This window comes from Anabrus simplex, chromosome 12 (genome assembly GCF_040414725.1).
Source record: "Anabrus simplex isolate iqAnaSimp1 chromosome 12, ASM4041472v1, whole genome shotgun sequence".
NCBI classification, from domain to species: Eukaryota; Metazoa; Arthropoda; class Insecta; order Orthoptera; family Tettigoniidae; genus Anabrus; species Anabrus simplex.
In genome coordinates, this window is record NC_090276.1 from 23,776,927 (window position 1) to 23,921,105 (window position 144,179).

A 144,179-nucleotide genomic window follows, 5' to 3' on the forward strand; every position below is an offset into this window, starting at 1 on the left:
ACTAGAAAGGATGACCAGTACCTCGCCCAGGCGGCCACACCTGATACGCTGAACAGGGCCCTTGGCGGGGGATAGGAAGATTGAAAGGGATAGACAAGGAAGAGGGAAGGAAGCGGCCGTGGCCTTAAGTTAGGTACCATCCTGGCACTTGCCTGGAGGAGAAGTGGGAATCCACGGAAAACCACTTCGAGGAATCCCCCTCTACTCAATTGACCTCGCGAGGCTGGGTGAACACCGTTCGGCCCTCATAACACTTTTCAAATTTTTTGGCAGAGCCGGGAATCGAACCCAGGCCTCCGGGGGTGGTTGCTAATCACACTAACTACTACACCGCAGATGCGAGCATATTTATTTATTTATTTTTATAGTTGACTTTACGTCGCAACGATGGGAGAGGAAAAGGCTATGAGTGAGAATGAAGCGGCGGTGGCCTCAATTTTGGAACAGCTCCAGCATTTGCCTAGTATGAAAATGGGAAACCACGGAAAACCATTAGCTGTAAGATAAATAGTAATTAAGAATAAAGGTATCGGTAAAAGAAAACGAAGAGTTTAGAAGTGTGTGAAAATAAAAGACTTGCAAACCTAATACCAGAGAGAGATTGAACAGAAAATATGAAAGTGTGAAGCCTGGACTCGGCTGGGAACCCTGCTCCCACGCCGAAAGCACGTGAAGGGTTGAAAAGTACCGTAATCACGATCGGAACCTTTGTTCTTCCCTTGCGGACACCATTTTCTTCAAAAGAATATTAACCTATTTATTGTGACACTAAAGAAATAAAAAAGTCATTCTTAAAGACTGTGCTCGTTACCCCAAGTCATTCATCTGTTCTGCCTGAGAACTTCTGTTCCCAGGACGACAAGATGAGGTCACGAGATCTGTAATTGTGTGTCTGCGTGTAATAACTCAAACGTGCCCACTTAAATTACACGGTTCACGTCAGTCAGAAGACCAAATCAACTTCACTCTTGTAAAATGCAGACTATTGTTACATTCTGAGATGTGTATCATTAAAATGAATCCGTATGTATAAAGCCCACTTGCGCGGAAAGCGTAATTCTAGCCTCGTTATGGAGATGGGAGCTATCCTTCGAAATAGAAGAATATATATAGCTGTCTCAAAAGCTGAGTGCAATGAGAAAGCTCCAGAAACTGGTTACCGGTACTCTTTTCATGTCGTCTTCATTATTTATTTGTTCCCTAGATTAGGTTTCCTTCCTTTCGGGCAAATTAAAGTTCAGTTACCGTTTTTACTAGCATAATTTACCATCAACTATACTCCCTGTCATGTAACCTTATACCGGTACCCTAAAGGTACAAACTTTCTCGCCTGTTTGGATGTATAGTTATTTTCTAATTGTTGAGTTCGATTCAGTGTCGCTAACCATACAGTTTAGAGACTTTACTTGCCGATACGACATCTGAACTGTCAAGCTTACACGTTAGCAGTATATAGTCCATGTTTGTTTTGTTTTTTGTTTTTTGTTTTTTCGTGACTTGCGAGTTTTACGAATTGCCACTGCCGTATTACGAAAATCACTATTACATTTGCGGGTATAAGAAAAGCGTATTTTCTTTTTCTGTAGGATTATACAGTAGATCTGTTTGGGTAATGCAGAAGAAGAAATTTTCAACGCTTCATTGCTATCGAAATAAGTTAAGTTTGTACCTGGAAACGCTACGGTACTGCCGAAGCACGTATTACATCAAAAGAAGTCCCTACACATCAACTGTCTGCATAAAGGCCCAAAGTTCACAACAAGCCTCTGTTACCCTATGTAGATATAAGATACTGTAAAGACCCCAATGTACTCTTAAAACGTTTCCAACTGCTAAGAGCCTATCAAGATGCTGGTTACACAGAGTATAAAGCAGATATTTTTAAAACAGAGCAAGAATTACGTCGTGTAGGTATTATTGAGTAATAGCTCTCTCGACAGTTCCCACAAAGTCATCTCCTTAGGACAAAAGTATCCTCTGCTATGTAGTAATCATTTTATGTGCGGTCATTAAGAAGAAGTGGAGATATACAACCTTTGCAATTCTATGTGTGCGTGCTGATTGTATAAGAGTGTGATTGTATCAACAGAGATATTAATTTTTATAATGTTTTAACACTAATAGCCAACATGTTTCGTCTTGTTCTACAATCAGTTCTAGTGTGTGCTAATTGTAACTTGTCTTGACGAATACAAACATATAGCCCAGTAGCAATAACATTTTTCTGTTTAATAGTCAACATGTTTTGACATACATACAGCATGTCGATTCTATATTTTTGCAAATACATTCTGTAACTAGATTGAACCTATTTTGTCTTGTCGAATACAGCATTTGCTTAATTTCCTTCTCCTTACCGCCTCCTCCTCCTTCCGCTTTCTCCTCAATAGAAAAACATATGCGACGAGAACAACGCTACATAACGTAAGTATATTTGTTTGTAATGTAACGTTTAATTGAGGAAAGCATCTGTCTGTAAGAGGAGGGATGGAGCTAACCTCAGTAACTGTAAGAGTCATTTCGCCCTTTTGCCAGGAGGAAGAGCTCTTTGGCTATACAGATAAGGAAGAGCCCTTTTGCCCCTTTGCTAGGAGGAGGAGCCCTTTAGCCCTACAGATGAGGAGGAAGTGTCCTTTTTGCCCTCTTGCTAGGAGGAGGTGCCCTTTTGCCAGGAAGAGTAGCCCTTTTGCCCTACAGATGAGGAAGAAGTGTTATTTCTGCCCATTTGCCCTTTTGCTAGGAAGATGTGCCTTTGTGCCCTTTTGCTAGGAGGAGGTGCCCTTTCGCCAAGGAGCTATTTTGCCCTTTTGCTATACAGATGAGGAGAAGGAGAAAAGTGGCTGTGTCCCTTCGGAGGAGGAAGAGGCCATAAGAGCCTATGTATAGCCACCATCTTGTGCAGTAGCCCCTGGGCTAGCTTTCTCCATAAGAGCCTGTGTCTAGCCGCCATCTCGCGCAGTAGCCTCTAAACTAGCTTTCTCCATGTAAGCCTGTGTATAGCCGCCATCTTGCGCAAGCGTCCATGGCCATCATCTTTCTCCATAAGAGCCCATGTATAGTTTTCATCTTGTGCAATCACCTTATGGCCATCTCACAAGAGCAGCCGCCATCTTGTGCAGTAGCTTCTAAGCTAGCTTTATCCACAAGAGCTTGTGTATAGCCGCCATCTTGCGCAAGCGCCCTTAAGCCGTCTCCTAAGAGCCACTGCTATCTTGCACAGTAACCTCTAACCCACGTTCTAGGAGTTAGCCTCAAAAGAGCCTGTGTATAGCCGCCATCTTGCGCAATAGCCTCTAAGCTAGCTTTCTCCATATAAGCCTGTGTATAGCCGCCATCTTGCGCAATCGTCCATGGCCATCATCTTTCTCCATAAGAGCCCTTGTATAGTCGCCATCTTGTGCAATCACCTTACGGCCGTCTCATAAGAGCAGCCGCCAGCTTTCGCAAGCTTTCTTAAGTCGTCTCATAACAGCAGCCGCCATCTTGTGCAGTAGCCTCTAAGCTAGCTTCCTCCATATAAGCCTGTGTATAGCCACCATCTTGTGCAATTAGATAGCCGCCATCTTGCGCAAGCACCCTAAGGCGTCTCATAAGAGCCTATATATAAAAGCCATCTCGCGCAAGCGCCCTTAAGCCGTCTCATAGTAGAATTAGACAGCCGCCATCTTGCGCAAGCGTCCCTAGGGAGTCTCATAAGTGGTGGTGATTATTGTTTTAAGAGGAAGTAGAACTAGGCAACCATCCTCTATATAACACTAATCAGAGGGAAAATATGGAAGGGGTCCGACACTTCGAAAAATGAAGGTATCGGCCAAAGCAAGACAAGGGCCACGAAGGGCGTGAAAATGAAAGACTCCCTAGCCCTCGCAAACCTAATAGCGTCGGGGTCGGAAGAAAACAAGAGTTGACCAAGGGAGGTCGGATAGGATAGATGGAAGTGAGGAGCCTGACACAAGTAAGTGGAAGCAATGTCAGGACTCAGCTGAGGGCCCCGTGGTCGCCAACCCACGCTCCAAAGTTCAGAGTCCCTGGGGCCCCTTTAAGTCGCCTCTTACGACAGGCAGGGAATACCGTGGGTGTTATTCTACCGCCCCCACCCACAGGGGTGGGAGTCTCATAAGAGCCTATGTATAGCAGCCATCTTGTGCAAGCGCCCCTAGGCCGTCTCATAAGAAGCTATGTATAGTCGCCATCTTGTGCAATTAGATAGCCGTCATCTTGTGCAACTGTCGTCGGGAAGGGCATCCGGCCTTAAAACTGAGGTTAGGCTCCTCCATACGGTTAGCTGTGCTCTCTTATGCTAATCTCCATTGCCCTACTACTCAAAATAACGTCTCGAGATTAGCAATTGCTCTACTACTCAAGATGCATCGGGAAGGGCATCCGGCCGTAAAACTGAGGTTAGACTCACTGTCTTGCGTGTAAAAATTAAGGTTAAACCCCTCCAAGATAGCGTCTGTAAAGTTAAGCTGACTCTCTTAGGCGTCAGGAAGGGCATCTGGCCGGAAAACTGAGGTTAGGCCCTTCCATGAGGTAACGCTTGCCGTCTTGCGTGTAAAATGTTAGGTCAAGCCCATCCAAGATGGCGGATGTAAGGTTTATCTCGCTCTCTTAGGCGTCAGGAAGAGCATCCGGCCGTAAAACTGAGGTTAGGTCCCTCCATGAGGTAAGGCTTGCTGCCTTGCGCGTAAAAAGTTAGGTTAAGCCCCTCCAAGATAGCGTCTGTAAAGTTAAGCTCACTCTCTTAGGCGTCAGGAAAGGCATCCGGCCGTAAAATGAGGTTAGGTCCCTCCATTAGGTTAGGCTTGCTGTCTTGTGCATAAAAAGTAAGGTTAACCCCCTCCAATGTAGCGGATGTGAGGGTAGGCTCGTTCTCTTAGGCGTCAGGAAGGGCATCTGGCCGTAAAATGAGGTTAGGCTCCTCCATTAGGTTAGGCTTGCTCTCTTATGAGTCAAAAGTTAGGTTAAGCCCCTCCAAGATGGCGGATGTGAGGTTAAGCATGCAGTCTTAGCCAACGCAGTCAATGAGGTGGAGGCCTCTGCGGAGGACCTGCGGCGGTGGCGGCTGCAGAACCCGTGACTTTTACTACTAGCGTGGTTTTACGTAATTTCAACAAGTAATAGCAAATTTCAATAAAGGAACTGAATTATGTACACCAGGAAAACGCCTAAGGATACGGTTATAATTGTTCTGAGCTATTTGTGGAACGCAGAGATGGTGAAAGAAGATGCGGGCTTGAATTGGTCCAACTACAATATCAAGAATTGAATTAAAATTGTAAATGGTTATAGTTCTTTTAGAACTTCAAACTTAACAATTTTTCACTGAATGAACATAACAATGAAACATCAGGTACAATGACAATTTCAAAAATTGGAATATTCAAGATTCAGACCTTGACAATTCCGGGCTACAATGCCCTAGGTTACAAATTTACAATAAACTGAAAGTGGTATTATTTAAGAAGATGTACAATATTAGAAGGATCCACCTTTCAATACTTCGTTGTAAGTTCAAGGTGGATCATTCTAATATTGTACATCTTCTTATTTCTCTATTCAATACGGAACGATCATGAAGTTTTTAACTTTAAATGGTATTATTTAATTAAGGACAGAAATCCCCTAATTCAAGATCACTTGCTCCCTAAATTACAATATCTAGCCTTCCAGAGGCACTCTTCATTATTACAAAACCTTGAAAAGAGCAACAGGGCTCCCAGTTTCCACCAGCCTACTCAAGGCAACATCAAAAACTTACAATCTCTGGCCTCTCAAGGCACAATATACCATTTGAAATCGTTTTATACATGGGTATCTATACCCAACCTACAGGGCCTTTGCGAAAAAGAACAGGTTAAATAAACGGCCCGAACACAAACAGAATGGAGGCGAAAACAGCGCTCTAGATAATGAAATATAAAATCCTACAGGGCTCTCGGCCGATGAAACAGGGGCTATTCCCAAACTACTGAGGTGGCTCGCATGAAAATTACTTTAACACATTACAGGAGAACATAGTTACGAAAACGTTGTCACTTCAAACCAAGATGAAGGGGAGCTCGAGAGGATAACTCACTATCTATCCCCGATTTACAGTTAAAGATTTTATGAAGTTTTACATTATCCGAAAGAAAAATTACATTTTAGAAAAGTTTGTTACATAATTAAAGATTCGGACCTTCCCCTCAGATAAAGTTGCGGAGACAGCAAGAAAGATAGAATTGATGTGGCCATTACCTTTTTTAAATTATAAGTTCTTTCACCTTGCACCAGAGTGCATGATCAGAGTTTTGCTAGTGTCATCTGTGAAAAAATGTCCAAAAATTCAATCAGTTTAGGAAACTTCACAATAACAAAATTACTTAATATTTTAGTAGTGACACCTTCCGATTACAGTTCCAAGTTCCAGTAGTGTCAGTTTCAACTTTTGGTCGATAGATGAGTTTATTAAGGCGCTTATTTTAAATGAGCGGAGTTGAGATGTACCTCCCGGTACAATAATAATGCGTATATGAAAATAAAGGCAGAAATGTATCAATAAATTAAGTAGGCCTAAGGGTGAGAGAGAGTGTGTATTTCTTTAATTCTTCATTGAGTTTGAAAACCCACTTAATTATGAATATCTTGATTGATCATTTATTTAGGGAATGGAACCTTCATTATTGATACTTAAATTGAGGTTAGTTTGTTGATGGTTATGTCTCGTGATTTCAATATGTAACTAATCAAGTTGGCAGCAGAGGTGAGTCATTTTAAAAGAAAGAAAAATGGGACGGCGATATTTGTTTTTTAGTGTATAGTGTATAGACGAATACTATACCTAGGATCCAACATGACTACGGACGGCAGCTTTGATTCAGAAATCGCCAGCATGCCAGCTTCTCACCGCTGGGTTTCGTGGTTTAAATCCCGATCACTCCGTCTGAGATTTGTGCTGGACAAGGCGAGACATATTTTTCTTCAGATACTCCGGTTTTCCCTGTCATCTCTCATTCCAGAAACACTCTCCAATATCACTTCATTTCATCTGTCAGTCATTAATCATTGTCCCAGAGGAGTGCGACAGGCTTCGGCAGCCGGCACAATTCGTATCCTAGCCGCTAGATGGGACTTCATTCAATCCATTCCTGACCCGGTCAAATGACTGGAAACAGGCTGTGAGTTTCATACAATCTGGATGAATAAACTACAGAAAGATGTCGAGAGAGCTGTTTGATAGGTGAAAAATTGAAGGACCGGGCGAGTTGGCCGTGCGCGTAGAGGCGCGCGGCTGTGAGCTTGCATCCGGGAGATAGTAGGTTCGAATCCCACTATCGGCAGCCCTGAAGATGATTTTCCGTGGTTTCCCATTTTCACACCAGGCAAATGCTGGGGTTGTACCTTAATTAAGGCCACGGCCGCTTCCTTCCAACTCTTAGGCCTTTCCTATCCCATCGTCGCCATAATTCTGTGTCGGTGCGACGTAAAGCCCCTAGCAAAAAAAAAAAAAAAATTGAAGGAAACCGTTCACCAGCGCGCTTCCGCCTTATATCTCAACCCCCTCACCAACACAATATCCTCGGACGGAGGCTCGAGAGTCGGTGCCTTATCTTCAACCTGAAGACATTTACCAGCGAATTGCATGCTGGAATTCTGTCACCTAAGTTTGATAACTCATTACCCAACAGTCTTCCTTATTAAACAGAATTTCCAGTTTTACAATGAAATGTAATTTTCATAGCATTATTCAAATGTCGAGAGAAGAAACACTTTTCTTTTTCTAGGGAGGACACTCTCCGGGTGTCCTTACGGGCCGGCCACTAGTGTTTACGTCACACCGACACAGATAGGTCTAATGGTGACGATGGCGTAGGAAAGGGCTACGAGTAGGAAGGAAGTGGCCGTGGCCTTAATTAAGGTACACCCTGGTGTGAAAATAGCAAAACACGAAAAACCATCTTCAGAGCTGCCGATATGGGGTTTGAACCCACTATCTCCCGAATGCAAGCTCACAGCTGCGCGATCCTAAACGCCTTTTAGTAACCTCTTACGACTTGCAGGGGGGAATAGATAACGCATCTTTTGACTCTACCCACTGGGGAGATAAATAGTTCCGACGATAATTCGACAGCAAAATGACTGTATCCACCAATAGCGGCGATTGGGAAATACAAGTGTGGGGGGATATATGGGATAGAATGTGGAGAGGGAGGGGTTGCGGGTACATGCATCAAAGGACTACAAAATGGTAAGATTTTTATACTCTCTGGTCGAATTTCGACAGAGAGGTGAAAGCTGACAGTTTACCAACGTAAGTGCGGTAATATTTTCTATTTTTTATATTGTTTTTCAGATTTTCGAGATTGTTCACCAAAGGAACAATGTTACACAATTATTGAATAGAAGTACGGCGTGATTACAAAATTAAAATCATTTAGTGTTTGACTACACACTAACTCTGCTGTCCTTCCTCACAGCACATGCAAAGCCTTCCACTACTTGCTGTGACGATCGGTTACACGCGACAAAAGAGATTTTGCACGTATTTCCGCAAATATTTTTTTAATAATTAAAGAAAATAAAGGTCCGCCTCTGTGGTGAAGTGGTTAGTGTGATTAGCTGCCACGCTCGGAGGCCCGGGTTCGATTCCCGGCTCTGCCACGAAATTTGAAAAGCGGTACGAGGGCTGGAACGGGGTCCATTCAGCCTCGGGAGGTCAACTGAGTAGCGGTGGATTCGATTCCTACCTCAGCCATCCTGGAAGTGGTTTTCCGTGGTTTCTCACTTCTCCTCCAGGCAAATGCCAGGATGGTACCTCACTTAAGGCCACGGCCGCTTCCTTCCCTCTTCCTTGTCTATCTCTTCCAACTTTCCCATCCCCCACCAAGGCCCCTGTTCAGCATAGCAGGTGAGGCCGCCTGAGCGAGGTACTAGTCATTCTCCCCAGTTGTATCCCCCGACCAAGAGTCTGCAGCTCCAGGACACTGCCCTTGAGGCGGTAGAGGTAGGATCGCTCGCTGAGTCCTAGGGAAAAAACAACCCTGAAGGGTAAGAGCAGATTAAGATTAAGAAAGAAAATAAAGGAAAGAATTAGCCAATAAGACAACAGAGCTCGTACAAATTGCTTTTTTTTTTTAATTGCTATAATTCCTAGTTTCAGCCGGCTAAAATGGAATAAAAATATAACGCTTTCTCCACAAAGTGGGGGGCGACTGACCTCTCGCCCCCCCACTAATCGCCGCTACTGGTATCCACAAAAGAATTATAAGGCTAATGAATTGTGAGAATATAAAATAGAATCTAAACCTCGTCAGTATATTATTATTATTATTATTATTATTATTATTATTATTATTATTATTATTATTATTATTATTATCGCCTTTAAATCACCAAAGGCAACGTTCATGTCGCCGGAACCTACATTGAAACTGCATTTACATTATTATCCAACATGCTGATAATTTTAGAAGCACATACAAAAACAGTGTCCGTCTCGTCGCTATCCTTGACCTTATTAAGCAGGATTGCATCAAGAGATGTTCACGCGCGTAGTTAACTGTTTAAACTAATCAACTTCTTGGGTTAAAATCGTTGAATGCAAGTTAACAGGAAGTTCGGCTGACTCGGACTATATACTGTACATGGAAAGTCTCTTTGTATAAACAATACATTCATTAAATAGATTGAGATTCCTTAGACTCACTTCCGTGTGGTCACTACCAGCATGAAACTCGGTCACATACGATAACGGCCTGATTCCTAAAACACTGAACATAACGTTGTCCTTGACACTGGACTAAAAGAACAGCTACGAAGAGCCTAATGAATAATAACTGATTCACTGACCTTTACAGTAGAATTGAACTAATTCTTAAAATTAGAAAACTTGCAACATCGATATAAATAAACAGCTCTATGAATCGGGGCAGCGGAGAAACTCCACCGGGCAAGTTGGCCGTGCCGTTAGGGCCGCGCAGCTGTGAGCTTGCATCCGGGAGATAGTGGGTTCGAACCCCACTGTAGGCTGCCCTGAAGATGGTTTTCTGTGGTTTCCCCATTGTCACACCAGGCAATTAATAAGACCTATCTGTGTGGGCGCGACGTAAAGCAGATAGTAAAAAAAAGAAACAACTTCAGTATCTCATAAGCCTACTCATTCACCTTTGACAATGATGGTAGTGATTACTGTTTTAAAAGTAAGTACAACTGGGCAACCATCCTCTATTAACACTAATCAGAAGGAAAAATTAGAAGGGATCCGACGCTTCGAAAAATGAAGGTATCAGCCAGAAAAAGACAAAGGCCAAGAAGGGCGTGAAAATGAAAGAATCCCTAGGCCTCGAATGCTCTAATGCCGATCGGGGTCGAAAAAGAACAAGAGTTCACCCAGGGAGGTCGGATAGGATAGATGAATGTGAGGAGCCTGGTACAAATAAGTTTTAAAAGGCAATGCCAGGACTCAGTTAAGGGCCCCTGTGTCGCCAACCCACGCTCCCAAGTTGAGAGGCCTTGGGGCCTCACTTTCGATACCACCTTCCCCCACCACAAACACGTGACACAAGTTGCAACACCGCTAACCTGTGCTGATCTGTAAATCGGTCTTGCTGTGTTTGCGCCAATCACAGTAGGCGCAACGGCTAGACTCTGTGTCTCGCCTCGATGACAGTCTGTTCACATTCCACCCTAGATGGCCCTTGCTCGCTGCGTGTATTTATCGTCATATTCCTGGATAAGACATAATATACTTTTTTTTTTTTTTTTTTTCTGTCTTGTTTATCTATAAGCACTTGGTCTCTGTTGCGTTTTCCTTTCTCTGCGCTCTCTGAGATAGGGTGACCAGATTTTCAAAACCGAAAAAAAGGGACATTTCAATATTTCCTTGACTAAAAGGAGAGACAAAACGGGACACGTGTGATTAAAATTCAGCAGTACCCGATTACAATATAGCATATCTGAATAAGTTATTTCCCACTTGAAACACAAAACTAAAATGTATTATAGACTTTTGACATATTTTTAAGATTTTAACAGTGTTTCAGAAATTATTTCTTCCAAAAATACATCTCAGGTATATTTTGAACTAGTATAAATATTGATGTATTTGGCTTATAACAAGACAACTTGCAGAAACACAGTGGACTGGATCATAGAACTGAGAATTACACCACACTTTATGATTGGCATTATTCACATAATTTTCTGAAGAAACTATTTCCTCCAAACGTTCAACGCGACATTGTTTTACCGCTTGTTGTTAGGAGCTGCCACACGTTGCAGCATCAATTATCGAAGAGAGGGTGCGTTTAGAAGCCGTACGGTAGAAACTATTATTCAGAGTTCAGTTATCCAAACGTGAAGAGTTTTTTTCCTACGTCGATATATTACATAATCTGTAAGGCTTCATAATTGTTCACAAATGGCTTATACAGTCGAATCTCGATATCTCGAACCTCCATTACGCGAATTTTCAGTATCTCGAAGTAACTTAAATTTCTTGGTCATTTGCCCTATTCTTCACGTGTATTTATTTCTTTTATTGCTCGATATTCGGTTACGCTAATGTATCGATTTCTCGAAGCAAACATTTCCTCCCTTGAAGCAAAAAAAAAAAAAAAAAAAAAAAAATGCTCTAACTCGAATTTTGTGCAACATTAACTGTGAAATACGTCATTTGTGGTTTGTGAGGAACTGTTAACAAGCAAAGAAAGGATTACACTGATGCTTGGAGCTAATATGACGGGAACCGGAAAACTAAAACTTCTAGTGATTGGAAAATCGGCGAAGCCTCGCTGTTTTTCGCGTGTAAATTAATTACCAGTCACGTACGAAAGCAAGCCCCGGGGATAACACCTCCATTTACGAATCTCGGCTGCATGGTATTGACGGAAAGTTTCAACGTGAAGGGGGGGAAAGTTTAGCAGTAACTAAGAGAAGAGACTAACGGATTCCTCCAAAGGTGTTAACGGAGGTACGTTTCTTGTTTCACTACTGCATGTACTGTATTCTAAAACGTTATTATCTTCTTCTTCTTCTTGTCTTCATGGGGCCTCTAAATATTCGTTCCTGATTAGCGTCGACCTCTAAGATCTTTAGCTACCATGTTTTTCCTTCATTCCCACCTAGATATACCTGCTCCCTTCACAAAGCTGCAGGTTGTAAATGTTACTATAGTAAGAGTTATAATTATTAAAGTGATGCCGTAAAATAGAGTTTGTTTGTATATTCTTTTAAATACTGTTAAAAATAGTGTATTCAGTATAAGCCGGTAGATACTTATGACTCAATTCTGTGCTATACACGCTCAAAACAAGACCGACTCCAATCCTCAGACCGTAATATAAGAAAAACATGGCGGCCGAAGTAGCCGAATTGCTGGTATTGGCTAACACGAAAATATCACGTGCATTTTATATAAACGGCCGTAATTTAATATGATAAATGTAACATCGTAAGGAAAATCACTTTTACACGTATGAAATCGCTTCGCCAACAAGTACGCACCACATATAATCAACTAAAATCACATATATTCTACTAGAAAAGAGACCAACAAGCTGATTATTTAGACATTTCAATTCGTCAAATAACGTTTTCTCTTAGATTTCACTTCGCTGGATAGATGAAAATATGTGATAAAACTGTTAAAATGATATTTCTAGCATCCTTTTGAATATTTCAAAATAAATTAAGGTGCAAAATTCCTCGATTTATTTGCTCTCATGAGAACTGTGAAACACAAACATAACTTGTTGCCTTAGTTTTAAAGTGGTAGATAATTTCTTAAATTCACCACCCAATGAATGGGAAGTACACCCGAAATCATAATGTTATTCGTTTTACGTCCTACTAACTAAATTTTTTACGGGTTTCGGAAACGTCGAAATGCCGAAATTTAGTCCTGCAATAGTTCCTTTACGTGCCAGTAAATCTACCGACACGATGCTGACGTATTTGAGCACCATCAAATACCACCGGACTGAGTCAGGATCGAATCCAGCAACTTGGGATCAGAAGGCCAGCGCCTTAACCGTCTGAGTCACTCAGATCATTGCTAGTTTTTTGATAATTGCTTTACGTCGCACCGACACAGATAGGTCTTATGGCGACGATGGGACAGGGAAGGTCTAGGAGTGGGAAGGAAGCGGCCGTGGCCTTAAGGTACAGCCCCAGCATTTGCCTGGTGTGAAAATGGGAAACCAAGGAAAGCCATGTTAAGGGCTGCCGACAGTGGGGTTCGAACCTACTATCTCCCGAATACTGGACACTGGCGCACTTAAGCGACTGCAGCTTTCGAGCTCGGTGTCACTCAGATCAAGTACACCCGAAATGATTATGTTAACATGATGTTAATATAATGTTGACATATGGCATAACAGCACTTCACGCAAGGAACCTTAGTAATGAAACGTTCAGACACTAAATATATAGCCTAATAGGTTTTTACCCATTAAATAACATGAGTGGAAAAACTCTATTGACTAAACATTGATATTTAACCACATGCACGAGCTTCAGTTCGGCACAGTCAGCTTAATAACTGATAGCCACAGCATGTATCGGAAGGTGTTGGTAGTGTAAAACCCTACGTTACAAACCCAGTTAATCCCTCTAAGTCACTATTTCTTTTGTGTAACAGTATGCAGATTGCTCCATCCGTCACACTTATAAGTTTTGTTATACTCCAAGTACCAGCCAAACATTTCCGCAGGCAAAGCACAGATTATTGTACAATACACTTGCATCTAAATCACTAGACACTTTGAAGCACATAGACACCGACGGAATAACACAATATCAATTATATTCTATCTAAGTTAATATTTTTCGAGGAACACGAATCGTTTGGAAGTAGAGGACTAGATTTCCTAACCTCAGACTTATTCTCAAAATTATGTATGCACGCTACGGTTTTGCCATGGACTTCAAAATAATCACGATGTATATTCCTAATCGATTTCTCTTCTAATGTTCTATTTCGTAGGAAACTTAAGAATTGTTCTATGAGAGGCATTGCCATAGTTAGACTAAAAACTGGTCCACCTAGTGCACTCACGTTTTTTTTAATGAGTAAAAATACGATCAAAACAAGCACATTCTCACATTACTGCGTATAATTACAGATCCTATGTACCCACCGACTCATATAAATACACGCGCACACTTATATTCTGCAAAGAAACTAACATTTATCGTCAAATTTAATAAAATTACACCGACTACATACGATAACAACAAACCAAAACAAACCCACATTTCCAACAATTTCGGCTACTCGATTCGCCATCTTTGAACGATCGAGAGGAGCATTAAGGTCTGAGGATTGGAGTCGGTCTTGCTCAAAACCGATAAATCGATATAAAATTTAGCTCCCGAGGTGATACGAGATATCGAGGTATATTGTACTTTATGCTTATGCTAATTTGTATGGGTATCATTGTAGAAATCATCATCATCATCATCTGTTTACCCTCCAGGTTCGGTTTTTCCCTCGGACTCAGCGAAGGATCCCACCTCTACCGACTGGATACAACTGGGGAGAATGACCAGTACCTCGCCCAGGCGGCCTCACCTGCTATGCTGAACAGGAGCCTTGTGGAGGGATGGGAAGATTGGAAGGGATAGGCAAGGAAGAGGGAAGGAAGCGGCCGTGGCCTTAAGTTAGGAGGAGAAGTGGGAAACCACGGAAAACCACTTCCAGGATGGCTGAGGTGGGAATCGAACCCGCCTCTACTCAGTTGACCTGCCGAGGCTGAGTGGACCCCGTTCCAGCCCTCGTACCACTTTTCAAATTTCGTGGCAGAGCCGGGAATCGATCCCGGGCCTCCGGGGGTGGCAGCTAATCACGCTAACCACTACACCACAGAGGCGGACCGTTGTACCTTTAATTACGCCAGATAATAGGAAGAAAAGACTACAATATGGTACATACTATAAACATGCTTCTCTAGAATTTGGAGATACAGTTATATTTACAGATGAAAGTAAATGCACTTGTTTTTCAAGAACATGGCAAAAAGATGTGGAGGAAAACGAACATAGAACTCGAAGAAAAAAAATCTGCTTCCTTCAGTGAAGCATGGTGGAGATAGATGGAAAGATGGACCGTATTGAAATTTTGAAGAAACATCTAGCATCTAGTGCCGAAAAATGAGACTTCTGGGTAATTATGTATTCATGCAGGATAATGATTCAAAGCATACGCCCCTTGATACACGATTGTGGATTTTATACAACACATCCAAATATATGGTACCTAACACACACCCCATTCCCGGATCTGAATCCGATTGAACATGTGTGGGCTTAGACTGAGCACAAGAAATAGTCCATCAAAGCCAGCTTTGAAAATGGCTCTTCTGGAAGAATGGGGTAAGATTGAGCCCACCTTCACCTCCAAGCTAGTTTATTCAATGCCTAGGCGGCTTAACACCATAGTAAAATCCAAAGAATTGTCAACAAAATACTACATGTGCACTAAAATCAGTTGGGAATGAAAGTAAAACCGGACTGTACGAATACTTTTCATGAGTATGAAATCATGGTATTTTTATTTATTTATGTATTAATGACAGAGACGTCTATCAATTTTATGTTTTATGATGTACAAATCTTTACACAGTGTACCGAAAGCTAACCTATTGATGTTATACAACGTACATGACAATAAGTGTACTTAAGTAAAGTATTTTTGTTTCAGTATTAAGTGTACGCATACTTTTTCCTGTGATTGTATATACGGTATCGTCGCTGAGCAAAGGAAACCACGTAAGTCGTTCAGAGTAAAGTTTACAGAAGAAGCCCAAAACCGAGCGATCAACAATGGCTGGAAAACTGTTCCTGGCGTTTTCATTGCTTAATGATTGCCCAATTATTCGACCATTGGAGTCTTCTGTTCCCTTCTCAGGCAACGCGGCCAGCCTTCACAAGGAAGATGGAGAAAAGTGGTTTTCTCGTGAGTGAAATTACGAGGTTTTCATTCCCTAGCAACGATATGTATACGAGTATAATTATAATGCAACAACTACTATTGTACTATATACACCGCACCTGAAGCTGCCTCTATGGATCAGCGGTAGAGTGTCGGCCTCCGGATCCCAAGATAGCGGGTTCAAACCCGGCAGAAGTAGTCGGATTTTTGAAGGGCGGAAAAAAGTCCATTCGACACTCCATGTCATACGCTGTCGGCATGTAAAAGATCTCTGGTGACACATTTGGTGTTTATCCGACAAAATTCATTAAATCTCAGTCATAGACGCCCAGGAGAGTTTCGGTTTACTCGGTCTGCCATCTAGTGGGCCTAGAGTAAAACGGAACGTCGAAATTGACGAGCAGACAGCCAGATGGCGTCAAATTGAAATGTCCGCACACGGTAGCTGAGGCCATACGATTATTATTATTATTATTATTATTATTATTATTATTATTATTATTATTACCGCACCTGAAAAAAGTTAAGTGAACGAGTGGACTTCAAAATAAAACATTTAAAAAGAGCAATGCTGCATGAGTAAGTATGTTTACATGCCTAATCAATGGGAGGTACAAACTGACACACATTTGAGAATGAATAGTTCGGGACTCTGTGTAGTGAGAGACAAAAACACTATTCAAAACAAGATTTTACTGAAAATGACCAGGATACTCACTGGAAACAGTTAAAAGCTACGATAAATTCGCGTGCCCCATAAGACGACCTCTAGCGGTACGCGAACGCATTTTGAATACCACTGGCCTACACTATCATCCTTCATTATCTCCACTACCTAAGCCTCTTAAACAATGATAACGTCATCCGGTTCATATATGAAAATAAAGAACTGCAATTCCTCGAGGACACGCCCATGTCTTTGTGAACGTCGAATGAAAAGCACAGAGGTATTTAACGTGCAACAAAACAAGATTCTATGCTTTGCTTTGTGACTACGGTACTGTAATTCTCTCCCAGTTCTAGCTTGTTAGCTGGGGCACGAACTTCTCTCGTTACGCTTTTCAAGCTCTTTAGAGCGTCTAGTAAATAACTGTTCTTTCCCCTTCACATGCCGCTCACTTAACACATGTACTTCCCTACTGTCAATGACCAGACCTTGAACGACTTTTAAAACTCTTCCGTACTCTGTATATTACGAGAAGACAGAGACCAATATTGTGTACCGCTCTTGCCTCTGGGAATACCGTAGCTTGAGGAACAGCACGCGTAGCTAAGAGAATACATCCAAATGCAGCAGTCAATTAACATCTAGAAATGTGTAAAAACATTATTTCTCTTAGTTAAAAATTAAGTGAGCTATTTCCTTATAAGAGACTAAGGCTTCTGAATCATTTTTCACAGTTTTGTGTGTTTTCTCTTCCCTTCTGCTGGAAAATTTGTATTTTAACCTTTCGTGGCACTGGTTCTTAAGCAACGATATAGTTTGTGCCCGTAGACATTTGCAATTCGTATCTCATAATTCATAACTAAGCATAGAATTTGTATGCAAATGCCTATTTTGTTTGCCAATGTGTGACCTCCAAAACCGAAAAGTAAGGTGAAATTGGATTAATTATTAAGTTTAATAGTGCATATATATGCATATACTGTATTGTGCATGTTTTTTTTATTTTTATTGTGCAAATTTTAACATGTTTTACAAGCAGTATTCAAGAAAATGTAAAGTAATTAATGTGTGAAGTCTTTTGGCAACTTCCAGATCATGCCAGAATCAATCAAGAAGTCTGAAACACGTTAGTTGCGTCTTGGTAATTCGCTGGACATTATGGAGAACATGAAGCATGAACTGGAAGGTATCCCAGGAAACGTCGGACATATCCTTAAACGAAATCTAGGCTATGACATCAACGTCATCATCATCATCATCATCTGTTTACCCTCCAGGGTCGGCTTTTCTCTCGGACACAGCGAGGGATCCCACCTCTACCGCCTCAAGGGCAGTGTCCTGGAGCTTCAGACTCTTGGCCGGGGATACAACTGGGGAGAATGGCCAGTACCTCGCCCAGGCGGCCTCACCTGCTATGCTGAACAGGGGCCTTGTGGAGGGATGGGAAGATTGGAAGGGATGGGCAAGGAAGAGGGAAGCAAGCGGCCGTGGCCTTATGTTAGGTACCATCCCGGCATTCGCCTGGAGAAGTGGGAAACCACGGAAAACCACTTCCAGGATGGCTGAGGTGGGAATCGAACCAACCTCTACTCAGTTGACCTCCCGAGGCTGAATGGACCCCGTTCCAGCCCTCATACCACTTTTCAAATTTCGTGGCAGAGCCGGGAATCGAACCCGGGCCTCCGGGGGTGGCAGCTAATCACGCTAACCATTACACCACAGAGGCGGACATGACATCAACGTACCTATACCAAATATTTGGCTGTTACTGATAGTGTGGATCTAACAGAATGTTTAACACCTGAACTTGCTCCTGAATTTAAGTACTATCCTGTCACATCCGTATATGTAAAGAAAGATCATTGACAGATCATTGTTCAAAAACGTGTATCACGGAACGAACTAGATAGCAAGAAACTGTTTTGTTTTATGCTACACGTGCATTCTGGTATAAGTCATGATATAAAAATAGGGTTTGTCTCATAGCTCTCAGCACATATAGCAATAAAATTAATAGTCTAATATCGACGGCTAAGAACGAGAGGGTAAAAACAGAATATTAAAATACAATTTTTCCAGAGCATTTCGGTTAAGCGGGGTTCTACTGCAGTGTGATTCTTTGTTTTACATTCAGTTGTTTATTCATGATCATGATTTTATGTATTCGTGTGGGTCAGTCGCGTGAGTCTACAAAAAGGGATGTTACGTTTGAATTTCATACGAGTGTTTAATAACATGAAAATAAGTGCATACTTCAATGCATAATTCACCACTTTTTTGCAGCATAGTTGATGATTTAAACAGCGTTCTTTTTTTTTTTTTTTTTTTGCTAGTGGCTTCACGTCGCACCGACACAGATATGTCTTATGGCGACGATGGGATAGGAAAGGGATAGGAGTTGGAAGTGGCCATGGCCTTAATTTAGGTACATTCCCAGCATTCGCCTGGTGTGAAAATGGTAAACCACTGAAAACCATCTTCAGGGCTGCCGACAGTTGAATTCGAACCCACTAGCTCCCTAACCACACGTCCCCCTGTGGGTGGGGGCGGTAGAATAACACCCACGGTATCCCCTGCCTGTCGTAAGAGGCGACTAAAAGGGGCCTCAGTGGCTCTGAACTTTGGAGCGTGGGTTGGCAACCACGGGGCCCTCAGCTGAGTCTGGCATTGCTTCCACTTGTGCCAGGCTCCTCACTTTCATCTATCCTATCCGATCTCCCTTGGTCAACTCTTGTTCTTTTCCGACCCCGACGCTATTAGGCTTGCGAGGGCTAGGGAGTCTTTCATTTTCACGCCCTTCGTGGCCCTTGTCTTCCTTTGGCCGATACCTTCATTTTTCGAAGTGTCGGATCCCTTCCATTTTTCCCTCTGATTAGTGTTATATAGAGGATGGTTGCCTAGTTGTACTTCCTCTTAAAACAATAATCACCACCACCTAACCGCACGACCAACTCGCCCGGTATATACAGCATATAAATCCGATGTCTACTCCTAAATGTTATGAGCGAGGGGTTCTATGAAAATGAAAATCCTCAGCCTGTTTCCAGTTATTCGACCGAGTCAGGAAATGAATAAAGCCCCCCATCTGGCGACGAGGATAGGAATTGTGCCGGCTGCCGAAGCCTGTCGCACTCCTCTGGGGCTATGATGAATGACAGACAGATGAAACGAAATGATACTGGAGAGTGTTGCTGAAATGAAAGATGACAGGGAAGACCGGAGTACCGGGAGAAAATCCTGTCCCGTCCCCGCTTTGTCCATCATAAATCTCACATGGAGTAATCGGGATATGAACCACGGAACCTAGCTATGAGAGGTCGGCGCGCAACCGCCTGAGCCATGGAAGCTCTGAGGGCGTCTATCCTCGTCGTAAATTATTTTAATAACGCACATTTTGTATTATCATAGTAATCTGGCGGCGCTAGATGGGGGCTTCATTCATTCCATTCCTGACCCAGCTGAATGACTGGAAACAGGCTGTGGATTTTCATTTTCACAGTAATCTCATTGTGTCAACGAACATAATTATATTAATTCCTGACTAGTGAATAATAGCCTAAACAAAGTTATTGTATCATTCATAATGGCAATTAAAGCAGAAAAATCACCATGCCCTAAGACCAGGGTCCGGATATTGGCGATATGTCATCTTTTAACTGGTGCGCCATCATACACATTGCGAACTAATACGTAAATCCTGACCACAGCCCCTGATTACAGAAATGCGTATTTATTACATTTTTAAAATTTTACTTAATTCTATCATTTCAGAAATTCGTTGCATTAAAATAACTTTTCTTTGTTCTGCGTTATTATTTAGTCAATTTTATGCATTTACATTGGGTAATCAACGTATCTGAATATCATCCAAACTTTCAATAAACGAGAATATGTTCGTTTTCTAACTCTGTGGAACCTCGATGTACCAGGTGTATGCGTAAGTTTTTGCCGGGTTTTGTGGTTTTAAAAAACACGTAATTTTCAAGGGATTTTTTTTTAATTCAAAATATTGGCCATCGGCTTCTACACACTTCGCCCATCTTTCTGGAACGTTATGAATACCATGCCAGAAAAACTGCTTGTCTTTTGTGGCAAAACCATTCGTCGAATCACTTTCCAACTTCCTCGAAATTGCTGAAGTGCTGCTCTGCGAGCGCGTGTCCAATTGATACGAAGAGGTGATAGATGGCGCTAGGTCGGGAGAGTATGGCGGGTGCGGAAGGATGTCCCATCCAAGCGATTCCAAGGTGTCTTTCACTGGTTTTGCTGAGTGAGACGGCGCACTGCCGTGTAACAAAATCACTTTGCCATGTCTTCTGGCCCATTCTGGTCGTCTTTCGATCAATTCGTAATTTAAATTAATCATTTGTTGGAGATAGAGTTATGCATTAACGGTTTCGCCGGGCCTCGAGAGTTCATAATACACAATACCGCTCTGGTCCCACCAGACACAAAACAAGGTCTCCTTGCCGTTTAAATTGTCGAAACCATGTCTCACTTGTTCTAATCGATGGAGCGTCTTCACCATGTTTCTACCAGCAAATGATGACTTTCCGCAGCCCTTTTCTTTTGATTAAATAAGAAAAGCAATGCGTGCCGCAAATGTTTTTTTCAGGCACAAACGTCGACGTGATCACTGAATGATACAACACAGACTCTAGTGTTTGGCGGACTCAACTTGTGTTAGCAGGTTGTCATACAAACGAACTGACGTGTCAAATTCATACGCTGCGTACTGTTCGCTGACGCCAACTCGTAGTGAAACCAGAAAAGAATGATGCATGCACCTGGTAAGTAGTATAAACTCATGCCGATAGAGAAAGCTGTACACGTCATCATGGTGAATATGAGATGATCACTTCGCTGAAAGAATTTTCTTTTTCTTTTAAAGAGTACAAAAATCGTTCTCGTGGAAATTCGTTGTGTTTTTCTTGTCAAGACATAACCTACAACTAGGTACCAACTTCAGCTGTTGAAACGTCCTCATTTTCTCAATATCGCTGCAAATGAAAGACAATAGGAACTTTATACACAGGGTGGTCGGAAACAATGTGAACCAGGTATATGAGCATCAGAGAGTTGGTCATACTGATAAATAATTGGAAAAAAAATAGATATCTCACACTGTCATCATTTTATAAGCTGATGAAGTTAGCCAATCAGATTGCTTCACAGGCCACTTCAGATGGGCTATGCGAGGCAGTGTTGCTACATCTGCATGTGGCTTATGACAGGTTTGAGAGCACCAATGGAAGAAATAAACTTCTCCAGGGGAGGGAATTCAACAAGTGTTAAGGGACTGAGACGACCTCTATGCCCTCCATCGGTGTATCATTCTATGACAGAGACTAGCAGAGAGTTGTCTATCTGTAAAACCAGAGAGTATGTACTAACAATAATAAAGACAATATATGCAGGTCATCGCCATAAGACCTATCTGTGTCGGTGCGACGTAAAGCCCCTAGCAAAAAAAAAAAATGTAGGAAACACAATGAAGCAGAGAAATCAGCTTAACACACACTTTTCGAATGTGAGGCGCTGGGTAGAATCAGACTCTCCACTCTAGGACTACTAGGTGAAGAGAGAGAAAAAATCCAAGACGACCCAATAAGAACAATCTGCAGCTTTGTGAAGGGAGTAGGTACATCTAGGTGGGAATGAAGGAAAAACATGGTAGCAAAAGATCTTAGAGGTTGACGCTAACTAGGAACTAATATTTAAAGGCCGTGAAACAAAATATAATAACAAGGACCTCCCTGCTGATGGGCTTGTCCCATAGGAAGTATACTGTGATGTCATTGGCTGAAACCCACAGTGTGTTTGCGTTTGATGCTAATTTCTCGGCATATCTCTTAAGAATGGAAAATTCTAAATTCCCATGGAGGGAATTAGATATTTTTCACCAATAGAGCATGTCAAAAACATATTAGATGTAAGGCTTTTCAGGCGTTTGCTCTATTTACCAGCGTTTTGTTTTAGGTCTGACACTAGACTCTTCAGAATGGGATGTGTCAGACCCTACCCACTGACACTGGGTGTATGCAGGTGAACTTATCAGAAGCCTATATGAGAGGCACAGTCTGATAACTGCATACGGGAGATAAATCTCCACAATGGAAATATTGCCCGCCTAGACCTAACACGAAACGCTGGTAAATAGAGCAAACGCCTGAAAAGCCTTACATCTAATATATATCTCTTAAGCCCGACCAAGCCACGTGCCGATTTAGCAACACCACCTCGTACAGCCAATTTGAATTTGCCCGTAAAGCGATCTGATTGGCTAACTTCAGCAGCTGATAAAATGACAATGGCGCGAGATATCAACATCATTTTTTTTTTCAAATTACTTATTGGTATGACCAACGCTGTAATGTTCATATACTAGGTTCCAAGTTGTTTCCGACCATCCTGTATATAGAAACTAAAACCAAAATGCATGCAATTTGTGACTGTGATCTGGAAAGTGATTAAATTGCTGATTTTTTTATTTACAAAGTATAACATAGAATTATGGTTCTTATCCACAGCAATAATAAGAACAGATCCAATTTGATTTTCAACAATACATTCTCATTTAACACAAGTATTTTCATATTATAGTAATATAATATTATAAACGCATCTGTGTGCTTTCCTTTTACTTTCACAGCGATGGTGTGGCAACAAAATAATAATAAACATATCAGATGTAAGGCTTTCCAGGCGTTTGCTCTATTAACCAGCGTTTCGTCTTAGGTCTGACACTAGACTCGTCAGAGTGGGATGTGTCAGACCCAAACAAAATAATATGCGGTTTCCATAACAAGGTGTTCAAGAACAAACTTCTGCTTGAAAAGTTTTAACTTTCCAACAAGATTTGTTTTTCTCTGTAAACTGAAATTTACAAATTTCATAGCAGAAAATCACTGGCAAGAGAGTAGATGGGTTGTGTTTCTTGGCAAGCATGCTGTATTTGATGGAGAGTGGAGAGCAAGAGATCGCGAGAAAGACATCTAATCAGATGGACCAGCTGCAGCCTCTGGTGGGGAAATCTTTCCACGAGGCAATGCTTACAGCGACAGATTTGGAGAAAGGAAATCAGAATAATGAAATCATGAATGGTACCATGCCCTATCAAGGACAGAGGATTGAGGATGAGGAGAGCAAGATACAAGCATGTTTGCTATCATAATTGTTATTTATTGCTATTTTTTAAGAATTTGCTTTTAGCCATGATATTTTCAATGAATATTACACTGTAGTTTCAATACATAGTATTAATACACTGTGCAGTATAAAATCCTGACTCCATGAAACATACTCCTCAAATGGCACAAGACTTAACTTATCAACCACATTAGGTTCACAGATTACATAACCAGACAAAGTTATTTCTTATTCACAAAACTTTTACAATACAGTCATTCACAAAAAGAAAATGTCCAATTCCCCTCTGGGAAAACCAAATGATCATAAATATGTCTTATATGTCTCTCAGCCATGGCATCCATCAACGGTTACTACATAACATCGCATCACAATAAATGAAATGAAATGACGTATGGCTTTTAGTGCCGGGAGTGCCCAAGGACAAGTTCGGCTCGCCAGGTGCAGGTCTTTTGAATTGACACCCGTAGGCGACCTGCGCATCGTGATGAGGATGAAATGATGATGAAGACTACACATACACCCAGCCCCCGTGCCAGCGAAATTAACCAATTATGGTTAAAATTCCCAACCCTGCCGGGAATCGAACCCGGGACCCCTGTGACCAACGGCCAGCACGCTAACCATTTAGCCATGGAGCCGGACATCGCATCACATATTTTGTAATCACTAATTTCAGATGACTGCCAACCATAAGGTATAGCCTGCACGGTTGTTAGGTTACACTTCCATTACACATTTTGTGATTATGGTTAATTTTTCAGATGACCCCCAACCATTAAGACATATTTATGTCAGCACAGATAATTCAACCAAATGCTGACTGTTTACATTGCCACAAACATATTTACACAAGCAAGCCACTTCCATTGCTAGTTACAAGACATCTATACAGTGACGTACACAGAGAGAGTAGACTGCTTTTACCTAACTTAACCTGCCTTACCCCACAAAACCGGGCCGATGACCTTCGATGTTAGGCCCCTTTAAACAAGCATCATCATCATCACCCCACAAAACCATGCCCTCTCCTTTTCTTCATTTTATACCACAGAAAATCGGGAAGCAATATCTTGTTCTCCAAACCATTTTTCATACACTATAATAATAATAATAATAATAATAATAATAATAATAATAATAATATGGCCTCAGCTACCATGAGCAGGCATTTTCATTTTATACCATTTAAGCTACCTGCATATAAATTTCAATGTACTCTACTAGATGGCAGAGAAACATATCTGCTGAGCAATCTATAGCAGAGTTTAATTAATTTTAATAATCATCATAATAATAACTTTATGTTCCACTAACTAATTTTACGGTTTACGGAGACACCGAGGTGCCGGAATTTAGTCCCGCAGGAGTTTTTACGTGCCAGTAAATCTACCGACACAAGGATGACGTATATGGGCACTTTCAAATGCCACCAAACTGAAACAGGATCGAATCTGCCAAGCTGAAGTCAGAAGGCCAGCGCCTCAACCATCTGAGCCACTCAGCCCGGCAGTTTGTATGTTTAATCTTAAGAATCACACTATGTATATCATATAACCAAACAAAGTTCTTTCTTATTCACGAAACATTTACAATACAGTCATTCACAAAAGGAAAGTGCCAAATTTCCCTCAGGAAAAACCAAACAGAATGTAATGAATCATCTTTTCCTCCTTGTACTAATAACAAATTATCATTATCATATATACAAAAATACACGAAGCCGAACTGATTAACTAACTGTTTAAAGTTACTTAAAATATTTATAGACTGCTGAGGGGAATCAAGTCTTCAAATTTTAGAGCTCACATTGCTGTTTTATAAAAATTTAAAAATCACTTTTATTGTTTTAACATTAAGTTTTATTTGTAATAAAATTAAGGCTATTAACAATCAAAAGCTTAAAGCCATTATTTTTTTTTTGCTAGGGGCTTTACGTCGCACCGACACAGATAGGTCTTATGGCGACGATGTGAGAGGAAATGCCTAGGAGTTGGAAGGAAGCGGCCGTGGCCTTAATTAAGGTACAGCCCCGGCATTCGCCTGGTGTAAAAATGGGAAACCACGGAAAACCATTTTCAGGGCTGCCGATAGTGGGATTCGAACCTACTATCTCCCGGATGCAAGCTCACAGCCGCACGCCTCTACGCGCACGGCCAACTCACCCGGTGAAGCCATTATTTTAGTAAAAATAATTAAATAAGGATGCCTTAGGGAAAGGTGGATAGATCAGATAAGAGAAGACCTAGAGGAGAAACATGGGATGCCCTAGAGAGAAAAGAAGCATACCAAGACTGTAATAAATGGAGGGACATCGTTCTTAAACATCATCCCTGGCTCGCTGGAAGGAATTCATGTAGATGATGATTGCGTACAGAAGTGGTGAGGGTAAAGGGGGGCCACATCTTGAATCAAGGGGTCCTCTCACTGTAAATCCAGCTCTGCTCCGGTGAAGGACAATTTCACCAGTACACCTGATGAGGACTTACATACACAGAACAGGATCTTATGGAAAGGGATACGGGGAAAAACTGGCGCAAAGTGGTCTACAGAGCAAAGAAGAAATATTACAAAATACAGAAAGGCTGACACATGTTAATAATTTTTTCCCCTCTTCTTCTTAAAAGATACTTGCTGCAAGGACAAAGAGAACCAGTGCAATAAGTGTGGGTGCACATTGGCAGTATTACTTTACGTAAATCCATTGAGCGAGTTGGTCGTGATGTTAGGGGCACTAAACTGTGAGTTTGCATTCGGAAGATAGTAAGCTCAAACCCCACAGTCGGCAGCCCTGAATGTGGGTTTCCATGCTTTCCCATTTTCACACCACGCACCTTAATTCAGGACACAGCCACTTCATTTCGACTCATAGCTCTTTCCTATCCCATTTTTGCCATAAGACTTATCTGTATCTCTGCGAGATAAAGCAACTTGTCCAAAAAAAAACAAAATTATTTTTAATAATCTCCTTTAAGTGGCACTGACACAGATAGGTCTTATGGCGACGATGGAATAGGAAAGAACTGGGAGTGTGGTGTGATATCAGATACTGGTCATAGTAATTTAGATAAACCACTTTTAAAATGGCATACCAACCTCACAACAGAATCTGAGGTTCCTCCTCAATTCTTATCCCCAGGCAAGGCATGGTGACATCTCATCATGCCTGGTCTACCGGTCTAGCACCATCTGAATATGCCACTGTATTCATAGCATAACATAAGACTATTTCAGATCAAGAATTCCCATTCTTAATGTGAACAGCAAAATGCAAACTAAATGCTTAAAGAAATAACCCAAGAACCAGGTTACATACAAAAATTATTCTACAATATAAATCACCTCCTCATTACTATTAAGACATAATCCAGAACTTACCATTAATTCATATATTAAAAATACCTGAGTTTAGTATCACACGGCACTAAGGAGAAAAATTAGAAAGAAACAATGTGGAGTTAAAAAAAGACGAGGGCAGGAAACTAAGTTCCAGTAAAATTTCAGCAAGAGCAAAGATTGTCATATTGTCATATTAATTTCAAACCCATAATATTTCTTAAAAATGAAAATATCTCATCAAGTCCTCAGAAACTGAAGAAGGGAAAACCCGATGTAATTTGTCTGCATGACATTCCTCCCCAAAAACATCCATTCTTTATACTAAAGTTACAAAAATGATTACAGACATGGTAAATAGAAGACTGAAAAATCTGTACAAAAATCTATATATATAAAAAATAAGAGTTTTGCCCACATATTACTCAGAATTTAAAAAGAATATTATTTCTGTATCGCTTGTGTCAACTGTAACAAGAAAATACATTTTTAAAATTTTCTGTCATCTCTGTCTGTACGGGCATCACGAGAAAATGGCTGAAGGGAATTTAATAAAAATCGGTATGTAGTCAGGAATGAGACAATACAATGTAGGCTATCAATAATTTTATTCATGCTGAGTGAAATGGTAGTTTAGAGGAAGGTCTAAAATTGAATTCTCAAATATTTATGTTAGTATTGGTCCTATCAATAAATAACATAACTGAAGTTAATTAGAATTGAATTTCCAATCATTTACGTGATACATTTTTACCATACTGGTTATGATAACAGAGATAGAGTATTCATGAATTTCCATTTTTGTTGCTAAGTCCATATCAAAACCGAACCACGAGAAAATGAGCAAAAAGAATTTACGTACTACGGTCTAGGCTATAAATAATTTTATTCAAGCTAGATGCAATGGCAGTTTAGAGGAAGGTACCTAAAATTTAATTTTTTTAATTTTTGTGGTCCTGTCAAAAAAGTATGAGAAAGGAAAGTAATAAAGAATACAAGTTCCAATCATTTATGTCTTATACAGTTTTACCATATTAACTATGATAATACAATTCATGAATTTATACTTTAGTTGCTTAGTCCAAATCAAAGCCGAGCATTGCCAACATAGAAATATTGTTCAATCGTGTTAACTGGTGATGGTTATTGTCATAACTGTCTTAACCACAAGGGAAGTTATGAAGTGATTACGAAAAATGAGAAAACAACGTAAAGGAACGATCACTTGAAGAATAAGACAAGAGAGAGTCATGAAAGGAAGAAAGGATTGCTTGTACATTAGTTGCTCTAATATTCCAGAATCGGAAGAAAACTAAATGTGAAGGCCTACAATATCGAAAGCTCATAAAACTGATCAACAATAACACTATACTGCCCACTGCTGTGATGTGAGTTGTCTCTTCAGCTGTCACTCATCTCCAGTAGATGGGATTACCGCTGCATCCCAAGTAAAACAGCTCGCCTGAATATTGGCGCAAAGCAGCTGGGGAGTGAGATAACTTTGCACAACGGGTTCTACAGTAAATATATAGAAACGAAATCTTAAGACATTATAAACAATTACATCAGATTTCGACAAAGAGCAGTTCACATTCTAACTGGGTGACACAACGCGAGATTTGAAAGTTTATTATTTCTAGTAAAGAAAAGGACCAAACTGTGACAACACAGAAAGATTATCAAGGTAGTTAGAGTAAGAGGCAAGTGTCACGTGCAGAGGTCTCCCCACCACGCTTGGCTGCAAGTGATGTCATCGAAATCCAAACATCTCAGCGCCTTGTCCTTTGTACGAGGTATTACACAACTGTGAGCAAATCTGTTTTAACCACAAATTAGAGATAAGAGAACTTTACTCATATTTTAACCCCACCTCAGAAAAGGTATTCCACTGGTACATTAGAATAATATGAAATCAAATACAATGTGAATCAGGTAGCATTTCTAAAATATTGATAAGGTCCGTATAAAAGGTTGTAACAATGTTAAGAGTGTGATCCCGGTGGAACGGCCAATCCATACGTTCATGTTTCTAACACGTAAGTATGACAACAATAACAAGGGGCTGTAATTATTACAGAGTTGAACATTTGCTGCTCCTGATTTGAGGAGGAGATCCTTATTTTCCTCTGCTGTTTAATATTTTTAGAAAATGATTCTTTGTTTAAAGTCTGTTTGGAGGTTGAAGTACTGGGTTGCAATTATGTGTTGAATCGGATACATTTGCTGCATTGGATTTTTTCACTTTTTCTTGTTTTTCAGAATCGTCAAACTTACACATGAGACTGACCACTTCTTTCTTTGTATCTCTCTCTATTAATCTCTGACTTCTTGCACTGTTATAATATTAATTGTTACATTTAGCACAAGGCAACTTCAGATGTGGAATAGTGTTTGATTTCAGCTTTCTTCTAGAGATTAACTGAAGTAACTTTGACTTCAAATCTCATCTCTTTGTATGGTTTTATCACATGAAATAAATACACATGGTTTCTTTTACACCACAGATATATTACTATCATGTACTATTAGCTCCTAGCTTCTGCGTGCACAGCGATTCTTATTCAAACTACATCCACCTCGTTCAGGGCAGCTTCAGCGTGAGGTTCCAATGTGACGTCACAGTTCCGCTTTGTTACTGTGCATCTCTCCCGTGATACCTACCTCCTCTTATACATACCTTGGAAAGTTACAAACGATAGGACAAACACAATGACAGTCAAGGTAATACCCATCAACTGCTGTTCCGTAAAGAAAATTCAAAATGATAGAGAACTGGTTTGCGTAATACACGTGTAAATAACGTATCGGATAACAGTCGTTAACTCGTTAAAAATAAGGCTGAGTAAATAATTACTGAATTTTAATGCTAACTACTGCAAGTAAGTAAGGATGGAATACACCTCAAGATATGGCAGAGTGCATCATTGATTTCAGAGGTTAGCTTATATTTTCTCGTGTCAGTTAAATTTCAGAAAGGCTATTATCATATAAATTTATAGCCTGAAGGGTATTTCTCTACTGGCGCTAGAAATTTGTATTCGTGATAAATACAGTTAGCTTAGGTGACGCTGTTTGAATAAGAAAACTGAAATGTTTGCCACAAAATGCAATAGATCATCTTCGGTATGGTATAGTTTTCTCACTATGGACATTTGCGAGCTCTCTCGTTGACATTGGAAGGTGATGTTGGAGTCGATTAGTAATACCCGTTGACTGCCGTTCTCTAGAGAAATTTGAAATGAAAGAGGATAACACGTTTTTTTTTACGTATGGAACACCTTGAGGTAGATAATCAGTAGAAGTGCACGTTACTTTCTAAGTACCACATCAGCTAAGGAGACGGAATGAAACAGGTGCAGGATACATGGCGACTGACTGGAGGTCAAGGGAAAGCTTAGGCTGTGGATAGGCGAGATAGGAGTAGCCAATGAGATAGCTTTATTTGAATGGCCACATGACCCAATGACGTACACATCGTCCAATCCTGATGTAGTGACAATCTAATACAGCTGCTTATAATCACATGGTTTACAATCATAAGTTCTAGAAATATATGTGAAAATTGTAACAAAATATATTACAATTTTCTTAATAAATGTGTAAATAACGTGGCTGATAGTAGTTGTTAACTCGTTAAAAATTAAGGTTGAAGTAAACAATCTCTTAATTTTGATGTTATATTACTGAAATTAAGTAAGAACGTGATTCACCTCAAGATAGGACAGAGTACATCACCGATTTCAGAGGATAGTTTATATTTTCTTGTGTCTAGTTGAATTTCGGAAAGGCTATTCCCATGTAAATTTTAGCGAGGAAGTTTTAATTTCTTCACATGCGTTTGAAATATGCTTCTCGTGATACATATACGGTTAGGTTAGGTGACTACAATAGAGTAAAATAATATATTATTATTGGTCCACCTTTTCAATACAAAATGAAAATTACATAGGGACTAGTTTCGACCTAGTAATAGGTCATCATCAGCCTGAAGTAAGTCAAAGATCGAAGAAAACATAAACAATGTAAACACAAGTACAGTCTCTTTAAAGGTACATACCAAGTGGGAAGTTGAGTAGAGATATATTAAAAATAATAACTCATCCAAATTGACGAAGCACTGAGCGGAATTTATGTAAAGTTCGGTGCGCCGTATATTATCAAAGACCACTGTGCACTAAATGATGCAATAAAGAAGAATAGTAGGTTGAATGCTGGCTTCTTCTTAGCTGTTGTATAATCGAAGAAGATTACGTCGTGTTTTATAAGGTATTGATAGACGTCAAAATACATGGATGTTGGAAGGCTCTTCAGTTTTTTTGAACATGGCAATAGTTGCGTGTGGAGGCTTAGGAAACCAGAGAAGCGTTATATTATGTTAAAAAATAGAGATCCTTAAAAAAGTCCCGTGCGTTGTATAAATTGTGGAAATGGAAATCGAAAAAACTTGGTTCTTAAGCGATAATGTTGTTCATTCAGAGATCGATTGAAAATAAAGAATCGTAACATAGTCTTCTCAAGATGTTCATAAACCAGAATTAATAGACGATGCGAAGTATGATGCTAGGAGAAAGCTCTTCTGCTTCTGGAATCTTGAAGGACGATGGATGTTTCACGAGGTGGAGCAACATATATGGAGTTAAATAAAGGTGGAAATAAATTCGCAGTTCAATGCGGACCATAAATTTGATTCTGAATAAAAGACAGTAAGATTTTTTTTAAATATGTCAAAAGGAAAACTCAAGCGTGATGTGATGAGCTGAAGAGAGAAACGGAGGTAGGAAAGGATCAAAGGAAATTTTGAGGAGGTGAGGGAAGAAAAATGAAGGCAGGAGAAGAATATATAATTTTTTTTAAGCTGAAGAGAGAAACGGAGGTAGGTAAGGATGAAAGGAATTTTTTTTTGAGGAGGTGAAGGAAGGAAAATAAAGGTCTGAGTTTTTTTTTTTTTTTTTTTAGCTGAAGAGTGAAACGGAGGTAGGTAAGGATCAACGGAATTTTTTTTATCTGAAGAGAGAAACGAAGGTAGGTAAGGATCAAAGGATTTTTTTATTTAGCTGAAGAGAGAAACGAAGGTAGGTAAGGATCAAAGGATTTTTTTTTTTTTGAGGTGAAGGAAGGAAAATAAAGGTCTGAGATTTTTTTTTTTTTTTTTTAAGGTGGGGCTGAGGGATGTGGGAATATGGAAGAATGATTAAGAAAAGTGCTAAAAATAGAATGAACAATCGGACCTTTAATATTAGATTTTGATTGTCTGAAAAGTTGAATTAGCAGGTCAAAAAGAATGTTTGATTTTTCGGAAATGTCATTGAGATTGAAATATTGGTCTAAATTTATAAAGCAATTCTCTGTTATGTTAAGGAGGGGTCCTTTATTCATAATTTTGAGAATTGTCATATCTTGTTTAATGTCAGTAAATTTATGATTACAATCATTCATGTGCTGACCAACTGCAGAAAATTTATTGTGTTTTTGGGCATTGACATGTTCAAGGTATCGTATTTTAAAGTTTCTTCCTGTTTGTCCGATATAAGAAGAATTGCAGCTGTTGCATTTGAACCTATATACACCAGATTTTGAAAAAGGGTCAGTTCTATTAATAGATGATGAGTTGTGTAAGACATTAGCGTTATTATTGTTGGTTTTGAAGGAGATTTTAACATCATGTTTTTTAAAAACGTTAGTGACCTTGTAAATATCTTTATTGAACGTGAAGGTAGAAAATGAAGAAATTTTTGGTTTTTCTTTTTCAGAGTGGTTAAAGGACGATGTTGGTATTTATTGATAATACTTTCAATGAAAGAACTATTGTAACCATTGAGTTTTGCGATCATACGGATATTGTTCAATTCTTTTTTAAGATCACATTCTGACATTGGGACCGTATAGGCTCGATGAACCATACTATTATAAGCAGCTCTTTTATGGATTTGTGGATGATAGGAAACTTGATGAATAGTGGAAGATGTTTGGGTAGGCTTTCTGAAGATGTTGAATTTTAAGGAATATAGATGCCTAATGATGGTTAAGTCTAAAAAATTTATTCTTTGTTCAGATTCAGATTCAAGCGTAAATTTTATGTGTGGGTCGATATTATTAAGGCTGATAAGAGTAGAAGCTGCGTCTGTTGTGCTTTCATCTAGAATTACCAAAGTATCATCAACATATCTAGCCCAAAAAAGAATATTAATGAAGTTATTATTATTATCAATTTTAGTATGTTCTAAAAAATCTAAGTAGATTTCAGCTAGGATGCCCGAAGCCGGCGATCCCATGGCCAAACCTTCCTGCTGGTAGATAATACCGTCAAAAGTGAAATAGTTATTGTTTAAAACCAATTTCAGGATAGACATAAAGTCTTGTATTTCTAAAGCACTTAGGTGACTGTATTTGCCTAAATTGTTTTCAATTATAGGGTATAATTTAGAGGTTTGAATACTAGGATACATATTAACAACGTCAAAAGAGTGAAGGGAATGGTTAGGTTGGATATGAAAGTTATTAAGATTCTCGATCAACTCTGTAGTATTTTTAATAGATTTTTTAGACAAAAAATGATAATATCTTCTTAGAAACTTTTGAATGAATTGAGAAGCATTATAAAGAGGACTTGGTCTATATTCCTTAAAATTCAACATCTTCAGAAAGCCTACCCAAACATCTTCCACTATTCATCAAGTTTCCTATCATCCACAAATCCATAAAAGAGCTGCTTATAATAGTATGGTTCATCGAGCCTATACGGTCCCAATGTCAGAATGTGATCTTAAAAAAGAATTGAACAATAGCCGTATGATCGCAAAACTCAATGGTTACAATAGTTCTTTCATTGAAAGTATTATCAATAAATACAAACATCGTCCTTTAACCACTCTGAAAAAAGAAAAACCAAAAATTTCTTCATTTTCTACCTTCACGTTCAATAAAGATATTTACAAGGTCACTAACGTTTTTAAAAAACATGATGTTAAAATCTCCTTCAAAACCAACAATAATAACGCTAATGTCTTACACAACTCATCATCTATTAATAGAACTGACCCTTTTTCAAAATCTGGTGTATATAGGTTCAAATGCAACAGCTGCAATTCTTCTTATATCGGACAAACAGGAAGAAACTTTAAAATACGATACCTTGAACATGTCAATGCCCAAAAACACAATAAATTTTCTGCAGTTGGTCAGCACATGAATGATTGTAATCATAAATTTACTGACAAGATATGACAATTCTCAAAATTATGAATAAAGGACCCCTCCTTAACATAACAGAGAATTGCTTTATAAATTTAGACCAATATTTCAATCCCAATTTCAATCTCAATGACATTTCCGAAAAATCAAACATTCTTTTTGACCTGCTAATTCAACTTTTCAGACAATCAAAATCTAATATTAAAGGTCCGATTGTTCATTCTATTTTTAGCACTTTTCTTAATCATTCTTCCATATTCCCACATCCCTCAGCCCCACCTTAAAAAAAAAAATAAATAAAAAAAAAAATTCTCAGACCTTTATTTTCCTTCCTTCACCTAAAAAAAAAAAAAAAAAAAAAAAAATCCTTTGATCCTTACCTACCTTCGTTTCTCTCTTCAGCTAAATAAAAAAATCCTTTGATCCTTACCTACCTTCGTTTCTCTCTTCAGATAAAAAAATTCCGTTGATCCTTACCTACCTCCGTTTCACTCTTCAGCTAAAAAAAAAAAAAAACTCAGACCTTTATTTTCTTTCCTTCACCTCCTCAAAAAAAAAAAATTCCTTTGATCCTTACCTACCTCCGTTTCTCTCTTCAGCTTAAAAAAAAAAATTATATATTCTTCTCCTGCCTTCATTTTTCTTCCCTCACCTCCTCAAAATTTCCTTTGATCCTTTCCTACCTCCGTTTCTCTCTTCAGCTCATCACATCACGCTTGAGTTTTCCTTTTGACATATTTTAAAAAAATCTTACTGTCTTTTATTCAGAATCAAATTTATGGTCCGCATTGAACTGCGAATTTATTTCCACCTTTATTTAACTCCATATATGTTGCTCCACCTCGTGAAACATCCATCGTCCTTCAAGATTCCAGAAGCAGAAGAGCTTTCTCCTAGCATCATACTTCGCATCGTCTATTAATTCTGGTTTATGAACATCTTGAGAAGACTATGTTACGATTCTTTATTTTCAATCGATCTCTGAATGAACAACATTATCGCTTAAGAACCAAGTTTTTTCGATTTCCATTTCCACAATTTATACAACGCACGGGACTTTTTTAAGGATCTCTATTTTTTAACATAATATAACGCTTCTCTGGTTTCCTAAGCCTCCACACGCAACTATTGCCATGTTCAAAAAAACTGAAGAGCCTTCCAACATCCATGTATTTTGACGTCTATCAATACCTTATAAAACACGACGTAATCTTCTTCGATTATACAACAGCTAAGAAGAAGCCAGCATTCAACCTACTATTCTTCTTTATTGCATCATTTAGTGCACAGTGGTCTTTTATAATATACGGCGCACCGAACTTTACATAAATTCCGCTCAGTGCTTCGTCAATTTGGATGAGTTATTATTTTTAATATATCTCTACTCAACTTCCCACTTGGTATGTACCTTTAAAGAGACTGTACTTGTGTTTACATTGTTTATGTTTTCTTCGATCTTTGACTTACTTCAGGCTGATGATGACCTATTACTAGGTCGAAACTAGTCCCTATGTAATTTTCATTTTGTATTGAAAAGGTGGACCAATAATAATATATTATTTTACTCTATTGTAATCACAGTTCAATACGGATCTATCATTATGAAACTTATTTCTTTTAATTAGGTTAGGTGACGCCGTTTGAAGGAGAAAACTGAAATGTTTGCCACAGAAGCCTCTGGAATGATACCGTATTCCTCTGAATCCAAGACAACAACCTTTTTCTCAGAATCTCATGTGAAAAATCCAGGGTCGTCTTGCATTTGCGGCCTAACAGTAATGAATTCCGCTGGCAACTACTGCAGTAACCACGCTACTTCGTTTAACCCCTCCACGCACGCAAAACTCGTTGACAGTAAACGATTGTCTCTTTATTATACATCGCTATCCATGGTGACAGGTTGTCACAACAATAAAATAATGCGCCCATAGTTTCTACTGGTGGCGTCACCAATGCATTAAAGAGATCAGCTCTCTTCTCATCAATCCCCACCATTCTATGTCCATTTCTTCTCACCCTCCCGACAAGCTCATTTCAGCTTCCCACCTTCATCAGGAGGGTAGACATTAACACTAACAGAGGGGCTATCCTCCGTAATACATCTTCATTCTTCATGTGGGAAGACTAGGATATGAAGAAAGCTGGATAACACAGGCCAGGAGAAGAGATAAAGATGAATAAAGGTGCTAAAAGCCCAGGAACAAAGCACAAACACAAGGGAAGGCCAACTGTTCAGCATAAGTAATGAAAAGGAACAAACAAATAAGTGGCAAATAAAGTCAAATATAAGAAGAGGGAAACATGAAAAGAAACACACAATAGGATAAACCAGTCAGTGTGAAAGGACGGAGCAAAAGATGAGACAAGTACATCATGTAGGACAGGGACAATCTCTACACCCTCATACACTGTCTTCATCCACTTTCTGTTGCTCCGTACTTCCAAAACAACCATCAATGTACTCATGTTCCTAACTGTCCACCTCCGTAGCATAACAGTGTTATTAGCTGCCATCCTCACGGGACCCGGGTTCGATTCCTGGTACTGCCAGAAATTTAAGAACGGTAGGAGGGCTGGTATGTGGTTAAAATAGTACAAGCAGCTCACCTCCATTGGGGGTATGCCTAAAAATAGAAGAGCTGCACCACCTCAGTATAAGGACAAGAGTTTACTTTATGTTCCCAACTTTCTACATCCAATTTGATTGTTTCCATTTCAAACATAAGTCAGCTTGCTTCTAACACTGCAATAGCTTTCAAGGTGATAGAACTTCTTTCACGCCATCTCTGTCAATTATCAATATGTTCAGCAAACAGAAATGTTGACATACATTAGGCTCTTCAAGAAAATATTTCTTTTGTATTGGTCTGCCAGATGAGAAACTTGTGGGAGATGTTCAATATGATGGATAGATCAAGTAGGGGAGAAAACTAACTGGATGATGAGTCAGGTACTGTGTGAAGCAGAAAGGCAGTTGAATGGTTAAGACACCAACTAGCAACACCGAAAGGTGGAATGATGATCAAGAGCTACAACAAATGATAATATAGCTGAATTTAATAATTCCTGGGCTGTAGGAGGTCCAGTAAAGCCACCGGGGACTGGAATCTCCAGGCTGGGTATAGGAGCTTTCCTAAGAAATAACGAGAGAAACTTTCCACACGCTGCCAGCCTGTTGAGGGTAAAAATCTGAACCTACAGTGAAAACATGATGCACATGACAACACTATTTCTCCTTAAGTTGTGTACCTTTCATGGAAGAAGTTGTATGAAATATCCTAAAAAATGTAAGACATTATCTAGAGGACGCTTGACCACTGAAAAGTACCGTGGTGCAGTTGTTTATGAAGTGGCAAAGATGCAATGTCCATTTCTAATAAGAAAAGCAATGTTCAATCTAATTCTAGCTGACGAGATGCTTCAATATATTCAAGTTGGAATGAAAATAAGTCTGAAACAACTGACTCAGCAGCTTGTGTAAGAATGTGGCATCTGTCAATGTTCTGTTGAGAGAGGTCTTAAAACACTCAGGCTGCATCCATATAAAGTGTCAGGCATATATAAATTAGCAGAACAGGTTAGACAAATCTTTCTGTACCAAAAATTGACCATCAGTTAAAATATACTGCTCCAAAGCATCACATCACGGCTCTCCTTGCCAAGGTCGCATGCATTGTCAGTCAAATGAGACCTGCTCCAGCCCATTAAGAGCATTAGGACTGCCCCTTTCTATGCATCGATAAAGCTAAAATACTAAAAAAATTCTAAATTTAAAATTAGAAATATTAAATGTTAGATTTAAAATACTGTAAATTACATTCTTAATTTTGAATTCCTATTTGATCCCATATAGAAGGCAATTCAGTCTTTTCTCATATCATAACTTTTATTCCAGAAAAAATATCACCACTATGACATTATTCTGATGCTAAAAAAGTTATTTGTACAAATCATTCTATTAAAATTCAATATTAAGTCCTCCATATGCCCATATTTTGGATCAGAGACATCTCAAGCTTGAATTCTGAATGACAAAAATATTTAACATGTAATGGCAGGTAAAATATTTCAAAAGTTTATGATAATTCATTCACCTAAATTCCGAGAATATAAAATGTGTTCCTTCTGTACGTAAATAGACAATCACGTATGCCTCTGAGGACATGAAAAGAAATATCTAAAAAATATCTGACATCATAAGGAAAATATGTATGTAAACTCTCATGAAGCAAAACAAGAAAAACTTATACTACTGCTACAAAAACACTGCCACCACAAGTAACAGCAGAGAGAAACAAGATACCATATTACATATTTCAAACAATGGGTTCAGTCTCACGAAAGAGCCAATCGTAGGCTTCATTTTGGTGCTGTTTCTTTAGGAGAGAACCAACCTTCTCTCGGCACTCTTTGTGATAATCATTCAGATACGAAACCTGCAACAGACCAACAACCAAATTAAACTACTAAATAATTATAAGTAATGGAAAGGAACAAACAAACAAACAAACAAACAAACAAACAAACAAACAAACAAACAAACAAACAAACAAACAAACAAGTGCCAAATTAAGTCATATGTAGGAATACAGGAACATGAAAAGTGACACACAAACGCTATGATGGGTCAGCATGGGAAGAGGGAACAACTAGTATTGCAAATTAGATGTAAATAAATAAACTTTACAACATATACAGTACAGATCAGTGTGAACGCCAGAAAACGCTGTGTATGACGTACGGAGACAGCTAATGTTACTTTCATGTTCTTTTCCAAGTTTTTATGACGCTGAAATGCAACTTTTCAGCATACCGTAACAAAAGCCCTGCTATCTTCTTCATTCTCACACACTAGCCCATGTTTGCTTTATTTGCTTAGGGAAGTTGCCGCTTCGATTCCAACACCTTTATTCGCCATGTGATGGGGAAGCCTTCATTTCGTTTCTCTCACAAGCACCAAATAATTTGCTGCTCAAAATAATGAAGCCTCCTCTTCTGAGGTCCTCTGAAAGATTTGAGAGATGAACTGGCGTTCTTTAACTTCTCTTTTATTTGATGTCTGGATTCATTTTAGATCGCAGTAATGGTGAATGTTCATATTTATTTTGTTTGTATTTACAAATGTTTAATGCTATAGATTGTACGTTGTGTTATTAATTATTCAAATTTAATTTTGTTATTTTTTTATGTAGTTAAACTTTGTCCTTGTGGCAATCCAGAATGTCTGCCCATATTTTCACTCAGCTTATCCCAGGTTTCAAGCTAAAACCGTCAGCTGCATATGCAGCCATTCTGATGTCAGCGATCTTTTGCATGACAGGCAGCCAAATACTATGCAATGTAAAAACACTGGCCTTGAACGGGCGTAAGTTTTCCTTGAACTGTGATTTTAAGAATTAAGAACTCGGGGGAAAAAAAGTAATCTTATATTCATGAAAATATGGCATATAGCTTACTTCTACACAATTTAATCTATGATAATTACACACTAACTATTCAATGCACTTACCTCTTCTTCGGTCAGCAATGTACGATCCAACATTTTAGTTTGGATGGGAACCAAGGTGATAGTTTCAAATGTAAGGTACCCACGGTCCTGGAAGTTGTGCGGAGCTGAAGATGGAATAATTCGAACAATATTCTCCAGTCGGATGCCAAACTTTCCATCCTCATAGTAACCAGGTTCTGATGAAAATAAAACCAAATATGTTTGAAACCAGAAGCAGAAATCTGTTGAGATTATTACTGACCACGTATCTTAAATTTTAAAAATAAATAATGTTCAAAAACTTCCATTGTTTTACAGACGAAATGTAATATTTTATTTTAAAAACAATTACAGAGAATTATAATTTTCATAATTATCCACAAAAATTTTAATTAGACATTTCTTAACACACTGAGTGCCTCGCCTTTTTCTCAACCCTCGGTACAAAAACCCAGGCATTTTATACACAATTTTTGTGAACATATTCAAAAACCATTACCAGATTCTGAAAGAATGAGGATTAAGGAAGTTTTATAAGTGTTCAGTGGTGGTGGTGATGATTATTGTTTTAACAGGAAGTACAACTGGGCAACCATCCTCTATAAGTGATCAGTATCAACACCATTATTTATATTTTCAAAATATATTTGGAGAAAAAGTGAAATTATGATGGGGAAAAAAATCTGATTAATAGCACAATTTTGTTGGAATTATTGATCAATTTTTCTATGGATAGAGAAAAGGCCTACGATAGTGTTATAAGAGATAAGATCTGGGAGTGTCTGAGGAAAAGAAATGTGCCTGAAGGATGAGCAAGGAAAATTCGGATGTTGTAATAAGACTGTACTAGCTGTGTACAAATTGGGGAAGGTCAATCATCATGGTTTGGGACCAAGTGGAGTTTGGCAAGGAAATGCACTGTCCCCACTACTGTTCATCACTGTCGTGGACAAGGAAAAGTTAGGTGAACTGAATGCAGTGGCCATTGCTGATGATATCATGATTTGGGGTGAAACAGAAGAGGAAGTACAGACCAGACTCAACGTATGGAAATCCCAGTTCCAGGAATATAACCTCAACATCAGAGAGACCAAGACAGTGGTGATGGCAGTCAACAGAGAAGGGCGCCCAGCAAGTGTAAAACTAGGAGACCACCAGTTAGAGTGTATGGACAGTTTTCCCTACCTTGAAATTTTAATCTCCCGTGATAATTTGGTCAGAAAGGAAATTACAAACAGAGTGCAAAAGGGATCAGAATTCTACCAACAAGTAAGAACATTTTTATGGGATGACATGATTCCAAAACAGTCCAAACTGATGATGTTTAACAGCTATTTCATACCAATATTGACCGATGGTATTGAAGCGTGCACCCTCACAAAAAGACATTCATCAAGAGTGTAAGCATCAGAGATGAAATTTCTTAAATCCACCATCCTGAAGACAAAGATGGACAAGTTAAGAAATGAAGAGATGAGGAAAAAAGCCCGAATAAAGACATCCCTATTAGACCGAATCGGCACATCCAGACTATGGTGGTACGGGCATGTGATGAGGATGGAGCCTACAAGAACAGCCAGAATAAATTTGGAAAGACAGGTGGAGGAAAAAGGACCTTCAGGAAGACCTAAAACCTTATGGATGGACATGATTAAGGTTGATCTAGTTACCAGAGGATGATGTTCTCCATGACAAACTGTACATGGACAGGAAGAAGTCGAAGAGGCTCATTAACATTACCCGGAAAATTGAAACTGTACAATGATGATGATGATGATGATCCATTTAAATTCTAGTTTAAAGAACTTGTGGTATATTTATGAATAAGTACAGACAAATGTGGAAAATGGTTACCTTAACCCTTTCCTGCCCATATTTTCACTCAGCTTATCCCAGGTTTCAACCTATTACTTAGGAAAATTTGAAGCTGAGCACACTGTTTCAGATAAAGTTAAATATATTAAAAACTATTGATCACAATGTATTCAAATTTTTCATAATATTAGAACACATCCCATCACATCCATTTCTCTATTCATTAAGTCATAATGTTGTTGATTCAAAACTCCACCCCCCCTACTGGTGATATTCGACACAGAGGTAGGCTGCATTTGTCACATTCTCATGTTGCCTGAATCCCTCGATTCTGGAATTGGAATGATGCCGATGTACCATATATCAGCTTTTATTTCCTCTGAGCAATTGTCTTCCCATCCTGTATCTATTTTACTGGAACGTGCCTGTTTGAATGCTGCATTGATATATATGCAATTGGCTATGTCACGGAATAGTTCGTCTCTTCCTAATATATGTAAAAATAATCTATTTCTTGTAATACTCTTTTGAAATTATGGACAGGTTCAACATCATGCATATAATCATTCGGAGTAACAAAACGTAACGTCTGTTTTTCCTGAAATGCCACGGCATCACCATCAGATCCGATTTCTCGATGTTCGTTTCCACTTACATCACTGTTATCACTAAAATGATCTTTGTTGATATCTTATTCACTCACTAAAAGTTCACCTCCACCCCTACTCAATCACTCTGTGTCGCTTTCTTTGTCTATATTCAGTTCAGTTTCAATATGCGCAGTATTCGATCCCACCATGTTTATGAACGAAACAGTTGACCCGCGCTTGCGGAAGTTCAAGTTCGTAGCCTAGGCAACATCAAGACAAATTATCGCTCTTTTATTTCCTAACACTTGCAGATTGTACCAAAGAGAATGAGTACTGCGAGTTCATAAAAGCCTTATAAACACTTCGCTGCCGGAAAAAAAAAAAAAAAAAAAAAAAAAAAACTATCACACAGAAAGCAGACGTGTGCAGATAATGCAGCCGGACACTTTCGGGCGCTAAGGACCAGAATGATTCTCTAACTAGCCAACAGATGGCAACACAAATCAATATCAAAGAAAAAATCTAGTGAGCACATCCAGAGTAACCCAAACCTGAGTTCTAGTTGTACACATGAACCTGTAACACAGGAAACTTGTCCCTGCCCTATACTCATGAAACACGAGCGTTTCATAAGACCGAAGTCAAGGTTGAGTGTGGGCTTCAATGTGTTAAAGGAACCAAATATCTTTGTTAAATGTAAATTTTGTGCAATGTTTCTGCACACTGCACAAACACAGCCCAGTCTTACTTCAATAATGTGATAGAACAGACTGATAGAGCGGCAAGGAAACAACCATGGCCTTATTTAAGGTAGAGCAAACCATGGAAAACTACCTTTAGAGCTGCCAATGGAAGAGTTCAAACCCACCATCTCCTAAATGCGAGCTCACTGTTACACATCATCATCATCATCATCATCATCATCTTCTTCTTCTTCTTTATTTATTTATTTATTTATTTACTGCACAATACAGGACTTTGTGTCCCAATTACAGTGGCAACTATGACAGATAAGCTACAATTAACATGGTGAAACTTAATTTTATCTAATCTCCTATAAGATTGATATCAAATATGAAAGTATTTTTCTAAAGACTAAAGAATCTTAGGTTAATGCGGTGGGACAACACACGACAAAGTAAAATGATAAAATAAATGAAGCAATACATTATATTGCATAATGTTATATAATTTCACCTTACAATTTTCCCCTATTTCTAGGACTTCATACAACTGCGCGATGAAGTTCAGTTACAAACTCACGCAATGGCAACCTGAAGTCAAGGCCATTATTTTTCTGAATGGCACTGTTGAAGATACTGCAGAGTCTGTTTACCGGCGAGTTATCATGAGCACACGTCCTGGTTTTTTCATTTTAAAATGTTGTGTTATTTCTGGAATTAAAGCGAGGTACATGGAAATTTAGGAGAGAAAGTAATTTAGGATTATCAATAGCATAGTTTACAACTTTAAAAAGAAATTTTACTGCATCCTTCCGTCTGCAAATTTCTAAACTCTCCACGCCGAAATTTAAAAGGATATCACTGTAGGGTACCATACGGGGATAGCAGCCAGTATTTTATATTGTAAGTATTTTTAAAATCTTTTTTTGTAATTTTTCAATCTGATAAACATATGTTTGACACCTAGGGCTCCAAACGATGCTGGCATATTCTACTTTTGGTCTTACTATGGTATTGAACAGATGAATGCAAGTTTGTGCGTTTTTGAAGGGTTTTATATTCCTGATAATGATTCCTAGGGTCTTGTACGACTCAGCTACCACTTTCAGTATATGCGAATTGAATGTAAGCTCGTGGTCGAATAAAACCCCGAGGTCTTTCATCTCGCAAACCGATCGTAAATCACTGTCACCTAGCTTGTAAGTGTAGTGGACGGGAGGTTTCCTTCTGGTGAACGACATCGATACACATTTTTCTACATTTAAGTACAGTTTATTTTCAGTCGCACACTCCAGTACACTTTTCAAGTCTAGCTGAAGCTGTTCACAGTCGTTTATGTTGTCAATGGCTTTGAACACTTTGAAATCGTCAGCGTATAGCAGACAGCTGGAATATTTCACTTGTTCAAGCAAGTCATTGAAGAATGCGAGAAAAACTAAAGGGCCTAAATTTGACCCCTGAATTATTCCTGAATTTACAGGGTGTTCCCGAGAAGAATGTCTCTGGAAAGAAACGAACTGCTTCCTATCACCCAGATAGGAACTGAAAAAATGCAACAGTTGTTTTGAGAAACCGAACAGGTTTAACTTAGTAGAGCATCATGATTAATTTTATCGAATGCGAAATCTGTAAATACTACGTCCATTTGTCCGCCCATGTCAAGTTCTGTGGACACTCGCTGAGTGAAGTTAACCGAGTTTGTGACTGTAGAACGTCGTGAAAGGAAACCATGTTGTTTGTCTGATACAAGAGGTCTTAAGTATGTTGTTAGTCGATTACATAACATAAATTCGAAAACTTTTGCTATCGCGGATAAAATAGAAATAGGCTGGAAGTTGTTTATTAGTGTGGGATCCTCTGATTTAAGTATGGGGCACACTCGTGATAACTTCCAGACGGATGGAAGTATAGATGTTTTAATAATCAAATTATAAATAAATAGAAGTGGATGCTTAAGAACTTCTGAACAACCTTTTATCACATACGGTGGTACATGGTCTGGTCTTGCAGATGCTTTAGGTTTCAGCTTTTTAAGTGCTACTTCAACCTCTTCTAAAGCAAAGTTGTTAACATACAATGTATCGTTAGTGTAAGATGGAGCGTTAGGTATGCAATATTGTGCCTTATGCGGGGAATATACTGATTGGAAGTAATCCGCAAAACCTTCTACAATTTAATCTTTAGTATCTAGTACGTTATTTTCATATTTGTAAGTGTCGCAATCCCTACTATTCTTTCTCCTATTTTCAACGTATGCCCAGAAAGATCTAGTGTCATTGTTGATACCTTGTTCCACTGTCTCAATGTTTCAGATTTAATTTGAGCTCTCAAAATTTTATACTGACTATCATAATGTTCCGTAATGTGCTTCTGCTTTCTGTAATGTTCTTTTTCTTTCAATTTTCGAATTATGCTATCTGTAAACCAAATGGGGTATGTTTTGCCGTTACCCATTTTTTTCGTGGGAACCGATTCGTTTATAGCTGAATAAAGGTTGCCTAAAACAATCTACTGCAGCATCAACTTCAGTGCATTCATAGAGAGAGTTCCAATTCATGTCTCTAAGCCTCATGAACAGTCGTTTGTAGTTCGCTTTTTAAAAATTATATGAAGTCTGGGGGGTAGTGTTAGGTTTAGTCCGATGCAATGTAATTCGTAGCTCTATTTCTAAGGCCGTGGTGTACGTCCTCTGGCAGTAGCGGGTCTGTGCTCCTTGTGCATTCAATATTTGAAATATTTTGATTAGTCATTACTAAGTCTAAAGTTTTTCCGTTACAATTTGGAACTGAATTACATAAGAAGAGATTATGAAGATTAATAAAATTTCTTAATTGCTGACTTTGCGTATTTGTGTTCAAATCACTGTTCGTGTTACTTATTGCTGGTATGTTGAAATTACCGACAATGACGACATTACTGTTGTGTAGCTCGTAATGAGATTCTAGCCATCCAAATATTTCACTGTAGACAAATGATTTTGAGGAAGGTGGAACATACACAGTACCGAAATAGCATACCTTTCCTTGAATGACAACTTTCAGTAAGAGCCCCTCAAAACTATTTGTGACCTGTTCAGCCTTGAGCACAGTTAATCCTCTCCTGACAGCAGTGAGAAAACCCCCGCCCCTCCTAGTGCTACGGTCAGCCCTGTACACTCTGTACTGCTCACTACAGACCTCACTATCAAACACAGTAGAGTCCAGCCAAGTCTCTGTTAGGGTCACGAATTGATATTCATTGGACTGAATGTTCTGACTCAGTTTATCAAGTTTTGTTTTTAACCCGCGCACATTTTGATAATAAACATTAAGCCTAGTGTCGTCCATTAATTTACAGCTTATTTAGATCATCCTGGTTGTTAATAACAACTACGTTGGAACCCTGAGTTTTACGCATTTTAATGACTCCGTTTCTTACCCATATGTACGCACAGTCCTTCTCTCTGCGGATGACTCGGGCCTGGGCTAGCAGTTTTCTTCTCTGCGGTGACAGACTCTCGCTGATATAGATGACACCGTCGCCTGGAAGATTTGTGTGCCTGGTGGAGAGGTTTCTCTTCACTCGCCATCTTTCCATGAACAGATCTTTGTCCATTCGCCTTACCAGCTTCACTATAATTCCGCAGTGTTGTTGGTGCGGGGCTTTCGGGAGGCGATGACACGCGTCCACCATTTCATCTTTCAAATCTATGTCCAGAGCCCGTCGAATCTTCTTAACTGTGTCCAGTACAGTTTCGTTTTGGATATCAGGAACCCCCTGAATTTCAATTGTGTTCCTTCTTGAGTACATTTCCGCGTCATTCACTCGGCACTCTAGCGATTTTATTTTTTCCCTTAACTTGCAGTTTTCCTGAGTCAGGTTTTCTATGTGATCAAAACACTTATCGAGATCAGTTTAATGCTTTGAAATAAGCTGGGCCGTATCGTCCAACTTCTTATAACACAGTTCGAGTGAGTTCTCTAAATCAGTCCCTCTTGTCTTTTGGTCTTCCTTCATTTGCCGAATTTCTTCGGTTACTTCTTTTAGAAGAGAAAATATACTATCTAAGGATGGGATAGTGTTCCCCACTGATTTCTTCTTACTGCTGTCTCCATTTACACTACAACTTTCACTGCACCACACACTATATCCATTCAGCTTGTTCACACAATTCTTGTGGTACCACATTTTGCACTGAGCACACTGTACTTTAAGGGCTCTTCCCAGCTCCACTCCACATTGCTCGCAAGCGCCCTTTCTGCTATGTTCACAACAAGCTCTGGAATTAATACTCTTTCGGGATTCCCGATGAGTAAATTTGTGTTTTTCTTTAATAACTTCACAATAGATATCACACACTTGAACACGTCGTATGCGTACACTGAAAATCCCGCTGTTAAACACTTGAAATTACACACTTTCGAGGAGCTTGTTTTGTGCGTGCCACTCACTCAGACGCCATACTTCTTCTTCTTCTTCTTGGGTCATGCCTGCAAGGGGATGCTCGCAATCATTTTGGCTTAGGCATCATACTGATGCCTGATCCGAAGACAGCTGGTGAGGAAACCCAGAACAACTGATGTAGGTTTCCCAGCCATGAGATCCTCCTTCTGCCCGGGCCACGTCATCCACAAATTTTTTTCTGAATGATGAGGTGGAGCAGATCATACTTCTTACGGTGTCTAATCACATGATCACAAGAATACCATACAAGTAAGAATTTCCACTTTATGATACAGTGTATTAGCTTAAAACAACCTAACTAGCAGTACATGTTTCGTTCCTTAGGAACATCCTCAGCTAGTTTTTTCATGGCTTAGGTGAAGGAATTTTTACAAAGAATTATCTTCTTCATTAAAAACCATCTTAAAAAGCCCTCCTGATGGCCATGATCGTTAAGGCGTTGAAGTCTAAACGGTCTGACACTGTGGTTAGCTGATTCGCATCCCGTTGGTCAAAAGAAAATTTCACCATCAGAATGTTGGCCAGCAGGGTGGGGGAGGTGGTGGTATACAATTTATAATCACTAGATTGCGTACCAAGAGCTTGGATTAAATTCCAAACCTCTCCGCAGTGCTCATATGGAATTAAGGCACATGACGTTGTTGTTGATAGCAATTCGTCCGTCGGACTGAGACGTTAAGCCTTGAGCAGACCCCTTGGTGCTATTCAACAGGAGTAGTCTAAGTGCCGGCACTGGGTTTTACCTTCTCCCTTCCTAGTATCATATATCACGTCATTCATGTCATCTCATTAACTCCTCTGGTGAGGTTGACGTCAGAAAGGGCATCCAGTCATAAAAACCTGCCACGACAGATTCATCTCACCTAACCTCATACCCGACCCCATAGAGAAACGGGACAAGGGTCGGACAAACATTAAAAACCATCCTAAAACTGTACCTCAATTATACTTAAAGTGAAACTCAGGCGTGCCAACTTTCAAAAGTAAACAATCGGCAGTCTACGGCATATCGCGATATGTTACGACCCATCATTGATGATGCAACTTGCATCAACTGAAGAATATTTAGTATACTATACTGCTCTATACCTAATTTCTCTTTATTTCTGTATTTATCTATAGTGCATATATCTGCACACATGAATCTTCACCGTAACTGCCTTAGACCTCTTCAAAAATTGAGAACTAAATTATTTGCTTCAAGCTGCCTTCCCGTACAGGTTTTAAGGTGGGTTTCTTATTCCAGAATTCTTTTTCGGAATATAATGAACTGTCTTTTTTTCCTTGCAAACATGCTAAAAGTGTCTCACAGCCAGCACCGCTATGTAGAAATGATAAAATATAAAGCATTATATTACAGATTCTGTCATATTCAAGATCACCAAAAGCTGATTGCATTTGCCCTGGCAGTGCCCACTGAAAATCAATTCTCTCCAGCTTCTTAAAGAACGAGGAAAAACATAGCATTTTCAAACAATAAAGAAGTCTGCTCTCAAATCGGGAGGCAAGTAACTGCAATCAGGAGAGTGGGAGGAAGGACCAAAAATCGGGGGAGTTGGCACACCTGGAAACTATTCTAAAAGGGAAGGGGAGGGGAGGGGGCAATGTATGGGAATGGGGGAAGTTGAACGGGGAACTGCAGGTCGAGGAAAGGAAGACTAACTATGCTTAGACTGGCAAGGAACCGACAGGAAGCTGATTAACTGCAGTCTAATCACATGTCCGAAGTACGAGAGTCTTGATGGTGTTGATGATCTCCAACTCCTTTCCCGTCCATGTCAGAATGTTTTCATTTCATATTCAATCTACCCACCTGATCCAGAGCATACGGCGATAGCACGAAATTACACGAAATAAATTTCAATATTTAACACAAGTATAGCATCATCACATCTCACATGTCTGAAGTTTTGTCAAGGAAGCTTATGTCAGTGTCCATGATTCTGCTCTGTAGAAGAGGACTGAAAAGAAACAGCAACAGAGATGATGTTTGTTGTTTAAAGGGGCCTAACAGCTTGGTCATCAGCCCCTAATGGTACGAGGTGAATAAAATGAAAACTTAACACTTCAAAAAACCTTAAGTACTGTAATAAATTATCTAAAGAGGTCCAAAATCCAGGTAGCTGGCCCCTCATAATGATACTAGTCACTGTTAAAGCACAACCACGATGTTCCTCCTACAGTACAGTGGTATTAACCTCAGGTAACGTAGACTCATGGTACTTCTCGCATGGTGATACTAATCACAGGCAATGTAGACCCAGGGTATGTCACACACAATGGGCCCCAGGGGCTCTGAACTTTGGAGCGTGGGTTGGCGACCATGGGGCCCTCAGCTGAGTCCTGGCATTTCTTCCACTTACTTGTGCCAGGCTCCTCCCTTTCATCTCTCCTATCCGACCTCCCTTGGTCAACTCTTGTTCTTTTCCGACCCCGATGCTATTAGGTTTGCGAGGGCTAGGGAGTCTTTCATTTTCATGCCCTTCGTGGCCCTTGTCTTCCTTTGGCCGATACCTTTATTTTTCAAAGTGTTGGACCGCTTCCATTCCTTCTCTCTGATTAGTGTTATATAGGGCACCTGTATTCCCGTGGAGTTCCTCACTTAATGGAACTAATCACAGGCCATGTGTACTCATGGTGTTGCTCACATAATGCTACTTACCATAGGCAATGTAGACCCACTGCGTATCACACATTATGGTAATGCCCACAGGGAACATAAACCCCTGGTGTTTCTCACATAATGGTATTACTCTCAGGCAACACAGACCCATGGTTTTCATCACAGTGGTACTTACCACGGACGTCAGTAAAACCCATGTTTTTTCTCACAAAGTGGTACCAACCACAGACAACGTAGAGCCATGGTGTTCCTTATAAAATGGTACTACTCATACGTAATGCAGACCCATTCTGAACACAGTAGAACCGACCGGTGGAATGCACACAATGCCACTTATCACAAACAACGCCCAAACCTGTAATGTTTCTCGCATTATGGTACTGCTTCTACGTAACGTAGGCCCATGGTTTTCCTGGCAAGGTGGTACTTTAAGTCAAATAAATATTGAAGTTTATTTATTCCACCTGTTCTATAAACTTTAATATTTATTTGACTTCATTGTACATTTCAATATGGACCTAAACATGAGAATTATAACATGTAAGGTGGTACTAGTCGCAAGTAACGTCGACGTCGACCCATGGTGTTACGCACGTAAAGGTACTAATCACAAGTAATAACATGGTTCTAATATCACCCCTTGGTCACACCTTTTAGTCACCTCTTACGACAGGCAGGGGATACTCTGGGTGTATTCTTCGTCTGCATCCCCCATCCCCAGGGGTTCAAAAAAGAAGACATACTCTCAGGACTGTGTGGAGCTTAAAGAATGTGTTCTCACCCTCTCAATGCAGCACATAACTTCCAGGGATTGGTCCCAATCCTCACTGATTGAAGACCCACAGTAAGTCATCTTTACAGCACTGGAGAAATCTTCCTGCAACAAACATGCCTTGGCTGCTTCACCACGATGATGTACATGGTCTTTTTAGACATTCAGCCTCAACCCAAACTCCTCACACGCTGTCACAATATGATCCAGTAGCCTCTATAGTCCTTCTTGGCTATCAGCAATCAGCATGTCATCATCTACGATGGCCATTCAAAAAGAAATCAGCTGGAGGCTATAAAATTAAAACCGCTGAAAGGATCGTAATGCAATTGCCTGCGAAAGAAGGTGTGGTCCCTATAAGAGCAATGAGGTCTTAAACTTGCTGCTGAAGGGACATGAGTGCACACCACGTGCCGACAGAGCGAGCATGCACACACGCTGATCGTCCACTGCACCCAGTCATGCTGAAAACAGTGAAATGGAGGCTTCAAAAGAAGAGCAAGCGGGTGTAGGGCATTTCCTGATAGCAGAAGGAGTGTGGGGGAACGAAAATTCATCAAAGAATGGCACAAATGTACAGAGAGCACTGCATGTCCATTGCAAGTGTCAATGACATAAGCGATTAAGGGAAGGGCGCATGTCGTTGGCCAATGATGCACAGCCTAGAACACCACACCTCATTACCGATGCCATTGTTTATCAGGTGGATGCTCTCATTATGTAAGAAGGGCGAGTTACGGCGCAGAGGTCGGAGTGAACATCAGAAGTGTTCACATCATTATTATGGACAGATTGAAATTTCGTTAAAAGTGCACCCAATGAGTGCCTCACAGTATTCAACCAGCACAGGAAGCATGTTGAATGGACCTCACTCTTGAACATCTCCTGCGCTGTGCCAAGGAAGGGAATGAGTTCCTGTCACGAATGGTCACTGGAAACGAGGCAAAGCGTCATCACTTCGAACCAGAGTCAAACTATTTACTTCCGACACCGATGTCAAGCAGTACGTTGGGAACTGATATATGAAAATTTATTATAATAAGCTATGTTTTAACATTAAGGGATGTCCAGCCCCGCGGTGTAGGGGGCAACGCGTCCGCCTGTCACCCGGCGGCCCCGGGTTTGATTCCCAGCTGGGTCAGGGGTTTTAAATTGTACATTTTTAATTTCCCTGGGCTGGGGACTGGGTGTTTGTGTCATCCTTAATGTTCCTTTACACTTCCGCAATTTCCAAATACACGCAGGTTCATAACATATGGTGCAAAGTAGAGGCAAAAGATATTCTTAGGTCGATGCCCAGAATAAATATCATTAAAAAAGAAAAACATTAAGGGATCCATTATGGAATAATTTATCGACTGATAATTGTTCGAAATAAAGAAGAGGTTACCGTATAATCCCGCATACCACCTGCACGCTTTTCCCCAAAATATTGATTCTAAATCTTGGGTGTGGGTCGTATTCAAGCCATTCATTCACGTAAATATTTACTACGTCTACATGGAGTACTGAAATAGATTTGAATACGGGTATCATACTCAATATGCCACATGTAAACGGGCATTCAGGTCTTATTATGTTTTAGTTGTGTTCTAGAAAACAAGATGGAATTTTTTCTCAATACAGTTACAGTGGCATGTAAACGCAAAATGTAAGATAATGAAATATGGTAAATCAAAGAATATGGGTAAATATGTGGTAAATATGAAAGCCGCTGCTACGGATGCTCGATCGTCATTTGTTTCACAAGTGCTGCTGCCATGCTGGGTGCACGAATACTTGATCTCGCGGGACATCGTACTTTGAAAGGGTTGAGACAGTCGGTTGCGGAAGTCTACCTTGCTCACATTCAAATTCTGTATCTGTCCCGTGAAAGTGCTGTCTCAATAGTAAGCAATGGATTCAAAACAACATCTGCGGTCATTTACTGTGCGTAAGAAATTTGAAGTTGCAGGCGAAGCTGAAATATAGGGAAACTGTGCCATTGGCAGAAAGTACGATATTGATGAATCGTGTATTCATGATTGGTGGAAGAAGAAGGAAAAACTTCTAAAAAGTAATGGCAATCACAGAGCGTTACACGGGCGGAGTGCAGTGTTTCCGGATATTGAAGAACTCCACAAATTTGTAATAGAAAAACGTGAGTTAGGATATGGTGTTTCTAGTGAAATGTGTCAACTGAAAGCACTAGAGATCTCAAAAGAACTCAAAACACAAGGTATTACTGCAAGCCATGGATGGATCCGAAACTTTTATCAGAGAAAGGGATTGTGCATTCGGAGACCTAAATCTATATCATGTCGTCTCCCTGGGGAGTATGAAGAAAAATTAACAGTCTTTCAGCGTCACATTATTCATTTGAGGAAGCAAAATTTTTATTTGCTGTTGCAAACTGGGAATGCTGACCAGACACCTGTCTATTTTGAAATGCCATTGAGAAATACAGTGGATACGAAGGGTTCTAAAAGTGTAACCATCGGAACAGGTGGTAACGACAAGCAACGATGCATGGTAATGTTGTGCGTATTAGCAGATGGAACCAAACTCCCTCCATATGTGGTTCTGAAAAGGAAAACACTTCCGAAGGGAACTTGCCATCCGGTGTTATTGTTAGAACACATGAGTCCGGCTGGATGGACCGTGCGTTAGTTGAGGACTGGGTGAAATGCGTTTGGCAACGTTGCCCAGGAGCTTTGGTACAAAAACGGAACATGCTTAGGTTGGACAGTCACCGAGGACATACAACTGACGTCATAAAAGATATGGTGAGGAAAGGAAAAACCGATCTTGCGATAATTTCCAGAGGACTCACTTCTATTCTACAGCTGATGGATGTGTGCATGAACCGGCTTTTCAAAACTGCAATGAAACAGTTGTACACCAAATGGATGTCTGATAGTGATCACGTGTTAACACTAACCGGACGAGTGAAGAGGCCTGAATCGGAATGATATGCGGCTGGATCAAGACCGCATTCCCAACGATCTAGTGTCCAAAAGCTTTAAGAAATGTGGACTTTCAAATTCAGTGGATGGTAGTGAGGATGACTATTTGTGGAAAGATGTCAGCGATGAACGTTGCCACGATGAAACTTCCGAAGATGGTGAATTGTGAATGATCTGAGTATTGGACCAATTTTATTTACGATTATTGTGATGATTTTATTAATTGTAAGCTGTTTGAATTTATATTTTTTCCGTATTTTGTCATCTCAAATATAGGGTGTGGGTCTTATTCGGTGGCGGGTGGTATTCGGGATTATACGGTACTGTATATTTAACCTGCGTATGCATAATTTTGAAAAAGTCGTAATTCTCAAAAAGCACTATAAAAAATTGCATAAAACTTAAGTTTTTTATTCAAAATTAGCTTAATGTTCTCACAAAGGTATCATACCCATGATAAAAAATACATTATAAAATTATAAAATTAAGTCAAATTTTGAATTTTAAGTTTTCAAAACATCATAAATTTTAAAATTTGTATAGTTTTAAATGAAGAAACAAACTCTATTGCAATTATAGTCACACTCACATGTTCTCTATCCTCCTGTGAGCTACGAAAAAAAAGAACAGGGATGCGCCTCCAAAAATATGAGTAAGAGAATGTTCTTTCTTAGTGCGTGCATTTTCATTTAAATTGTCTTGGCATTCCTAATGCAACCACTACATTACAGCCTGGCATCAAAAGGTTTAAGCAATGTTATCAAATAAGTCTCCAGAGCACGCTACTGACAGATGACAAAATGGGTGGTGTTTTGAAAGAAAATAACTGTGTTGGACACCCATGGTACATGAAATGCTAGGCAATACGTCAAAACACAAACTTCAGTGAGGTCACACCGCAATTATGAACCTCTGATTTTTACCTACGAGTTACATGAAACAGGCTCTCAAATACAGACCCTTAGTTGTATATGAAATAATTACCATTCGATAAACACATTCCTTCTTGCAGGCCAGGATCATCAGGATAGACTCTCCAAGATATTCCCATGGGTCCTTCATGAACATTCAGGTAATGACCTATTCCATGACCAGTTCCATGACGGTAATCGAGACCTACATCCCAAAGATATTTGCGAGCCAGTGTATCCAAACAGTTGCCCTGGTTGAAAAAGAAAGCGACATGACAGGTTAAACCAACATTAACAGTTAATTATTTGAGGTAAGAAATCGGATTAAGATTGAAATACTCTATAAATTAAAAATATACATTGGGGTAACATTTCCCTCCTTTCCCAGAGCATTTTTATGTACGTAAGTTGTTTCCCATGATTTACACTTTTCCCTCATTTACACCAGTATTTCTTGGGTCTCTTGAAAAGTATAAAAGAGGGGTAATACTTTACCTTAATCTTGGATGGGAAGACAGCAGTACCTAGTTGGTGTTGGCCTTTAAACACTCTGGTAAAACATTCTTTTTCATACTGGCTAGGAACTCCAAAGTGAATGGTTCGTGTGACATCTGTGGTACCATCACTGGAAGGACAGAAGACAATAATAAGCACAACCAATCTAATACATTATCGTCTCGTCCGTTTGCAGAACCTTGTCCACAAATTATTCATGAACAGACCCCGCTCCGTTGCAGGGATTACAACAATCACACTGAAACACATAGTGAACATATCCAAAATGGTCCTCTACGCAGACAACAAGCAGCTGGAAAAAATGTCCATTAATTCTTCTACTTCTAAAGTACTCTGTAGTATTACGAGAAGACCAAGTTTTTCCCATGAAAAACATCCCCAAACTGTCACCCCCACCTCGCTCAAATTTCACTACGGGCAGTCCATCTCCATGGCTAAATGGTTGGCGTGCTGGCCTTTGGTCACAGGGGTCCCGGGTTCGATTCCCAGCAGGGTCAGGAATTTTAACCATAATTGGTTAATTCCACTGGCACGGGGGCTGGGAGTATGTGTCGTCTTCATCATCATCATCACGACGCACATGTCGCCTACGAGAGTCAATTCAACAGACTTGAACCTGGCGAGCTGAACTTGTCCTCAGACACTCCCGGCACTAAAAGCCATACACCATTTCCATTTCATTTCAATATGAGCAATGTACAGCCTGGCATGTATCATTCGCTCCCCTTTCCCACCTGACTGCCATGCAATATAGCGTGGTTCAACACTTCAAATCGCACATCTCCAGTAGTCCACAGACCAGTGGTAGCACTCTGACTAAACCGAACATGACATTCAGCGTCGAAAGACGAGTGCCTGAACTCTGAATCCTAATACTCGTATCTTCCAGCGCACAGTCATGGTGTTTTAGGTCCTCAATTAACACACTGCGAAATTCATGGGTGAACAGCATTATAAAATGTCATGCGATATTTACATACCACCTTCTTTAGTGCTACGAATATAATGAGAACCCCGTTATAACATCACTTTTTTTCTGTCCCTTCAAAATTCCTATATTAAACTGTGTATTATCCTCCGGTTACAGCGAGAGCCCTATCACTGAAGCATCTGTTATTATTATCGATGAAGCGTGCACGATTTTTTTCTGTTACAAATATTTATGCACCCAGCCATTATATTGGATGCGATCAATCATCTTCGGTATCGTTTCCTCGTTGTATCCAATAGCGAGCTCTCTTGTCGACATTTGAAGGCGATTATAAGCTATAAATTTCATTTTTTATTCCGTACTGAAGTGCAATTTATTTCTAAATCTCAATACAATATATCAAGTAAATAACATTACATCAATCTTGGGACTAGTTTCAGCCACTTAGTGGCCAACTTCAGCCAAATAAAAATTAAACCGATTATGTGATAACTAAAACATATACCAGACAAAGACAATAATTATAACATTAAAATATATATATAACAAAAATTATGGTTATGATCTTCTTGTCATAATATGTTTAAGTTGACATAGGACCTCAAGCAAAGAAGTAAATCTGGAAATGATAGCCAGAATGATGAGGCTCACCTCTACAGTGAAATGTACAGTATATCTAATGTCTGATGTAGAACAAGCACCGACATGTTGTACGAAGCAGGCATTGTAAACAAAGGAGTCTATTAGTAATACCTGTCAACTGCTGTTCTCTAAAAGAAAATTCTAAATGAAAGAGGATAACAAGTTTTCATAATACATAGCAAAAAAAAAAAAAAAAAAAAATGGGATTACAAATTGCATTTGAAAAAACAGAAATGATGCCAACTTTTAAAGTTGATTTACCAGTTATTCAACTGAACAGTAATACAGAGATTAAAATTGTTCAGAAATTCAAATATCTTGGGGAAATAATAACATGGAACACAAATGAAAAAGAAGCAATAGAACACAGAACAACTAAATTTAAACAAGCACAAAGACTTACCTGACCAACCTATTAAAAAAAATCTCTTTCGATAAACGCTAAGCTGAAACACTATAATTCCATAGTTAAACCAAAGTCAACTTATACTAGTGAAACTTTATTCAAATTAAATGTAAAATCTACAACAGACAAATTACAGAAAACTTATAGAAGAATTCTAAGAACAATTATTAATAAAAAACACCAAGTTGGTGGACAATGGAGATTGTTGCCTAACAACATTGTCTATCGTGAATGTGAATCAATAATATCTACAATGCCTAAAAGAAGAATTTCCTTTTTCTGTCACATATCAGGATTACCAGACACCAGGATATTGAAACAACTATTTGATTACTTTTTGAAAAATAAAATCAATAATAATTGGTTCAAAGAAATTCAGGATGATTTGAACTGGGTATAACTCAGCAACAAATCAAAGACAGAAAAGAGAAGAGGATTTTGAAGAACAAAAGCATAAGTCTCAAACTAAAAACAGTTGAACGGAACAATATACTATATCGGACACACAAAGGGCTTCCAGGTCGGAGAGGATGAGAAAGTTCTGGGAAAAGAAAAAGAAGAAATTAACTCAAATTTATTGATTTAAGTGCTCCAATGTGGGCATAAAATATGTAAATAAATAATACATGCATAAATAACGTGTTTGTTAACTTAGAAATAAAGGCTGAAGTAAACTATCATTTATTTTAATGTTATATATCCTGAAATTAATGTGATACACCTCAAGGTATGGCAAAGTACATTACTGATTTCAGAGGATAGTTTATATTTTATTTAAAGTCAAAAACTTCATCAGTGATCCATACTGAACTAATAGTTACAATGCTAAAAAGCATTGTAGTTTATATTTTCTCGCATCTCGTTAAATTTTGGATAAACTATTCCCATGTGAATATGTAGCGAGGAGGTTATCATTTCTTTATGTGCGCTTGAAATACAGTAGAACATCGCCCCACGTGAGCATCCTAATTAAATCAAGTTTTAAAAATCCAGCATTATCCGTTCCTCGAAGAAATGATTTCCCGTATCAACCGTCCAGAAATTTCAGTCCTATCAACGCTAAATCCTTGATCAAGCGTTTTTCAAGAAACTGTATCTTACGAAAGGATGGCTACGGCATACTTATGGATCTTGGTGTTAACGTCCCGTCATTGCAATAATTTGAGGAAGTACTATACCGGAAAAGCAATTGGCGGAGAACTTGCATAAGGGACTATGTTAACATCACATTCGGGTGGTACTGTTTAGAGAATCGAAATCATAAAGCAGAGTGTCCACAACAATTGGAAGGAGACTACTCTACTTGAAGACAGAACGAGTTTCGTCAAATGTTCGTAGGCCTATTTGCAAAACGTCTACATTATGTCCATGGTTACACGTTGATTTTTTTATTCTTTTCGAGTGTATTGCCGAACAGGTTTTCGCCACTTCCCTTAGGGCACTGTATAGTCACTGAACTTTCAGGCAGGAATCGAAAATGCTCCTTCTTAAGTACTGGTAACACAAATTTAGTATTTTAATATTATTGTAGACCACAACAGATGTTGCACCTTACATATCGATACATAAAACCATGGGAGGTTTTGGGATTGCCTATTACTGTTCTGGTCCTAATATAAAACTGGGAATTTAACGTTTTTGTGTTAAAATGTTATATAAAAACTGCATTAGTTTTATCTGCACGTTACATGTAAAAACTTTGTATCATTTCGCACTCGTACCGACTTGTACAGCGAGCGCGCTTTCCAGCTGAGCTCAAGGTCACGAATAACCTTAATTTCGGAAGTTTTGATGATAATTTTTTCTTTACAATTTGGTTGTGATTAATGATGGGCAGAATTAAATATAATGCATTCAAGAACTTGAGAATCGATACTTACATTTGAAACCATATTCTCGAGTTCAACCTAACATTTAAAAGTCGATGTAGGCCTAATTTACGTGGTACAAGATTTCCACAGATTCACGGACAGTATACCGGTGACCAGATCACAATGGAATTTTTTTATTTTATTTTGCCACCATGTCGGGCGCTTTTGTATCCAATGTGCTTTATTTTATTAGATTAGAGAATTAAAAAATTCTTGTGGCCGATTGTTGTTTGTCCTGGTGTTATTAGGTTTTTCGAACAGTTTGACTGATCAAAGTTGCAGAACTGAAAGAAGTTTTCAGAGGAAATTGTCGAAGTTTCCCCGGTAAAACTGAATGTAAAGTTTCTAAATTTTTAAGTCATGTACAGGTAATTAATTTTTGACGCTGGACCCGTGATCGAATTTGCCTGCCTCTCACCCGGAGGGCCCGGGTTCGATTCCCGGCCAGGTCAGGCATTTTTACCTGGATATGAAGGCTGGTTTCAGGTTCACTCATTCTACAATTACCTTTAATTGAGGCGCTATTTAATGGTGAGATGCCGATGCCAATCAAGAAGCCAGGATTAACGGCCGAGATGATTTGTCACGCTGACTATGCGTCACCTCGTAATCTGCAGGCCTTCGGACCAAGCAGCGGTCGCTTGGTAGGCGGAATGCCCATTGGGGCTGTAGTTTGGTTTGGTTTAGGGGTGTTTGTAAGATTATAAGTATACATATTTCTTTTTTTTTATGTTTAGCCAAATTGTTGATGGTTCATTCGTTCCTGGATTTTCCATTTTCCTGTGTTGTATGCTTTTTTTTTCCATGGTCCCTCCAAAAATGGAGAATCAAGGTTCTACTGTATGTTTTCATGATACATGTACAGTTAGGTTAGCGAGTAAATTTTTTGCCTTTATGACTTCTCACTATAACAGACTTCTACTGTAATTAATTACTTCTTCTTCTTCTTACACTGCGTTTCGCATCTGTGGGGTTGAGAGTGTGAACTGTGTCACACATGTGGATTTGGCCCTGTTTTACGGCCAGAAGCCCTTCCTGACGCCAAACTTATATGGAGGGATGTAATTGCTATTGCGTGTTTCTGTGGTGGTTGGTAGTGTTGTGTGTTGTCTGAATATGAAGAGGAGAGTATTAGGATGAACACAAACACCCAGTCCCCGGGCCAAAAGAATTAATCAGACAGCGATTAAAATCCCCAACCCGGCTGGGAATCGAACTCGGGACCCTCTGAACCAAAGGCCTCAACGATGACCATTCAGCCAATGAGTCAGACAGTGTACTTAATTACTGATGTGAGTTTTTTATTATAGTGGAGGCCTTTTCAGTTTTGACTCAGTTAATTCATAATTGTTCTTCAGTCTGTCAAAACTAATTTATGAATAAATAAAATTTAGAAAATACCATAAAATAAATTAATAATTTAAACTGTTCCATTTTCAGGTAACAACTTAATAGTAAATAGGGAGCAGGAAATTTTGCATTTTGTGATAGTCGCAAATTTTAATGCAAATTTCAGCTGAAAATGTGAATAAATGTGAAATTAGCCACATACTTGCGATTTTGTAGATAATTCATTATAATACATACTTCATTATAGACTGTTACACCTTGCCGAGTTCAGTCTGCAAGCCTCTATGCATTATTTCTTAGCGAAAATCACGTTTATCAACAGAAAGATGTCCAAAACTCAATTTTCAACATTACTATTGATTAGTATTCGTTGAATAGATTGATTAATACAACGGTCAGATAACTTTTTATTGGTTATTGCCGATAGACGATATCTTCAAGATGCGAAATGTGTGTCATTTTCTTCCTGAATTTCTGGTTTAATACAACTTTTCTATCAATTATTACCGAAAAATACATTGGCACGAGACAAGACACGAGATGTGTTCCCACTTCCCATCATTCTTGTTTGAACTTCATTGCACACAAAGTGAAGAGAATAAATCTGCATTAATCGTTGAGGTTATAGGATGCATGACTATAAATGCCGGTGAGAAGGCTTGGCAATATTCAAATGAAGGTTTACATGCCACAGATTCTTTTACAGCGGTCTACAAATTTTGTAATTGCGGAGTTACATGGGTAAAGAACAGTATTCTAAAACATGTTAACAGCGAAAAACATGTAACAAAGCGATGACCCTAACAAACAATGTTGACAATGGGCATGTTTTATCTCATTAAAAAACCTAATTTTCAGAAAATGTACACTAATTTTCAAAATTAGATGCTAATTTTTCCAGTCCCTAATAATAAATTAAATTGTCTCTGTCAGTAATAGCCTCTTATTATGCATTTTCTTTTTCAGGTACTAAATCTATCTATATATAAAATACGAGCTTTATCTGTACATTGCTCAGAATTTGAAAAGAATGGTATTTCTGTATCGGCCATGTCCACAGTAACAAAGAAATGCACTTTTTACTTTTCCATAATTTCTGTCTGTCTGAATGTATGTACACGCATCACTAGAATATGGCTAAAGAGAATTTAATGTACATTTGTTTTCAAAGTTGGTGAATAAGACGCTATAGTGTAAACCATAAATAATTTTATTCATGCTCATAGAAATGGTAGTTTAGAGGACGGCCTAAAATTTAATTTTCAAATATTTATGTTATTAGTGGTCCTGTCTTGATAAAAATTGGTATGCAGTCGGGGAATAAGTCACTACAATCTAGGCTATAAATAATTTTATTCATGCTGAGTGAAATGGTAGTTTAGGGGAATGCCTAAAATTGAATTCTTAAATATTTTCGTCATTAGTGGTCCTATCTCATTGAAAACAGGTACACAAAGTCGGAGAATGAGCCACTACAATCTAGGCTATAAATCATTTTATTCACGCTAAACGAAATGGTAGTTTGAGGGAAGGCCTGAAACGTAATTCTCGAATATTTATATTATTAGTGGTTGTATTGATAAATACTACATAACCAAAGTTATATAGAATTAAATTCCCGACCGTTTAAGTCTTATACATTTTTACTGTACCGGCTATGATAACACAGATATTCATGCATTTGTATTTTTGTTGATATCGACGCCCAGCCACGAGAAAACAGGTTAACAGAATTTCATGGAAATCTCCATATAGAGTCGGGAAATAACAAACTACAGTCTAAGCTATAAACAATTTTATTCACCCTGGAAGAAATTGTAGTTTAGGGGAAGGCACCTACAGTAAAATTTAATTTTTAAATAAGTATGTTTTTGGTCCTATCGAAAAGTACTGCATAACGAAAGTTACAGAGAATGTAATTTCCGATCATTTATGTTTTATTCAGTTTTACCGTACCGACTATGATGAGTGGCTTGATTTATTAGTTTCATTTTCCGTATTGATAGTTCTCGTATATTATAGATAAGAAAGGATCCACCTTACCAATACAAGTTTTATTTAAATAAGGTTGTACTTACAATACCGGTTTTGACTTTTTATATAGTCATCCGCAGCTGTACATTAGTACCTTCATACAAGTCAAAGTTAATTAATATGCCTTGCCTAGTAGAAAAGTCATAATAATGGAGTGTGTCCAGCGTTCAAATTGGGCATGTTTCAAAGTAAAAGCTGACTATATGTACAATGTAAAAATGAGTGTGGGTGTGTCTTTTAGGCCTAAAATTCGTGTGGATTAACTTATTTTAAAAGTACAGGTACATACACACTTTAAAATATATAGTACATATTAGATCACATTTTAAAATATGCAGTTCATGTTAAAATCCATTATGATGACTAGGAACACTTCATTAAAATGAAGTTAACATCTTGCATTTGTCAACTGTCTTATTTTTATCCAATATGAATGGAGAATGTCCGTATTCACAGGCAGTGCTTTCTGGAGTTCTGCTATATGTTAGGCTTATCCACTAGTTTGATTAATAGAATCTTCAGTTATTGATAACAAGTCTAATGTGTAACTAGAGGTAGATATGTGCAGCTGCGATTCAATGTTGCCTTAAAGTTTTAAAATACAGTCTGCTTTTGTGCATAAGTATCAATTGCAGAATGGTGGCTCTTTTCTCGTCTATAATTGCTGGTGTATGTCTGTAAGAAACGAAAGATGGAATTAGGAATTTATAATCTGAAGAATGCCTGCTTGTGTGTGTGTTTCCGTAATGAATACTTACTATTGCTCTCGTGGCTGAGCTGTGTCAGATTTGGCTGCCTGGCGTGTACTGTATCGTGTTTTCATGGTGCTAGTGTCCGTTGCTGTAAGGGGAGTGGAGGGGTGGGTGAGGGGAGTTGTTGTCGTAGGAGTAGGGGTGGAGTTTGGCGTGTCGGTCGTCTGCGCTGTGGCATGTGTTGAACACTGTTCATTGATTATTTTAAGATAGTAGTTTTTTAAAGCGGGGATAACTTTGTTGAATATGGTGTTGGTTTTTTCTGTGATTTCATTTATGTTATAATTAGGATTGGTGTATTGGTCTAGTGATATGTACAGTTCTTCTGTTATATTGAGCAAGGGGCCTTTAGGGTTTATATTTAGTATTTTCATGTCGTTTGCAATGTTCGTGAAATTGTATCTATTCATCAGTGTGTTGGCCTATTGTGGAAAAATGATTGTGTTTTACGGCATTAACATGTTCATTATATATGATTGCAAAGTTCCTACTGGTACGTCCTGTGTAGCTTGTTTCACAGTTGTTGCAACTGATACGGTATATTCCTGAATGATGGTATTTGTTAGTACTATTGATTGTCAAACAATAGTATTGCAAGCAGAGCACACATTAATAAACTTAAAAATAAAATCACACAGAACAACCTTCTTATAACAAAAGCAGATAAAGGCAACACCACGGTTATCATCGATAAAGATGAATATATATCAAAAACTAAAGAATGTTTTAAAGACAATACCTTCCGAATCATACGTGAAGATCCAACCAACAGTGTACAAAGGAATCTAAAAACTCTACTCAAAAACACACATTTTTTACTTACAGAGACACAATCTATGAGCCTCACGACAATGAACCCCCAACTATCAACTGCAAAAGCCTATCCGAAAATACACAAAGACAACATACTGATGAGACCTATAATAAATTACAGGGCAAGTCCAACATACAAACTCTCACAATTCATCCAAAAATTCCTTAAGAAACATTACTTTTTCAAGCAAACAAAACTATACGAAATTCACTAGATTTTTGTAACAAAACCAAAGACCTGCAAATAGAACAATACCATACCATAGCTTCGTTTGACATAACCAACATGTATCCCAACATTCCCACCAAAAAAACCATAGAAATAATTCAGTTTAATCTCAAAAATCACAGCAAATTAAGCAACCTAGACATGGAAGAATTGATAAAATTACTTGAATTTGCTACTAATAATAACTATTTCAGATTCCACGACACAATCTACCAACAACATGGCCTACCAATGGGGTCCCCTGCTTCCGGTATACTGGCTGAAATTTACATAGACTATCTAGAACATACATTCATTAACACAATAGACAGTATATTCTTCTGGTGTAGATTTGTCGACGACATTTTTATCGTCATTGACAATAGACACACCTGCGAAAACACCTTATTGGAAAGACTAAACACAATATACCCACGCATAAAATTCACAAAAGAAACTGAAAACCATAAATTATCTTGATTTGACAATAACTAGGCACGAAAACCACTTATCATTCAAAATATATCGAAAACCCACACACACATTGAACACGATCAAAATAGACTCCATCCCAATACTCATAAAAAAGCAGCGTATTATAGTATGATCTACAGGGCTTTCAACAACCATTATAAAAACTGACTTAAATGAAGAAATACGATTAATCCATGAAATAGCTAAAAATAACGATTATAAGAAAGACATGGTCAATACATTCATTCAAAAAATCAAATCTCAACCAAAAACCAGATTGACGAAAATAGATAAAGCATTATCCACCTTTAACAACACACACATATACCCATAAACTAATATATTCAAAAAACACAACTTAAAAATAGCCTTCAAGACTACGCACAATAGTATTAACATCCTACATAATGCCAAGATAATCAATAGTACTAACAAATACCATCATTCAGGAATATACCGTATCAGATGCAACAACTGTGAAACAAGCTACATAGGACGTACCGGTAGGAACTTTGCAATCATATATAATGAACATGTTAATGCCGTAAAACACAATCATTTTTCCACAATAGGCCAACACACTGACGAATAGAAACAATTTCACGAACATTGCAAGCGACATGAAAATACTAAATATAAACCCTCAAGGCCCTTTGCTCAATATAACAGAAGAACTGCACATATCACTAGACCAATACACCAATCCTAATTATAACATAAATGAAATCACAGAAAAAAACCAACACCATATTCGACAAAGTTATCCCCGCTTTAAAAAACTACTATCTTAAAATAATCAATAAACAGTGTTCAACACATGCCACAGCGCAGACGACCGACACGCCAAACTCCACCCCTACTCCTACGACAACAACTCCCCTCACCCACCCCTCCACTCCCCTTACAGCAACGGACACTAGCACCATGAAAACACGATACAGTACACGCCAGGCAGTCAAATCTGACACAGCTCAGCCACGAGAGCAATAGTAAGTATTCATTACGGAAACACACACACAAGCAGGCATTCTTCAGATTATAAATTCCTAATTCCATCTTTCGTTTCTTACAGACATACACCAGTAATTATAGAGAGAAAAGAGCCACCATTCTGCAATTGATACTTATGCACAAAAGCAGACTGTATTTTAATATTTTAAGGCAACATTGAATCGCAGCTGCACATATCTACCTCTAGTTACACATTAGACTTGTCATCAATAACTGAAGATTCTATTAATCAAACTAGTGGATAAGCCTAACATATAGCAGAACTCCAGAAAGCACCGCCTGTGAATACGGACATTCTCCATTCATATTGGATAAAAATAAGACAGTGGACAAATGCAAGATGTTAAACTCATTTTAATGAAGTGTTCCTAGTCATCATAATGGATTTTAACATGAACTGCATATTTTAATATGTGATCTAATATGAACTATATATTTTAAAGTGTTTATGTACCTGTACTTTTAAAATAAGTTAATCCACATGAATTTTAGGCGTAAAAGACACACCCACACTCATTTTTAGATTGTACATATAGTCAACCTTTACTCTGAGATATGCCCAATTTGAACGTTGGACACACTCCATCATTATGACTTTTCTACTAGGCAAGGCACATTAACTAACTTTGACTTGTGTGAGGGTACTAATGTACAGCTGAGGATGACTGTATAAAAAGTCAAAACCGGTACTGTAAGTAGAATCTTATATAAATAAAACTTGCATTGATACGGTAGATCTTTCTTATCTATAATATATGATGAGTGGTATTTCAGAGTCTGAAGAAAACTAAATGTGAAGGCCTAAAATATCGCAAGCGCATAACATTGAACAACAATAACTTTTTTTTTTGCTAAGGGCTTTACGTCGCACCGACACAGATAGGTCTTATGGCGATGATTGGATAGGAAAGGCCTAGGAGTTGGAAGGAAGCGGCCGTGGCCTTAATTAAGGTACAGCCCCAGCATTTTCCTGGTGTGAAAATGGGAAACTACGGAAAAACATCTTCAGGGCTGCCGATAGTGGGATTCGAACCTACTATCTCCCGGATGCAAGCTCACAGCCGCGAGCCTCTACGCGCACGGCCAACTCGCCTGGTAACAATAACATTACATTGACCATTGTTTGTTGTGATGTTATTTGTCTCTTATGCTGCTTCTCAATTCCTATAGATGGGATTACTTCTGCGTACCGAGTATAACATCCTAACTGAATATTGGCGGGAAATAGCCGAGGAGTTAGAAAACTTTCTTTTTTTAGCATGCCATTCCTCTCGTTCATTCATTTTCTGATACAGCTGGTGCGTAACACACTGGTTCTTCATAGTACGGTATTCCAGTTATGCAATCCCTACTCTGACGCACTGTTTTGAATGAGCAGTGTGCATAATTAAGGCATAGGCTGTTGTAGTAGTAGCAGCAGCAGCAGCAGTAGTATGACCTGGTCTAGAATAACAATTTAAACCTATTCCAAATTATAGCACCACAATTCACTAAATAACTCAAAATTCAACTCTGAAATGAGCCGTTTCTTAAGAAAAGCTGCTTCCTCTTCACTTTCATTAAATTCTACATTCATTTTATTCCAAATTATCAGTGAAGAGGGGGTTTCTCCTCTGGCTTGGAGGAAAAATTTGCCTCCAGGTCAGATATATTTTTCTGCTGCCAGTGTAGTAAATTGTTATCTTCCAACTCATCGGGTACTCCTAGGAAACAGATTAGTGAAACGACAGTTTTTGCCCTGGGAGTCTGCACCATTCGACCCTCTCCCTGACGAAAAAAGACAATGAGTGTCCACAAATCACGGCTGTCTGCGGCTTGGTCATTCCAGCTCTGGAATTTTGGACAGTTAGATCGGCAGTGTAGTCCTGTTCGTTAAAAGTGAGAAAATGTGTGGTGTTTCATTTGATCGAGTACTTCATATGAAAGCATTGCTTTTAATCGCGCCATTCCCACTGACGTCATTTTAATGTACGTTCATTTCAGTTGGGAAAACCACTAAGACAGTCTTTCTGAGGATGTAAAAAGGCAGGTGGAGAGTGAGGGTCTACTATTATAATGAAAACTCCCCAACTTGATTGTGATTGATGATATGCAAGTGGGTCTACCATTACAATGAAAATTCCCTAACTCAGTCTTCATATGAGAAAAGATGTTTGGTGAATTCCCCATCGCGTTTCTAGGGTAATGTTAAGAGCTATGCAATTTAATACAATCTTGCTCACAATGTGTACACTAGAATTTCGTATGCAATGTAGAATTCCGTAGGAAGCATGGGTACATAAGCTAGTTTTACTTATTTATAAAGTGAAGAACCTAACAGTTATTAATTACTGGTGTGTGTGTTATGTGCGTGCGAGTGAGTATGCTTCAATGAATAATACAATCATCTTCAGGGTTCCAAGAGGTTAGATCCAATTCAAAAGGTCCAAAAAGAGAAAAGGTTCATACTAAAACATACAAAAAATTTTGTCCATTCAGTATGGTCCAGAGAGAAAACGTCCAATCTAAAAAGGACTGTGCATTACATTGCCCAGTGTATCAGTATGTCCACCGTAATCAAGTGCCCAATATTTAGCCCAATGTATCCAGGCAGTGGTAAGAAGTCCAATTAAAGTTGCCAAACATTAACGTTCATAGTTTTGTTTGTTATCTACACAAACATCGGAACCGATGGCTTCAATAGCACACGAAAATGCTATTTGCTTTACGTCGCACCGACACAGATAGGTCTTATGGCGACAATGGGACAGGAAAGGCCTAGGAGTGGAAAGGAAGCGACCGTGGCCTTATGGCCTTATGGAAAACCATCTTCAGGGCACGGCCAACTCGCCCGGTCACACAAAAATGAAACTATCGAAAATTTATATCACTATCATTCAAAGTCTATACATTGACGGTGATTTGATCGTAAAGTGTGCACTGCCTGGTGCACAACAAATGTTTACTTATGTTTCTTAATTTATAAAATTGTTTGTATTAACCTGCCACTGGAAAGTATTCAGATTTGAGGACATTTCCATTACTAGACCTTATCCAATACCATTCTGAACTTATTATTTTTTTTTTTTTCCAAATTGGATCACAGCCTGAAGCAGACATATCTGGTTTTGATATTTTGTATGTGGATATTCTGCACAACAGAACATTTTCAAGTATTGGGCCCTCGCATGCTATGGACATTTACGTAGACTGGCCCTTTTCTCTGATAAAGATCTTCAGGGACACTGTATAAACAATAATGAACTCACTAGTACTGGCCACCAGAGTCACACAGGTACAGCTCTTTGGATGTTATCGCTCTGTCGGTTTCAGGAGAAGGAGAATAATGAATTATAGCTCCGTTGGGTCCAGAAGAGGATATGGTCTCGAAACTTAGACCAACAAAGTCTTCTTGTTCTCTGTAATATGACAAAAAGAATAATTATCCAATTAACATAAACCATGTATGCCATCCATGCAGAACTTCAAACTAAGAATGGAAATATTTCATCAATTAAAAGTATTTTCAAAAACAAAATAATAATAATAATAATAATAATAATAATAATAATAATAATAATAATAATAATAATAATAATAATAATGTGGAACCTCCTTTACCCAAAACCCATTATCTGAGATACAGTTTAACCAAAATAGTCAGTTACATTTTAAACTTACAATATTTGTCCAGTTTTCAGAGGAAAACTTTCTTTCTTTTTGAAAAAACTACAGTATTTGAGAATTAGGGTACGAACATACCGAAGATGCATTGCAGCTCGCGGTCGATGCCTCAATGTCACCTCCTGGTAACACAAACACACAGTTTTAAATGGAACAGTTCATGTCAAAGATGCTCGCTTCCATTCACCATCGCGATTTACCAGGAGGTCTAGCGCGATGACAAGAAAGTTTGTGTTCCCATCCCTGTAGAACGGGAGGCATCGATGTAGCTTGCTCCTGATTGGCTTGTCCGGATTGAGATCACGTGATATATCCCCCCGTTCTACTGTGCACTTGATCCAGGTGTTCACAGAGCCCGCGTGTGTATTCGTGTGGTAGTTATTGTACTTCACAGTATCAATTTTTGATTCCACATTGTTGTATATGTATTGGAACATCTCAAGAGACATTCTCATGAATGAATGGAATCTGCCCGGGTGGTGTTTCAGTTCTTCAAATAAGTTGTGATATTCCCCCAGCGTCTGCCTTCTTTTATTCATAGGATGAGCATTCCACTGGCGGACTGACTGATTTGAAAGTAGCCACCATCGTGTGCTTATACACGATGAATCACTATCACCACTGTTACTTGAATATATACTCTATACTTGTAAAAGCCCAGCAATAGAGGATAAATTAATTTTAAGTTGAACGTGGAGATCTAAACATTACGTCCACTCACTGTAAACACATCTCAGAACGCTGACAGGTAAACCTCGACTGCGACAGCGAGCTGCGATGCATCTTCGGTATGTTCGTACCCTTATAATTTGTGTACACTGATGCACCTGTGAAATTCCAAGGCAGTAGTTGCTTAATTTTGAATCACCCCAGTGTACAGATTGATTCTGCTTCTCCACACTATTCTTTGGTCATGATCATCACTTCCGCTCTTGCAGATGACCAGGTGGGGGCAAGCAATTCGATTTACACTGCACTATACAGATAGGTCTTACGGTGATGATGGGATAGGAAAGGGCTAGGAGTGGGAAGGAAGTGGCCAATGACTGGTGTGAAAACGGGAAATATGGAAAACCATCTTCAAGGCAGCCAACAGTTGACATTTGATCCCACTAACTCCCGAATGCAAGCCCACAGCTGCGCGACCTTAACCGTACGGCCAACCCACTCAACGGAAAACCATCTTCAGGGCTGCTAACATCGAGGTTCGACCCCACTATCTCCTGAATGTAAGCTGACAGCTACGTGAACCAAACCATTAGCAGAAGTCAGAAATGTTTAGAAAATGAAGAAAAGCAGTTCCAACATCTACCTGCATGAAGGGTTGTTATCGTTATTGTTGGGTGATATTTTGTAATATCGTGAAACTTTCGTGACTTGGACTTTCAGAACAGGGGGTGTCTGCCCCTGTCGATTCTAGAAGCATGTTCTAGTTGTGTACTAGTTTCGTAAGATAAATATTTCCGTTGGAGAAAATACCAGGAGTTTTGATTGGTGAATCTAGGTGGCGAGCGGTAAGCTTCTGTGGCCAGATTGGTTACCTGGTGATCGGACCGGAGCCAGCTTCGCCCTACTTAGACATTTTTACGCTTATCGTCGGCCTAGCGAGCAGACGCGCTTTGGCGATCCTCCTACCCGGGATGGCCTGCCTTTCGGTAAGACAGTCATCATTATCAAAAGGCTTTGCCTTGTCGCTGCAACAATTGATCTCTTCTCTCTGCGATCCTTTTCATCTCTCCATAACCTTGGCATCCCATCATCTCAACTACCTCTTCAATGATCTTCTTTCGTAATTAGTAAATTAATTTCATTTCCCTTAGGTTTTGCCTCCCATAACTTTGTGTCACTTGATGTATGTTAGTTTTATCTCTGCTGCACACCAGAAGAGTTTTTGGTGTGGGAGTAAATTAAACTAGCCTCTGCATCAAGTTTTATCATTTCTGGCTTCCCTCTTGTTCCATTATGTAGCACAATTATCTGAAAGCACAGTTAACTTTCACTTAATATTGTAAAATTTTTAATCATGTGATTCCTATTACCTTTAATTGTTGTATTCTGGAAGTTGCATTATGTTAATGTATCCCTTTGAATTAAGGGTAAAGCCCTTGGTAAATTACATCTAAACTCGTTTGTTTTGGGGTATGATAAACCTGATTTTTTGGACTGTTAGAATTTCTTTTGTAACGTTAATTTTGAAAAAAATATCTACAGATCAAGAGATCACCGTTAGTTTTCTTTCAATCCACAAGCGCACATCTCCCCATGTCCCTGGTAGGGTTCCCCACGCCTGTTCCACACCCTTCCCTTTTAGTTGTCAAGTTGATCAACCTGATGTTCTTTTGCTTGTTTTCTTGATGCAGTTTCAGATGGTGAATTTGTTTGTCTTAAAGGTGTTCAAATTCCATGTAATTTAAGTTCTATTATTATTATTTCCTTACCATGTGTCGTGTAACTGCGAGTAAGCGGTTACATATTTCTGTCGTAACCAGATTTCCATTTTCATCTTCAAGTGCCTTTATGGTATTCACTGGTTTCCTTTTACCTCTGATAACACTATACAGTAGAAAAATATGGAAGGCTAATGCTACTCCAGAGCAACACAGGTTGCCTTGTATCTCAACCACGCCACCAGGTAGTGAAGAACATTGGAAGATCTCATCCATCATCATCATCCTTATCATTTAACCGTCACCAGTCACCCAAGTGTGCTCTTCATCTTTCTCTATCCAGGTTCATTTCTTCCTTCTCAACTTGGTGCCGTTCCATTCCTCTTCCTTCCAGGTCCTGCTTTACTTGACTGATCCACCGTTTCCTCTAGGTCTTTTGCCTTCCAGTTCCTTTTCTAGCCATTTTTTTGTTGTTCTCATTTGATCCTTCATTTTTGCATGGCCATACCATTTGAGTCTTGATGTTCTTACATTTTTGCTTAGCGACTGCTTTACTTGTGTGTTATGACAGATTTCTTCATTCAGGATCTTATCTCTTTTTGTTTTCTGTCGCACTGACCTTAGGAACTTCATTTCTGCAGCTTGAAGATCTCCTTCATCCTGAACAGAATATGGACAAACTGCAGAAGATGCACTGACTCTTTGTTTAAATGGGGTATGACATCTTCACCCAGCTGCAACTGTGGTGCTGAATATCAGAATGTTTGGTATATCATTCAGAAATGCTCACATTTCCTGATGACCCGGAGGAATTTCTGCTGGTGACAGATGGAGGGATCAAATTCACTGACCATCTAGATCTTTCAGAGCAGTGTTAGACATGAACTTAGTTTAGTTTAATTATAAGTTCACTCACATTAATATTCAAAAAAAGTATACGCAATATACATACAAAATTATCATCATCATTGAAGAAATTATTATTGTGAACATCTGTGCTATCCTACAAAAAGAATGTGGCAATCAAAATATAATTTTCTGATATACTTACTTTCTGAATTCTTCAAGTCTCTTTGCACCAGATATTTCAGTCACTTTTCGCCTATGAAGCAGCTCATTTTCTAACCAGGCAAAGTAACAGCACAAGGCAGCAGCATCCTTAATGTGAGCATTTATCATTCCTGGAAGAGCATTTAAAATAAATAGTAAGTAAGTAAATAAATTAATTAAATTCTAGAGATGTTTTTGTGAAATATAACAGGGGTGGAGAAAGAGAGAACAGAAGTCATTGAAACATGCTGTTACAGAAGAATGCTGAAAGTAAAATGGGTGGAAGATCACAAATTAAAGAGATAATGAATCAAGTTGGAACAGACAATTTTGGCAATAACACAGACTTTTAGTATCCTTCATAATGATGCCCCTGGTTCCAGAAGTCAAAAAATACAGCCGAGGATATCAACACGATGACTTTGTGACACTCAAATATCTGGCGGTCATCTAAACAGGTACCAGTCAGTTTGGAGGCTAAGGGTCTTAATAGTCTATACATGCCATAGGTTTGATTTAGAATGGTGCTACTTCATGAAAGCGAACATGAAACTACCATATTAACTCATGTATTGGTCGCACGCAAGTAGACTGTACTAACTTTTAAAATGCTTCCCGAGGAAAGAAGTATTAAATTAAGAAGTTAAGAATAAAAGAACTCAAAATGAATCTACCCAATCTGTAGAACTTCCTAATGGTGAGGTTATTTATTTATTTACTGCATGGCTAACACATCACATTACATACAAATACAGTAGTAATACATAATATTTACAGTATGAGTGGTTCAAGTTATTTAAACAGTCAACACACACAGGTGAGAGCATAAACACGTCTCTAGGGTTTCCCTGGTAGGCGGTGAGAGGACACTGCTCCACAATGTGCCGTACTGTTTGCTTCTCAGCACCACAATTGCACGCCGCCGAATTAAGTATTCCCCATTTATGGAGGGAGTCAGCACATCTGCCATGGCCAGTGTGAATCCTTTTGATAGTTGTCCAGGTCTTCCGTGGAAGATCAAAACCCTTTGGTTTGCTTTTCAGCCATGGTAGATTGTGATATTCTGATGGAGCACTGGATATCCATACTTGCTTCCAGGCCTGAAGCAGATTAAAGTTAGTGTCTGCCTGGTTTCTGGCTGTTCTAACAGATGGGTGTCTAGATTTTAGCCTGTCAATAAGAGCATCATACATGTCACCATGGATTGGCAACTGACTGTTGTTGGTTATTTCCTTATAATCTCATAGGAGAGCAATGGTTAGGTGACTAGAGATAAGACCAAAATATTACAGGAGTTCCAAAGGCACTCTGAAACTTTGTTGAACTGTTATGAAAATATCACTCCATTAGACGACAAACCTTATGATTTTGGCAGCACAATTACCACTAGTCTGACATGGTTGGAATTAGAGACAGCAATATCTGAGCTGAAAAACAACACATCAACTGGATCAGATGAATTAAGTGTTGAGATGATCAAAGCACTAGAAGAGTTTGGACAACAGTGGATGGTACAGGGTACTAAAGAGAATCTGGAAAAAGAATGTAATACCCAATGACTGGAAGCAAGGAATCATCACCCCATTGTTGAAAAAAGGTGATAGAAAGAAATGTACCAACTACAGAGGTATAACTCTGCTGTCACATGGCCTCGAAATCTATGAATCCATCCTTGAGAGCAGGATTAGAATATATGTTGAACCTACAGTTGAGGAGGAACCAATATGGATTTAGACCTCACAGATCAACTATAGCCCTCATTTCTGCCACCAGAATGTTCTATGAGAAGTACTGGGAGAAAGGTAAACCACTTATAACTGTTTTTCTGGACATCGAGAAAGCATACAACCATGTACCACGCAGGCATATATGGGAACGTTTGAGACATAAGAAAGTGCCTGATGACATCATAGCACGAGCAAATGGATTATTTGATGAAACCCAGTGTTGTGTCCAGGTCCAGGATGGAAGGTCAGGCTGGTTTGAAACGAAGAGTGGAGTCCAGCAAGGAAGTTGTCTTTCACCACTTCTCTCCATAATCATAATGGATGAAGTTTTAAAAGCAGTTAAAAGATAGGATCCAACAACTAACGCCCTGGTTTTTGCTGATGATGTAATGGTATGGGGTGAGAAAGAAGCAGAAGTACAAACTATACTAGATCTCTGACATGAAGCTTTTACAACCTTATGTCTCAAAATCAGCAAAACGAAGATGAGGAGATGGGTATTTTAGACATCTTCCGGTATTCAGGTAGTGTTCTGTCATCAAACAATACCATACATCAAGAGATTAGCTACAGAATACAGAAAGCTTCCAAATTCTATCACGCCGTACGTCAAATACTTTGGGATGAAACATTTCCGTTAGTTTCCAAGATCAGCTTGTACAAAATATACCTAGTACCTGTATTGACGTATGGCGTGGAAGCAGCAACACTTTCTGGATCAACACAGAGTCCTCTTTAGCAAACAAATGAAGTTCCTCCATTCTTGTCTTCAAAAAAAGAAAAATGGTTAAAATAAGGAATGTGGATATGCGGCAACAGTTTTGATTGGAAAGTAGCTTGCTGGAGACTAGACGTGAAGAGATTGCAATGGTATGGTCACATGAAAAGAATGGACCCTAACAGGACTCCTCAAACATACTTCGACCACAATGTTCCTAATGGAAAATTCTAAATTCCCATAGAGGGAATTAGATATTTTTCACCAATAGAACATGTCAAAAACATATCAGATGTAAGGCTTTTCAGGCGTTTGCTCTATTAACCAGTGTTTTGTCTTAGATCTGACACTAGACTAGACTACAAATTTGTTACACACCCCATCTAAAACACTTTTCACACGGGGTCTTAATCTTTACGCAGATATTAACATGACCGGTGGTGGATAAATTTTTCTTGCAATGTAAACGGTTGAAACACACAGCGGCAAACTCGGATGTTAGTTTTGCGATATGGTAAAACCTAGTTAATTCAAAGTCGTTGGGACGCAAACATTGGACTTCGAATTACGCGACTTTGAATTAACTGCTAACTCGTACTTCAGAAATGCCTTGCCGCACCAAAAAAATATTCTAAGATCTGTTACTGCATGCAATTAACATTGATTCACAGTTTAAACCTTTCAAATGCAATGGAAAATAACTATTTCCAAAATGTATCCAACAAGGTGCATTTACAGTATTCAAATAATGCACTTGGATAACTCCTTAACGAACATAACCACACACAACGAAAGAAAAAAAGGGGGAAAATATTAAAAAACGAGAAGTCTATGCTGGCTCCCCTGTGTAGGTACTTTATTCACAGGATTACTGTACTGTGTACATTTTTAGATGCCTTGTATTTGCATAAAAACTACCCAATGCCCTTAAAACATCGTGGCTTATCGAACTTTCCTATGACACGGGGAGGAAGTCTTTCGCTTCCGTCTACATTGCACCACAGTACAGCGATCCCATCTCCTTTTAAAAAGTCCGTTTGGGCTAGGCACATAAAAAACAATGCTGTTTCATTGGCACTGACAATACTGTCGTTGCATACGAACTGATTATGAGCCACACTTTTTCGCCAACTGTCGGCGTCGCCAAAGAGAATCGCCAGTGTTCGCGGATTCTGCTTCTTCGCACACTGCCTTTTATGTGATACTGTGGCATTCCTTAAAATGCTGAATACAAAAGAATTACTATTTCACTCAAACTTAGCATCTATGAAACAAACTGTCAACACACCAGAGTGAGTGAAAGTGCGGAAAGCTACCCGTGCACGTTACAGAAGACGCATTCCATCATGACACGGAGAAATTTTGAATTTTAATTTCTGCGTAAAATACTATTTTTTAAATGTAAAGGTAGTTTTAAATTAAAAGTCTGAATTGTTTTGCGTTTAAATGGGGTCAGTTTTCCTCCATCTGCGGATATACAAAGCATAACTGTACACCCAATATCGAAAACTAGGTGATCCAGGAGCGTGTTGCCAACATTGACACAAATAAAACCCGCACCCTAATTTCGTGCCTCAATTTTTTTTTTAATACGCGGGGATTATTCGCGTAAATACAGTATTAGCAGAGTTTCTGCAACGATAGCATCCATGAGAAGATTACTTAGTTTTTCCTTCAGTAGAAGAACATCAACAGATTATTCACGATTCCTATGAAATATGCTATTTTGCTGGTATTTTAGGTGCAATAGATAGTACACTCACAAGAATCCAATCACCTGGGAGCAACAGATCTAAAATATGGCCAATTGGAAGGGAATACATTTTCGTATTGATGTTTAAGTCATTAATGATGCTAACCTCCAAATCAAGAAGTAGTTCTTGCCACATTCTGCAGACGACAATATAATATTTAACAACTCCCATGTTTGTTTGTTGTTTTTTTTTTTGCTAGGGGCTTTACGTCGCACTGACACAGATAGGTCTTATGGCGACGACTCCCATGTTTAAAGTGGGAACAAGTTATAAAGGGTTCTTAAACAATGTAGAAAGGATGATAGAGGTCTGTAAAAGATAGTTTCCCGTTCTTAGCTGGGGATTGCAATTCAAATGTTGAGACAACCAGTTTATGCTGATTTTACACGCCATGTTTTACCCATTTGTGTCGTATGACGATCTACGGTTGTGCATGGTGTTTTGGCGCATGAAGCAAATGATGAGCTCAGCTCGCAATGACGCAGTGCCTCGCTTATCTTCGTATATTAGATTCCCTTTGCAATATTATTTATCACAATACACACCGTAAGGAACTAGAGGCATGTACTCTTGGTAAAAAATGCTGTCTGTATTTTTTTTGCAACAATGGGATTGTTGAACAACAGATCATTTCCATCGGTATGCATTATGCAGTAGAACCAGTTTTGCGGTATTGATGACAAGAGATCGAAAGCACTTGTAGATATTTTTAGATGGTGATTATGGCAATAATGAAGTTTTGGAAAATGAATCCAAGTGATAGCAACAGTGAAAGTTACTGAAGTAAGCAAAGCAATGAAGAAATTGAGAGAGAAAAGTGCCGCAACAGGTTCTTCCAAAAGCACGCGGCTGGTGATACAGAAGAACCATGGCGATTGGAAATTGGAGAAAAAAGACAATATTCCTGATATACAGTAAAACCTCGTTAATTCGAAGTCGTTGGGACTCAAAAATCGGACTTCGAATTACGTGATTTCGAATTAACCGCCAATTCGCAATTCAGAAGTACCAACCCTGCATGCAGTTAACCTTGATTCACAGTTTATACCTTTCAAATGCCATGAAAAAAGAACTTTTTCAAAAATGTTTCCAAGAAGGTGCATTTACAGTATTCAAATAATGCACTCGGATATCTCACTGGTAAACATAACCTCACGGAACGAACGAAAGAAAGAAGAAAAAGCACGATTCAAAGACGAGGAGAAATCTATGCTCGCTCCCATGTGCAAGTGCTTTATTAATTGGATTACTATACTGTATGCATTTTAGATGCCTTGTACTTACACAGAAAGTACCCGATGCCCTTAAAATCGAACTTACCTATGACTCTATCCTTGTACGATTTCCCGCCATGGCACTTCTCTGTTCTCTCGTACTTCAGAAATGTAAACACTTGCCGCGTCACGAAGTATTGTAAGACCCATTAATACATGCAATCACCTCGATTCACAGTTTAAACCTTTCCAATGCCATGGAAAAACTATTTCCGAAATGTATCCAACAAGGTGCATTTACAATGTTCAAATAATGCATTTGGATAAATCACTGACAAACAACCTCACGCAACGAAAGAAAAAAAACCCGCACAATTCAAAGACAAGGATAAATTATGCCGGTTCCCCTGTGCAAATGCATTATTTTTTGGATTTCTTTACTGTTTGCATTTTTATTATAGATGCTTTGTACTGGCATGGAAAGTGCCCGACGTTAAAACATCGTGGCTTATCGAAGTTTCCTAAGACGAGGGGATAAAGTATCTCGCTTCCATGTGCATTGCAACGCACTACTATGACCCCCATCCCTCACACTGTACAATTTCCCGGCTGGCAATTCTCCTTTAAAACCATTAGACCGTTTGGGCTCGCATTAAAATAAAGCAATGCAGTTTCACCGGCAATGACAATATTGTTCGGTGTCTACGAATTTATTATATTTGCCACGTTTTTTCGTCAACTGTCGGCATCGCCAGTGTTCGCGGATTCTGTTTTCCCGCACACAGTCTGTTGTGCGATATTACGGCGTTCCTTAAAAGGTTGAACACAAAAGAATTCCGATTTTATTCAACTTAGCAATCATGAAGCGCACTGTAGATCCACCGAAGTGAGTGTAAGTGCAGAAAGCTACCCCTCCACGTTCCGGAACGTGCGTTCTATTATGACGCGGAGCGGATAAATTTCGAGTTGAAATTACTCTGTAACGTACTATTGTTTTAAAATGTAAAGGCAGTTTCGAATTAAAAGTCTGAATTTCGGTAATGGGGCCGACATTGTACTTCGAATTACGAATTATCCGTATTTCGAATTAAACAATTGAAATAACATGCAAAACTGTATCTCATGTTTCCGGGAACGAGAGCTTCTTCGAATTAGGCGGGATTTTGAATTAACCGATTTCGAATTATCGAGGTTCTACTGTATATCCATTTTGTGGATACAGCGCTGCTGAGAAATATATAGTCTGCCCACCATCCAAACTTGCAATGTTTTTCGAGTACACTGATCCTCTCTTTCAGAAATTATTTCAAATGAAACAATTATACCACAGCCAGCAGTCACCCAAGAAATAATGAATGGGCGTGTCACATCACAGCACACTCAAAAACCACTTGGTTCTGCCATTGCCTTCTGGATTCGCACTTTTCGTAACTCTCACGAGAGAGAACATGTTATTAAATGTTTAACACTGTGTTAACTAACACTTGTTAGTGTGTGTATATATATACACATAAAAATAATAACTGTTGATGAAACCAGGCCTGAATCTCCATGATGGCGAATACTTATTTATGGTAGCTTCTCATGTCATTTTTTGGAACCTTTTTCCTACTGTATCAATGAAGAGAGGAGACGGCCTATCCATTTGAAGAATGAAGTGTATAAAGATGTGGAGACTGTCCTTGTTCATTTGTGTTTTCATGTGTGTCGTCTCCTTTCCTCTTCTGATGCTGACCTATCATCAACTTTATCCCATTGTGTGTTGCCACCTTTCTATACATACTGTAACTTGATATACCACCTTAGTTTAGTTCATGATGATCCTTGTTGTTTTAAGGGTCCTAACATCGAAGGTCATCGGCCCCTTAGTTTAGTTCAGTCATGTTTTATTTTACTTGGCAATTTACAATAATTAGATTTAATAATAATAATAATAATAATAATAATAATAATAATAATAATAATAATAATAATACAAGAATGATGAGTGATGAAATTAAATTAAAATGAAACAAACTGAGATTAAATTAAGATGAAATAAATTACATATAATAAAAAGATAAATTCTTAAAAACTAATATCCTACATGTAAGAAAGGGGTAGTATATAAAATTTAATGACATTAGAAAAAGAAAGGACATCCATGACAATAGAATGGTTGTGAGTAGCAGCACCAAGTTTACAGATGATCCTTACTGGTGCATAAAATGCCTCCAAAGTGCTTCCCTGAAAGTGCGAATAACGCTTAACTTTCGGGAAGGAGGTTTTACTTAAGTCAAGCAATTACTGTGAATGATTTATCATATATGGTAGTTCTATGAGTAGGTAAAGCAATGTTCCTTGGTAACCATTTTTCAAAGGTTTCTATTTTCTTTCTTTCTAATAATAATAATAATAATAATAATAATAATAATAATAATAATGTTATTGGTTTTATTCCCAATAACAACCTTTTTTTTTTTTACAGGTTTTGGAGACACCAAGGTGCCGGAATGCTGTCCTGCAGGAGTTCTTTTAGTGCTGCTAAATCTACAGCCATGGGGCTGACATATTTGAGCACCTACAAATATCACTTATCTGAGCTAGGATCAAACCTGCTAACTTGAGCTCAGAAAGCCAGTGCCTTAACCGTCAGAGCCACTCAGTCCGGCGCTTTCTTTCTGCATAGTTACTGTCCATGTATCACTTGTATACAATACTGCACTTCCCACAAATATCTTCAGTGATACAGTGAAATTCAAACAAATAGGGAGAGATTAGAAAGGATGTAAGAACAACCCTCAGTAAAGGATACAAGAAAGAACTACAAAACATTGTCACACATTGCAGGAAATTATAGTCGTATCAGTATCACGTTAAGTTCAGTCTTTACCTTTCTATCTTACCATTTATCTCTACGCTATTCTTGATCGCTTTCATCAAAGCAATCGGAGTGATCTCGGTTAACCTCACTTTGTCTGGAATGATGGATACCAAAGCATAACTAGACCCATTGCTAATCCACACCTTACCCTCTTGGTCACCAACCTGCAACAAGAAATAAGAACAGTGAACATGGGAAACACAGAAAACCATCTTCAGGACTGCCGACAGTGGGGTTCAAACCAATCAAAACTATGTGAAGAACAGAAGGTTGATGTATTATAGTCTCACTTTTCCATCCCATTCTTTCTTAATTTCCAAACTGATACCTTTTCATTGAAACCTTGTACCACCGTAATTTAGTAACATGCACTTATAACCATTATATACTGTATATTCAGCCATAGAGCAACTTGTCCAACAAATCCATTTAAAATGTAGTATGTCCACATTACAAAAGTAAAAAGCAATATAGAAATATGTTACAGTACTTATTTTTGTCTGTTATATGAAACTGGTTTTGGAACATTAGTTGAATAAGTACAGTAAAACCTCATCAAGACGTTTCTGCGGGAAACAAGAAAAACGAACATGTTAAGAAAACATACTACTGAATATCTAAAAAAGAACTATCCAACGGGGATATGGAAACACTAAATATGATTTTTTTTTCTGACGAGGCCATTTTACGTCATGTATCCGTGAGTACAGTGAAAACTATAACATTTCTAAAACTGAGAGGAAAGTATTAAAATGTGTGAAAAATACGAGAGAACAAATATGAAAACCTTTTCTGCTGGGGCTTATAAAATAATAAGTGCATTGAAAGGTTTGAAGAACACCAAACAACAAATATGAAAACATATGCACAGGGGCTAATAAAAAATAACAAATGTTAGTAGAAGCCTTTTATTTCATAGCAGTGGGTTATTAAACATTATTTGCTGGTCGCACTCCAGGAGGTTACACTCGTCCAAGTGCGATCGAGAGGAATCAGGAGGACTGACTCTGACCACCATTTTGAAAAACTTCGACCTATAGTCGAATGATCGAGTCGAAACTCAAAGGTGCTTTTGCAACCTCTGCGCGCTTAATGATGCGGATGCCAGTCCACATTCTGAAAGAATTTTATTTTTTCTTCATTAGTAAGGAATTTCAAGTCTTTTTCCGTATCTAGGCTATCTCAAGACTAATATGCACCACTCTAGTCAATTTCACGCGATTATATTCCTAATCCAGATAATGGCTACCGTATCACACGACTGAACTTCACTGTACCTACCACTCAACACAAAATAAATTTCTAACTTCTGAATGGAATGCAAAATACAAGCACAAATAGGCTCACTTTTTCATAATCACGCAACTGTGGTGACGGCTCTTACTCAAGTTGTAAATCACGTTTCTTTCACAAGGGATAACAAATAACATTTTCAGGGTTAGGAAAAATGTGATTGTACGAAGCAGTAATAGCGAAAATGTGTGACGCGATAAGTAAGGTATTTTTTATATAGATTTAATACGGTGAGAGTCGGGACTTCGAATTTACGACGTGCTAAGCGGGAAAAGATGTTAATGAGAAATGCAGTAATGAGGTTTCACTGTTAGTACCTAGCAAAAGAGGTTCACAAATCTTCATATATAATTCTTATCACTCTTTCCTCCTCTTCCTGGAAAATTTGATAACAAGGACTTATCACCTTATTAAAATCAGATCCTCAAGTATGATAAAATCTCAGAACAAGGACTTATCACCTTATTAAAATCAGATCCTCAAGTATGATAAAATCTCAGAACATGCAAATGCAAAATCTAATTTTTTTAACCATAGCAAGCTATCAACACAGTTTGGTTTTTTTCTATTACATATTTAGTCGAACTGCATTTGCATGTGCACCTCTGATACCCTTAATCATATGAAATTATTATCTTGGACACCCCTACCAGACATTGTTATTGCAGGAAAGTTGTAGTAAGACCCTGCAAGCCAAGTGTTATAAGCGCTAGTTCTGTCAGCTGATGTGACTGAGATAACAGGGTGAGTATGAGAGAACAGACAGTAAATGCACTGTTGCTATCTCTCTCCCTTCACTATGAACAACTTTGATTTTAGCATTTGCCATTACTTAACGTACGGAGATAACAAACTTCCGATAGGATAAAATCTCATACTGAATACAGTGCAACACTCAGTGTACAAGAGCCAGAAGCACGAGCTATTTAGGCCTCTGCCTTGCTAAGCTGTGCGCAGTAACACACAAAACACGGAGCTAGAGAACTTCAATGAAAACTTCTCCCGTGAGTACTAGGCGAGCACCAACCTGCCATCACTATTCAGCAACGTTGAGCAATCTTGACTTCAATTGGCTCGTAATGGGAAAGTCCCCTGTACAGATTAGACAGCTAGTGGTCTTACATGACTAGGGATAGAAGGCCAAGAGGGAGTTATTCTAAGTTCATATTTCCTGCGGGGTTTCACTTGAAAGTTACCAAGCTCTACATTTGGTACTATCATACGACATGCAAAGCAGTTTCTAGTGTACATCTGAGGATAATATTTATTACTTTTACCATCAAGAGACAGAAATATTATTCGTAATAACCAGTAAATACGATGAAATAAAACATATTGAAATATATTTATCATATTAACCAATTTTTTTATTGGTAATTGTGAATAATAATCTGGCTATTGTTTACATTGTCCAAATTTATCAAGTTTACCGTAACAAAATCATTCTGACTGGTTCTGTACCAGGAGGGCTTCTTGGATGATAAAATCTTTTTATAATACTAACAGACTTTCAACACTTACCATATCCTTAAGAAAAGAATCCACTTTCTCATATGGCATTATCTTCACAAGAAGATCTTCTTCACTGAAATGGTTCTGTACAGTTGTATTAAGTTTAGCTTCATCTACAAACAGCACCACCTGATTCATTGTAACAATCACAAAGGAGAAAAACACAGGATTATATGGAACGTCACAACCTCGCAAGTTGAGTAACCCTGCAAAAAAAAAAAAGAAAAACTGATTTAAAATAAATTCCACCAAGATTTTTATTCTTAGTCAAGCTGAGAAAGGAAAAAAAAATGGAAGAGCAGCATAGCAATGCAAGGGCACATAAGGTATAAACAGAACTTAACATACGTAAATACATACATATGTACAGTGGTGATGGTGATTATTGTTTTAAGAGGATTACTACATACATTATAGATTGTTATGCCTTTCAGTATTCAATCTACAAACCTCTGTGAACTGACTAAGTGCCCTACAACCATATTTATTTCCACACCTCTGAACTTTAACCCCTCAGCGCCGACCTCTATACGTGGTATAGACGCTCTTTTCTTCCATAGCCGCCGACCTCTATACGTGGTATAGACCCGTACATGGTTTCACATTCACGGCTATAGAGCAAAGAGTTTTGGAGTTACTGATATGCAAATTGTTTTGTTTCCAAGAAGACATTTTCGGGTTTATCAGTGTTGTAAATAAGAATTGAAAAATCGTTTTAATGTAGTTGTTTTTGCAAGGATAATTATTTGTCAAATAAGTCTGAACACTAATCTCTTGCTTTTTTGAAGTCAGTTTGCTTCATTCTTTCCCACAGAATAAAATAAAGAAATGATGATCTGTGAAGTTTGTATTTTTGTGTGATGTTCTTTGCTCTATTTGTACATTGGGAGTGCGGTTTATTTATTATATTTGTCTTTATTTCTCAGCTTGTAATATTTTCGTAACTCTCCACAAGCGCTCTGTGTAGGCATCAGTTAGTGCTGCTTTCTGTCATACGATACGAGAACCAGTTGTTCATGGTATATATCTCGTTTGAAAGACGACGTATCAACCTTTTATCTGAAATATGTATCGAGTTGGTTTGTTTCGTCATGAATGTTATTCCCCTCATTCAGTTTCGTCCTGTTGCTTTCGGTCTCACTACAGCTTCATCAGTCCGTGTGACGCGCCGCGCTCAGCCGTGGTTTGACTGACAGTAACGTGCTTGAAATATTGTATAATTCAGATGAAAGCTTAGTCGGAAGTAGTAGTGACAGTATAACCAGCAGTGATAATGAAATAGATGATGTAGCAGTGGTAAATTATGAAAGTGACGATGGGAGGAAACAGTAGGCCTACTTGGAAATTTCGTGTAAGAGACTATAGATAATTATACAGGTCAGAGAGAAGTTTTCAACCGTGAATTCTGATTGATAAATTCTCTAATAATACACAGGTCACAGAGACAAATATTGAGCAATTACCTTAACGGGTTCAGCTGGTGAAAGGTTTGTTTACAAAATACGGTTGCTTGGGAGGGGAACGAAATATTCAAGGCCGGCGCGCATCAGATAATACAGTTCCAAGGTTGCGGGAAAGATATTTTATCAGGAAATTAGCACCTAAGAGTTGGAAATCCAAATCTGAGGGACATTGTATCCTGTGTTCAAAACACGGCGAAAAGAAGACTTCAGTGTACTGCTGCCAGGAGTGTGACTTGAGTCCCTGTCTCAAAGAGTGCTTCGAACTCTATCACACGGAACTAAATTACTAAGGAAATGTGAAACAATTATGTAATTATCTGCATGTACAGAGTTCTGTCATAAGGAATTCCAAATTTCGTGAATATCGGGCTACTCTTATACTTGCAGTAACGCTTTAAGTGAATCAATGTATTTCAGTCGTGCGTAGTTGAAATCTCATCCGGCCGCGGGGTAGGAAGCTATTTAAATGGCTGCGACGCTGAGGGGTTAATTACTGTATACACGCAAAATACTCTGCACATTTCTTCTAGAATTTAGTGAAGAAAAACTGGGGTGCTGGCATTATTTGAAATGGTACTGCTTCACCTCAAACAATGACACACTATTGGCTGCGTAGGCAACCTGCTCGATCCGAAATGTCATGTGGTTTGCTTACCTTTCTCTGATATTTGTAATCTGCTAGTTTCGACAGTGTTGTCATCATGAATGTACTGTGTCGTAAGGCACAAAAACCAAGGCTGAAAAACATTCGCTGAGGACGATGCTCTCCAGGAAGATGGTAATAAGAAATATGATTCTTCCGCTAGTGATGATGATGAATAGAAGTATAGCATTACTGTATTGATTTAAATATTTCATTGTGCACATTAACATTAAATGGATAAAAATTGTACATAACTTTTTTAATAAAGTGTTATTGGTTTTTTATGTCCCACTAACTACTTTTAATAGTTTTCGGAGACGCCGAGGTGCCAGGATTTTCTCCCGCCAGAGTTCTTTTACGTGCCAGTAAATCTACCGACACGAGGCTGACGTATCTGAGCACCTTCAATACCATCGGACTGAGCCAGGATCAAACCCGCCCAGTTGGGGTCAGAAGGCCTATACCTCAACCGTCTGAGCCACTCAGCCTGGCACATTTATACTTTTTTTTTCCCCCCTACTGTAGGTACAGTCTCAGATGCTTTGCAACAGCACGTGAAGGTTATAATGAGTTTCAAAAAACAAGTATGTATTTTATTCAGTTTTGAAACACATAATTACGTAGGATTAATTTCTTGTAAATAAAACACAAATTTAAAGCTATTGCTTTTATTTCTCTCCTAAAATTAGGGTGCGCAGATTATTTGCATATATACAATAATTAAAATCTACTCTAACCACTGTTGCCCTTCTGCTTCTCTTGCCCTCCACCATCTGCCTTACATGACCCCTTCAACAAAACCAGTTCACAGGCACAGCTTCATTCACTCAATTATTTCCTAACTTACCATTTTCTCCTCACGCAAGTGTCCTCTTGCTATTGTTCCCATTTGTTTCTAGGTTTCACCAATCATTCTCATATCATTTACTTCCAACTTCTGAATAAGATATGCTGAGTCCACCCATCTTTCACTCCCGTACAGCTATCTGAAGAGGGCAGTGTATGAAGATGTGGAGATTGTATTCATCCTTCACGTTTGTTTCATCACCTCTTTCAACTGATTCCTCTTCTGACAGTGATCTGTCATTGTGTCTAACCTATTATATGTTTTTACATGTTCCGCTCTTCCTATATGTCACTGAATGTACTCCCAAGTTTCACTGAATATTACTAAACATACATTGTGTTTTATGGTATATTTCAGCATTAGTAGGAATAGTAAGAGCTACACTGAAAAACATCCAATCTGATAGAGGTGAGTTCTGATTTCGTACTTGACAAGGAATTTCAGGAACAGGATAGCGAGTATGACCATTATCATGCTATTATGAGGGTCGCTCATCAGAATATAGGCTTGAGGATTGAAAGTCCAAGGAAAACACATTCTGGAAGGTTGTATTTGATATATAAAACTATCAATTATTAAAATAAGTTCCATGTACAGACTGTTTTTCTTTTTTTTTATTCAGAGGAGTGGACTAACAGTAAAGTGACCGAAGAAATTAGAGTAGAAAGGGTTGGACTCATGGTAGAGCTGGAGATCGAACATAATCAATGGTGTAGGAATTTTCCATATTTCTCTGAATCCAAGATGCTCCTGAATGCAAGACGACCCCCAATTTTTCCTTCAACTAATTAAATCAGGCTTGAAAAGTACTTTGTAAAATCATATTAATGCCTTTCTTATACAGTGCGCATTTTTTTAAGTTACATTTGTCTTCACGCTAAGCCGAATATTGGCTTTAGTTAGAACTATGCTGTGCTTTTTCGCAGCTACACAATTATTCTTCATTTCCGCATGTTTAATAACTATTAACTTAAAACTGACATTATAATATCGACGAGAACCCATTGAAAATTTGCCGGCAATACCCGTATGTTCCATGTATCTTTACAATAAGACTATTCATCATGAAAATATTTCTGCTGTCTACAAAACTGAATTTTACTAAGCATCAGGTATAGTACACACGTTACAACTCTGCTGCATAATAAAAAGGCGGACGTTGATTGTCAACGAGCTTTGTGTGTGCGCGCATGGAGGGTGAAAAGAAGCGGTTACCGTGGTAGCTGCCAGTGATGTTCATTACTGTTAGGTCGCAAATGCAAGACAACACTTGATTTTTCACATAAGATTCTGAAAAAAAAAAAAAAAAGTCTCGGATTCGGAGAAATACGGTAATACTTTCCTTTTCATTTGCTCATCTAGAGTAAAGCCATAACAAGTAAGGGATCAATTTTGAATTTGTAGCGATAGGCTTCCTAAAATTTCCTTATAGACGGCATCAGCTGTTTACAGTTCATTGCAACATTCTTTTAGCCACCTGCCTGTTAGCTCACTCTTTTCTCAAGGTGCAAACCACTCCTGCACTTTCACTAAAATAGCTCTAATTTCTAAACCATTCATGTAAATTATATATATACAGGGTGATCGGAAAGAATGTGAACCGAGTATATAAGCGTTGGAACTTTGGTCATACTGATAAGTAATTTGAAAAAATTACGTCAATATCTTGTGCCGTTTTCATTTTATCAGCTGCTGAAGTTAGCCAATCAGATCGCTTCGCAGGTGAATTCAAATGGGCTTTACGAGGTGATGTTGCTGAATCTCCCTGTCCTTGGTCAGGCTTGAGAGCCATGCAAAGAAATCAGCATCAAACACAAACACACCGTGGGTTTCAGCCAATGCTAACACAGTGTGCTTGCTATGGGCCAAGCCTATCAGCAGGGAGGTCCTTGTTCAAGTCCCTCCCCTCGAGAAGTTTATTTCTTCTATTGGCGGTCATAAGCCACGTGCAAATTAAGCAACACCGTCTCGCATAGGCCATCTGAAGTAGCCCGCGGAGCGATACGATTGGCTAGCTTCAGCAGCTGATAAAATAACGACGGTGCGAGATATCTAATTATTTTTCAGTATGACCAACCCTCTAACGCTCATATGCCCAGTTCACATTGTTTCTCAACACCCTGTATATCGTAAAGGGTGTTTATATCTTGATAAGTTTACCATATCATAGGCAGCTGCAAGGGCGTCTGTTCCTCATGTAAGAGGTAGCCTGAATAATTGCTGGCAGTAGCTCTAAAATGCCTTTGGGAGTGTCGACCCCATCGTAACAATAGCCTAAAAGTCAGTGATGTTATACTTTCGAGACCCCGACCTGGCAGGAGCTGGACAAAGGAAAATGAAAAGGAAGATGATGAAGTTTACTGAGCAAATAAACAAATTATTTTGGTAAGGATTATGTGATTAATCTCAATATGTGGTTCCAAATATTGTGGTTGATTTTTTTACTGCAAACTATAACATAAAAATGCTCATCAAGGTCGTTATTTTACAGCTACGATCTACACTGTTGCAGACTTCAGTAGAGCTTTTCATGCTCAACAATCCTTCACACATACTTTGCGTCTATCATTGACAGTTTTGGCAGAGTAAGCCAAGAAAGCGCTCGAATGCCTGTTTCCTTCTTCGACTTACTTCACTAAAATTGCCACTACATAGCTTCCTTTCGTCATAGGTTAATTATTCATACATTTAAAACTTCCTTGATAAATGCTTTACAGTGGAACCTCGATAATTCGAAATCGGTTAATTCAAAATCCCACGTAATTCGAAGCAGCTCTCAATCCCAGAAACGTAAGGTACGGTTTTGCATGTTTTTCAATAGTTTAATTCGAAATACGGATAATTCGTCATTCGAAGAACAATGTCGGTCCCATTACCGAAATTCACACTTTTAATTCAAAACTGCCTTTTACATTTTTAAAAAATAGTATTTTACGGAGTAATTTAAATTCAAAATTTCTCTGCGTCATGATAGAACGCGTCTTCCGGAACATGCAGGGGTTGCTTTCCGCACTTTCACTCACTTCGATGTGTCTACGTGTGCTTCATATTTGTTAAGTTCGAGTGAAATTGCACTTCTTTTGTGTTCAACATTTTAAGTAACGCCACAATATCACGTAGCAGGCAGTGTGCAGAGAAGCAGAATCCATGAACACTGGCGATGCCGACAGTTGGCGAAAGAGCGTGTCTCATATAATCATGTTTTGTTTTTTGTTTTTTAATGACAATTTCGAACGGACTTATGGTTTTAAAGGCGATAAGTCCCAGGCCGGAAAATCGTACAAGGGTGGGGTCACTATACTGTGTTCTGTGTTGAAATGCAGACGGAAGTGAAAGACATCCTCCCCTCGTCATAGGAAAGTTCGCAAAGCCATGATGTTTTAAGGGAGTCTGGCACTTTCTGTGCAAGTTTAAGGCATCTAAAAATACAAATAGTACAGTAATCTAAACAATAAAGTACTTGCACAGGGGACCCAGCATAATTTGTCCTCGTCTTTGAATTGTGCTATCGTTTTCGTTGCGTGAGGTTATGTTTGCCAGTGATTTATGCAAGTACATTTGAATAATGTAAATGCACCTTGTTGGATACATTTCAGAAATAGTTTTTTTTCCATGGCATTTGAAAGGTTTAAACTGTGAACCAAGGTGACTGCATGTGTTAATGGTTAATAACGTGGGAAGGTTTGGCATTTCTGAATATTACAAGAGAATTGCCATGGCGGGAAATAGTACTACAAGAATAGCGAGACTACCCTCATCATAGGAAAGTTCGATAAACCATGATGTTTTAAGCGCACTGTTTACTTTCTGTGCAAGTACCAGGCATCTAAAATGCATAAAGTACAGTAAATCAATAAATAAAGTACTCGCACGGGGGACCCAGCATAGATTTCTCCTCATCTCTACATCATGCTTTTTTCTTTAATTAGCGAGGTTATATTTGCCAGTGAGTTATCGAAGTGCATTATTTGAATACTGTAAATGCACTTTGTTGGATACATTTTCAAAATCTTTCTTTTTTCATGGCAATTGAAAGGTCTGAACAGTGAATCAAGGTTACTTAATTGCGTGCAGTGATGGGTCATATATTTTGTGACGGCGCTTTTATGAATTACGAGTTGGCGGTTAATTTGAAACCACGTAATTCGAAGACCGATTTTTGCGTCACGACGACTTTGAATTAAAAATGTTTTACTGTATATACTAATGAAAACCGACATAAAATCTGTTGGATGATTCTCAAAATTAACCCACACAAACAGTGACAGACATCATTTTATAATAAAGAATGCTGAAATAAGAAATAAAGAGAAATCTACAGAATACTTACAAGCAACTTCATCCAATGCAGTTACTACAAGTGCTGTGGCTCCTTTCTCTTTCATTTTTTCTCGCACCTCTTGCACTTTTTCCTTGCAAGTCTTACCTGTAAATAAACAAAATAACAATGTTCTATGTTTAACCCAATCAATGTTAAACCCATAAACATATGTTGTGCGATGACGTGCCCCTCGTGCTAAACTCGTAAATTTAAGTTTTCGTGCAGCGGCCAATCAGTTCAAATGCTGCACCAGAAGTTCAGGAAAGTTCTAAAGGAGAGAGAGTTCACTTTTCCTCGTATTTACGTTAGGATTCTGTTTCCACAATGGTGAAATATATATCTTCTTTGTTTCCAACCACTACGAGATAAATGGCTGCGCCGCAGAAGAGGAGATGTCTTGGCAATGAAGAAATTGAACAGTTTTTAGTTGATAGTGACACAGATAATGATTTTTTGAACAATGAAGGTGACAGTGGATACGATGTTGGAGATCTTGTGATAAAAAGTAACAGTGAAGACGCAGATAATGACATCAGAATTGCTTTATGAGCATCCATCTGTCACATAAGATATCTGTTAGCAATTGCCATTGACATCGTCAATATTGAAATCAATAGCAATGTAAAAACAGATACTTGAGCCCATCTGTCATTGTATGTGGTTAATTCCTTTCTACTCTACAAACAAAATAATACATCACAAAAATTGCTCAAAATCTAGGTAAAACCAAGGACAAATACTGTCCCCTATTTTACATCCTGGGGTATATGAAATTCCCTGTACTTGCAGCAAGGTATACATTGGCCAAACATGCCTGTTCAGTGGTACCCATATCAAGGAACATAAACGAAATATTCGTCTCGACCAGCTGACAAATCAGCAGTAGCTGAGCACGCCCTATCGTTGGGTCATGATGTCGTGTTCCAAGATGCTCGAACTCTTCCCCACACTAAACACTACAGGTTTAGGATTATACGGGAAGCTGTAGAAATACGTAGAAATCCTAACAATTTCAACAGAGACACTGGCTATCAATTAAGTAATACGTGGTTGCCAGCCATTAAGGATTAACATAAGTAGTTCCCTTCCGTGACTCTTCACTATTGTTATTTTGTTTCGGTAATTTCCAAATTCGTACGTTCCTCAACACCTCATGTTTCATTCCAGGCTTGTGTCAATGTCATACTTTCACATGTGTGTACACCTGTTATGTGACTCCCTCTCAGACTGATTCTCATGGTTCCGTCAGCTAGCGCTGCACTGCGTACGGTGAACCATCGGGTGACTAATGACTGTACCACTTCCACTTCTATCATTAACTAAATTCAAACCTCATTCTTGGAGAAGTCTTCCTTATGAACAGTCGAGATTTTCTTCTGAAGACCCAGAGCAAAGTTCTCTGAGAAACATAAAAGAATTTCACCTTATTTTCCTGACACGGCATAAGCCCACATCATGTCTATAAGTACGGGCCATGAAAGCATCAATGGTAAAATAATACAACACTGTGCCACACAGTTTCTTACCTGTATATTTGACCGACAGTGGATTTACTGCACATACAGGACGCTGAGGCTGATCTTCCCAAATGAGATCCACCAGATTTGTTTCTACAGGAACTAAGTGATGGCCTGCATCTTCTAGCTGTGTCTGCATTGGTTTCCAAACACTGTACGATATAAGAGCAGGATCTACGCCCACACGAGATCCTGATGGTAGTGTCTTGGATAGCCAGGCTTCTTGAGTAGGAGTAGTAGGAACACCTGCAACAAAAACATTATGTATATTACTAGATGTCAGATTCTCAACTTACAAAATTCTTGACTGCCAATGACTTTCTTTTATTTACCAAAAAGCTTACACACCAAGACAACCTTATATAAATTATATCATACCCATCCTCACATATGGTCTATCTATACATTATGGTTTGTTACAATAGGGTCACCACTCCTGTCGCCTCATAACAGGTCACACAAACATAAAAACAACACACAACAATAATGGATCTTAAAATATATGAAATTGAAACACATACTCAAGGTTACATAACTAAACTTATAGATCGACCAAAACGACAACTATCGAAAGGATGTGGAAGTGGCGTGGAAACCTTACGAGGTCCGTGGGAACGTATGGCGTTGTGGGGAAAAGGAGATACACGGCGAGTATCCTCAAACTATTTACTGCTTACCACAAGAGAGAGTTTACAAAAATCCAATTCAAAAATCAAATCCAAGCAACATAGTAGGTAAAATTTAAAAACACTGAAGTGCCAGTGAACACTAGTTACATACTAATAATCTTTAAATAAAATATACGGAATTACAATTATGGCATAATTAGATTCTTAAGACAGTAAGAACCTAGAACCTGAACCCAGAAGCTGATGCAGAACTATGTGAGGCAAACTCAAAGTAAAACCAAAATCTTACATGTGACTGACAATACGCTATTTCAGAAAAGAAAAGTTAAGTTTACATTTATGTACAATACTCTGAACAAGAAAAGAGAATTGCCTCCGAAAACAAATTTGATGTTTAAATTGGCAAATGTGGAATATCAAAGTTAAACTCCGATGCACGAATATAATTTACATTTTAACAGAAGTTGCATAACACACATTAAAGGCCGAAACACAACAAGGAATAATAGCGCTTACCCTAGAGGGGATGAACGCCGAGCGCATCCGTTCACTAGGTAGACCAGATGTTAACGACCCAGAAAATACACTTCGCTCTCACGAGGAATCCGAAGCCGGAAATGGCCTGGTCACCAGGTGACCAATGGGATAATCGCGTTTACAGCCGACATCCATATTCGCCAATTAAAACAGTCCTTATTATGACCAATAAGGTCTCTTAATTTTTTATGAGATAAGTCCTTTATAAGTTCGAGAACAAGTCTTTCTGATGAAACAGGAAATAACTAGCACCGTCCTACTAACAACGGCACGTGCAGCTACACCCTGTCAAAACCTTAAAGTATACAAAGGCTAGTTACAATAAACCATTGGTACAACCACAACTACATGAAATTTTAAACACCAACATTCCTTTGAACATAATCCTTGCAATGTTCATTTATATTTCCAAATAATAAATAAATGATTTTCCTCGCCAGTCCAGAAATATAAAAATAGTAAAAACAATATATTAAGAGTTCACATTTCCAAAATTATATAAAATTGTCCATGACAATAATAACAATTTTATATGACACAAAATAAAATTCCAAAACAATTGTTTTTCTTTTAGTTCTCATTGACTTCAAGCCTGTTTCTGTCCAAATACAGGTCACATCCCAAAGGCATTTCAGAGCTATTGCCAGTAATTAATCAGGCCGCCACTTACATGGGGAACAGACGCCCTTGCAGCCGCCTATGACATGGGAAACTTGCCAAGATATAAACACTCTTTGCGATTTATACGTAATCTGCATGAATAGTTTAGGAATTATAGCTATTTTAGTGAAATTGCATAAGTGGTTTATAGCTTGAGAAAAGAGTGAGCTAACAGGCAGGTGGCTAAAAGAACATTGCAATGAACTGTAAACAACTAATGCTGTCTATAAGGAAATTTTAGAAGGCCTATCACTATAAATTCAAAATTGATCCCGCACGAATCTAGAGCGGATTGCTGGTACAATGATGATCTTTTTAGGACTTTATCCTGGATGAGCAAATGAAAAGAAAAGTATTCAACTCTTATACCGTTGCTTGTGTTCGATCTCCAGCTCTACCATGAATTCAACCCTTTCTACTCCAATTTCTTTTGTCACTTTACTGTTAGTCCACTCTTCTAAATGTAAAACTCTGCACATGAAATTTTAATTTACAGTTTTATATATTGAATACAACCTTCTAGAATGTGTTTTCCTTCAACTTTCAATCCTCAAGACTATATTATGATGAATGACCCTCATAAGAGCGTGATAACATCACTAAACCACAGATTTGGGAAATTCAAATTCTTAAGAGTACCCTTCAGAAAACAGAACACGAAAATAAGATCATCACTGGAAGAGAAGGTCACTCCCTAGAGGAAAGCCTGCACAAGTTAAATGGTTTTCACCAGGCACACAAATAGCATGTGCCCACATGAAAGGGACATTTTATGGATGGAAGTGATGGAAGGATCGACTAAATGCAAATGTAGATTGAAAAGAAGGGGATTGGTGACTAATTACTGAGAGAGAGAAAGGCATACATGGACAGACAAGACTGGCGAAAGCTCATTCAACACCATCCTATCCAATATACTGTACATACACACACAAGTTTCTTTCACGTTTCACCGACACAGATAAGTCTTATGGCGATGATGGGACAGGAAAGGGCTAGGAGTGGGAAGCAGCCATGGCCTTTGTACCGGGCGGTACACCTCTACGAGGCAAGTTCAAATCTTGCGCCAATTGAAACTCCTCTACAGGAGAAGCTCTGAACTTTACAACTGAACTAATTCTGCGGTTTATCAGAAGATGTCACTGAGTGTTTTTGATTTGCTTTTGCTTTTCATGGATCAAGAAGTGTGGACATTCTCTAACAGATGTCTCTACCAAAAACTATGATAACGCACTCTGGTGTAAAGGAATGTACCTTCTTGAAGAAATTTTGTATTCATAAGTTTTGTCTTTACTAAATTTTGTTCTGTGGTTTGTGGGTTGGCAACATTAATCCTTTCTATCCGCCTGTTTTGAATTTAGCCAACCACGAATTTCTGTAATTAATTTTCCTCCAATCATTGCTTTCTTCTTCGAATTTCCATGTGTAATTATTTGTCTACCAATAAAATTGAGAGGGGGGGGGGTGTCTACCCATTCCTGAAAGATCTTGAATTTTCCACGAGGGTATAAAAACTGCTGATTTTCTGGTCTCCTGGCCACTTCAGTAACATCTAGCTTAGTGTGTGGATATGTAGCAGGGGGCGGGAAGCGCCTCTTTATTCAAGCAGCAGCTCTTCAACAAGGTAATGGCCTTTTAACATCTTTATTTCTTGCTAGCTCAGCAGTTTAACTCTCGGGGAGGGTTTGAAAACTTTAATATGTAACCTACCACTTTAAAATGTAAATTCCTCTTCTGTTTATGTGAAAACTACAAATCTCTTTCACTGTAAAGCAGGGATAGAGAGTGATTTACCTTCTCGAACTCCCCTTCATTTTGAAATTGAGGTGACTACGTTTTTGTAACCGATTTTTTCTCTTCATTAATGTATTAAAGTTTCTCATACGAGTCACCTCCCTAGCTTGGGATTAGCCCCTGTATTATCGGCCTAGTGCTACATAGGTTTTAATAAACTTAAGTGTAGGAGTGCATGTATTCGCCTCCATTCAATTTTGTATTTTGGGCCATTTAATTAACCTGATGTTTTGTTTTCTTCATGTGAAGGCCCTGTAGGTTGGGTATTAAATGCCCCTGCTTCTTTGTGTGCCTTGAGGGCAGTTAGAAATGAAATTTGTTGTGGCCTTGGATAGGCTTGTAAAATTGAGAGCAGGTCCGCTCTTTCTGGTATTCTGGAAAGTGCCTCTAGGAGGCTTAACATTGTAATTAGGAGCAAGTGCTCCTTGGCATGATGGGGTTTTCTGCCCCTTTGTTCAATTTTTGTACCTTGCTAAAGTTGAACTGTGGGTCTCCCCATCCCTATACCTTTCTCCTTGCTCATTTGGACTTCTCCTGTCAGCATTTCGGCACAATCGTGCATCCTGTGTACGATTGTGGGATCATTGTTTTGACGAGTGACATCGCCTGGACTTTTCATCCGTGTGCGATTAAGTAAATTACCTTATATTTTAGTGCATTTTTTTTTTTAGAAAAATATTATTTCATATTTCATATGATGTGAACGTCATAGGTAATGGCGAGTCTCACAAATTCAATATCATAAGATCATTCGACATAGTTAAGGTCTACAGTATTCTGCTTTTAGATCAAACAAACTGTGTAAAAATAACCTACAATTACTTAAAAGGGTTTCTTTTAATTATATTGAAGAATACTGCAAACGAACATGTCAAAACAACATCTCAAAGGACGAAAATGACGCGCATTTTTAACCCTGGAGGTTAACTCCATGCGCGACTAGTAACGTAATAATTTTCGCGCGACTAGACAATGGTTAAGATAGAGTACCAACATTTGCCTGGTGTGAAAAATGGGAAACCAGAAAACCATCTTTCGAGCTGTCGACAGTGGCATTCAAACCCACTATCTCCCGAATACTGGATAACGGTCGCACTTAAATGACTGCTGACCTATACAATATGCTGGAAGAGTGGCATGATAATAATGGTAGATTATCAAACCAAACCCCATCGCGCAACAGCCCCAAATGGCCTTGGCCTACCAAGCCACCACTGCTCAGCCTGGAGGCCTGCAGATTGCGAGGTATCATGTGGTCAGCACGACAAATCCTCACGGCCATTATTCTTGGCTCTCTAGACCGGAGATGGTAGATTAAGAACTTCTTTTAAATAGCGATACAGCCAAATTTAATTTGTATCAAAATAATAGAAAAGGATTTATTTCTGACTCTCACTATTCCTCCTACAACACTCCAATGAAGGTGACTCGTCTCCTCCTGAAGGGTTCTCTTCCACATTCATTCCATCTGTTTTTAACCAGCATATGACAGACTTTCCTTTCACTGTTCTCTTATTGATGATTATGTTTGTTTTTTAAAAGGGCCTGACATCTAAGGTCATTGGCTTTGTTCCCTTATTAGGGGCCAACAGCTCTGAGGGAATAAGGGTGACGGAAGAAGAAAACATCAGCACTGGAAGAGGAAGCAATAGAAAAGGAGACGAGGGCAAACATGATAATACAAAAGGACAACATCTTCATACACTGCCATCTTCAAAGAGATGGGCTCTCTCCTCGGATATGCCAATTCTTTTTCCTTTCCTTCTTTTTTGTGTGTGCCTAATGTTTTAAAACGTGTATTCATCTTTTATCTTTGTCTCTTCCTCCTGTACTTATCCAGATTTTCTTATTCCACACTTTGCACATCAAGTTATAACATGTAAGAAATTAGTTTTCACAGCGACCTTGGCAGGCGGTGATACTGGGTATCCTGGCAACACTCCAGCCGATCCGAGCAGGATGTGATGCTGTTAAAGTGAAGGTCATGGGAAGTGGTCAGTACTCTTCAGTCTTAAAATGTTTACTACAGAGGAGCATATGGTTTTAGCAGAGCTGGTTTTCCGGAAAGATGACAAATAAAAGGACAGAGTGAAAAGATGATTTCATGAACAGTTTCCAAACTCAGTCCTACCACACTGTGATAATGTGCTCCAAAGAGCAGCAGACCACCAATTTTAACAGAAGAGAAACTTCTACATTTTTCTGACAGGCTCCTTGAAGTATGTCTAAATCCATGCGAAAATTGGTACAGCAGGCTGGCATATTTGTCTTCACAGCACATGGAGCAGCAAGAAAGAAGCTAAATCTTTATCCATATAAATTTTCTGTTGCTCAGGAGTTGAAGTTGGCAGTTACATAAAAGAGGATTTTATACTTAGAGTGGTTTCAGCAGTTGGTTAATCATGGAAAGGAAGTGTTAGACATACAGAACACTTTTTACAGATGAAGCTTGGTTTCATTTAACTGGTTACATAAACAGTCAAAACACCAGACTCTGAACATCTGAAATCCACAAGCAATTCATGAAACACAACTTCATTCCCAAAAAGGTTGATGTGTGGTTTGCAATTCTCATGTTCAAGAATTTATTGCACTCATATTTTGTAACAGCAACGGAGATTCAAAAGGTTACTGTAATGAAATTTTGTTCCTGTTCACTGTGGAACTGAAAAAGAAATTATGGGATCATTCTTCCAACAAGACAGAGCCACAGCTCATACCTCTAACCACATCCTGTAATTTTTAAGAGATATATTCGGGGAACAAATAATTTTACAAGGGCTCTGGCCACCATGTAGTTCCAATCTTTCACCTCTTGACTTTTATTCTTGGGGTGCTGTGAAGTCCTCAGTTTTCCAGCCTGCTCCCATAACAATTGGGGGTAGCCATAAAAAATGTTGTGCACACTGTGCATAGTGAAACATTGGTGAAAGTTTTTAGTAATAAGTCCAAACGCGTTGATCTATGCTTGTAACTTCGTGGTAAACATTTTCAACATCTGCTATGAACATGGTAAGTGTACAACAATCATTACGCTTACAATTCACACCTTTCCGAGTTGCTTTGTTAACGAACCGTTCTACTTTTAATCTTCCGTTCACTGTACTGTACAATCTCTCAAGCTGTGCGCTAGGTTTTGTTTTTTGCTAGTTGCTTTACGTTGCACCGACACGTATAGGTCGTATGGCGACGATGGGACGGGAAAGAGCTACGAGTGGAAAGGAAGCAGCCGTGACCTTAATTAAGGTACAGTCCCAGCATTTGCCTGGTGTGAAAATGGGAAACCACGGAAAACCATTTTATTTTCAGGGCTGCCGACAGTGGGGTTCGAACCTACTATCTCCCGAATACTGGATACTGGCCGCACTTAAGCGACTGCAGCTATCGAGCTCGGTTTGCCGCTATCATCTGATCCCGAGCAGACACTCCTGCCACCCAAACTGTGCAGTCGGACAGACCGCAACTGTAGCTGCGGAGACTCATTTCTAACGCACTGTAATTTTTTCTTTTTTTAGGATGTTTACGGCTAATAGAGACCACAATACGCAACATTTACACATTTTTAGGATTCTCCTTTGCAGCCCAGTATCGTATTCTCTCTCTGGCAGCCCGTCTCCTTTCTGCTGTCCAACCGCTGTTCTTCTGTTCTTCACGAAAACCCTTAAAGTTATTGATCTGGTGTCGGTACTTGGTTCTGTTAACAATGTCTTCACGATTTAGTCACATTTTTTCAGATCCTTCCTAACCTCCCTGAACCACTTATTACATGTGTTAGGTCTAAGTTACTATCGAGTATGGCAAAAATTTTCTTAGTCAACAGCTTGTCATCCATTCTAAATAGGTCGCTGTAGAACTTGAGTCATCACTTCTTGAAGGATTCTATCAGTTGTTCGATTTTCTGACATAGTGATTGTCCAGTCACGATCTTCGGATCCATTATCTTTCAAAGGATCTTCCTCTCAAACTTCTTAGCTTCTCTCAGACCGGTCTTTCCAGCAACTCGGAGGCATTCACTTCCATAGAGACATTCCAGATTTATCACCGTGTTGGAATGTCTGAGTTTAGCTTGCATTGAAATTGTTTTTTTCTTGTACAGGTTGTGTGTTCCGTGAAACGCTGCGACCATCCTATCTCGCCTACTGCTGTTAGTTTCTCTTTCATTAGATGCCATCTGCATAATCTCCCCAAGATATTTGAAGTTGTTAACTCTTTCAATCTTATCGTGCCTTGTCTTTAGTTATTGCGGAGCTGTGGGGATGTTAGTCAAGTAATTTGTTTTTTCAAATTTTCAATCTATCCTGCAGTTGCATTTTTAGAAAGGATTGCTAAATAATCAGCAAAAGCTAGTCAGTTGATCTTGATACTGTTCTTTGAACATCCAACATATACTTGGTTCAGTAAACATTTCTTGTTAAGTTTTTTCCCCATTCGCAGATAACCACGTCCAACATGCTCGTAAGAAGGGTCAATGATAGTTCATTGCCCTGTCTTACTCCTGTTCTAATTTCAAACTTCTTGGAAAATTTTACTTTAGAGCGGATGAAGAGTTAGGGTCTGCTTGATAATTTCTGTAATTTTGTCATCCACTCCGAATTCGCTCAAGATGTACAATTAACACTTCGCAATTGACTGAATCGTACACTTCCTGGAAAATGTATTATTCACTGTATTATTCACAAATATTTACGACTATATATACCCTGACACACGATAAGAAGGGCTTATACCCTCAGATCTAATGTGCTGATCCACTCGAGGGCTGCAGGTATTGCCAGCTGGAAATCAGATAAGTCTCCTTGATAAGACCTTTGCCCCTGCACGGGTACCTAGATTAGATTTTTCTGTACTGAACCGAACATCACCACTTGGCGTGACTATTAAAACCCACCCTCCTGATAAAGCTGGGAAATAGAAATGTGCTCACCAGGTGCTGAAAAGAAAGGGATGTAGAATTGGGATTTCTATCAGTGCATTAAGATGAAATGGAGTGAGGGCATACAACACTGTTGATAGCAATTCATCCATCAAACGTGGACATCAAGCCTTGAGCAGGCTCGTTTAGCGTTATTCGACAGAAGTAGGCTAAGGCTACGTGCCGACACTGGGTTCAACCTCTTCCTACCTCATTAACCCATTCACTGCCAAACCCGTATATATACATTTTGGTGCAGTGTGTACTTCACCGATCTTACAAATGTACGTGATATAGTGTCGTGCTTTGAGCTTCCATGGAAATGCTCAAGGAAGTTCTGTACGGCAGATAAACCACTCCATTTCACGTGTTTTGAAAGCAATCTGGTGTTATTCCAGCTTCATTGGAGTGGAATATCTTTCCCGCTTACGTGTAGCCATCATAGCGTCTTGAAGTAAACATTCATCTCTTGTTGACAAAGAATTTGAATGTTTCCTCATAAATAGTGATTCTGGAGTGCTATATTTTGATCATGAAGATGGAGAATATCTAAGTGGCGATATTGAAATACAAGAAAGTGCGAGACAAAGTAGTAATGATGAATTGCATGCGGAATTGTCACCCCTTCCTCAGAAAAATTATTTTTCCTCAAATGTAAATGATTTTGCTAATACCAGTTCTTGGATCAACAATTTTATATTATATATATACAGTAACACCGAGCGGAGTTGCCGCATATATTAACATGCTACATCTTTGGAGCCAAGCTCTGCACTCGGCAGGCGACTGGGTTCGAACCCCACCGTCAGCTGTCTTGAGAATGTGTTGTTGTTGTTGTTTCCTTTTGTGCTCAAAAGTAAATGTCGGGACGACCTATTCATAAGCCACAGCCCATTCCTTCCTCTTCCTTACCCAGTTTCATTGACCATCATTCATTTCATATTTATTACCTTCTCAACTGAGATTTGCATCGGGAAGGGCATCCAGACGTAAAAATATGGTGTAAAATATAATCTCACTTCATCCCCGAGCCCGTATTGGGCTGCGTGGCTAAGGGGACGATATGCATTCCATTAATTGTATCAGTAAACATAAATCTGTGAGAGTGCGTCTTCCTTTTTAAAAAAACCTGGCCCAGAGGGCCGAGTCACACATAATCATTCAGTTACTTGGAATCTGAAATAGACTTTCAGCTTATTAGGTCGTGTCAAGTACGCAGACATTAAGTATGGAACAAAAATGCCAACCGGACATCAGTGGAAACTGAACCCACAATCTTCGAATTTCATGTCCAATGCCCTCCAATTGAGCCACCATGGCCAAGGTCATTCTTGTTCTGTTAACATGGAATTAGTGGTTGAGAGAGCAATGGATATGAAATCAAAATATTGTAGGTTAGTCCCCATCGATATCCGTTTGGTCATTTTTGTTCTGTCCTTAACACTTCTTTAGCATGTACAACACAGGGTGGTCAGAAACAACATGATCCGGGTATATGAACATAAGAGGATTGCTCATACTGATAAATAATTTTTAAAAAGCTATTTCTTATCTCGCACCATTGTCATTTTATCAGCTGCTGAAATAGGCCAACCAGATCACTTCGCGGGTGAATTCAAATGGCCTTGGCAAGTTGGTGTTGCTGAATCTGCACGTGGCTTAAGATTAGCTTGGGAGCCAAGCAGAGAAATCAGCATTAAGGCGAACACACAGTGGAATTCAACCGGTGTTGCCATAGCGCACTTGCTATGGTGCGATCCCGTCACATCACAGGTCCGTGTTCAAATCCCTCCCATGGCAAATTCTTTTCCTTCCACTGATGTCACATGCACATTTAGCACCATCCCCTCGCAGAGAGCATTTGAATTCCCCCACAAAACAATATGATTGGCCAACTTCACCGGCTGGTAAAATGACAACAGCACGAGATATCAACTTGTGAAATTCTTATGTCAAATATTCCACCTTTATTTTTTATTTTTGTTTTTGTTTTTTTTTATTTGCCTGGTGTAAAAATGGGAAATCACGGAAAACCATCTTCAGGACTGCCAACAGTGTGGTTCGAACCTAACCGCTATAATAATGAGACATGCTTTCGGGACATCTTCAGTCAAATAAGAACAAGACCCATTTAAAAAAATATAGTAAGGGCAAAGTTCAACTATCTGACAAAAGTCTTTGCATCCTTGTTGCTACGCATGAAGTTTATTATGCTTATCATGTGTAATGAGATATCAAATTATTTATCAATATGACCAACCATCTACCACTCATATGCCCATTTAACGTTGTTTCCAACCATCCTGTATATACTCAACATGACCTACTCGTAAGAAGTAGTGAAAGTCTATCTCAAGTAGAATGCAGTTGTGAAATGTAAATATTCAATTCCATTCAAAAGTAAGTTACAACTTCAATCATTCACAAAAAGGCATTTTCTTTACCTTCTTTCATTAACGTCCAATTTTCATCCATTTCCTTGGTGGCCTGCAAAAAGTATCGTCCATCTGTCCAAAGACATGCTTCCTTGTCTGTTATTACAGCAGTCCCAGCTGAACCAGTGAAGCCAGAGATGAAAGCTCGTCGATTATCACAGTCGGCAACGTACTCGCTCTGTAAATGAGTACAGTCCCATCTTAAATTAATTCCAGGAAAAATGATACACAGTACTGCCATAAGTTCTGTCAGTAAACCCTAAACGCGCTGCAGTATGGTAATCTATATATATAAAATAAGAGTTTTGTCTGTACATTGCTCAGAATTTGAAAATAATGGTATTTCTGTATCGGTCATGTCCAAAGTAACAAGAAAATGCACTTTTTACTTTTCCGTAATTTCTGTCTGTCTGTATGTATGTACACGTTTCACGAGAAAATGGTTGAAGAGAATTTAATGAAAATAGGTATATGAAGTCAGGGGATGAGCCTCTACAATCTAGGCTATAAATCATTTTACTCACGCTGAGTGAAATGGTAGTTTAGGGGAAGGCCTAAAATTGAATTCTCAACTATTTATGTTATTAGTGGTCGTATTTTAAAGAAAATGGGTATGCAAAGTCGGGGAATAAGTTGCTACAATCTAGGCTATCAATAATCGTATTCACGCTGAGAAAAATGGTAGTTTAGGGGAAGGCCTAAAATGTAATTCTCAAATATTTCTTATTAGAGGGATAATCGATGAATGCTACATAACAAGGGTTATATAGTATTAAATTTCCTATTGTTCATGTCTTATACATTGTTACCGTACTGGCTATGATCACAAAGATATTCATGAATTTGGATTTTTGTTACTAAGTCCATATCAGCGCCGAGTAACAAGTAAATGGGTAAACAGTATTTAATGAAAATCAGTATGTAAATTCGGAGAATAAGATACTACAGTTTATGGTATAAAATATTTTACAAATCACAGAGTCGAAAGAAAACTAAATGTGAAGGCCTACAATATAGAAAGCTCATAACATTGATCAACATTAACATTACAATGACCATTGTTTGTCGTGATGTGCTTTGTGTCTTCTGTTGCCCCTCATCTCCGGTAGATAGGATTACTGCTGCGTACGAAGTATTTTTATTTGATTTACGTCGCACCAACATAGATAGGTTTTATGCCAACGATGGGATAGGAAAGGGCTAGGAGTGCCTTAGGCCTTAATTAAGGTACAGGCCCAGCATTTGACTGGTGTGAAAGTGGGAAACCACGGAATACCATCTTCAGCGCTGCCGACAATGAGGTTCGAATCCACTATCTCTCGGATGCAAGCTCACAGCTGCGCACCGCTAACCACACGGTCAACTCGCCCAGTCGTACAGAGTGTAACAGCCTGTCTGAATATTGATGGGAAGTAGCTGGGGAGTTAGATAACTTTCTTCTTTAGCATGCCATTCCCCTGGTTTATAAATTTTCTCATACTACTGGTACGTAACACACTGAATCATCATAGCATTCGGGCTATTCAATCCCTACTCTGAGGCACTGATTGGAATGAACAGTGTGCATATTTAGTGGACTAATGGCAGATGAGTGTTCATGGCAATCTGCGGCCTGGTCATCCCAGCTCTGGAACTTTGGACTATTAGATTGGCACCGCAATCTAACCGCAGCACTATTCATTAAAAGTGATAAAACGTGCGACTTTCCATTTGATCGAGTATTTTATATGATAGCATTGCTTTTAATCGCTACATTCATACTTACGTTTTTGTAATGACCTATGTTGATTTTAGGTGAGGAAAACCACAAAGTCAGTCTTTCTGAGAATCCCGTAGCGAAGCACGGGTACATCAGCTAGTTGTGAATGAAGAAGTGTGTCATCGTTCACAAGGTCACCTTCACGACTCTGCCAGTAACCGGCTTGCAATGTGCCAGCAGCAAACAGCAGTGAAAGATGGAGCGGAGAGTGTATGAGAATCATATCGCTCTATTGGCATTATTTCGTTGCGGAAAGCGAGCCTAACAAAATTTTTTCTATGCTGAAACCTCTCCGTATAAATGAACGATTTGCGTTTCGGACAATAGCATGGTTTAAACAAATGGGTACAACGATTGATCACGTCAGATCAGACCGCCCTAGGTGGGTATACAGAGAAGAAGTTGTGAATGCTGTTCGTGCAAGAAACATTAGAACAATATCCAACTGTCTTCACTAGTTCTTAAATATGTCCTCCAGTTATGTAATATTGTACTAAACACTCTTGAACCCACACTATCAATTTATTTTGTCCAAGTTTATCCATGTACATTTTTAACAGTTTTACATTGTACTTGTCGGAATATATTTTTAAGAGTGAAGCTATGTACATTTTAACGTAAACTTCCATTGCATTTGTTGACTGGGTTTTATCTTGGATTTTTATGTGTCAGTTTTATGTCATATGTCTTTTTTTTTTTTTTTTTTTATGATGACCTCTAAGTCAGGTTGAAACATGTCCAAGGTATTTTAAACTACTATGTAACTTTCAAATAGACCATTTAATAAATGGCAGAAATGTATTGAATAGGTGGACCTAATATAATTGAATTTTTTTAGAATTTCATCTTAGATTTTCAAAGTCAATACGGAACCGGAATGAAGTTTATTACTTGCAATGTCGGCATGTAAAAGTTCTCTGATGACACATTTAGTGTTTACCTGACAAAATTCATTAAAACCCATCCACAGATCTCCAAGAGAGATTCGGTTTACTCTGCCATCCAGTAGGCCAAGAGTAAAACAGAAGGTCAAAACTGACAAGCAGACAGCCAGATGGCGCAAAAATTAAAATGTCTGCACACGGTAGCAGAGGCCATATGATTCTTATTATTTTCACACATTCTTTATTTGATTTATCCAAATTCTTTATCTCCCCTGTAGGTGGAGTCGAAGGATGCATTACCTCTACCCTCGACATCTTGTAAGAGGCCACTATGATGGGAACAACCGAAGAATATGAGGATTGGGGCAAAAGTCATGGCAACTATTTTTTTTTTTTTTTTCTTATAGATATGTGAACGGATCACAAACGTATGTGTGTCGTGTGGAAGTTCTGCAGGCGTAATCTGTATGCAGAACAACAGATGGCTCTGTGATAGCTGGTAGTAGCACAGAGAGGGCTGTGAAATCAGTCAGTTGGTGAGTGTCATGCGAGATGGAAGTAACCCGTACTCTCCCGATATTTCACCCTGTGACTCTGATCTCATTCGAAAGATTAATGAACCAATATGGGGTAGGCGGTTTGCAACATGAGAGGACATTGCTAATGCTGTGCACCAACAGGTGACCCGATTCACACATGGTGCGGCAAATGCTGAGGCAGATGGTATTCAGCGCCTCCCACATCGTTGGCAGCGTGTGGTGTCAGTAGCAGGGGACTACTTTGAGGGTCTTTAGGCCCAGGTTTGTCATGTAAACTTTATGTGTACTGTTTTGTCATTCTTTTGCACTGGGAAGGCCATATTGCCCTGTATACTGTTGTAATAAATTAATGTGTTAAGATATTTCAGTGCTATACATTGTCCACACATGTAGTTAACACTAGGACCGCCAGAACATACTGTATACCTAGAACCGCCGATGCAGTCATTTTGACCGCCGTTTTCTAATTATTATTTTTATGCTCAATATGTATAGTAACTCATTATCATCGTTTCAAATATGTATTACTAAGTTTATAAAACATTAATTATGGTATCTAACACGGAAAAGATTCAAAATATTTAATAGTTTTGCAAATGTAGTATTTTCCTAATTTATTACAAACACAGAAACGTTTCTATAAAACACACTTATCTAAAAACAAACATTGTTTTTACTTCAAATTCTTTTAGTATAAACGGTAAAAATATTTATTACACATTATCAGAAAATATAATTACTGTAACATTCCATTTAGTGCAATTTATGACCTGAAACTTGTTTGCCAAATACACGTACCACAACATATTTGTCTCCTTATTCTTCAGTATATTTGCACTAATTGATGCAATCCTGCGTCTTTAGAAGCAGAAACTACATACCTTAGTTATGTAGTTTGAGCAAGAACCACATACTCGCTGTTTGCACTTTCTGCAGGTAAAACTTGTCTTATTCCTGCATTTCCTCATTTGGCATTGCCTATTATGTACATTTCCTTCCACAGGCTTCCTAAATTCGGGTTCTGTATCCACAGACTTAGGTTCACAATTAAGTATTTATTTTCCACCTAGTCGATACAATGATTGCTTAAGGCAATTTTTAATGGTCAAAAGTGGTACATGTTTCGTATATTATCAACATCTTCAGCCACATAACACTGTTTAGATGAAAAATGTATAAAATTGACAAAGTAATGCTTTAGAGGAAGTGTCCTTAAAATTAACATAAGATTGACAAGATTGTTAATTTTAAGGACACTTCCTCTAAAGCATTACTTTGTCAATTTTATACATTTTTCATCTAAACAGTGTTATGTGGCTGAAGATGTTGATAATATACGAAACATGTACCACTTTTGACCATTAAAAATTGCCTTAAGCAATCATTGTATCGACTAGGTGGAAAATAAATACTTAATTGTGAATCTATTGAAGTGCGATACGGACCATGAAGCTGATTTTATGTAACAGACTTAGGTTTCGATCCCATGTACCCCACACGAAGCTCCACTGCTAGTTTCAGGATGTCATTTCGGCGACTGATCTTCTTCCTGATCTAGGAGTTGAAATGAAATGGCATATGGCTTTTAGTGCCGGAATGTGACCGAGGACACATGATGAAGACGACACATATACCCAGTCCCCGTGCCAGGGGAATTAAGCTATTTCGGTTAAAATTCCCGACCCAGCCGGAAATCGAACCCGGGACCTCTGTGACTAAAGGCCAACATGCTAACCTTTTAGCCATGGAGCCAGACATCCCGGAGTTGATAGCTGCCAAGTCAAGAATATTATGAAATACATGAACAGGTCATCTTCGTGTAACGGATCGAATAGTATATTTTCTTCCCATTTGATCTACCGTAGTAGAAGTATTCTGTTGCGGGAATCCTTTTGGGATTAGCTTGAAGTTCAACTTCTGAGTGCAAAGTACTGTATAGAAGGACGTTCTTGTTTCGTTTTCCTTGATAAACAGTAAGTGTGTCATTGGAATGTTTCACGAGAGTTGAGTCGTAAAGACTAGCTTTCAGAGTCTTCAGAGCTTTAGGAATTTCTCTCCTTGATCATCTAATGGTTCCAACAATATTCGAACCATTACTTTTCAACTTCTTACCAAGTTTCACTGTTGCAAAGAAAGTTATCTGTAGTCACTTGTCGCCCCTTCTTTTGAAACGGCTCCACCAACTTCATTACTACACTTTCGAGTAGAGCCTCGTCGCGTGGTCTGAGATCGTTTTTTCCTAGGTAAGGAAACCCACTGCACGGAAACTTTGAGTCAACGTCCACAAGAAGCCAAAATCCAGTTTTATCTGGTTTGTTGGGCATGTACTGTAAGAATGGACACCTTGTTTTTCTTGGAAAAAGCTGCTCATCAGCAGGCAGATTTTCACCTGGAATATAAGACAATTTACAATTTTCGATGAATTTGTTCCATACTTGTGATACTAACGCAAATTTATCAGTTTTCAAATGTTCTAATCTTGTAATTCTGACGTCGATACGCAAAAATATTTGGATTTCTCGACAAAAATTCCCCCCATTGTTTCACTGAAGAATGGTGGTCCCCACTTTTCAGACCAGAGTTCATTAGGTATAGTGCTACTGGCTCCAAGTACACCACGAGCATGCACTAAGCCAATGAATGCCTACAGTTTTCTAACCTTACACTCCACAATTTATCTCCTAATACGCGTTTTGCTTCAGTTTCCGTAGAGTGTTTGATGTGTTTCAATATAGATTCATCAATAAAAAAGACGACATGCACACGCTACACGTCAGAAACATACCGCTTTGAGTATGGAGTAGGTCCTGGATTGTCTTTCAAGATGTTGTGACAAGCCATCCTGCCAGGTGTAGTCTTCACACTCTCTCTTACAGCCCACTCCATGATGTCATCTGTACCTAGTAACGTATTACTTGGTCCTGGGATGCTTGTGTTGATGCGTCCCTTCTTTCAACCAGCTTTTCCTATCGCATTTTCTACTGCTGTAATAGAACAATCGGAAATTTTCAGTTCTCGGCCTACACCAGGCATAATTACAGTCTAATTGCTGAATTTCAGTACCAAGGTTGTAATGTTGACATCAAAATAACGTATATCATTAGGGAATCGTGACAGCGGAAGAATGTTCGCTACTCTCAGAGGACAGTGACCCATTAGCCGCCTTTAGAAAAATGAATAAAGAAGAGAATGAACAATGGCCGTAGATATACTATCAGAGTTACATAGTTATGCTTACATTATTGCAGGGAGAATAATTATAAACAAATGTTATCTCAAACAGAGGAATATGCACATGTTCTAATACATTTTATTATGACAATCAATACAGTGGTCAAAATGACCGCTTCGGCGGTTCTAGGTATACTCGTTACCTACGTCCTAACCAATGACGCAAAATTAATTACATTTAATACGGATGATTCTGACCAGTAATCAGGAAAAGTCACTGAAGCTCTTTGCAATACGACAGAAAATGTGGTCAAAATAAGGCTTTGAAAAAGTGTAGCGGTCATTTTGACCGCTCCGGCGGTTCTAGTGTTAACACCTTGTCCTATCGTCTGTATATGTCACATTTTCCAACCAGACTGGTATCTACAAGAAAAAAAATAGTTGCAATGACTTTTGCCACAACCCTCGTATGTACTTGCTCTCTCGCCTTCTAAGCCCAAGAACATGTCCATGATTCTATGCTCTTCCGCGTAGCGGAGAAAATGTACGAGTCCAAAGCTTTTTTCTTATCACCCACTTGTCAAGTGCTTTGTACCGAGTGTCACAGTATCTAACTGTAAAGTTTAGACAATCTACACAAAAGTTATTGATTGTGCGGAAAAATCTACATGTAAATAGTATTGTTCTTGCAGTTAAAATCTCTGTAGGAAAGACATAAATAAATACAATTTGGCAACAGAAAGGCTACATATTAGTGCAAAGTATAGAAGGCCAACAAGCTTGACAGATTTTTTAAGGAAACTTCTTAATTCTGTATTTGATATTATTCACAAGTTAATATTTTGAAAATCAAATACTGCCTTAGACCTAATATAGCATAAAACTGTATGATCTTTTTCTTTCATTTGATCACTTCAAATTCAAAATTTTGAAGCAATTATACTGTATTTAGAATTAAAGTAATCAATTTTGTTTAAAGATTGACGGTATACATAGTGCATGTCGTAAGTTAGCAGTCAGACCGAGGAACTTCCCTCCCAATACAAGATATCTCCCAGATGCGGACAAATCATTACCCCCCTCAATATACGTAAATGAGAGGTTTCACTGTAATCACAAAGAGAAATCTCATACCATCTTTTATACATCTTTAAACTGTTTTATTTTTAACCCTCAAGCTGGCCTGATTTCAGTCTTTTGCTCGTTTTGTCTAGTGGCAGTACATTATATCAGGCATTTGGACATTATCTTTATTTCATCAGCCAGGCTGAGTGGCTCAGACAGTTGAGGCACTGGCCTTCTGATCCCAACTAGGCAGGTTTGACCCTGGCTCAGACCAGTGGTATTTGAAGGTTCTCAAATACGTCAGCCTTGTGTTTGTAGATTTAACTGGCACGTAAAAGAACCCCTGCGGGACTAAATTCCGGCACCTCGGCGTCTCCGACAACCATGTTACTAGTTAGTGGGAAATAAAGCCAATAACATTATTATTTATTTCACCACAATCAATATATTATTTATAAAAAAGCACAAGTTATGTACCTTTTTTTTCTTTTTGCTAGGGGCTTTACATCGCACCGACACAAATAGGTCTTATGGCGACGATGGGATAGGAATGACCTAGGAGTTGGAAGGAAGCGGCCGTGGCCTTAATTAAGGTACAGCCCCAGCATTTCTTTTTTGCTAGGGGCTTTACGTCGCGCCGACACAGATAGGTCTTATGGCGACGATGGGATAGAAAAGGCCTAGGAGTTGGAAGGAAGCGGCCGTGGCCTTAATTAAGGTACAGCCCCAGCATTTGCCTGGTGTGAAAATGGGAAACCACGGAAAACCATCTTCAGGGCTGCCGACAGTGGGATTCGAACCCCCTATCTCTCGGATGCAAGCTCACAGCCGCGTGTCTCTACGCGCACGGCCAACTCGCCCGTTGAAGTTATGTATCAATTGAAAGAGAAATGTTTGATAATTTTCAAAAAAAAACATTTACAATTGAATGATGTACTAAAGACATGTAGGCCTAAAGCACTATCAAGAAAATATCATACTTCTGCAATCTTGTACTACTTATCTTTGTTGCATAATGTTCCATGCTGTTTCTCTCGCTCTAAATGTTGCTGTAAGAAAGTTGTGCACTTTTTGGAGTTTACAAGTGTGTAAAGACAGTTATAATGGCTGATGATATGTGGGATCATACAGGTGTTATTCAAGAAATGCTCAAGGCCATTTTCAGTGATGTCAGATTTTGCAAATGAGGAGAATAATGAAGCATTTGCTGGACTTCTGTAGTAGTATGGGTTTAGCTGTTATGAATACATTCTTTAAGCATAAGGCTATTCACCGCTACACATGGGAGGCTAGGGGTACCAGATCCATAATAGACTATATCTTAACTGACTTCGAATTCAGGAAATCTGTTAGGAATGTACGAGTTTTCCGGGGATTTTTCGATGATACAGACCTCTATCTGATCTGTAGTGAACTGAGTATCTCTAGGCCTAGGGTTGAGAAAGTGAAATCTGTCTGCAAACGAATAAGGGTAGAAAGTCTCCAGACGAGGAAATTAGACAGAAGTACATGGATATGATTAGTGAGAAGTTTCGAACAGTAGACAGTAAGCAGATTCAGGATATAGAAAGTGAATGGGTGGCATACAGGGATGCTGTAGTAGAAACAGCAAGGGAATGTCTAAGAACAAATGTGTGTAAAGATGGGAAAAGGCGAACATCTTGGTGGAATGATGAAGTGAGAGCAGCTTGTAAACGTAAAAGGAAGGCCTATCAGAAATGGTTCCAAACAACTTGACAATCAACTGTCTTCACCATCCAGGTATCTGGAACATACCTTTTAGTAAATTATCTCTGAATACTGTGAATAACAAAGGTGAAAGATTACAGTCTTATCCTAACCCTGAAACAGTGATGGAAGTATTTAAGACAAAAATGTCGAAGAATTTTATTTTTACAAGTTCTCGAGATATCTCGAGTCTTAATAAAAGTATTCAAATACTTTCATTCGAGGTATTCACTAATGATCAATCCAAAGTGAGACCACATTGGTCTCTTTATGCAGTAACCAAGAACAGTGAGGATAGTAGCGCCATCTCTGGACGTAACTCAGAACTACCTCTGTATTCATGATGGGGGTAAAGAGAGTAATACACATCATATGAGTAATTTACCTAAGATGTATTCTAATCCTTCTCTCATACGGAAGAACGAGAAGTTTTCAAATAGAATCTTACTGATTGAGCTTATACACCAATATCAAGTTGTAATTATGGTTATAGGTCACCATCTGAAAGCAAATCACTCACAATCAATTGTTCACTTTCTTTATATTTCGTATAAGGAGAAATAAAGAAGTGCGAATGAAGTGGCCGTGGCCTTAATTAGGGTGCAGCCCCGGCGTTTTCCTGGTGTGAAAATGGGAGACCACGGAAAGCCGTCTTCGGGCCTGCCAACGGTGGGATTCGAGCCCACTCTCCCGAATGCATGCTGACAGCTTTGTGCCCCGCCGCACGCAGCCACTCTCTCAGTAAAATAAAATGTTAGTTAACACAATTGATATGTAATATGTTCATAATATATTAATGAAAATACACAGTAGAGTAATAAGAGAATTAAGAGAGGGATTGAGAGAATGAAAATACACACATTGACAACAACAAATGACGTATTATAAAATTTATATAAAATAGCTGCAATTTAAAATTTCTTATATGTTTGTCAAATAATATATACACCGTACAAGGCTAGCCTTTATTAAAGCACTTCCTGGACCCTAATTGTTCTTGATGTCGAGAGTTTGCTTTCATTCCAGTTAGTCAAGTTATGTAAGATTTGAGAACTTGGTTTCGAATGCAAGTTTCGATTCTTAAATGTTCTCGATTGCTTAGTAATTGGTTCTGGAAAGTATTCGATTCTGTCCATCACTACCTGAAACTAATTTGAACCAAGACTTCATTCTACCATAAATTCTCACTGCAGCCTGATGCCTATGATTGCCTGTAAGAGTAACCTCTACCGGGCAAATTGGCTGTGCGATTAGGGGCGCGCAGCTGTGGGCTTGCATCTGGGAGTTAGTGGGTTCGAGTCGCAATGTCGGCGGCCCTGAGGATGGTTTTCCGTGGTTTCCCATTTTCACACCAGGCAAGTGGTGGGGCTGTGCCCTGATTAAGGCGACGGCCACTTATTCCATCTCCTAGCCCTTTCCTATCCCATCGTCGCCATAAGACCTACCTGTGTCTGTGCGACATAAAGCCAATTGCAAAAAAAGAAAAGTAACCTGCCCCTAATTTCATAATTCCTCTGTATGACAGGAATCTTATCTCTCGAACCTCTGTCATATGCCTTCTCTTGATCTATGAAACACAAACAAGATGACTGTGTAAGTGGCCGCGCAGCTTGGGTCACGTAGCTATCAGCTTGTATTCAGGAGATAGTGGGTTCGAACCCCAGCCCTGAAGACAGTTTTCCAAGGTTTTCTATTTTCACACAAGGAAAATGCTGGGGCTGTACCTTAATTAAGGTCACAGTTACTACCTTCCTACTCCTAGCTCTTCCCTATCCCATCGCCGCCACAAGATCTGTCTGTGTTGGTGTGATGCAAGAAAACAACTTCTAAAAGAGATAAAACAAACAAGATGGTTTGATCAACATTTTTTTTCAAGGTACAATGAAATCATTCAGACTACAAATAAACCTGGAGCGCTACTGCAAATATCGGACCAGATTGATCTGTCTCCTTCTCTTCTTGCCAGAATGATCCTAGATCAACACTACGAGAGACAAGCTGAAGACGGGGATCCAGCGGGTAAGTGAAGATAAATCTCTCATGTAACATCTTTATAAACACTGTATTTGATGGAATAGTAAAACAGTGAATATTTTTAAGAGGTTTAATCTGTCTCTCTGAAATATGAAGTTGACCAATAAATTGAAATAAGATATTACAGTAATGTCTTTCATTGGAAATAAAATAAAATGAGTATCAGCTGAATTCCTGGGGAGGAGAGGCAGCTGGGCGTAGAGCTAACCACTCCACCCCACCAAGTGCCACGCTTACGGATATTGGAAACCTTTACCTTCCACCCCTCCCAGGGCCTTCATGGCCTGTATGGAGACAACTTCCTTTTATAATATAAGTCGAATTGACCGAGCAAGTTGGCGATACGGTTAGTGGCATGCAGCTGTGAATTTGCATTCGGGAGAGAGTGGGTTCGAACCCCACTGTCGGCAGCACAGAATATGGCTTTTTGTGGTTTCCTAACTTTATACCAAGCAAATGCTGTCCTGGTACCTTAATAAAAGCCACGGCTGCTTCCTTCCCACATAAGTCTCTGGTAAGACCCCATCTACAGTATGGTTCCAGTGTACGGGACCCTCACCAGGATTACTTGATTCGAGAACTGGAAAAAAATCTAAAGAAAAGCATCTCAATTTTTTTCTGGGCGATTCCGACCAAAGAGTAGTGTTACGAAAATGTTGCAAAGTTTGGGCTGGGAAGACTTGGGGGAAAGGAGACGAGCTGCTTGACTAAGTGATACGTTCTGAGCTGTCAATGGAGAGGTGGAGTGGAATGACATCAGTAGACGAATAAGTTTGAGTGGTGTTTTTAAAAGTAGGAAAGATCACAATATGAAGATAAAGTTGGAATTCAAGAGAACAAATTGGGGCAAATATTTGTTTATGGGTAAGGGAGTTAGGAATTGGAATACTTTACCAAGGGAGATGTTCAAAAATTTCCAAATTCTTTCCAATCATTTAAGAAAAAGCTAGGAAAACAACAGATAGGAAATCTGCCACCTGGGCGACTGCCCTAAATGCAGATCAGCGTTAATTGAGTTAATTGAAGTGCAATTGGAGGATTTTTCATTTGAGAAACAGGGTGTAATAGACGCATTCTATCAGTGTTATCACAAACTAGAACACTGATGGAGGCCTGACAATCAGGGAGGAATAAGGAAATACTCTCACACGACTGAGTGATGTATTATCCGCACACTTTATGTTGGTGCATTTACACCCTAGTGCTGAATCGGTCGACCTCGGCGATCTTCGAGATTCGTACTGGCAACCTTTGAAACACAAACTATGAATCGCTTAAGCATCGTTGTGCGACATCTGGCGTACACTTTACGTACTAGTACTGTTGTTGTTTACACAACAAAGCCAAAGAATAGAATTCATGCTAGGAACAAGATTCGCATCGAGAAATGTTTTATAATGTTATATAATGTGTATGTGACATAGTTGTTGGCTTAAAATGATAACGGTTTAGAAACTTCGTATCGATCGATCATATTCTCGATTCAATTCAGATTTCATTTTCCTTCGGTTGGTAGCACTATCGATACCGGGACACCTCCCTCCTTACTCCTCAACCCCGTACACAAATGCACCAACATAAAGTGTGCGGACTATAGGTATAGGAGTTATAGTGCTGTGTTGTATAACCTGCATGTTTTTCAATTCAGAATAATACTATGAACCATTTATAAAAATATACTTGCTAGAAGATATTCCTTCTGCATGCCTCGTTTTGTATTTTTGCCTAAATATAAACATATAACATAGGTTACAGTAAATGTTTAAAAAAAATAAAATTAAGAACTTCAGCTTTTTGAAAGATAGTTAACTCATTTAGTAACAGCACCTTGATGTCTTTTGCGGCAGATTATGTATAGTACGTGAACCTTTTCTTGAGCCCCAGTTCCGATTCAACACTATGGAGCTCAGGGCTCAAGAAAAGGTTCGCGTACTAAACTTACAGACTCTACACTGTCCATAAAATAACTCTGCCACTACATGAAAAATGATCGCCAATGCGAGGGTTAACTACAATGAAATAAACTTACCTGATGTGCATCTCCTGATGGTACAATGTAGGCTTGCAGTGGTTCTTTCACATATTTAGTATTTTTCATCAAAGCTCGAAGCTTTGTTAAGATATTACCTGTCTTCATTTTCGGACCCTTGTCTCTAAAAAATAAATATTAAACAATAAGCATATTTTTATCAACAAACAAACGTGCATCATGAAGCTTTGGTAACTGTGTAAGTGAGCTTACCCTTCCATATTACGTCTGTTTTTTTAAATATACCAACATGCATGAAGTTACAACATAAATTATCCTCTATTTCCTGCTTCACCTGCCTAATGCATGGCCTACATATTCCACATATCTGTTGAATCATGATAAGGGAAGAGTGTCATATTTTAAGCCACAATGCATATTGCTGTGTAGAAAGAGAGGGATACAGTATCAAAATCTTATCAGCAGCTGCACTAACCTCAGCCTTATCAAACCTTTCACCAACTCATTAATCGTATAACCGCATAAATCCAGCAATGACTATCAGTATCACACATGCCGGGAGACACAGTACTTAACCTCAAGAAAAGGGATTAGCACATTATCAGGGAACAGCTGTCGGCAAACAGAATGTGAGATTCAACATTCAACTGTCTCCACAGCTGCGATATATCGTTATATCGAAAATCGAATTTCATATTCTCACCAAATACAGTAGAGACAATACACAACACTGAGCGAGATATCGAGGGACAGCTATTGGAGCTCACTCTAGCGGATAGACCTGAACGGTACTGATTCTGTCATAAGAGCACGTGTATTTTTGTGTGAAGTTTTTGGTGTTATTTATGCGTTTTCAGTGAGTTGACATAATTAAATAGTAGCGTGTGTCATTCCTTGATATCTCCTCTCAACATGAGGGGAAAGGTACGTGCTGTGTTTGGCTGCAGTAATTACGAAGTAGAGAAAAATGCGCGCTCGTTCTTCAGGTTCCCTCGTGACAAGAACATGTAAGTAATATTGTGTTTGCATATATATTCTTCCAGTGACAGATTTTTATAGTACTTCATAATCTTCTGACCTGCTCGACCCATGTTTTAACGGGCTTAAAATATTATACGCATATTTTATTGTATAGTGCAGCAGTTAACCTTGTTGTAGGTGTGATCTGTGGGTTTTGAAATGTCACAGAAGCGATTTGGATAAAGTGTACAAGAAAGAAGGGACGTTACGCTTGTATGAGAATTATAAGATCTGTTCAGATCGTTTCCAGGCCAGCGACTTTAAAAATCCTCGACTATACAACCAAGGGTATGTTACATTTTTACTCTAATTGTACGTAAATATTCCTCAAAGCATCACTATCGACAACATTTTCAAATTTTTCTTTCTTTTATCCCTCTTCTCAGATTAAAGCCGGGATTTTATAGATTTTCTTTCTGTTAGTAGGCTTCATGTTAAGAGGAAAATTGTCCAGCTATTAAATGTTAATTCATTGCATCATATGTGTAAGGAATGTGCCGATATTTTTGACAAATGTCTTAATGTGATGATACATTGTTTTTAAATGAGGAAAAAAGACAAATCCAACCGTAAGAATTCAGGCAGGTATGCTAAAGCTAAAAAAGTAATGCATAAATGAAAGATCAAGCCATTTCACAGCAGTCCATTTCACAACTTTTTTATATGTCTAATTTCCGTCTTTGATTAATAACCTTTTAAATAATTCTTCATTCATTTATCCAGAATTGCTTTAGCAACTTCGAAGTTAATATCTCAATACCACTGTCTTTCTAGACGTAATTTATTTATCCATTTCCGTATATACATTTCCATTGATATTTGAATTTAGCGCGATTTGTTCAGGTCAAGTCACTAGGAGCGCCACCGTCGAACTGTCTCCCATTTTAGCAGGGCGAAATCCGTAAGTGTCGTGTATTGTCTCTACTGTAGTTATTCTCACCAAGACCGACTCCAATCCACAGACAGTAATATTAAAAAAGCGTGACGGCCGAAGTAGCCGGACTGCTGGTATTGGCCAACACGGAAAAATCACGTACACATTATATAAACGGCAGTAATTTAACATGATAAATGTGAAATCATAGGGAAATCGCTTTTACACGTATGAAAACGCTTCACCAACAAGTACGCACCACATATAATCAACTAGAATAACATATATTCTACTAGAAAAGAGACCAACAAGCTGATCATTTAGAAATTTCAATTCGTCAAATAACGTTTTCTCTTAGAATTCACTTCGCTCGATAGATGAAAAACCAAGATAAAACTGTTAAAATGATACTTCTAACATCATTTAGGAATGTTTCAAAACAAATTAAGGTGCGAAATTCCTTGATGTATTCGCTTTCATGAGAACTATGAAATTTAATTTGTTGCCTTAGTTTTGCAGTGGTGGACAATTTCTTAAATTCACCACCCAATGAATGGGAAGTACACCCGAAATAATAATATTATTGGCCTTACGTCCCACTAACCACATTTTTTCCGGTTTTCGGAAACGTCGAATTGCCGGAATATAGTCCTTTTATAGTTCTTTTATGTGCCAGTAAATCTACCGACACGAGGCTGACGTATTTGAGCACCTTCAAATACCACCGGACTGAGCCAGGATCGAATCTCCCAACTAGGGGTCAGAAGGCCAGCGCCTTAGCCTTCTGAGTCACTCAGCCCAAGTACACATGAAATAATTATGTTAACCCAATGAATGGCCCTGGTAATTTAACAATGTTGATATATGGCATAACAGCACTTCACACAATTATAGTATCCTTACTAATGAAACGTTCAGACACTAAAGATATAATAGGTTTTTACCCATTAAATAACATGAGTGCAAAAGCTCTATTGACTAAACATTGGTATTTAACCACATGGACGAGCTTCAGTTCGACGCAGTCTGCTCGATAACAGATAACCACAACATGAATCGGATGATGTTGTTAGGGTAAAACCCTACGTTACAAACCTAACTAATCCCTCTAAGTCATTATTTATTTTGTGTAATAGTATACGAATTGCTCCATCTGTCACACTTATAAATTTTGTTATACAGCAAATTTCAGCCAAACATTACCGTAGGAAAAGCACAGGTTATTGTAAAATACACTTGCAACTAAATCACTCGACATTTTGAAGCACATGGACACTGACGGATATCACAACTACAATTATATTCTATCTAAATTAATATTTTTCGAGGAACACAAATAGTTTGGATGTAGAGAAATTGCTTCTCTAACCTCAGACTTATTCTCAAAATGATGTACGCACGCCACAGTTTTGACATGGTCTTCAAAATAATTACGATGTATGTTCCTAATCCATTTCTCTCTTAATGTTCTATTCCGTAGGAAACTTAAGACTAGTTGTATGAGAGGCACTGCCAGAGTTAGACTTAAAACTGGTCCACCTATTGCACTCATGTTTTTAATGGGTAAATACACAATCAAAACAAGCACGTTCTCACATTATTGCGTATAATTACAAATCCTATGTGCCCACTGACTCATATAAATACACTCGCACCCGTATATTCTACAAAGAAACCAACAATTATCGTCAACTTTCATAAAAATACACCGACTACACACGATAACAACAAACCAAAACAAACCCACATTTTCAACAATTCCGGCTACTCGATTCGCCATTTTTGTACGATTGAGAGTAGCATTAAGCTCTGAGCGTTGCCTACGAGATATTATTATTACTATTGCATACTAATGTACATAGATGAAATTAAAAGGAAAATTCGCACCTATATAGTTACTCTTTGCTATAGTCCACGATCGATCTTTCTCGTTTAGGACACATGGTTATATCAAGACCGAATACAACATATCATTCGTCTTCGCTTTAATCATGCCCTTACTCCTCTGTATAAACATCGTTTTAACCTCTTCCCCCACTCCTCCTGTCTATGTGGTACTCCGTATGCTGATGTAAATCATTTATTATTCCAATGCCCTGTGTATGATTCTTTTCGTCCGGCTTTTATTTCTCGTCTTACCAGTCTTCAGAAAGCTCTCCCCACCAATGTCTCCTGTTTGCTTACCGATATGTCTCCTGCTATAATACATGCTATCAATCAATATTTGGATGACTCACATATTCATTTGTAAATTACTGTCTTTTTATTGTTTGCTCGGTTACATACTCCTGCTTCCACTGTTTTTTACTTCTATGCACTTCCTTTGTTATGTTACGCGCTATTTAAGATGTGTACATAGACATGATGCTCAACTTTGTTCTTGTGACCTTTGTAGTGAGACTCATTGCGTGTGATCTTCGTAGTGTGAATAATTGCGTGTGATTTCGCATATTAAGGGCCGGTTCTAGCATCTGCTGGTAAAGTGGCTGGCAGCTGCCCGGGAGGTAAACTACCTAGAGGTGTAAATCGGCTGGTACTTTGGCTTGCGTCCAACCACCTCCGCGCAAGCGCTAGGTAGCTACCCGGAGCTAGACACCGATATATGAAGTTGGCTAGACTGATTTTCAGCGATTTCTCGCTTTCGAGTGTGGTGCTATCTATCGTCAGATGCATGAAACCCATTTAGATTGTCTTATTTCCCTGTGCTTGCGTCTGCTGATTATCACCAAAAAGCCTAATAGAGGGAGTCTTAAGAGTTATGGACAACGATTCATGTCAAGCTTTCGTGATTTTAATCTATGATCTTCAATATCAATACCTAATTGGGATTAAAATCTCGAGATTACATTTTCTTACGCCAGTTATAATCTGTCATGCAAGGCAGCGTTTTTGAAAGGTATTCTCGTAGTAGACTGGTCAAGTCGCTCGCTCCGTAATAGAAAGTACGCAGGTTTTCATCCTATTTCTAATTTACATTTTAAAGTGTATTTTCGTTCCCTGCCGTTGTTCTTAACTCTCTTTTACGCGCTTCCATATACGTATATACACACATCTTCTTTACGGACTTATTGCCTTTGAGCATTCTATCTGCAGGCTTCTGTGAATTGATTAAGTATCGCCGCGATGCTCTATTTGCAACTAGTTCTGTGACCTCGTTTATTTCCATATGCTTCCATTTATTGATAAAGCATTTCATTTTAATTTTTAACTTTATGAAGATAAAGTTGGAAGGTACTGTAAATGTAAAGAACTAATCGGGATAAATATCCATTCCTAGAAAGAGGAATTCGGGAATGGAATAGTTTCCAATTTCTTCGAAATAATTTACAAGCCTATGTAAACAACTAATAGGGAATCTGCTACCTGAGCGACAGTCCTATGTGCTATTAATCATAACATCACTTGCTATAGGTAGCATACATATAAAGCAATTTTCCTAGTAGACATAATATTGTGATAAGAACGTATGAAAAGAGGCATACAGATTAACACAACACTAATAATGGAAATAAAAAAGAATCGTCATAATAAAGACTCGAACCTCCACACTTCGTATTACGAAGCGAACGTGTTAACCATTACGCTACGAAAACGCTTGGGTTAGGTAGGATACATACAGTAATATATATCGTGTCCGAAAACTGAAAAGGTAGAAAATTAAAGCCCATTTGAAATGATTTCCAAATAGATTTTGATTTTACATCCTTTTAGAGTTTCTTTACGAAAGCTTGACTTATAAAATGTGTTCCCTGCGCTACCGATGCGAGAGGCTGGTGTGACCGTTGCAACTAACGGGAAGCATTAATGTTCAAAATCCTGCAATACAATATCGGTCACTGTTACAGTATACTGCTTTTTTCAGTATACTAAGCTAATTTGAGTTGCATATCACCAGAAATACAGCTAATAATGTTCAGCTCTCTGAACTTGCCCGGCAGGTAAAGTCTTATCGGGCCCTCGAAGTGGCCGAGAAATTACGCGCCGGGTAACGACGATTTATGCTGCCGATAGCGCTACCTGGGAGTGGTTGGACGGAAACATCCTTTTACGCGGAGGGCAAATTACGCGCTACTTTACCAGTAGGTGGTAGAACCGGCCCTAAGTGTAATATCACGATAATAAGTGTAGTGGCTGGGTGAAATAATAGAGCCCATAACCTCTCCAACAACAACAACAACAACAACAACAACAAGTAGAGATGTGTAGGCTGAGTGTAGGTCATGGACGATATACTGGAGTATTCTTACCCCCTGAATATGTAATTCCTCCCCCGTTTGTTCTTGTGGTGCCGAATTCACTGTGGCCCATATCCTCATAAAGATCTCCTATCTCTCTGGCCCAAGGCGGAACTTCGGCTTGCAGGAAACCCTCGAACTCGTTTTAGCCGATGTCGAGAATATGTTGTTCTCGTTATTCGCTTTAAATATGAGAATGCATTAGTCAAGACACAACATAAGCCCAAAAGCCTATACAGTATCATTTTAACCTATAATTACAACTTCATAAATATGATCATCCCTCTGAAGATATTTCCTTATATTACCACCAAATTACTCATACGCTTCCCCCCCCACTTGTACTTCCACTTCCTTGGCGCGTAATTCGTATCTCACATCATTGTGCTGTATGCTGGATTTGTAAGTAATAGAACTGTATTTTTATTGCGATGTGTAAAAATAATACCCCACTGCTGTGCAATGAATTGTAACGACGAACAGAAGTCTGGTTGTTGTGGAAGCTTCGGTAGGTATGTTTTAATATGATTTTATCTTATTTCAAATTACGAATCTTTCTTGTGTATTATTTATAACATTAGGACCTTTTAATATTGTGATTGTAGGTTTCCGCTTAGCCAGCCGGGTGATTTTAAATAATGGATAGTAAACAAAAGAAGCCGTGAAAACCAAGGGAAAGGAAGACCTCTGCGAGATTTCTGAATTAACAGCGTAGAACTCTGCGAGATTGCTGAATTAACAGCGTATTTTCGGTTGAGTTTTCATTTTCGCATCTAATGACTAATGACTGCTTGATACTTTTTTACTTATTCCGTAAAGGACACCATTGCCGTGGATCATACAGGTGCAATGCATGGGAGAAACACAAGCAGCAGAATTAAGAGACAACAGTGCATCTTAAGTAATCTCATGTATAACAAGGAAATAAAATGTAGTTGAGTTAAACCCATTATAGAGGTGAATATATTTACAGTACACAAATTTCAGAGTTAAGAAAATTAAATGTGAAATAGCCGTAACTACCTTCGTGAGAAGCTAGAGATAGTGTCACTCGCCCACCACGACCCTTTTAAGTTACTAGAGGGGCATAGCTATACTTCCATCTCCATTTATTTATACAATTATGTATTTAATAACTCTTAATATTTTTCTGAACAATTCTTTTTGAAGTTTATGGTTAAAAATAATCTTCAACATGGAAGAAATCTTTATACCCGGCAAACTATCATCACTTTGAAAATAATCTTTCTCATTGGGCGAAAAAATACACCCAATTGGTGAGAGCAGTAGACAACTACGGTATCCCTTGCCTACCGTGGAGTGAAATTTTTGTATAAATTAGAAGTACAGGAGGGTAAACATATTCCGTGTGCAAATTAAAGGGGAACGAATTGTAATAAAATATGAATTAATTATTCAACGAAGGAATTCGAAAATGAATAAAAAATAATCCAAACATAGTATTGAATATTTAATGGTTGTAGCAGAGATGTGATATTTACCCAAAATGGTGGGTTTTAAATGTAGTTTTTACCACGAATTACTTCATTTGACGTCTAATGTTCACGCTACAGAAGGCTGAAGATGACTTTGAATAACGCTGAATCTCGAGTAGGCTACCTGAAATGGAGTAATTCGTGGTAAAAACTACGTCTAAAACACACCATTAAAAGTATGTTATTAATCTGAAATTATACAAACTCATCAAAAAGGAATGTCGGTTATCAGAGTAACAGAAAACTTGAAATGTATTTGGTCTTGACTAATGCATTCTCATATTTAAAGCGAATAACGAGAACAACATATTCTCGACATCGGCTAAAACGAGTTCGAGGGTTTCCTGCAAGCCGAAGTTCCGCCTTGGGCCAGAGAGATAGGAGCTCTTTATGAGGATATAGGCCACAGTGAATTCGGCACCACAAGAACAAACGGGGGACGGATTACATATTCAGGGGGTAAGAATACTTCAGTATATCGTCCATGACCTACACTCAGCCTACACATCTCTACTTGAAGACTGGAAATAGGACCACCATATGGCAGGTGCCTTCTGAATTGTTGTCAGCTTTCTGGGAGTTCGGATAGCTAGCGCCTCCGATTCCCAGGATGCCAAGATGGTTCGACGTAGCTGAGAATATATATCCCTAGCAGGTATGTATATAGGTCAGGGTGGCAAAAATACAACTTCCTTCGCAGCTTGAGCTCCAAGTTCCTTTCCCGCAATCCCCATATGGCCTGGAAGCCGCGCGAAAATGATTATGGTACCATAATCGCACAACGATAACGCTTTCACTAATTTGATCATATAGTACGTAGCAATATACCTTGTAAATAGATTTGAATCGGAGAGTTTTAAACGAGAAGAAATGAGGTTGGGATGTTATTAATCGACACACAAGATTACTTTTTTCAGAAACCAGTTGAAGTGCAAGCTGTTAATCGCGAATCAGCTTAACTAGTTGGTGTTGCGGGAAAAATATCACAAACTGCAGAGATAATAACGATTTGGTAGCAGCATAAAGACAGCAGTGGGAATTGATTTGAAATGTATAATTTTATTGCATTTACAATTTTTGTATAAGATTTTATTCTGTCTGGAATAAAATTTTGGACTTGGGAGAATTGTTTCCATCTCATAAACCTGGACCTATCCAGATCATTTTAAATTGTCTGACTTAAAAAACACTAATTTATGGGTAGTATCAAAATAATAATTTTATCTGTAGATTTCAATATTTTTGTCTTTGGTCAATTATTGTGAAACACGGGCAGGTCTGGAAGAGCGCCTCATGTTGCATAAAGGAAGATTTTTCTCAAACATTTATTATCACTGCGTCAGAAAGAAAGAAGAGGCTTTTGATTGGAGAAAATAAAAGTACGTAATTGGAGAATGTGAAAGTCGAAGGTGAATTCTGTATTAATATTGGTTTTCTTTGCTGGTGCATCATTTCCTGTTTCTCGACCATACTATGCTTCTTCGGTGGGAGCGAAGTTGCTTATGTGTCTGATCATCTGACCATCTTAACGAGCAGACATGTACGTCCTTCGGTCCCCTCGTGGGAAACACGGTCTCAGGGTAAGCACTGATTCTTCCAAATTTGGTTTTTAATTTCATTCAGATGTGGTAATTTACCCTTTTCCGTACGCAGAAGTTTGCCCTAGAACTTCACGTTCAGCGCTAATTTTGTCAAAATGACTTAGCTTTTCAGCTAAGATTATATACAATTTTTAGGCAATATCCTTATTCTTTACCTTTGTATTACGTTATAATTATCCCTTGGGTTTTGACTCCCGGTATTTCTGTGTCAAGTTTCATATGTACGGGAAATCTATGCACATTATCTGAATTATTTTTGATAATGATGCATGTTTAACGTACCTCTGCGTTAGGTTTATTTTCTATATTTGTTTGTGCAGAATGGGATTAGCCCTAATTCTACTCGACACGAATCGCCGGAATAGTTCGGCCCCGCGGTGTAGGGGCTAACGCGTCCGCCTGTCATTCGGCAGCCCCGGGTTTGATTCCCGGTTGTGTCAGGGGTTTTTAATTGTAAATGATTAATATCCCTGGCCTGGGGACTGGGTGTTTGTGTCATCCTTAACGTTCCTTTCCTCACATTCGACACTATACACTTCCTCCATTCCAATTACACGCAGGTTAGTATCCCATGGTGCAAGTAGGGGCAAAAATCTCTATAGGTCGACGCCCCGAACAAACAGCATTTTTTAAATCGTCGGATTAGGTTTTCTATATGTTTGAATTTAGTGATAAAATTTCTTTCATCGCTCTGCGCATGACTGCAGGCATACCTAATAACTTTTAATTTCCATTTGTAAAAGTATTTAATTTTTGAGTTTCTGATTTGGTCTCTCCTTTTCAAAAATAAATGGAATTCAAGGGCAAGAGCAATTACCCTCTACGTTTTCTTTCATACCAAAAGTCTACGTTTCATTACCCCTTAGGATTCCATACCCCTTACCATATCCGTTCCGTAGTTGTCATGTTTCCTAACCTGTTCTCTTATATTTTTGCTGCGATGTTTTGCTGAATCTAAGTTTTTATTAAGGTTAAAATTTCATTCTTTATTATTATTGTACCAGAAGTACAACCGCCCCGTGCATTTAAAACTAACGCCTTGTAGAAGGCCATCTATAACGTAAACCTTGAAACTGCTAGTGGGAGAAGTTCGAACGTTTTTCGACAGATGTTTCCTCTATCAACTTATATAAGCCCTCTGGTGCGAGAATGAACAATTAATATTTGAAGTAATTTTATGTACCAAGATTTCCTAAACTGAACTTTTTATTGATTGCTTTTGGTGTTCTAAAATTATCAACACTTCTAACTCTTCCGCCAATCTTATATTTCAACCAATAGGGAATTTTGTACATTTATTTAATTAACCAATGAGAACATTTTGATACCTATTTGATCGTCCAATGGAAATTTTTAGTATGTCAGGGCTTCGACCCAGAGAAATCTGGAAACTTCCTCTCCGCGATAAAAGCTGGGACATTTCGGGCCATATTGTCTTAGTGTTCGCTCCAGTCTAGAGATTCAGAGTGTGCTCATAGAGGAGGCGAAGGCTGCCTGGTTCATCTCCAGAAAGCCCATCAGCTCAAGGTAATGGCAGATCGTTCGTAAACATGTAATATACTCAGAAAGATAGTCCGATGGGAAGGTTTCAATTTTTAGTAATGTAACTTTTATTTTCTCAATGTAAATTTAAAACAAGTCTAAGGAACATAACTGAACTTAGGGAACAAAGAGTGAGGTACCATCTTGTTTTCCCTCTCAACTTGATATTGAGGTGACTATAATTTGTAACCTTTAAATTTATCTCTTAATTTTGTAAACTTTCTCTCCATCTAGTCACCTCCGTAGTATAGGCGTAGCCTCTGTAACGTCGGGCCATAAGCCCCAAAACGGTTGTAGGTACTTTCATGTGAATTTCAAGGAGTACAAGTGTTCACCTCCTAATATTTCGATTTTCGGCCAGTAACTTTAACTTTATTATTTTTACCAAAGGCCACGTAGAATGAATATTTGTTATCCATGTTGCAGACAATTTCATTCATTTCATTTTAAGGCAGATCAGACCGTTGAGCCGATAAGACAGTGAATACTGTTTGTTTTGTTAAATGTAGGTTGAGCCTTTGATAGGCATGGAATGTGAAACTTTCAGAGATTAGTCTCCTAAAGTGTAAATTTGTAGAGCAAAGACGCTCTTCCTACGATGTAAAAATTGGGAGATCCGTCTCCTTGACTATTGGTTGAAAGAAGAATTGGTGCTCATGTAAACTTTACAATTAGGGAGCTTCAAGCTCAGGTAGTTAATTGGTTGTTAGTTAATTATTCTGATTTTTGTAATATGGTTACCCAAGCTCACGAGCTAGACCTTGTACCTGAATGTTGTTATTTGATTAGCAAATTGTAAAATTTTGAAAATAATTTTAGCTCAAATTTTAAAGTTTTAAATTAATCTTTCGACTTTCGTATTCCACCCATTCAGGCCTAAACCTTCTTTATAATCTGCCCACCACGTTATCCCCGGAACTATTATTATTATTATTATTATTATTATTATTATTATTATTATTATTATTATTATTATTACTATGATTTCGAATGGGCCACCAGAGGACCACGTGCCAATTTCAATTCCTTCTTCTTCGTTCTTTCCTTTTCTTCCAGTACGCTTTCATCTGTTCACTATGTTTCTTCTTTCTGTCTTCAGACCACTTTGAACCAGTCTTTTTTACTTTCCTACCTTGGAATCCTTCTATTTTCAATACTTTTCCCGAAAGCCTTCTCTATTATTTATTTCTTCTGTTGTTATATTGTTTTTTTCTAAATCCTTTCTTACTTCATTGACCCAGCTTGTCGTTGATTTCTTACTCCACAAATATCTGAAAATCTTACTGGTTAATCTACTATCTTGCATTCGATATAAATGTCCAAAAAACATAAGTCTCCTTTTCCTCATTACATCTGATATATTTTCTATTTTTTGATATATTTCAGCATTACTTCGTAATTTGTGTAATCAGCAAAATCGGTTACATTGGTAGCCATGTGCGTGAGTTCTATTAATGAAAGATTAGGAGATTGTAATTGACCAAAACTAACCTTAAATTTAGGAAAGATTGTGAATGTACCTTACAAAATTCTAATCTTGCATTTGTTTCTTTCCTTTCATGATGTCTCAAGCCGTCATGTGAGAAAGGATGAACTACGCTACGAACTCCGGATTCGTAACGTAATTCCCGCGAGTACTGTTGTGGATGATATTTGTCTTTTTGCTTCCTCTCTTAACCTACCAGTGACTGTTCCTGAAGTAACAGCAGATGGAGTGGGTGAGTCTTCGGCCGTGATTAAGGGTAAATTGCTGAATTTAATGCTATAATTTTGTCATTTCACTCTTCTGAACCATCAGATAACCAACTAAAGCGGATTAAAGGTTAATTACAGCATTACATGGATCGTATCCGAGGTTTGTTTTTTCTTAATTTGCCGGAATATGAGTGGCAGGAATTCCAATTATTGTTGACATAATTTTCTAAATTATTTGATGAAATTGTAAGTTTGCTTGAAGGGCATGATTTGTCTAATTCTATCGTTGACGTTCAAGTCCCTACCTCTTCAGAATTTTGTGAAAGTGATCGTAATTACCATTTGCTTGAACCTCCAGTTGTTCTTCAAATAAGTGAAACTCTTACTCAGGTCTCTACTTCTACAGCTCCTCAAGCTGTCACTTCTAGCGTTTCACTATCGTGTGAATCCTCATTGCATACCTTTTCTCAAGCATGCACTGTGGTCACAAGTGCTAATGATGTTATTTGGCAATATCGTCCTAACTTTTCACAAGTAGGTAATATTGCTACTTCTTCTTATCATGCCACTCAGACGTCCTATTCTTCTAGTATTAATCGAGTGTATGGTTCTAATGTGGATAACGTTTTCCAAGTTTCTCCTTCTGCTCTCTTTTCTAGTGGTGCTGTGCCTATAACTTATGCACGTAATGTGTTTTCTGCAAATGTAAGCATGCCAGGCAATATTTCGGTAGCATCTACTATTTGTAATTCTTCCGTTTCTCAGTGTCAGCCTACCTTCGCTGCACAGCCTGCTTCTCATGAAATAGTGCAAAACTCCCCTCCACCTATCCAAGTGCCATCCGCACCAAGTGTTCCATTAGGTTGTATAACCCCTGCCCAGGTTTCTCAAAATTGTGAAAACTTTTCGCAGACGAGAGTTTCTGCATCTATTACATTACAGTCTACTGCTACTCATACATCATTATATATCGTAGGCAATGGTCGGTACACAAAAGAAAGTGGTCTCTAACGTGACTCAGTGCAAATTGCGGAACTTATAAGGAGGCTATTTTTTTTTTGCTAGTTGCTTTACGTCGCGCCGACACAGACAGGTCTTATGGCGACGATGGGACAGGGAAGGGCTAGGAGTGGGAAGGAAGCGGCCGTGGCCTTAATTAAGGTACAGCCCCAGCATTTGCCTGGTGTGAAAATGGGAAACCACGGAAAACCATTTTCAGGTCTGCCGACAGTGGGGTTCGAACCTACTATCTCCCGAATACTGGATACTGGCCGCACTTAAGCGACTGCAGCTATCGAGCTCGGTATAAGGAGGCGAAGCGTTCCGTAGTATACACGCTACAGACAGTAGGGAGCGATATACGTGCTAGCATTGTCGAAGACAACACGTTCTGCTATTTATTAACCGTCCGAAAAGATATGCTGCGCGTCCGGATACTGGTGAACGAAGTCCTGGAAATCGAGGGTTAACGTCTTGCTTTCTCCTAGATAAGTTTGGCATTAATTTCATCTGTCTCATTCTCGTCACTTTCGTATTTCTTAATACTGGCACTTGATAATGACATTGATCTACTCACTATAGGGGAAAAGCTTGCCGTGGATGTAGGGTAACCTGGTGTGTGTGTGTGTGTGTGGGTGTGTGTGTGTGTGTGTGAAAATACTCCCTATATCATGCAAATCTAATACTTTCGATACACGTTGGGCTCAGTGGTCGGACACGGTCTCCTCATACCTTAGAAAGACTGAAGTAAGGTAAGGCCTTCACTAATGTAATCATATATGTAGCAATATCAGTTGTAAATGGATTTAAAAAAAATATTTACGTCCCACAGCATAGCGGAGTCTTAAATAAGAAGAAATGAGGATGGCATAATTTTGCTAATCGACTCATAAGATTAATACCTACTAACAGGCACCACTTGAAGTGCACGCTGTTAACCGCGGCAAGACAGGCTATTTTTTATTTCATTCCTCCTGCTCTGGCAGCGCTAACATTTGGTGTATTTATTTGCAACGAACTATCGCCAACTGCAGCTCTGTGTTTGTGGCTATGGCTTTGTGCGGAGGTTGTTTCCCAGTTTGCTGTTTGATTTAAAAACAAGCTTATACTTGTAAGTCTGCAGACAAAATTTCGTTGGTCTAACACGTCTGGGGTGTTTAGTACAGAGATTCTCTAAGAGACTGCACCACTCTTAGCAGGTGCTCTGTTTCGTGTCACATTGGCTCAGATTGTTTCGACATTTTCTTGTGCTGTGTTTGGTCATGAAATCAAACTGTGTTGATTTCTGAAAATAACGTCAATTTGCATGATTTTGTGGCCAATGGCAGTGTTAGCAACTCCTAAACGTATGCAAAATGATGCGTGCCTTATTATAATAGGTTATAAATGTAAATATACTTCTAGCGGCGGGTTAGCGTGTACCTGGCAATCATAATGTACATATATCTCCTTTACAAGCAATGCGATGTAAGATTAGCATTATTTAACATTCATTCACTATGTTACTAACCGTGTGGGTCGGATATTAACATTTTACCATGATTTTAAATGTGCATATATTTTAAAATATCAACAATGTGAAGAACATGACAGCTACTTTAAACTTAAACTGCATTCTGAGTAACAGGTTTGAGCAAATTCAAGTACCTTGACTGCAGGATAACCGACGCCTTAGATCTCGGTATGGAAATCAAGCACGGTATAGAAATAGCTAGAACCACATTTAAGAGAATGAAATTTTTGTTCGCCATTGTTGCTCACAAATAAAGACTCGGTCAGCTCATGCTCAAATTCACAGTGTGGTCCACCCTGTTCTATGATGGTGAGACGAGGACTCTGAAACAGTACATAGTTAAGAAGTTGGAAGCTTAGAAATGTGGCTACAGAGAAGAATCTGAGTAATCTATCGAATTTAACATATAAGTAAATATACAGGTTTTACAGCGCGATCACATTGAAATAAAACTTCTGGTAGTTGTAAAAAGAAAAGGATATTCTACCTGGAATAAGAACTTCAAAACGAAAAATGTAAGATTCTGCGGCTCATTTAGAAGATGGAAATCGTAGCACAGAGAAGAAGAGGAAGAAGGTGAACGCCTTTTCTTAGCAATAACAAATATTGGACTGATATACAGATCACTGAACAACTTTTCCATTCAGCAGAGTGCCGATAATCTTTAGGAGTGATGATTACTAATGTCCGAGAGATTGGGCATGGCATATCATAGAAAGGAATATGAATGACATACACTTACGCTTAGGAAAGACATTGCTTTTATGACACGACTCCGCCATCTTCAATGAGCAGAATTTGTAACAGAAAACTTAAAATTCAAGTTAGATGTTTTAATTTTTCCAGTAACTTGCTTTGCAGTGAGCAACCGATTTTGATACTATAGTTAATCTATCAATGCATGAGTTTACTTTTATTCATGATGCTATGACAAAGATTAATTAGTACAGACGCTTCGTCGTAATCACTAGAATATGCTTCTTTTTGTCCTGTATTTAAGATTCTAACAAGTGAATTTGAAGCGTTATTCTTTCTGTGAATGAGATTATTTATTTTATACAAACGCGGAAGAATATTTTCACATGGTGCTCGCTCTAAAATGCAAAATCAATATCGAAATATACTATAACTGAAGGAAGTCCTTGATGGTAGAGTTGTCAGAGCCAAGAGACTAAAAAAGAAGCAAGTTCATGCAGTTCAGTAACGAATAGATTAATGCCTGTACAATCTGGCCTAGAGCTTTCATTCGAAGAAGAGAGGAGACATATTTCTGTCAGGAAACAGCAGTTGACATAGAGTAGGCGTGAACGGAAATTTCCAAAGAGTTACTATTTACAGTATAAAGCCAAGACCTTCGAGCATAAAAATAGATAGAGAGGGCGCTCCGTGTGTTTTTACCGGCAGCGTGGCACAAACATCAAGCTCTAAGCGATCAGCTGATGTTGGGCAAAACATGGTGGTCTTCCATAAGAAGAGCATTGTGGAGTGTTTTTAATTCCCGATTTATGCGTGCTCCTTATGATTGATTTAAACTATTGAAGATGGTATTTATTTACTCGAGACAGAAGCATACAATAGAATTTTTTATTTTGTTTTACATTACAATTTAGTAACATCATAACAGGAGGAATTTTACATATATATATATATATATATATATGCCAAAATGGTATTAAATAATCTTTGCCCAGAAGCGAGCAACTGCGACTGAATTTCCTTGTGCCTTGAGCAAATCCTCCTCACTGCAGGAATCAGGGTAACACGAACACTGACACAGATGCTTGGTAGTCTGCGTCTCTCCGCACTGACATAGTGGTGACACATCCAGATATCCCCTTTTCACTAAGTTGTCCTTAGACTTTCTAACACCTGATCTTAACCGGTTTAGTGATCTCCATGTGATCCAGTCCAAGTTGTGTCCGGTTGGAAAGCATTCAGCTGGTTTTGTTCATGTTTGATGATGACTTGTTCTGGCAGCCCACAATTTTTCTCTGGCTTCCTTTGGAGATGCATTTAGTGGAGAAGTTGACTGTAGGAAGCTCCCCCTAGCTTTTAATCTAGGCTTCAATCAATCAATCAATCAATACTGATCTGCATTTAGGGCAGTCGCCCAGGTGGCAGATTCCCTATTTGTTGTTTTCCTAGCCTTTTCCTAAATGATTTCAAAGAAATTGGAAATTTATTGAACATCTCTCTTGGTAAGTTATTCCAATCCCTAACTCCCCTTCCTATAAATGAATATTTGCCCCAGTTTGTCCTCTTGAATTCCAACTTTATCTTCATATTGTGATCTTTCCTACTTTTATAAACGCCATTCAAACTTATTCGTCTACTAATGTCATTCCACGCCATCTCTCCGCTGACAGCCCGAAACATACCACTTAGTCGAGCAGCTCTTCTTCTTTCTCTCAATTCTTCCCAACCCAAACATTGCAACATTTTTGTAACGCTACTCTTTTGTCGGAAATCGCCCAGAACAAATCGAGCTGCTTTTCTTTGGATTTTTTCCAGTTCTTGAATCAGGTAATCCTGGTGAGGGTCCCATACACTGGAACCATACTCTAGTTGGGGTCTTACCAGAGACTTATATGCCCTCTCCTTTACATCCTTACTACAACCCCTAAACACCCTCATAACCATGTGCAGAGATCTGTACCCTTTATTTACAATCCCATTTATGTGATTATGTGATTTATGTGATTGGTGGAGTATGTCTGTGTAGTGGATGTAGCTCATTTTTCTTCAACTTTTTTCTTTTGGCATTTGCGGCAACTTCCCGGCGTATATCAGGAGGAGCAATTCCTGCCATACAATACAGTTTGTCAACTGGAGTTGGCTTCAAACATCCAGTAATTAGTCTCGCAGTTTCATTAAGTGCTACATCTACTTGCTTTGCATGGACGGATTTATACCACACTGGGCAGGCATATTCACCGGCGGAGAAACAAAGTGCCATGGCAGAAGTACGGACCACCAAAGGTTCAGCACCCCAATCACTGTCTACAAGTTTCCGAATGATGTTGTTACGGGCTGACACCTTGTGTTTGATGTTTAGGCAATGCCGTCGGTAGGTGAGGGACCAGCCTAAGGTAATTCCAAGGTATTTGGGTGTAAAACAGTGCTCCAATTCGGTGCCTTTCCAAGTCACTTTCAATTTTCTTCCTGTCTGTCTGTTTCGCAGATGGAAAGCACTGACCTGAGTCTTTTGTGGGTTTGGCTTTAGGTGGTTCTTGTTGTAGTAGTCAGAAAAGGTTTCTAGAGCTCCTGTAAGCATCTGTTCTGCATCTTCAATTTCACTTGTCTGTACCGTTAAAGCGAGGTCGTCGGCATATATGCAACTTTTGGTTGCATGAGGTCTGGGCTGATCATTTGCATAAATGTTGAAGGGTATTGGTGACAATGCACTCCCTTGGGGTAAACCATTCCTTTGGGTCCTCCAACGGCTCTGACTTCCTTGGAATTCAACGTAGAATCTTCGGTTATGCAATAAGGTGGCAATTATTCTCGTGAAACCAAAGTCCAGGGTCAAGCTGTAGATCTTGTGAAGCATTATGCGGTGTTGGACTGTATCATAAGCTGATGAGAGATCAATAAATGCCACTCCAGTGATCTGGCCCTTCTCAAACCCATCCTCTATGTGTTGTGTTAAGTGAGTTGTTTGTGCCGTATAATTTCTCTGGGGTCTGAAGCCTGCCTGTTCAGGTATGAGTAGATTGTCAATCTTTGGTGATAGGCGGTTCATTGGCAGCCTTTCAAATATCTTATAAAGATGGCACAATAATGAGATAGGCCGGTAACTCTTGGGGTCAGAATGTTCTTTCCCAGGTTTCAAAATAGCAATTAACTTAGTTTTCCTCCATATTTTTGGTATCTTCTTCTGCCTTAAGCAGTTATTAAAGAGTTCCACAAGCCATTTCAGTGTTGCTGGTCCAAAATTCTTTCTTTGCACTATTCTTATATCATCTAATCCAGCTGCTTTGTTGTTCTCACATTGTTGTATGGCCTTTTGCAACTCATTTTTTGAAAATGGCTTTGAGAGCTCATTAGTTTCCAGGTGTTCTTATCTTTGAATCTTGGGTCCTTTTCCTCGTTTGTCTGTTTTACCATTTTTCAAAAGCTGTTGAACTATTTGATTTGGAGAAATGTTTGCATGGGTTTTCTTTTGCGTTGGATCATTACTTAGTCGACGTAGTAATCTCCATGCCATATAGCTGCTTTTGCTCATGTCTAGCCCTTCTATCGTTTCTATCCACCGAGTTTTCTTACCATCCGCCACAGACTGAGTAAGTTGTATAGCAGCATCTGATGTTTGTTCGCTGAAAGGGTTTTCTTCGAAGAGTTTAATGTACTCTTCTAACAAATAGATGTTGTCTTTACTGAGTCCTGGAATGTAGTTGGTACGACATCCACGTGGGATAGATTTACGAGATGACTCCTGAACGGCTGCTGTAAAATCATCAAATGCCGCAGGACATGGATGTATTTTCAACACAAGGCTGTCTAGTGCCTCAGAAAACATATCCCAGTTTACTTTCTTGAAATTGTATCGTCTTCTGAATGGAACTATTTGTGGTCTTACGGCTGCAGTAATCTGATATACAATAGGTCTGTGTTGGGTATTTGGAATTGGGGAACCAATACTATTGTGGCATTGTGAAGCTGCTTCTTCACTCGTGAATATTAGATCAGGATTGTATCCTCGTTTCCAGCGCCCACTGTTAAAAGATGGTTGTAATTTACTGGCATGAATTAAGCGTAAGTTGTTGAATTCAGCCCACTGCATTACAGCTTCACCATTTTCATCGTCATGGTCATATCCCCAAACATTACCTTGACTATTGAAATCTCCTAAGATGAACTTAGTTTTCTGATTGTGGAAATTAGTTGGTTCTTTAAAGATGAATTTTGTATTAGATGGTTTGTGTACTGAGGTCACTACACAGTTGTTCAGTTCAACACACAGGATTTCAATATCATCCTCCTCAGTACATGCTGTAGAAAGCACCGATAAGCCATGTTTAACAAATACTGCACTACCATATTGCCGATGGGAACTTTCAATTACAAGGTTCATGCCTTGTACGTTAGGTCTTCTATGATATGTACCCTATGGGTCTCCTGGATACACAATATATCACACTGGAATTCTTGACACAGATTATGGAGAGTTCCTTTTTTGTCCAGATATTCCTTCTATATTTACTGATATAATGTTCAAAGTTGGTCTTGAAAGAGACCTTTTGTACGATAATTGATAATCTCTACAATTGCTTCTGGATTTGAAAGGATCTGCCGTCAGCACATTTCGTAATATAGTCTGACGTTGCCCAGGGTACGCCCGATTGCTACTCATCGTATTGTACTTGTATAATAGCAGTATTCATGGAGGCTCCTTTCGCGTACCCCATTGAAGATGGTGGTAAATGCAATTCCCTACGAATATTTCCGTTCCTTTTTGTATGAAAAGTGTTCAGTATCATTTTATATGTGTGATGTTCTGACTTGTTTATGTATCAGTTAAGAGATACGGTGACGTGATTAGGTCTCACGTTGTTAACCTATTTTATTTAGTTCAATATTTCACAAGTTCAATTTTTCTCCGTAATATTCGTCTGAAGTAGTTATTCATGGGCGCCCGCAGGATCTTTTTCAGGGGGGGGGCACATTAACAATTTTCTTGAATATAAAAACCAATATAACGGCTGCAGCATTAAATTGTTTACAGAAACTTCCAGTTATAACATATGCTAGATGGCTGTCAGTAATTTCAGTTTATGAAATAATCTGGTATGATATTAAACAATTGAACATCAACATCTTTAGAATTCCAGGGGGGGCAAGAGGGGGGGCAAGTGCCCCCCCTTGCCCCCCACCCTTGCGGGCGCCCATGTAGTTATTTTTAAAATATTTTCACAGTGCTGCAAATAACAAACTCAACAAAACATACTGAACTCTATTTCCCGGTTAAGCTCAGCCAGTGCACGAGAGATCCAGAGGTTGACCGTTCGTTACCGGGCTGTCTTAATTTTGGAGGCATTTAAAGGACAAGGACTGACGAAAATAAAGAAAAGAATAATTTAAAAAAAGGCTTGACATTTATTGCTATAAGCACAACATAAATAACATTATTTAACAAATAAATATCTCTTGATGTTGTTTCACGTTCCTCACGAGACTAAATTCATTTACAAAATTCAAATAATCTTGATCTTCCACATCGGAGTCATTGAATTACTCTGAAATAACAAATAATACCAAAATTAGCCTTCTTCTGGCTTAAAATCAATAATTACGGAAGGTGAACCTCATCCTAGCTCATCCTGAGTTCAAATCTTAACCGAAAGCTGGATGTCGCTTGTATCACTTTAACAAAACCAAAAATGAAAATTTTCCCTTAATTAAAGTTGGTTAACCATGGTTACCATTTTGAAATTCTAGCTAAACAATATTTACACCATCTACATTACTTTCTTTATCTTAATCGCCGATAATCTCTCTGATTAGATTAGATTTATTGAATCTCACATGTTTCCACCCAATACATGGTTCAAAATTTGGTATAGCCTAAAACGACATACAATAAAAAACCAGCAAAATAAAATAAACTGACGAGAGAAGGCAATCATTCCCCATATGCACTGCTATATGGCCATGATCAACCCTTATTAGTGATCCCTAGACCTTAGCATGCAATGGGCATAATCGGACAAATAAACAGAGTAAATAAACAAAACAAAACAAAATAATAATAATAATAATAATAATAATAATAATAATAATAATAATAATAATAATAATAATAAAATAATAATAATAATAATAATAATAATAATGTATGTTCAGTCTTCAGCCCTAAGGCTGGTTGGATCCTCAACAGCTCTGCCATCAGCTGTCATAGATGGCCAAGCATCACTGAAGAGGCGTACCAGGGAAATGAGGAGTGAGGTAGTTTCCCGTTGCTTTCCTCACCGAGCCAGAAGTTGCTATTACATATCAGTCTGCCAAGCCCACTGAAATGCATGCACCAACCGACCCTATGAGCAACATTTTCATACCATTGATAGCAGGGACTGGCTGCAGAAGGGATGGCATTACTAGCATCGCTCATACCTCAGTAACTTTCATATTGTCAAAGCCAAGGATGACAGAGACAGATCAAAGAAAGTAACAAAATTGCTTTAGCCCATACCAGAAGACATAGTGCACTGTAATCACTAGGTCCTGCCAGCAAAGGCATATAATAATAATAATAATAATAATAATAATAATAATAATAATAATAATAATAATAATAATAATAATAATAATAATAAAAGGAAACATGATTCTCCTCGGACATGCCATGAGTTCCATCGTTTCTCCGGAAACGTGAACCCCAAGTTGAGGGTTACCACAGCAGTCATCTTCAGTCCCTGCAAGGCATGTCCTATGTCAACGCCCTCCTGGTCCCTCCTGTCTTGTCACCCAAACCTTTGCATATTTCATTCCTCATACTATCCTCTTGTTCCTTCCTAAACTCTTCCTACTTCCTCTGCTCAAACACAGTTCAATTCTCTGTCTGGGGACCTCTGTGTTGTCCTTTTCACTCTGCACATCAATTACTTCACTGCATTCACTTCTCTGACTTTCCTCTTCACTTGCTGTGCCCGTAGCTGTATTCCTAAACCTTCCTATTCTCACCCCATTGTCCACCGCTCTTCGCTTTTCACTATTTACGATCACACTTTCAATAAGCTCCACTCCCTGCCTTTCTTCATTCAGCTTCTATTTTCCTTACCACCATGTCCGTGTTCTCCAACATTACTGTGTATAACTTGCCTTTCTTCCACTCACTTCTCCACACTCATCTCCGTATCTTCCTCCTGTGTCATTTTTGCTCTAGATCCAGTAATTCGGTCACGGTCCAAATCCTTTTCCAGCTGCAATTTGTCACTACTAATTCCTGTCCCCTGATAGAATCTTTCAAACCTTGGTGTCTAGCCCGAATCATATGCTTCTTAAGAATGTTGGCATTCCTGATCCCTTCACTTCCCATATCCCTACTGATCCAAATTTGTTCCCTCTGTATATTACCCGCATTTCCATACACTATATCGGCCATCAATGTGGAAAACGGTTGCACTTTAATCGGCCTATTTCCTTTTACTTTCCCTATTCTCGCTACATCGTCTATGTCTACTTCACAAAAATCAATTTTCGTTTTCTCCTGAATTAGGTCCACCAGTTTATAAATTGTAAGCAGTTTGTCCTCCCTCTTATCCTCGGGCACATCATATGTAAATAGGCATTTCTTCCTGCGATTTTGAGTGCTGGTTTCCACTTCTGATTTAAGCTTCAGTGCTTCCTCTTCTAATATTCTGATTTTCTCCCTTAATGATGCAACTTCTTCGGCGTTGTTTCTCACTTTGGCTGTAGTGTCATCTGCCTTTTCTCGAAACCATTTCTTCATTTTCTCGAACTACTTCGTTTGCTCTTTTATCAAATTTTTAAGTTGCTCAAATGGGCACACCTCTTCAACCACTCAACCACCTCTTTTACAACCCTTCTGATTAGCTCCACGTCTTTCCAACTCATGCTTCCGCTGGAGTTCGGCCAGGGGGTTCAATTCACTCCTCCGATCCATAGCATTACTAAAATCACCGCCGCTATCAGCATCGTCTCTCCCTTCATTCCCAATACCATTCTACTCCCCCCTAATTTCACTTCTTCTTTCTCCCAGCCATCTTCCTATTATTGCCCTGTATTGTTCCACACCAATCATCTTCTTTAAACTCCTCACTTCTTTCTTACACTCCCCTCCGGCACTCCCCTCTCTCACTACCGGTACCGTCTACTCAACACGTCCTCGCTTGTCGAACGCTTAGGCTATACTGATATTCTCTCTGATAATGTTGACATAATTCCTTGGAAAATTCGAGTGAGCTACACTCTTGAAAAATACATTAAAGTATGCAATCACTGTTAATTATGCCGTTTTAATACTTTATAATTATTATTACCGGTACATCCTAAAGAAACAATATCTCCCATAAAAATCTTTAAAGGTACGACTGGGAATTATTCCTGTCGTTCTGAATTTATGTCACAAAAATCCCTTAAATTTACACTTATGAATCTTATTCGTGCTTAGTTTCGAAAATGATACGATCCTATCCACTTTTGAAATTACACCAATATAGAATTATATATAAATCTGGCATAAAATTCACTAAGCACAATAAATTCAACAAAATAAGTCAGAACAAACGACGCTGAAATAACCTAAACCCACCGTGGTGAACACTCGGTCAGGCCAAAACCACATTTCAATAAATAACATGTGAAAAATATAACTAACTACATCATACACTCCACACACAAACATAGGACACACGAATTTTATTTACAATATTTACAGATGGATTCTAGGATTTATCTTTATTTCATTATTTGTATCACAATGTTTTGTCAAATGGAGTAGGCAGATGACTTTCTCTTATAAGTTATCAAGTCCAACAAATAAGTGACTTGTGACTGAATCAGAGCATTCACTTTAGAAAACAACATGTGAGCATTACAACGTCGACGTGTCGAAATTCAAAATGTTTACAGTCAGAAGAACTGGTACGGTAGACAATCATACCGCACATCACCTGGTTTACACTTTAATGTTATCAGACACGTGGTCAATGAGCGCGGATGCATTATTATTATTATTATTATTATTATTATTATTATTATTATTATTATTATTATTATTATTATTATTATTATCCCTAAAACTCTTGAATACAATCCACCACGTGCCCCAAATTATCACGGAACGCATGGTAGCCCAAGACACATGCTTTCAAAAAATTCCACAAATATTCTGAAGGATAGCCATATTCCAGGCCCATTATACAATAACAGAGCTCAAATTAAATATTCCACAAGAACATCAAAAATCATTTATCACTCATGACCACTAAATTCTTATTTTACCCGATCTCAAAAGTTATTATTATTAGTGATTTTTAAATCTACCATCAATCTGAATTTATCTTTCAATTAGATGGCACAATCCTGCATAAATGAAGAGTAATGCATTAGATGAAACACAACCTAAAGTTAATTAATTAAGACGCAACCCAAATCCTGTCCCACAGTGTTTCACATACCTTAAATTAATATAATTAATTTTTCTTTTATCCGAGGGGTCAATTATTTGTAAATATCATGCTTAATAAACTGCACAGAGTATGCAGATGATCTCGGAAGACAATCTACAATAAACTACTCTAATAAAGTCCAACTCACATTCATTCACATGTTCCAAATCTACCAGGACCATGAAAGAGAAAAGTTGAAAATATTGCAAAATTACACTAATCTAACAGAAATATCTGTCAAATGAAGAGAATCGTATTATCTTCTACGAAATACAGTAGAGACAATACGCGACACTTAGCGAGATATCGAAGGACAGCTATTAGAGCTCTCTCTAGCGGGTAGACCTGAGAACTACTGATTCTGTCATAAGAGCACGTGTATTTGTGTGAAGTTTTTGGTGTTATTTATGCGTTTTTAGTGAGTTGACATAATTAAATAGTAGCGTGTGTCATTCGTTGATATCTCCTCTCAACATGAGGAGAAAGGTATGTGCTGTGTTTGGCTGCAGTAAGTATGAATTAGGGAAGAATGCGCGGTCTTTCTTTCGCTTCCCTCGTGACAAGAAAATGTAAGTAATATTGTGTTTGTATATATATTCTTCCAGTGACAAAGAGATTTTGATAATACTTCATATTTTTCTGACCTGCTCGACCCATATTATAACTGGCTTAAAATATAATACGCATATTTTATTGTATAATGCAGCAGTTAACCTTCAATACCGATGTGTTGTTGTAGGTGTGACCTGTGGGTTTTGAAATGTCACAGAAGTTATTTGGATAATGTGTACAAGAAAGAAGGGACGTTAAGCTTATATAAGAATTATAAGATCTGTTCAGACCATTTCCAGGCCAGCGACTTTAGAAACCCTCGACTATACAGCCAAGGGTATGTTATATTTTTACGCTAATTGTACGTAAATATTCCTCAAAGCATCACCATCGACAACATTTTCATACTTTTCTTTCTTTTATCCCTCTTCTCAGACTAAAGCCGGGATTTTATAGATTTTCTTTCTGTTAGTAGGCTTCACGTTAAGAGGAAAATTGTCCAGCTTTTAAATGTTAATTCATTGTATCATGTGTGTAAGGAATGTGCCGATATTTTTATTGACAAGTGTCTTAATGTGATAATACAATGTTTTAAATGAGAAAAAAGACAAAACTAACCATAAAAATTCAGGCAGGAATGCTAAAGCAAAAAAGTAATGCATAAATGAAAGATCAAGCCATTTCACAGCAGTCCATTTCACCTCTTGTTTATATGTCTAATTTCAGTCTTTAAATAATAACTTTTTAAATAATTCTTCATTCATTTATCCAGAATTGCTTTAGCAACTTCGAAGTTAATATCTCAATAATGCTTTCTTTCTAGACGTAATTTATTTATCCATTTTCGTATATGCATGTCCATTGATATTTGAATTTAGCGCGACTTTTCAGGTCAAGTCACTAGGAGTGCCACTGTCAAATTGTCTCCCTTTTTAACAAGGCTAAATCCGTAAGTGTCGCGTATTGTCTATACTGTATTTTATTCTACATAGATGGACAGAAAAATAAGACAAAAGTGTACTGAAATTTGTGATGGAACTCGATCCTTGGAGCGGTCTACTCTGCTGAAGATCGTTCGTTACATGATCCCTTTCATGTTAGAAATGCCAGCATTTAGCAGGGCATGATGATAGCAAAGTCCATTTCCAACGATAGATAAGCTGCTCCTCTTGAAGGTAGGCGAAGCATCCTGGAGTGGGCGATGAACTCGAACTGTTGAAGTCCTCTTCCTTCTTGAAGTGTTGGTGATAGCTGAAACTTACATAAGTGGATTTAATACACTGACTGACAGAGCAAATGCAACACCAAGAAGGATTGGTTCGAAAGGGATGAAAGTTGGGGAAAAAACAGAGACGGCACGGACGATTAATTGATGTTTATTTCAAATCGATATGCAGGTTACACAATGCGCACGGCATCGACTCAGTAGGATGTAGGACCACCGCGAGCGGCGATGCACGCAGAAACACGTCGAGGTACAGAGTCAATAAGAGTGCGGATGGTGTCCTGGGGGATGGTTCTCCATTCTCTGTCAACCATTTGCCACAGTTGGTCGTCCGTACGAGGCTGGGGCAGAGTTTGCAAACGGCGTCCAATGAGATCCCACACGTGTTCGATTGGTGAGAGATCCGGAGAGTACGCTGGCCACGGAAGCATCTGTACACCTCGTAGAGCCTGTTGGGAGATGCGAGCAGTGTGTGGGCGGGCATTATCCTGCTGAAACAGAGCATTGGGCAGCCCCTGAAGGTACGGGAGTGCCACCGGCCGCAGCACATGCTGCACGTAGCCGTGGGCATTTAACGTGCCTTGAATACGCACTAGAGGTGACGGGAAATCATACGCAATAGCGCCCCAAACCATGATGCCGCGTTGTCTAGCG

At 38.7% G+C, this 144,179-nt stretch overlaps 1 protein-coding gene across 2 annotated transcripts; it reads right to left on the reverse strand.

Annotated features, from left to right (window-relative positions):
* Positions 1-38,121: 38,121 nt before the first annotated feature.
* On the reverse strand, positions 38,122-117,277 carry ApepP (Aminopeptidase P). Of its 2 annotated transcripts, none has more exons than XM_067156426.2 (13): positions 117,119-117,277; positions 116,683-116,806; positions 103,483-103,651; positions 92,516-92,752; positions 90,999-91,094; positions 83,725-83,921; positions 80,933-81,074; positions 72,636-72,765; positions 68,783-68,932; positions 55,022-55,151; positions 54,600-54,777; positions 39,766-39,941; positions 38,122-38,692 (listed from the first exon to the last, which is right to left on the reverse strand). In XM_067156426.2, the coding sequence occupies exons 2-13, from the start codon at positions 116,788-116,790 to the stop codon at positions 38,573-38,575; spliced, it is 1,833 nt and encodes a 610-aa protein (XP_067012527.2). In that variant the 5' UTR covers positions 116,791-116,806; positions 117,119-117,277; the 3' UTR covers positions 38,122-38,572. The 2 variants fall into 2 exon arrangements, with proteins under 2 accessions (XP_067012527.2, XP_067012526.2); XM_067156425.2 differs by lacking the exon at positions 117,119-117,277 and adding an exon at positions 116,896-117,102.
* Between the last annotated feature and the right edge of the window lie 26,902 nt (positions 117,278-144,179).

Bases quoted from the DNA above. Each gene is read 5' to 3' on its own strand.
- ApepP (XM_067156425.2), bottom strand. The intron at 68,933-72,635 runs GTAAGTATATCA...GTCATATTACAG, and splicing joins AGACTTGAAGAATTCAGAAA to AGAACAAGAAGACTTTGTTG. The intron at 54,778-55,021 runs GTAAAGTATTAC...TTTTTCAACCAG, and splicing joins TCTTCCCATCCAAGATTAAG to GGCAACTGTTTGGATACACT.